Genomic DNA, 138,102 nt, shown 5'->3' with positions numbered 1-138,102 from the left:
CGCCGCAGCGCCCGTAGAAGTGGGCGCTGGGGTCCAGGTCGCAGAGCTGGCCCTCGAGGTTGGCGCATTCCCAGCAGCAGCCGCACGCGTCGCGCACCCGGCCGGCCAGGCAGCCCCGTGGCGCGGCGCACTCTTCTGGCCGGCAGGGAGCGCAGCCCTCGCCCTCCGCCAGCAGCCGCAGCCAGCCGCGCCGCAGGTAATCGGGGCCTGGGGACGGTCGCGCGCCTGTCGGGGGCGGCGTCCGCACCACCAGCAGTAGCAGTAGCGAGGGCAGCGCCAGGGCAGCTGCCGGCGGCCGTGGCATGGTTAGCTGGAAGCCCTGCGAGCGCTCTGGGCATCAGCGCGTTCGTGGCACCCTGCCAGGGAGGGAAGCCAGGTCAGGAGGTCAGAAGCAACCTCACTGTTACTTGTACCAAAGTTTGACCCACGCACTGCCCCCTTCCCTGCTGCCTTGGAGTCAAGGAGACCCTCAACACAGAAGCATAGTGACTCTCTAGGAGTCATCCAGTTATTGATCGGACCGGGTTTCTGGGGTTGGGGACAGATGAGAGGAAAGGATGGTAAAACTCAGGCGCCAGCATACACGCGCGCGCGCGCGCACACACACGCACGCACACACACACACACACACACACACACACCCAGCAGCAGCACCACAGACCATCCAACTCTGAAGCTTCCTGTCCTAGAGGTAGATGGGAATGGATGGCCCCAGAGCTAAGGAGTTGTTAACAAGGGAGGAAACGCGGAAAGAGTAGATGCCCCGGGGCCCAGAGTGCTCACCTACTGTCTAGGACTAAGCCCTTCAGAGCAGCCGTGATTCCGGTCCGAAAAAGCAGGCAGTGGAAAGAAAGCAGAGGCCAACAAACGGCTGGGCCTGCCAGCCACCTCTGCTCCGGCTTGAGGATCTCTGAGAGAGCCCAAGGGCTTGGACTCGGAGAGCAACTCCTCCGCCCCCTCTCCCCGCCTCTCGACGTCGCACACAACCCCCTCCCTTCAGTTTTGAAGCTGCCAATTTTATGCAGCCGCACAGGACCCTCCTGGGCCACTTCCCCTAGCTGGGCCAAAGTCACAGTGAGAAGTGAGGAGTCGTAACCGGACACCGAAGCTGGGAGAAGACAGGGGGCAGGATGGGGTGGGGGGTTGGGAGTAGGGGCTATGAGGGTGGCTGGGAAGCTCTAAAGAGCCGAGTGAAGGTCTAAGTCTTGTCCCATCCTACTCTACAGTCCCTGGGGTCTGCTAGAGCAGCTGCATAACGCGGAGGCGGTAGGAGCTCTGGTGCCTTGGCTCCTGGAGGGCAGAGCCAACCAATGTAGTCTCCCCGCAGCCCAGGGCTGGCTTCCCAGGGACTACTGCAGTCTCGTCCACCCAGCTTCCCCACTAAGGCGCCGGTCAGAGATTCGGTGCTTACATCTGCCTCACCACATCTGGCCTCGCCCTCCCTCCCCACATCCGGCAGGTGCTTCAGCCCGCGGATGAGCCTGGAGATTAGAGGTCCCAGCCGACCAGCAGCCGCAGGGAGAGGTGGGCGGGGCGCCTCCCCCGCGGACCTCGCTCCGGGTCGGGATTATAGGTTATAGTTAGTTCCAAGGCCGGCAGGGCCGGAGGCATTTGGTTTCGCGGCCGCCACCGGCGCCACCGTGGCACTTTGGGCTGGGGGCGGGGAGGAGAGCGTTCCTGGAGGCCCGCCCGCCTTACAGGGGGTCGGCCAGGCCCCGCCCTAGCCTGCCCCTAGCGGCTTACAGAAGCCGCGCAGCAGTTCAGCGTGTAGGGGGCGAAAACTGCGCTTTGCAGCGGGGGAGGTGACAGTATTTAGTCAGTCTCGGGCCAGAAGGACCTGGCCCCCAGCCTAGCGGCCTCCGAGGCCTCCTGACTAACCTCGAAGTTCAGGGCTGGCGGCAGCCTGCCGACCGCCCAGGGGGATCCGCTCCGCATGCGTACTGGAGGCCCGGAGAGTCCAACTCCCTGATGCGGTCCAGGACTGTTAGTCCGGACCTCAACTTGGACAAGCCCTTCCACTTAGGGGTTCCCTAGCCGCGGGCACGTCACTCCTGGCCAGAGGAGGCTCTGATGAGGTGGGCGAAAACAGATACACAGTCACCGTGGTCCCCCAAACTGGGGAGGGACGGGGAGCAAACTTCGCGCGAGCTCTCACAACTATCGCGAGAACCTGAACAGGAAGCCTAGGAATTCGGAGCAGGAAAGGCCCGCGGGTTTTAAACCGGAAAAAGAATGGGCGGGGCCGGCGGTGGCTGATATTTGTGGGTAAACCCCTGTCTTTCGCCCTGGGGTCAACTGAAATGTTGACCTGGGGCAGATGTGAACTGTAAGAAAACTGCAGGAAGTCCTGAGAAAAACAGGAGAGTGGGTAGGAAGGGACTTGAAATTGCGGAACTGACTAATGGAGCCACTCAGGGAAGTCTGACTCTGAATTACAAAATGCCTTGAGGGTGATCACTCCCAGTATACAGAGGGGAAGCAGTCGGGGATCTCAAAATGAATTGTTACCGGCTTCTAAGACTTGGAGCCAGTATTTAAACAGCAAACTCCCCGGACCTACACACTCTTTACTTAACCCACTTTACTGTAGCCGGTTGTTTACTTTCAGTATTTGCTATGCTCTAAGCGTTTGACATTAGGAATCGTGTCTGACTCTTCACTGTATCTTGCGCACCTAGCCCTGCGCCTAGAAGCACAGTAAATTCTTGGTAAATATTTGGGGATTAAATGTGAAAGACTTCCTGTGTGTGAAAGTCAAGTTTAATTTAGACTTTCGGAGTCGCTGAAGGCTGGATAGACGGGGAACGAGCGCCCTCTGGTGGGCATGCGGTTGGCGATGAGAACAAGACCGTGCATACAGTAGGCACCAAAGATGTTGACGGTACAGATCGGCTTTTATTAAGTAAAGATGTGTTCCTGGAAAAACACCACATATTGTAAAAAATATTTTTAGAAGGGATTTTTTTTTGCAAAAGACAATTTGAAAGTCTAGCTATGTTCCCAGAGCCTCATCATCTGACACTAATCCAATTCAGACTGCAAAACACATTCAATAACATCTATTCCCATTCAGTGTCTTGAAGAATACATAGTACTGCCTCTTTATCTTCCCCACCCTTGACTGTAGACGCTTGTACTGAGAGGAGGAGGCATAGAATGTAGTTTGCTTTCCACCGTGATTCATAGCCTGGAGTTCACAGGCTATCGTATCTTCACTTTCAGCCACTGACCCATGAAATAGTTGTTAGATATAATGATAGAATGAAATGGGTCTTGTACAGATGAACAGCAGAAGAAGAAACAAGGGTAAAAGATCAGTGTGTAACCGGGTAAGAAATTACTTGGGAGGGATCACACCTTCCAACCTGACACCAGCCTCTTTTGACATGGCTGGTGAAAATAGGGGGGTTGCCACTTTGACGAAGAGGCAGAAGTGAAACAAATGGTCCAAACTGGCCCATGAGAGACAGATACAGAGGAATTGTGTTTTCTGAGAACATTAGAACCAGTTAAGTCAAAGAAGGCTCAACAGATAATTAAGATGGAATACCTTGTAGATACCAATGATGACAAATAGGTGAACTTAGTCAAAATATGTGTAGGAAAACAAGGTTAAGTGAAAAGGAGAAGGATCTGGATACTAATCATTACTGTGTAAATATTTGCCATGTATATCAGTAAACACCTTAAGACAATTCAGAATGAGGCAAATCGTTGAGTATACAGCTCACTATTCCTTTATTTTGTAAAATTTATTTTCCATAATAAAAAATTAGAGGCTATTTTTTCTAGGTAGATTTAGGATGTTGAGATAAATTTAGAAAGTTGGGACAGCCAGGTGGGCAGATACACATTATAATGTGGCTACAAATAATATTACCAAATGAAAGTTGGGATACTCAGGAGACAAGCTGTCTGGAATACATAGGCATTAAGTCAAGTAAAATGAGCTTTAAGACATGCAGAGAGAGATCAGGCGAGAATTTCTTTAGTTTACTCTTCCTATATCCCAGGAGGCAATTCTCTCTGTCCCACCCTCAGTGTCCCATCCACCTTTGAGATGGAGACTGTAGCTCCATCTGACCTGATGACTTGGCCATATTTTGAATTAATAAACTTAGAAAGGATGTTTAAGTCATTTAGATTCTACATTTCTTGTTCTTGTTTTTAACTTTTTTCCCCCATTTTAAAGTATAAAAGACAAACAGAAAAAGTGCACAAAATAGAGATATAGGTCAATTAATCATTACAAAATTAATACTCATGTGATCATCATCCAGGTCAAGAAATAGAACATTGTTAAAACCGCCAGAAACCCTCATGTCCCATCACAACCATTAATCCCTCCTTTCCCCACTAGGTAACCATTTCTAACTTCATATTTTAATTTTACCTGCTTTCGATTTATATATAAATTGCAATACACCTAGGAATGGAGTAGCTGCTTCATGTGATATACACACATTCAACATTAGCAGTTATTGCCAAACCATTTTCCCAAAGTGACTCTATCAATTTACATAGTCACCAGCAATTAATGAGAGCTCCCATTGTGCCACATCCTTGCCAACACTTGGTATTGGCAGTCTTTTCAATTTTAGCCATTAAGTAAATATTGTAGAGCCTAAGATCTAAGATGGCCAGTCCACAAGGATTTCCTCCCCTGGATTAAAAAAAAAAACACACTTTATTTTGAAATAATTTAACATTTGCATAGAAGTTTCAAAAATAGCACAGGGGTGCCTGGGTGGCTTGGTCAGTTAAGCATCTGACTTTTCAGCTCAGGTCATGAACTCACGGTTTCTGAGCTTGAAACCCCCCAGTCCGGCTCTGTGCTAAGAATGCAGAGCCTGGGGCGCCTGGGTGGCTCAGTCGGTTAGGCATCCGGCTTCGGCTCAGGTCATGATCTCGCAGTCTGTGAGTTCGAGCCCCGCGTCAGGCTCTGTGCTGACAGCTCAGAGCCTGGAGCCTGTTTCAGATTCTGTGTCTCCCTCTCTCTCCAACCCTCCCCCGTTCATGCTGTCTCTCCCTGTCTCAAAAATAAATAAACGTTAAAAAAAAATTAAAAAAAAAAAAGAATGCAGAGCCTGCTTGGGATTCTCTCTCTCTCTCTCTCTCTCTCTCTCTCTCTCTCTCCCTCCCCAGCTGGCTCTCTTTCTCTCTCTCTCAAAATAAATAAATACACATAAAAAAATAGCACAGAAAGTTCCCATGTACCCTCACCCACCCGACCCCAATGAAACCGTATTATATAACCATAGTATAATTAACAGAACCCAGACATTGACATTGCTACAATACTATTAACTGCTAACCAAACTATGGACCTTATTCAGATTTCACTAATTTTTACATACATTCATGTGGTGTGTGTGTGTGTGTGTGTGTGTGTGTGTGTATGTGTTTATAATTGAAATTTTATTACATGTATAGGTTTGTGTACTATGAGGTGAATAAGTGGGTCTTCCGGGGTATGGGAGACTAAAGCGCATGTCAGGAGAACAACTTGTAGAATCTATAACACTAAACCAAATGTCATTTAGTATATAAGTTGCTTTTTAAGTTACTATCGAAAGTCATTGAAGGGAGGGGCACCTGGCTGGCTCAGTCGGTGCCACATGTGGCTTTTGATCTTGGGGTTGTGAGTTTGAGCCCCACATTGGGTTTAGAGATGACTTAAAAAATAAAATCTAAAAAAAAAAATCATTGAAGGGAAAGGAGGCTAGTTGTCAAGAAAGCTAAATATACATTTTCACACTCAACATCTACCTGTTGGGGCAGCTGGGGGCAAGGGCCGAGTCCCAGGGTCACTGGTGGAGGTCAACTGTTCATTATGGCATACTCTGAAGGAAAGACCTGGTAATGACAAGTGATGTTCTCCAAAGTGGCAGGCTCTTCAGTCTTGCCTTGCTTTTTACTTGAAGACAATTTTCTGTAAGTGAGGCCAACGAGATAACTTCCTGCTGAGACATCTACAGTGATTCTTTATTCATTCTACCATTATTTTATATGTCCAGGTGATACCCAAATTTCCACCGCTGGCCCAGACCTCTCCCCTGAATGTCACACCAGTACAACCAAACTGATGAATCCACTTCTAGCATTTTCTTTTTTTAAAAAAAATTTTTTTTAACGTTTACTTATTTTTGAGACAGAGCATGAACCGGGGAGGGGCAGAGAGAGAGGGAGACACAGAGTCCAAAGCAGGCTCCAGGCTCTGAGCCATCAGCCCAGAGCCCGACGTGGGGCTCGAACTCACGGACCGCGAGATCGTGACCTGAGTTGAAGTCGGATGCTTAACCGACTGAGCCACCCAGGCGCCCCTAGCATTTTCTTCCAAGCAGTCAGAGAAGAAGGCCAGAAACAGCTTCAGCCTGCATCATATTTATGGCTCCCAGAAAAAAAAGCATCAATATGTCAAATCACAGGGTAACATTTCATTGACTCTGCTTGAGTGATATGCTCAACGAGAATTAATCAGATGGCCAAGGCCTGGCCAGCCTGGAGCACAAGTCTCCCCCTGCTGCAGATGCAGTCCATGCCCCACGCATTTACTCTTGGCCACCCCAAAGTTTACCTGCAGACAGTTCATTCCTGTACAGTCTCGTGGGTCTGAGCCCCTAGAGTGAGCTCAGGTAGCAGGGCAGGCTAAAAATGCCAGAGTTAACCCAAGAGCAAGCCATATCAGGTGAGGGGCAGGAGTTGAAGGGTAAATACCTCTGCTTCGTTTCCTTTCAGTGGGATAATTCTGAGGTGTATTCTGTCTGGTCTTCCAGAAGGGCTCCAGTGGGACTGAGCCCCAGTTACCCTCAGTGGTAACTCACTCACTGATGCACCCTCTATTTGTTTCCGCCCCCCCTTCCCTCACTTCCCTTCTCCCTCACTGTGTTCTCTGGGGGGGTTGCCAAATAAACAACTTCTACTCAAACCTTGTCTCGGGATGTGATTTCTGAGGAACCAAAACTAAGACGACCCCTGTAAGGCCATCTGTCTGGAAGCCCCATCGAGACCATTTGACCAGGAAAAGATTTGGGACCCCAAACTACATTTGTTTGTGACCGTATCCTTCGCTCATACCCCACTTTCAACCTTTGCTTTTTTTTTTTTTAATTTTTTTAACGTTTTTATTTATTCAACCTTTGCTTTTAACGTATAACAGTTCAGTGTTGGCTTCTGTGGGGAGTTGGGCAATAGGTTAATAACATCCGAGACTTCTCCGAACTGAAACCAAGGTTTCCCTGAAACCAAGGAAGAATCTGGGAAATGTATGCTCAGAACTCCAAAGAAGAAATGGTAGGATGTTTTCTCAAGGGCTGATGGAAGACAGAAAGAACACTATTAGGAACTACTTGGCTTTTAGGCAACCGCACCACGTAGAAACCTCTTGACCCCGGGCAAGAATCAGAATAAGGTGAGTATAATCCTAGGCAAAGAGTAACCGCCATCTCTGCTCAGTGTGGACAACTCAGCACTAACAGAACAAACATGTTAGAAAGGATGGGCGGTAAAGAACAAACACGGGCTCTCCCAACCGAGGTCGGGAGTCAGACTGCGGATTTGGGCTCAGGTCATGTTCTCATGGTTCGGTTCATGGCGGGCTCCATGTTGACAGCACCGAGCCTGCTTGGGATTCTCTCTCTCCCTCTCCCTCTGCTTCTCTCCCTCTCAAAATAAATAAATGGACTTAAAAAAATAAAAAAAGAACAAACACGAGACTCAGCATGAACCTCTGAGCATGTCCAAAAGTCCATAAGCCTTACATGTCAGTATGAAGCCACATGAAACCCCGGACACACTTGTACACTTTCTCTCCTCTTCCCCAGTGGTTAAGGTGCGGGAAGAGAGGTACCAAGAGAGGGCACAGGAGAACCATGGCTAGCGAACCTCCTGCTGGCTCGGTCCCCCCATTGAGGGAGACCCAAGTGGGGAATTCGTTGAGTAGAATCACACTGCGGTCGAGTTCAAGAAATGGGTACAAAATGGTGCTTTAAGCTAAAAGCGGAGATCTCCAAGGGTCCCGAGACGTGACTTCGCGCCGGCTGTCTACAACGTTTCTAAAGAATTTGGATTTAGCCCAAGAGCGAAGGCTACCGTGCCACTGGTCCAGCCACTGGCAGCATCTGCAGCGTGCGGCAGCTGAAAAGGCCGACAGTGTGGGAAGGGCCTCACAGAAGTTCCTACTTGAACTTAGCATCCAGGCTTCCCGTCAGCTTTGCCAGCAGCTGCGACCCATCTGAACCTCAGTTTCCTCTGAGAGACGAGGGTGAATTCAGCCTTCGGACATGTTGTATTCGGCACAGGGTTTTTGGGTTTCTAACTAATTGCCAATATTTCAGCATAAAAATCCAGAATGTGGGGGGCAGCGTCGGCAGGCCAGGATGCTCAGGGAGGCCTGGGGGAGAACTCCCCGCTGCTCTTAGTGCTGAGATAGGGAGGTAAGAAAAGTCAAGCTAATATCAAGTTATCAAGCTGCTGGTGCTGCTAAAAAAAGAGGGAGTGGGGCGGGGGGAGAGAGAAAAGAAAACCTGGGGAATCTGGTCCACTTAGTAACCACTGAGCATAAGTAGTGGCTGCTGTTTTAGGTGGGTCTGGCCCTCTCTAGCTCACCCTAGTCCTGATGGTGGGACCAGTTTGCCTCATTGAAGACTCCTGCCTGCCCCGTAACCTTTGCGGATATGATCCTTGAACTAGATTGGTCTTTGGCTCCAAAAGGCAATAGCAATGACAACAACAACAGCTACCGCTGAGCAAAGGTTCCAGTGTGCCAGGCACTGTGGCCGGCAATTTACATACATTAGCTTGTTGCAGACTTACAATGCCTTGTAAGGTAGGCTTATTAAACTTACTTATTTTTTTAATGCTTATTTTTGAGAGAGAGAGAGCACAAGCAGGAGAGGGGCAGAGAGAGAGGGAGACAGAATCTGAAGCAGGCTCCAGGCTCTGAGCTGTCAGCACAGAGCCCGATGCGAGGCTCGAACTTACAAACTGTGAGATCATGACCTGAGCCGAAACTTACTTTTTAAATAAGGAAACTGAGGGGCGCCTGGGTGGCTCAGTTGTTTAAGCATCTGAGACTTTGGCTCAGGTCATGATCTCACGGTTTGTGGGTTCAAGCCCCGTGACAGGCTCTGTGCTGACAGCTCAGAGCCTGGAGCCTGCTTTGCATTCTGTGTCTCCCTCTCTCTGTGCCCCTCCTCTGCTCATGCTCTGTCTCTCTGTCTCTGTCTCAAACGAATAAACATTGGGGCTCCTGGGTGGCTCAGTCCAACGCTTGGTTTCAGCTCAGGTCATGATTTCGCGGTTCGTGAGATGGAGTTGTGCGCTTGAGAGCACAGAGCCCGCTTGAGATTCTCTGCCCCTCCTCTGCTCTGTCTCTAAAAACAAATACACTTTAAAAAAAGTTTAAATGAATGAACATTAAAAGAATAAATAAGGAAACTGGGGTTCAGACCGGTAGGTAAGTTTGCCCACTGCCACACTGACCAGTAGGCAACAGAGTCAAGACTTCAACCTGGGGCTGCGCGGGCATGATTCTACCATCACACTGTCCTGACACTATCACTCTTTATCTGCTACCTTCAGGGCAGCTAGAGCAGAACTCCAGCTGGTAGTTTATAAGTTTAAATGCCCCATATTCAAGAGCCAACCAGTAGAGATGCAGGTGAGTATATGTCCAGTCAGCAGAAAATCGGGAGGCGGGGAGGTGATGGGGCACATCCTCGGTTAAAGCATTTGGGCACCTGAGGCCAAAGTGCCCCGGGGTTAGTATTAATAGAAGATGAGAGCTATGAGCTCGGGGGAGGGGGGAGATGGGATCAGTCTCCTGAGATGCCAGGACCTTCGAGAGGCCTTGGGGAAGGCCTCTCCAGGTGCTCCTAGTGCTGAGACAGGTAGGTAGAAGGTGAGAGAGTGATGGCTGAGCTGCTGGTATTGACAGGAACTCTCCTGGCTATGGGGGGTTGGGGTGGGGGGTTCTGGCGAATGGAAAGCGGGTGGCCGTCTGAGCTGGGGGACAATGTGAGCCTCTGAGCCATGAGGCCTAGGGGTCCCACCCATGCCTTCCTCCCTTCTTGCCCCTCCCCGCTCCTGGTCTGAGGGGTCTGTGGTAACCAACCAGCTTCCTGTGCAGGACTAGCCCAGCTAGCTCACAGGGGAAAATTGGATGGGAGCCTTTCTTAGGTGCAGCATTTTACCGAAAGCCTCGCGGACACGGCGCCCCACAGTGCAAGGACGGGAGAAGGACAAGGAGGAAAGGACTTGTTCAGAGGCCCTTCACCTCGGCGGGGGGGCTCAGCCTCCACTTGCCTGGCCCGATGGGTAGCAGGGAGGATGAGGCTAGGTCTGGGGGAGCGAGGGCACCGCGCGGTTCCGTGTCCCAGTCAGGTGAATGGCCCGGAGCCTAGAACTGGGCGCCCTGCCTGGGATCCCGCAGCCAAGGCCCGGAGCGCCCCCTGCGGAGGCCGAGAACACCGCAGGCAGGTGGCAGCACCCGGCGAGGAGGCCGGAGGAGGGAGCTCCAGCCCCGCCCGGGAGCTGGGTGCGCCCCCATCCCACCTGCACGAGGGCACCCCGCCCGGGGGAGGGGGGCGGGAGTCCGAGGCGGGTCGGATTCCCAGCCAGCTCTCTCCTCACAGGAGGCGGCCCATTATCCGGCGTCGTTAAAGAGCAATTAGATGGAAATTAAGCCGAGAACAAGTATTGATTATCTCATTAAGGCCGGGGGAGCCCGCTCTGTCGGTGAGAGTTTACCGCCGCTCACCCCATTATCTGCAAGGTGAAAGCCTGCGGTCATCAAAACCCAGTGAAGTATTGATCTTACCCCTATCCCCAAACCCAGTCCCGCGCCCTCCCCCTAGAGTGTATGGGGTCTGGAGAGGTGACACGGGGTGTGTGTGTGTGGGGGGGATGATGGGGGGAGGAAAATCTCAGGCCCCCACTCTCTGTGTCTTAGCACTCCCTCTGTATTCCTTTCATTTTCTGCTTCCAAATCATTATTTTTCCCCATGCTACTTTGGTGGGGGGGAGGGGGGAAAGGAGACCAGAGATAATTCACATCCCTCCAGGGCAGTAGAGGGGGATCCCCTAGTTTTACCTCCAGAGAAGATAAACTAAAGTTGAAACTTAACTGAAATTATTTGCCCCTGTTGACACAGCATATTGGGTGTCTCTGGACCTCGAACCCCATACCCTGCAGGGAGGGGGATGGGTTTAGTTCTGGATCACCACCATCTCCAAAACAAGAGATACCTAGGATCACCTCCAAGGCCCCCCAAGGCTTAGAGACCTTAGAGTTAAGAAGGGGCTTCCCCAGGGTCCCCGATGATGAGACCTTGGGAGAAAAATCAGAGCGTGTTAGAGAGAAAAGTTGTTTTCATCCTAGTTTTGCTTCTAGCTAGCTGTGTAACCTCAGGCAAGTCACGTTGCCTCTTCAGGCCACAGAGTCTGCAAAGAATGGGGTTGGAAGCGCTCTAGAGCTCCTGCGCCCTCAGACACAACAATCTGTCAGACAAAGTGCGGAGTCCGGCTGGCAGGCCTGGGGGTGCAGCTGTGTGCCCAGCCCCTGCCTGACCCTAGGGGAGCTTATGGCCTCAAGGGGAAGAAGACATTGAATGGATAATCATGGAAATAATTAATAAGTCGCAATTATGATAGGAACTAGAAGGAAGAGTGCAGGTGCTAAGACGGTGTTGGAGAAGCGAACGGAGGGGGCTTGCGCAGGAAGCAGATGTTTCAGTAAAGACACAGGGAACGTCTGTTGCCCACTAACTCGTTCAACACACGGTTACTGAAGGTGCTCCAGAGCCCAAGGTGAGCAAAACCACGGTACTTCTCCCTGGAGCCCATAGTCCAGTGGGGGGGAGACAGACAGCAATGATCTAACCACACAAATGAAAGCAAAAGCACACATACGGTACACCTACTGAAAAATACGACGAGTAATGAGCGAGAATAAGAGGAGGGATTCACTTGGAGAAGAGAGGGTCCAGGAAGCCTCTCTGAGAGCGCGATGGTCAGTCCATCATTGAAGACCAGAAGCCCTTCAGTGGAGTCTTTGGGAAAACGGGGTGGGGGAGGGAGTCTCCTGGAGAGGGCGCACCTTCCTCCCCAACGCGCCTTGCCTTGGAGCGCGCCCAGGACGGAGACCCAGCAGAGACTAGGGTTCCGGCCTCTGACACTCCGGACCCCACCGTGGGGCTCACCTGAGAGTTTCAGGCGAGCCTAGGGGGCGGAGGGCGGGCCGGCGGCGGCAGGTGGTACGCCGGGCGCACACCAAGTTGGCCCGAGCGGAGTGCGCGGCGCCGCCGCGGTATCTGGGCTCATCTCCCTGCCCCGGAGCCGGGCAACGATTAATCTTGGTTGACGGTTTCTAATGTCCTAATTGGGAGGTGGGGAGAGCGGCCCAGTCCGCCCTAAAGGTAGAAGCGGCTAATGGGCCTCTTCATCACCGCCAGGAGCGGGTCCCCGGTGGAGCGCGAGGGGCGCTGCAGCAGGTGAGACGCGGAGCTGGCGGCGGCCCTTAATGAAGCTGCCCGGCCTGCGCGGACCGAGAGGAGAGCTCCGGGGAGGGAGGCGGTTCCAGGGGTGGAGGGCGGTTAGCTCAGCCCAGCGCGGGGGCTCACCTGGGTGCCCTTTCCCTGAGGAGGCCTCCCGGGGGCGCAGGGCTGGGTGGGTGGGGGTGCTGGGTTAGACCTGAGTAGAGAATGGATCTTTTCGGAGATGACAGGAGTGGGACGGGATATGGCCCTGCAGTAAGGAAGGGCCTGGCACTAGGTGGGCTCTCCGAGATGTTGCTGACCCACAAGGCCTGTGCCCGACGTGTGCAGGGCAGAGATGTGAGAAGCAAGTGTGGATTCTCAGGCTTTCGGGGACCCTAACGACTCCAGAGCGCCTTGTCTTTCACAGCTGCGCCCCTTGCCCTCTGCGACTCAGTTTCCCTTCTGGAGCGGGTTTGTGAGCTCCCAGCCCCTCCAGCTCTCAAGCCCACCCCCCCCCACCCCCTCCTGCATATACTAGCGGGACCTGTAGCTAACCTAGTCCTACCGATACAGTCTCCCTCACCCATCCCCATGTGGCCCAAACTGCGGGGGCTGGGGGGTGCGGGTCACGCTTGTGCCCCACTCCCACCCCCCGCCAGCCCCGGACGCGGTCCGCGCCGCTCTTGTCCTCCCCTGGGAACCTCTGCTTTCTGGAACCGCGTCTTCTCCGCGGGCTTCGCTGTCTCTCGCTCGCTCGCTGGAAGCCTCTCTCCCGCCCCCTTCCCCCTCCAGCCGCCCCAGAAATATATTGTATTCTCACCTAATCCTGTTCAATTACAGCATAATAAAACACATAATAAAAACCTAATTCATTTTTCTCCCGCGCCCCCCATCTCCCGGCATCTTCTTGCTCGGGATTAAAAATTTGTCTTCATGCTTGTGGCACCGCAGTCCCGGCGCCTCGGCATCTTTAATGTATGAGCCGGGGAGCCAGGGACCCGCCGGCTCCGCCGTCTCCGCTCCGGAAAGGCGTCCGCTAGTCACCTGAGGATGCGGGTGGGGACGGAGGGAGGAGGGCATCCCTGAGTGGGGCCCCACTGGCAGCCACCCCTCCTTTCCACGGGACGATTTGGGGCTCAAAGGTCCTCAGATTCCCAGTGGTGAGGCGATAGCTTGTCCGTCAGAGCCAACGGACCCAGTGTGGCCTCCAGGGGACGCAATGTGGGGCAGGTCTCTGGGAGGGAGTGTCCTAAGGGAGGCTTGGCTCCCCACCCCCTAATGCAGAGCAGAGCCGGGCAAGCAGCGGCCCCAGTTTCCTCAGCCTTCATTCTCTCCTCTGCTTCGGCACAACCTGGATCGCTGAAACAAGGTTAGAACTTCCCACAAAGAATTATCAAGAATTCTATACGAGAAAATTTCCTACAAAGGCACGGTGCCTGGAGATTGTAGAGGGCAGGTCTGAGACCCAGTACAACCTAGTGGTACTCCCTCATGCCTTCATTTCTTCCTTCATGCATTTAGGGCAAGGGTTCTCAAACTTTCTATGGGTTCCAATGGGACCTTTAGTTTCCCACTTTTCTTCACAGTACCCTAGGCCAAAAGAGATATCTAACAGTTCTGTGTAAGTACTTAGGTCCAAGCAATTCAGTACATATTTCTGTCCTAACTCCTTTGTACCTGTTTGAAAAACAAATCCAGATACATTGCGGGAGGGGGGGAGAATATTTTTATATAATTCGTAACCTTGATTACTTACTAACAGGATGTGTGCACCTGTTGAGATCTGCAAAACTTGTCCACACTTGGAACCAGCTTGGCTGCTGTCACCCTCATTGCCTGTGCCCCATTGATTTTTGTGTACTTCTTGCTTTTTGGCACATCAGAAACCCAGTTTTGCCCAAAGGCATTGAAAGTAATGCAGCACAATCTAATTTTGAAACCACGAACTTGGGTTAGCAGTTTGTGCAATGTCCAGCATATGTGGAGTATGCTGGGCTTCTCTTGAAAACTGAAAATATCGGGGCGCCTGGGTGGCTCGGTCGGTTAGGCGTCCGACTTCGGCTCAGGTCATGATCTCGCGGTCCGTGAGTTCGAGCCCCGCGTCGGGCTCTGCGCTGACAGCTCAGAGCCTGGAGCCTGTTTCAGATTCTGTGTCTCCCTCTCTCTGACCCTCCCCTGTTCATGCTCTGTCTCTCTCTGTCTCAAAAATAAATAAACGTTAAAAAAAATTAAAAAAAGAAAAAGAAAACTGAAAATATCTTGCCACAGTCCTAACTAATTCACTGTAGTGCTCTGGGGTGCCTAAGTACATGGTTGGGAAACCACAGATTTAGGGAGTCTGTCTGTTTCCTTTACACAGCAAGCCTCTAGTGGTCTTGGAAAGTTTGGGACAAGTGAATGGAAGTCATCTGATTCGGCCAAAGAAAAAGAACTTGAATCTTATCCACAACTCAGAGATCAGATAGCAGCAGGGTAGTCTGACAGCCTGGGGCTTTAGGTGTCAGAAGCCAGCTTGCAGAAATGGGGCGCTGGAAGAAAATCACTAGCAGTGAAAGCAAATCCAGCAGGAAGAATCTGACCCAGCAGAGGGCTTGAGTATCATAAAAAGGAATGCTTCCAGGTATATTGTAGGGTGATGCTTAATCTTACATCACTGCTACCCAGCACCTCCCCCACCCCACTGTGCCTTGGTGCCCTGGAAAAGAGAGGGGGCTGAGCCCCTCCTCTCACTGGCCATCACGTGTAGGGACACAGCTAGAGCAAGCTTCACCTTGCCTGAGGGACCTTTCAAGCCCCAAGGTTCTGATATGCCTCCCGGGGAGGATAGGCTCCCCCATCGTCCAGGCTGAAAGTCACTAAAGATGCGAACCATTGTATCTTTTGTGAATCTGTGACGTATTTTAGGTTTGCTGAGGAGTAATAAAATAGAGAGACACTGCTGGTGATCTTACCTAGGACCAACCTATGAGTGAGCTTTAGGGCTCTTTTGCATTCCACATTCATTTATTCAGCAAACATGTATCGAGTACTTACTGTGAGTCAGGCGGTACTAGGGGTGGTGTGGGCATAAAAAAGTGAATATACGAGCTGTTGTTTAATGGGTACAGAGTTTCAGATGCGCAAGATGAAAAAGTTATGAAGACCTGTCTCACAACAATGTGCATATATTTAACACTACCAATTATACACTGAAAAACGGTTAAGATGGTAAATTTTGTGTTATGTGTGTTTTATCACAATTTGTTCTAAAAAAGTGAAGATAATGGGGCCCCTGGGTGGCTCAGTCGGTTGAGCGTCCGACTTCGGCTCAGGTCATGATCTCGCGGTCCGTGAGTTCGAGCCCCGCGTCGGGCTCTGGGCTGACAGCTCAAAGGCTGGAGCCTGTTTCAGATTCTGTGTCTCCCTCTCTCTGCCCCTCCCCCGCTGTCTCTCTCTGTCTCAAAAATAGATGAACACTAAAAAAAATATATTGAAAAAAAAAGGGGGGGACGGGTTTACTTCCCTGTTGGATGTATGGGGTTGGGGAGGGAGGGGCTGTGTTTGTAGCCCAAGCTATGCAGGGTTCCTCCCCTGCTCTAAGGGTTGTTATTCAGTTTTCAGAACCTTGCTGGTTTCAGATTGGAAGGAGGAAAGAAAAAGCTGGAGGAGGCTGGGGCCCAAAACTGGGGCCTGCGGTTATCCTTCTGGCAGCCTGAGTTGGGAGGACTGCCCGTGAGGAAAAGGGTGTGTATATTTAGAAAGAAAGGAGGGAGCTGCCCAGGAAGTTCCCTTGGAGGGTATGATGCAACTGGGCCAAGATTCCTCCACAATTCCTAGCAAAAGAATGCCTCCGCAGCAGCATCAAAACCGAGATCGCTGTAACAGGCAGGGAGATTGACGTAGAGGGGAGGAGGGAGAGACATCTTAATGACTGCTGGGCACAGGCTGTGTCCCTGCAGATGGGGAAGGACTCTGTTCACCCAACAGGCCATTTCTACCCAGCACCGAGCATAGAGCCACTCTTAGCAGTTCAGTAAACGTTTCCTGAACTGTGGGATGCAAGCGCAAGTGGCAGGGCCAATAGTCGGGTAGGCCGCGGAAAAATCCGGGCTTGGGACCCAGGAGAGGCATCGCGCGATTCCTCGAAAACGTCGCGGATTTCCGGGCAGGAAGTCAAAGGGCGGGCGCTGGGGCGCTCGTGAACTTCGAAACTGGAAAGGAGGGAGGCGATCTGGCGGCTGTAACGGTCCGGGACCGAGGACACCCGGAAAGCGGACCTGATAGTAGGTTCCTAGCTCAGGTAGGGATGAACAATTGCATTTCCGGCCAGCGGCGATAAAGCCGTTGCCTGGGAAACGGAAAGGAGGTGGAGCCCAGCCTAACTTTGATTGACAAGGGCCAGAGGAGGGGCGGGACTCTGCGCTGACTGGCTTCGCCCCCCTAGGGGGCGTGGCTTACCGATGACTGACAGCCCCCCAGGGCGGGGCTGGCTTGAGACTGACAAGCTTGACTGAGAGGAAATGGGCTTGGCTGTGACTTGCAGGGGGCCGCAAGGGGGTTGGCGGGAGAGCGAGGGGGAGGGGGGACTAGCCTACTCTTATTGGCCTGCGCCCACAGAGCCGAGCTGAAGCTGGCCCTAACCAGTGTCCCTGAGATGCCAGCCTCAGTGACCCTAGAAAAGGGCAGGCTAAATCTACTCCTGAAATCATTGTTGCACTATATGCTAACTAACTTGGATGTAAATTTAAAAAATAAATTAAATTTAAAAGAAAGAAAGAAAGAAAGAAAGAAAGAAAGAAAGAAAGAAAGAAAGAAAGAGTGGGATATGCCCATTTGGCTCCCTCCCTATGACCAGCCTAACCCAGACCTGAGCCATTTTTCTCCTCAGAACGTGGGTTGGGAGAGAGGGACGGTTGTGGTCTTTCTTAATAATGGGCAAGATGGGAGTTCTGGAGCAGATGAAACCAGGCCAGGGGGAAAAGGCTGGAGAGGAAGACCTAAGACACAGATGTAGGCTCCCAAAGAAGGTTCCCAGAGTCTGGCTGCACATGAGGAGGAAGAAGGGAGGCCCAAGAATGGGGGAGATTATTTTCCAGCGAGAAAAGTGCTTCCTCTGTCCAAATGCTGACTTCCCAGGAAAATTCCAAGTACGTGGAAGCAGTTTGGAAAAGGCACCTGGCTAGGATTTGCCCCTAGAGAGCCTGTGAAGTTAGCCTACAGCCAACTTTTGCTCTGAGAAGCTGGTGTGGAATTAGGAAGGAAAGATGGCAGGAAAGCATTCCTTCCTAACTGGACTCACTGGTGCCTTGGCCAGTCCGCTCCCTGATAGGGTTAGTGTTATCTACAGAACACAGTAAGTTATAAAGTGTTCTTAATGATTTTGTTTAACAGAGGTTCCTGCACCTCCCTCCCCAAATAGGTTTGTTTTACATGGATTTTCCAGTAAGAGTGCAAGGCCTCTTTTCAAGGAGGTTACCAAAGACCAAAGCAGTACCTGCAGAAAGAGGTTTCAAGAGTTGACCCAGAGCCCCCTGGGCTTGGTAGGAGGCACCTGTCAAGACTGGCAGAACAGGATGGAATTGAAACTGGTTTTTGAAATGTTACCCCATATTTAAAAACATTTTTTAAAGTAAACTCTAGGCCCAACATGGGCTCAAACTCACAACCCCAAGACCAGGAGTCACATGCTGTACTGACTGAGCCAGCCAGGCACCCCATCGAAGTATTGCCCTGTATTTAAACAATTTTTTTTAATGTTTGTTTATTTTTGGAAGAGAGACAGAGTGTGAGTGGGGGTGGGGAAGAGAGAGAGGAAGACACAGAATCTGAAGCCGGCTCCACACTCTCAGCTGTCAGCACAGAGCCCGACCCAGAGCTTGGTCTCACGAGCCGGGAGATCATGAGCCGAAGCCGGACGCTTAACCGATTTGAGCCACCCAGGCGCCCCATGTTGCCCCATCTTTAATCAAGAAGAGAAATCTTTGCTTATGCTCCTTCAGCTGTAAAACTCTCAAGCTTGGAAACTCCTCGGGCTTTAGTAAAAGGTCTGAGTACACTTGTGGGCCTATCAGTTTTGTGGGCCTATAAACAAACTGGGCCCAGGGAGGAGAGGCCCTGGAGCGTCAGAGAGACGAGGAGAATGATCTCAAGTTTGGCTGGTGGCTGGCAGGTGAGGAAGAAGCTTAGCCCAGTGGCTTCAGAGTCACGCGACTCGACTTGAATCCTGGTTCTACCACTTCCTAGTTGTGGAACCACGGGCAACTTTTTAAATGTCTTCAAGCCTGTGTTTTTGCTAAGAATGGACATAACATGTCTGGTCCCCCAGTGGGTTGTGAAGATCAAAAGGTGGGCTTAAAGCACTTGGCCCAGCACCACACGTACGGCTCAATGAGCAGTAGCTGGTATCACCCCCACTGCCCATACAAGGAAACTTCCATTTCCCAAGAGGAGTGAGAGAGCCCAGGCCAAGGTACTAGGTTCACTTCAGGTTGTTGTGGGACCATACAGTCCCAAAGATTGTCTCCCACCACCTAGTGTGAGAGTTTGGAGCTGAAAAAGGGGAGATGAGGGGTATGTCCTGCAGGGAGTAGGCAATGGATTTTATCATAGATTCATACATGTTTATTCTTTTGAATCTTCCAAAGCCAAGACTTGGGGTAAGAGAGGCAACTAACTATAAACTGTTTAATAGTAGCTCTCACCATCTGTTCAGAGGCATGAACTTTTGGCCTCATTTCTCCCAGGGGGGGAAAAAAGGGTTACATAAGGGGGGAGTGGAGGATCCTGGGATGGGGGGGGCAGGAAGGGGTGCTAACTAGCAAATGGTCCCTGCCAGGCTTGTTCCTGTGCTGTACTGGTGGGAGCATGGAGGGGTATGGAGGGTGTGCTGGTGCTCTAACTTCTCTCTGATGGAGCTGGACAGTCCCTAGCCTTCCTCTCTCCAGAGGCTTCCCTGGGAACCAGAGGCCCACCGACCCATGCCAAATGCCTGAAGGGAACCAAGAAGCCCAGAGCCTGAGCTGGTAGGTAGGTGGGATCAGCCTTCCTAGCCAAGAACGAAATGAAGCCAGGACTCTATCTGCAAAGGGAATAGAAGGCATCTACATCCCCTTAGTTAGCACTCTGGGTGCTGATGGAGGACTGATTTTCTAATCTCAGAGTGCCCTCTGCTGGGGGCTGAGGTTCCATACAGAAGGGAGGGAAGAGCTAGAACCTAGATTTTGTGGGGGAGGGAAGGCTGAAGGCAGAAGACTGGTTCTTCCTGAGCACTCAGAACACAGAATCAAGTGAAGATCAAGAAGTAGATCGGTTTTTAGTTTATTGAGTAACAATGGCATCATAGTTTTAGTCACTGGTAGCAGATAGTTGGGGGAGCACAAAAATGCTCTTAGAGGATCCCACTGGGGCCTTCCTCCGCACCACCCACTGCTTCAGCTAGAGCTCATGGGAGTTGGAGTCAAGGTCAAGCTCTGCATCCTGTGAGCGTAACACTATACCTTCCATTCCCAAGCCTACCTGCCCTTTGGACCAGCTATGGATGCCTGGGCCCTTCTTCCTCGTGGGAGATGGGGTGGGAGTGGAGGTAGGAGCAGGGCCAAGCCTCAAAAAAGAGGAGCTAAGGTCAGGGTTCTGCTGAATGTCTAACAAGAGTCAAGAGAAGACAGAATTTCCTGTCTTAAGATTGTACACTCAGGGCCTAGTTGCCCTTGAGGGTGTGCTAGTTGTCTCCACTCAGATACCTGTGGTATCTGAGGTTAAGCACCATTCCCACGGCTGTGTCCCTCTGCAAGAGGGGGCGCTGGGAGCTCTTAAAGGGGGAATGCTTGCTCTGCCTCCATGGCTTTTTGGTTTGGGTTGGGACTATAGGTGTAGATTTGAGTCTATGATGTCAGAGCAGACCAAGAACTCCTAAGAATGTACCTAAAGATGTCCACACTGCAGTGTGGGGGCGAGGGGAGGATGGCAAGAGTTGTACAGGATACCACCCCTTTGTTCTGACAGAGGAGAGGAGAGGAAATGAGCTCTTTCAGGATGTGGGGGGTGCACAAACTCCCCGTCTCCCTTACCCTGATAGGTCTTTCTCTGCCAGCCCAGTTCCTGGGAGCCAGGAAGCAAAAGTCGGAAGGAGTCGGGCCCGTTTGGCCTGCTAGTATCCCTCAGTCTCTGTTCTGAGATCCTGGCTACTCCTGTGTCCAGAAGGGGCCCTCGAGGTGCTGTCAGAAATGACTTGGCCAGTGGAACTGTTTAGGCAGGGAAGTCCTGTAGCCTGGCTGGCTGACAGGTGGCAAGAGGCCGAGAGGAGAAGCCAGATTATCAGGACATCCTAGGACAGCACGTCCGTTCCTAGCTTCTAGGACAGCATGTACACACACACATACACACGTATCATGTGTGTACATACATAAACATAGGAGCACAGGAGAAAGGGATTATGTGGCCCTGCTCTTTGAAACCAGAGAGGAGAGAAAAAGGCTTAACGGGGGCACCTCTCAGCCTATGGATTGCTGGTCTCAATGGCTGCTTCCCCACCAAGCCCCCCCACCCCCAGTACCAGGAAGAGGGGCAAATGGCAGGGACAGCAAGGCTCCACTAAAGCAGCAGCCCAAGGAGGTGAGGGAGGGGTCCAGGGGCTGACCCTCCCTCAAAGCCCCTTGTTGTAGTAAACCACTTCGATGCTGGGGTTTTGCTCACGGACCCGAGCTCTCAGCTCTGGCTCCAGCCTGCTCACATGTAAGGAGCTGCAACAGAACAGCACAGGCAGGCTGAGGATCCCCTCAACCCAACCTGCATCAGCCTAAGGGCTCACCACCTCTCCTCCTCCCAGGCTGGACAGTCTCCTTCAACTGCCAGAAGGCCCAGCTCACCATCAAGTCCCCACCCCCAGAATAAGTCTAGTGCCTGCCAAGCCTCCTCCTGGAACACACTAAAGGACCCTAAGGTCAGTGGGTTCCAGAGATGTGGAGACCTATTCAGAGCCCCCAACCAAGCCCGGGGGCAGCACTTACCTTCTCTGGGGGAAGAGGGCACAGCACAAGGGGGTGGCAAATACCAGGCTGGGGGGAGAAGAGTGTTGGGAAGGTTTGTGAAGTTTTGACCTATGGTTGTTGCCTCCCTGCATCCCACCCCATCCCTGGAGACAGCCCCAAGGGGTAGAGATTGATTAAGGCCAACGCTGACATCAGGTTCTGGCTAAGGAAAGAGCCTCCAGGGCAATGACCCAGAGCTCCACAGCCAGTGAGTGCCTGAATCAGAAATTAAACATGCATGAAACTCCTGGATGATACCAAAAGGTATATTTCCACGCTTTCCTCTTGTACACAAAGACTAGAATGTCTTCAACTAGACTGTTGACCTTCAAGGATGGTGATCACCTGCTAACACACACAACATGCCCTACAAGTGTCTAAGAGCCCTACCAGCTGAATGGATGAATGAATGATGTACATAAACATCTTAAAATCCGCAAATACCCACCCACATCCACCAGGGAAAGGGCACTCCCACACACCCTAGCTAAGTCCCCACACACTTACCAGAAGCCCACCAGTCCCACCTGCAGGGGTGCTCCCAGCCAGGGGCGACGCTGTAGGGAGACAGAGGCAACGGGATGGCTTGTGTCCCCTCCTCCCCTAGCCCCCACCGCATTTCCCCTACCACAGCTCTATCCCACCAACCCTGCCTTTGAGTCTTTTCTTTCTCCCAAGACCATAACAGGCTTGGAATTTCCAAATCACCAGCCTCCAGTCCAGCCACGCCTACTTGCGACACCCTCCCTAGTGTCCCTTCACCCACTCTCCCCTCACAGGATTGGTTCCGCACTTCCTCCAGGAGCTGCTTTCTTCAGGAAGCCTCCTCTAACACTCCGCTCCCGTCCCAGTAGCATGCATGAATCTGTCCCTTTCCTGTTCTGCACGCCCTTCTCCATTCCCTCCAGCCACAGGGACCAGCGTTCGGTTCCTCCAGTGGGCACAGCTGGTGCTCAAGATATATTGGTGAATAAATGATTCAATAAATGAGCTTGTAGTCCTGTGCCTTCTCTGTTCTGTTCGTGCGTGTGTGAGCCTGTGTGTCTCATTGTTGTCGGTAGGTGACAGCATGAATATAGTGGCCAGTGTGATGGTGGTGGTCCATCCCCATGTGTGTCAAGAGGCCTCTGGAGTGATACCAGCTCTCTTCAGGACAGAAACCATTTCCTTCCTTTCCTTATCTTCTCCTCCTGCTCCCTCAGTGTTCCTTCACCCCAGCCCGCTTCCTTCCTGCTGAATGCATGAATGAAGGTGGAGGGGGCAGCCCAGGGGTGGGGCCAACAGGGAGCAAGTCTCAGACCCCTGGGCCAAGCTGGAAAGAGGGTTGGGGACTGGTCACTTCTGCTCCCAGCCGTCACCTCTTCCAGGCTGGGAAAGGTGGGCGTGGCCTACCTTTAGGAAGTCTTTCTTCTCCAGAGTGTCCATGATCACCGGGGGAATGGCTGCAGGGAGAGCAGGGCAGAAGAGGAGGTAAGAGTTAGTGGAATGAAAGTCAGAATCCTGAGGAGGGGTGGATCCCCTTCACAACTCTTCCCACTCCCCCGGGAGTGCTCAAAACCCCTGGAGAATGCACCCTGTTCTCTTAGAGCCTCCCGTGCCCCACCCAGGCACCCCTGCCTCACCCATGGCAGGAATGGCCATGCAGATTCTCGATATCACCACCTGGAAGATTCCCTGCTTGGCAGCGGCCACTGAGTGGCCAAGTCTCTGACCTTCCTCATCAGTCACTGGGATGCCCACCTGCAGTTCCCTGAAAAGGGAAGGGGGTGGGGGTCAGATCACAGGCCCGCATCCTACCTGCACTGCCCTCACGGGCAGCTATTCCCTGGGGTCCCGTCAGATATCACAGATTCAGATATCATTCCAGGATCCCAGAGTCAGACTGAGACTGTGCCCAGAAGCTTCTGTTTGGAGAGGGAGAGGACGGTCCCCACCTGGGCCAGTCGGCATGGCGGGATGGTGTGCCTGCCTGCACGCTGGGCCCGCATGCCAGGAGCTGGAGCCACTCACCTCTGCCTCATCAGGGGGATGTTGATGCAGTTGGCAGCTGCCACAGCTGCAAAGGGGACAAATCTGCCCACCAGGGGGGGCAGGTGCTGGGGGGAGGAAATATATCGTTTAGTGGCCCTAAGGGCCATGGAGTGGTGAAGAACTCTGGGGAGGGATGTGGGGAGCCTGTAGGTTGGTGTGGACGAGCGATGGGGAAGAGGGAGACAGATAAAGGGTAAGTGAGGGGGCAGTACAATGGGGGGGGGGGCATTTACCTTGGTGAGGGATTTGAGTCCCAGGGCTGTGGCCACGGCCCCAGTGGTGGCACTCACATAAGCTGTTCCCAGCTGCCTGTGGGTGGAAGAGGCAGGACACAAGGCTGGAGGTGAACAGTCCAGCGTGTGGTTCTTTCCTTCAGGGACACGTCAAAATCCTCAATACGTGAGGCGTGACGGGCAGAGAAATTCCTCCCCTGCTACAGCACAGACTTGCCCGGAAGCTCCAGGCCCTCGGACAGGGCCTCCCTTAGCACAGGCAAGAGGACCCCAAGCCCTCAGGCCAGGAGAGTGGGGAGAGGGGCGGACTGAGGGGAGGGAGTTGAGTCACTGGCTGCAGGAGCACTGAGGAACAGGAGCAGACAAGAGGGAGCAATGGTAGGCCTGGGGAGGCCAGGGCAGGGAGAGAGTGGCGGGGTGGGGAGTCCCGGTGAGGGGATGAGCTCTCACCCCACAGTGATGGGAGCGTCGCCGCTGCGATTGGAGTAATTAACAACAGCATTGAAGGACTGATTCACCCACTGCCAGAACACCACGGTCGGGGTCTTCCTGAGGGAACAGAGACACTTACTGCTGCTCCTGCTACAGTGTCCCTTATCCTCAAACCCTAATAAAGAAACCCTAAAGGTTATTCCCAAACCCTCAGGAGGGACCCAGCTGATGACCTTAGAACTTGCTTCGGTGACCTCTGCACGACCCTCCCCACTGACACGACCACATACACTTGTCTCTGGGGTGGGAGGAGCCCTGGGGCTGAGTTCTGAGGAATGCGAGGGATTCTAACACAAGCTCTCATTCACCCACTATTTTCTGCCCAAACTGGCCTCACCTAGTCATCAGGCTACACTCTAGCTTGGACAGAGTGCTCAGGGAGGGGACACACGGGGCAGGACCTGCCTGTAGAAGGTGAGCATGCAGCCAGTGATGGTCATGTTCATGGGCACCTGGGCTGACATACGGCCAATCAGGACCACCTTCTCCCCCGTGTCGGGATGGAAAGCAGAATCATACACATACTTGGCCCTCCACAGCTGGTCCTCAGTGAGCCCTGGCGTCACCACGCCGGCCCTGCAGAGAATGTCAGGGAACAGACAGGCAATTCTAGGGGCAGATCTGCCCCCACCAGCCCTGACCACTTAGCTCAGGGAAAGTCTGGCCAGAGGACCAGGAACTTTGGCCCTGAGTCTCAGAATAAAGGAGCTCCTTGTCTCTGGGGGAGTCAAATCTTCCAGAAGGGCAGGGGGCTCCTATTTCCATTTTCCTTCTAGCCACATAAAGAAGGGTGCCCTTCTGTTTCTGCCTAAATGCCTGGTCATGGGTAATGGTAGTTTCCAGTGGGTCAAAAATGGCTGGGGGCATCTCAAGGGTATTTCCTCTTGGGGACAAGGGGGTGCTCTCCTATCTCCTTGGGGCTCAACTTTGAGCCCCATCTGTCCTTGAAGAGGGTGGGCCTAGCAGTGGGACAGGACCCTGTGGAGGGTTGTGAAACATACAGCAGCCCCCCACCCACAAATATCAATGCCACCTCCTCAACCCAAACACCCTGAAATTCTCTGGGTTGAAGCGCTGTGCCATAGTTGCCTGTGATTCCAACATATAGAGCTAGGGAGTAAGGGGGTCAAGGAGTGGGACAAGGTCACTCTCAAACTTGAGGAGATAGATGCAAAAGGTACCATATTAATGGCAAGGAATGAGTACCCCAGGGTCTCATTCGGACGGGGCAGCGGGCTACCTGTAGTTCTGCACGATGTTCCGGGAAGCTTCCAGCTGTGCTCCAGACAGCAGCAGATTTCGGGGGTCAGTAACGGTGAAGAAGTGCCGGGCTCTGCCCAGGAAAGTGCTTTGGTCCCAGCGAGGTTCCTGGATATTGATATCTAAGGGCAACTCCCCCATTTTCTGCAGAGCAAAGATCAGGATCGGAAGGGCTCCAAGGAGGGAGTCCAGGAGCTCAACCTGCGGGAGCCTCTGGTGGCTCTGCCCCGGTCCCTGGGCCTATCACCAACCCCTTCTAGAGCTCAAGGTGACTCCAGATAGGTAAGCAAGGGTTGGGGGGAGGAGTTGTTTTCCAGGCAAGGCCCTGGCTCAGAGACCTGCAGCCATTGGAGGAGGGGGCAGGGGAAAACAGAACCAGAAAAAACAGATCTCTTTTGCACTCTGGCCCCGTGCAGCTTTTCATCAGTGAGGATTTACACGGGTATGGTTGATGCAACAGCAGCAACTAATCCTATGCAGCTACTCTTGTGCTCTGTGTGCACAAAAGTGTGTATTATATGCATTATACATGCATGCTCAGGTCAGCTTCAGGGCCCAGCTGCCTTAAGACCTAGATACAAACCCCCAAGGCTGTCTGGGAAGATGGCATAAGCCGTCCCACACCCCAGCCCCTGATTGGAGGAGAACAAGGGCTCACTGGCTACTTCGGGGCTTATCTATTCCAGATCTCAAATAGGGGACTCTGATGCCAGCCAAGCATGCGTGCTCGCAGTCATGCACAAGTCCCCCTCTCCAGGGGCATTTTTCTCAACCCACACTGAATGGCCCAAGGCCCTCCTTGTTCCCCAGCTGGGCAGGGCTGGCACAGACACCCATCCACCTCTCCCCAAGCCACCTACGTCTAGAAAGGAGGAGTCAGTAAGTGCCCTCTCCACCCAGTACCAAGAGGAAAGCCTGAAGCAGCCGGCTGGCTGTGTTAGGCAAAATCCTACAATATGACTAATCCTCTCCAACCGCACTTCCTCCCGCACTGGAGGAGACACCCTCCCCTCTCTCACAAACTCACACTCACATACCCACATACAAAGATGCGTACATGCCCTACACAGATATACAAACGGCGGACACGCACTGCATACACTAGCCCACAAAGACCGTTACTTGCACACTCACACATACGCGCACACACACACCCCCCATATGCATCAACTGCAGACACGTGAATGTGTGACCACATAAGGCCCCACCCTGACATTCCTCCCACCAGCCAACCTCCCCTCGTGCCCCAAGCACCTCCCTAGAACCGAAGATACTGAATCCGGATAGGATAGAGAGCACACCCAAGGCAGGCTTCCCTCCCTCTTAGCCCTCAACCTCCTACTCCCCTGAACCCCGCGAACCCCGCCCCGGACAGCCAGCACTCACGCTTTGCTGAGCTCCTGGGCTTCTGGCCTCTGCAGCTCCCGGACCCGCCTTTCTCTCGGCGCGTCGCCCCTGCCTCCGCCCCCCCAACCCATCACGCGTAACGTCACGCGTGACGCTAACAGGCAGGAGGGGCGGGGGCAACCCCCGCGCGTCCGCCGGGCGTGCCCAGGGATTGGCAGAGCCTGGGGGCGGTGGGTGCCATTTGGGGCGACGCCCCCAGCCCCGGCTGCGGGGAGCTGGCTCTACGCCGCCTCCCAAAGCCAATCAGGGCTCGGGGAATAGGTTCTGGCCCGTCCCCAGGCCTAGAGAGGAGGGGAGGAGCCGTGGGCGCTGCCCCCTTTGCTTGCAGTCCCCTGACTGGCCTCGGGAGGCACCCGGCTTCGGCAGCAACGCGTCTAGGTGCCCAGGGCGAAGGCTCGCTGGGCGCAGGACGAAGGCTGGCGGCGTGGAGGGGCCATCCTCTGATGGTGCGCCCGGAGGGACTCGGGTTACCGCCTGGGTTGTTTACTAGATGGCGCCTTGGCAGTGGCCTTTGCCTACTTGGCCCCCTGGGCTCCTACCCCAGTTCTCACAAGCTCTTCTCGCAGCACTTGGGCATTCGCAGTCCTCCACAATCTCGTTCTGCTCGTGCCTGTGCCCCCTTCTATGTCCCCACCCTTTTCCTCCTCCAGCCCCCTCCTTACCTAGCTCCACTAGGTCCCAGTTTCCTTACGTCCCCGATCCCTATCCCGGCACCACAGACCTAGCCCCAGTCCCTGCCCTGGGAGGTGTAGGGGAAGAAGGCTCAAGGTAGCTCTGTCTGCATCAAGCAAGTGGCTCAGAAAGATTCTTCCTCCCCCTAGTGTCCTGGAACCAGTGATCCACTCTGTCCCCTTTCCAGAACTGAGGGGCCAGAGAGACACTTTGTGACATAGAAGGAAGACGCATGAGAAGGAAGTCAACCCTCAAACACACACCCACACCCACCCACACACACATATACTTCACAACTCATCCAGTCACCTTACAGGGCACGCCTGCCGCACGCCCAGGCGCCAGCCCACGCTCCTGCCCACCTCATGCTCACGCCCCCACTGCCCAGGTGACATTCCTTCACTGAGGCCTCACAGGTGACGCGAAGGGGTGACAATTCCGAGCCCTAGCATCTAGCTTGGCCTGGAGAAGACGCTGTTCTGGGCTCCCCTGCGCTGAGCCGGTAGCGGGAGGGGGCGGCGAGGCGTGACCCAAACCCTAAATTCGTGGGGGCGTGGTGGGGCATCGGAACTCGAACTGCAGGGGTCTCAGCCCAGGTGACAAACGCCTGACCCGAGCGCCAGAAACAGGGGGTGGAGAGAGTGACTGGCGGCCCTCGCAGCCAATGGGAGCCCGGGGCTACGTAGGCCAGCCCTGTTCCAGCAGCTAGGCGGAGCGTGGGCGGGGTTCCCCGGACGCTGCAAGAGCTCGCGCCCGCGCCCACCGGCTGGCTGGCGAGGCCGGCGGCCGCCGCACCAACAAGCAGGTGAGGGGGGCCAAGGTCAAGAGGCGGGGGCCGAGGGTGGGATGCTGCGTTCTGAATCCCAGAGCTGCTCTGGGGGACTTAGCTCCGGGTTTGGGGCGCGTTGTTGTGGGTCTCTAGCCAGCAGGTCCTCCCCGCAAGCCTGGGAGACGTTGAGGCAACCCCTTTCGACGGGAGAGGGGGTGGGAGGGACAGCAGCCTGGAGCCAAGGGATCTGTGGCGGTCGGGAAATCTCCGGGGCCATTGGCTGCAGCTGTCCCAGGTCCTGACGCCCTGCCTCGAGACATGAGCCCCCTGCCCACAAACACAAGGAAAGGCGTGCAGTGACTGGTCCTGCCCCCTATTTCTCTCACACCACTTGAAGCCCTAGGGCCCGCAAGAACCCATCTCCACTCTCTCAGCCTCTACTGAGAACTGGTCACTGGGGTGGATGACTCAGCTGAGAGCAGGAATGAGGGGTGAATGAGAGGTTCCCACTGGCGTTGTATAAATGACTCCGAAAATCCACGATGGTGCCTGGACTGGGCCAGGGGTGGGAGACGGGAGGGGCCTAGGGCATGGGAGGGCAGGAAGCTCAAATCAGGGCGAGGGGTGGAAGTTCTGGGAGGCAGCAAGGGCAACATTCACACCCTTGTCCCAACCCCTGCTCTCCCTCCGCAGGCCTGGAGCGCACACTGCTGTGAGGCAACGGAGGTGGGGGGCTCCCAGTCCCTGAGACCCCAGTCCCGCACGGAAGGCTCATGGAGCCCGGGGCACGCGGGGCCCTTTGCTCCAGGGCTAGCAGATTCTTTCTGGACCTGTAGGGCGCCACCCCAGTCTAGCCACAATGGCGCACAGTTTTGCGGTGGGCTTCGACCCACTGGGCCTTGCAGACCTAAGCTCGGGCTCTCTGAGCTCCCTCTCCTCCCGAGGCCACCTGGGCAGCGACTCGGGCTCCGCAACGCGATACCTGCTGAGGAAGCAGCAGCAGCGGCTGTTGAATGGGCCCCCCCGCGGAATCCGAGCCTCATCGCCCATGGGCCGTGTCATCCTCATCAACTCTCCCATCGAAGGTGGGGGCGGGGCCCAGCTTGGGCCGGGAGCTAAGGGTGGGGGTAAGGGACAGCAGCACTAAGCAGGAGGAGGCAGAGCCAATATGGGTGGAGGAACCCAAGTGATGGGAGTCTTAAGGATGTGGGAGGTGGAGGGTCTCTGTTTACCCTTATACTCTACCTTATCAGCCCTTTCCTTATGTTTAGGCCAATCCTTTAGTGTTGCAGGGCTGTAGAGAGGTCAGAGGTGGGAGATAGGAGCCCGGAGGCACCGGAAAAGTGTGTGTGGTATGCTAGCCCCAAGTGAGCAAGATAGGGTATTGAATTGGCCCCTCCATCCTATGGGCTCTGCCTTTCTCCAATCCCTTTGTGTATGCCTTTGGTGGGGGGGCAGGATAGAGAATGATATAATCCCATCAACCAGCCCATTGTGTGACCAGCTCAGTGCGGGGCTGTGAGGAGTCAGTGCCCAACTGAGCAGACAGAATTTAAGATTTCAGGTGCAGAGGCCCCTGACCAGTTCATTCAGGAGAGCGTGCGGCTCTTGATCTCAGGTCATGAGTTCAAGCCCCATAGTGTGTGTACAGATGATTTCAAATAAGTAAATAATAGGGGCGCCTGGGTGGCTTGGTCGGTTAAGCGTCCGACTTCAGCTCAGGTCATGATCTCACGGTCCGTGAGTTCGAGCCCCGCGTCGGGCTCTGTGCTGACCACTCAGAGCCTGGAGCCTGTTTCAGATTCTGTGTCTCCCTCTCTCTCTGCCCCTCCCCTGTTCATGCTCTGTCTCTCTCTGTCTCAAAAATAAATAAACGTTAAAAAAATTTATAAAAAAAACAAATAAGTAAATAATAATAATAATAATAATAATAATAATAATAAAAGATTTCAGATGCAGAAGAAAAGAAATAGAGGTAGAGCAGCAAATGTTCCAAAAAGTGGGGAGAAGAGGAGGGTTGAGGATCAGGAAGGGAGTCCCAGGACTGAGCCCTGGTACCTAATCAGGGGGTACCTAATCTTCTGTAGTTGCCCAATGCTGTTTCATTGCACTCCTGTTCTATACCAGCCCTGCTTAGGTCCTGTAGGGGACCTAGAGAAAAATAAAGGTCAATCTTCACCTTCCAGAAATTTACAGGGTAGCAGAGCTTAGAGAGAGCAATGAGAACAGCTGCTGCTGGGGTAGAGGTATCCCAGATAAGGCTGGAAGTGGAAAACAAGAGTACAAGTTGCGGGGGGGGGGGGGGAATGCAATTAGGAGACAGCCAGGCTGCAGTGACAGATGTGAGGCGACACAGAGCTAGTGAGTAAGGCAGGACCTTGAATGCCCATGGGGAATGGGGACCCCCCGCCCCGGGGTTGGGCTCTCTGCGGGCCAGATGCCATTAATGTCTCCAGCTCCCCTTTTGTCTCTCAGCGAGCAGAACTCCCCTGGCTGGATCCCAGAGTGGGCTTTTCAGACCCTCTTCCTCCCCTCTGACCCAGCTGGGCATCTCTGTTCTCCTCCCTGGGCCACTGGGGCAGGGATAGCCATGTTGCTCAGGCAGCAGGCTTTCCTGCCTCAGTGGCCCAGCATGCCCACCCCCATCATCTAGTATGATGGGCCTCACCCCTAGGTGAGCTGTAGGGCACTGCTGAGGGTCAGCACTGTCATTCGGGTCATGGAGCAGAAGTCCTGAGAGGAGCTAGGAGACATGGTAGGGGACAGGGAAGGCACTGGGGCAGGACCCTTGTAAGTCCCATTGTATTAAAATAACTATGTTTTACCTCCCCTTCACAACCACGCACACCATGCCCAGCTACAATGTAACAGCTCTGTCCACTGTCCTGCTAAAGATCCTCTTGCAGAAGTTCCAGGATTGCTCTCTCTCTTTCTACCTCACCCTAGAGCCCCAGTGCAGCCAGGAGAGCAGGTCTCCCAGCAATGGGAGGACTGGGGCATTGCTCTGACCTGCCAGCCCCTACCCTGTCTGGGCTGGGAAGCTCTGAGCCCAGAATCTTCCCCCTCTGCCAGAGCACAAACATCTCCCAATTCACCGAAGCCTGGAACCTCTCCCCCTTGTTACTATTCAGACCATTCCAGAGGCCTAAAATAGCTGATAAGGGAGAGACAGTGGGAAGGGAGAAAGTGCTACCCCCATCACCCCCACGAGTTCCCACCAGCTCCGCAAACTCAGCTGGTCCCAAATGAAATGCACCCTCTAATCCAAACCAGCCCTTTCTCCTCACTCTCCTTGTTCATTGGTCTATTCACTCATTCATCCATTTATTCTTTTACTCATTCAAAAAAGACTTAGCAGATATCAAGTGCTGAGCAACACATTGGAGATATATTGGCAGAAAAGAATTACAAAGTCCCTACCACGATTGAGTTTACAATCTAGTGGAAGGAGACAGACAATAAAATAATATATGAATAAGCAGTGTATGAATAAATAATATATGAATAAGCAAATAATGAGAAAGGATGGTAAGAATCTTGGAGGTACTAATTTGGACGGCACGACAGAGTAGCGGTTCTCAAACTTTGGAATACATCAGAATTGCCTGGGGTGGGGGGGGCTTGTTAAAAGACAAGTTGCTGGGTCCTACACCCAGAGCTTCTGATTCATTGTGTCTGTAGCGAAGAGCAAGAACACACATTGTTGTTATATAATGTTTTAAGACTTTATTTTGAAGTGATCTCTATACCCAACCTGGGGCTCGAACTCATAACCCCAAGACCAAGAGTTGCATGTCGTACCAACAGAGCTAGCCAGGTGCCCCAGGTAGACATCTTTTTTGAATAAGTGCCTGGGTGCCGCTGCTGCTGTTGGTCTGGGGAGCATGCTTTGAGAACCGCTCTAATAGAGACCATCTGGGAAGAAGGGAAGGGACTTCTTTAGGTAGGGTAGTCCAGGAAGGCTTCTCCGAGAAAGCGGTGTCCGAGCCAGGAGGGGCTGCAGAATGGATGCTGGCTTTACAAAAGTCTGGACAAGAGTATCAAGGATTGAGGGAACACTGAAATGATTGGCCCGTGAGAGGAACAGGAAGGAGGTCAGTTTGGCCAAAGCTCAGTGAGGCTAGGGATGGTGGCCAGAGGTGAGGGTAGGGAGGTGGGCAGAGGACAGCCCATGGAGGGCCTTACTGGGCAGGGGGGGCTGTGGAGTTCCTTCTAGAAGCCGGAGCAGGCATTGAAGTTCTCAATAAGCAGTCTACTGTAAAAGCTGGCTCTGGCCACTGTAGAGAATGGTCTAAACGAGGCAAGAATGGAGGTGGGGAGACAGTGAGGAGGCTGTGAGTGCCTAGAGGGAGAGGTCGGTGGCCCAGGCTAGGGTAGTGGAGGTAGAGAAGTTTCCATCCTCAGAGTCCCCAAGCTCCTATGCTCAAAACCCCAGTGTGGCATCCCTCTGGCTCAGGGCCCTAGGAAGGCCCCAGGGAGGGCCTGAGAAGAAAGAGGGCTGGGGGGCAGGAAAGCAATAGACTCCTTGGCTGGGTTGAGACCTATACAGTCAGAATCAGCCAGGAAGCCTTAGAATATCGCACATCTCTGTCCTGCACCATCCATGCCCACAGGCTGCCCTTGGAGATTTCTTCCTGAGCTGTTCTGCTCATGTATTGTAACCTGATTTCTCTTAGATCACACACACAGAGAGAGAGAGAGAGAGAGAGAGAGAGAGTGAGAGAGAGACAGAGACAGATTTGTCCCCCACAAACACCTCTAGAGTAAGCCTTGTTCAAGAGGAAATCTCATCTTCTCACCTTCTCACCTGAGACCTAGCTTCCCTCTGCAGTCTTCTTATTTTTCTCTAACCAAAGGCCTTCTCAAGGACTCACTCCATCCCCTTCTTCAATAGTGCCCTCCCTTTCTGCTCCCCCCCTCCAACCAAATCCCACTCATCTCAGGCTTCCAAATCATTTTCCCTGACAGCTCCAGCCCCTAGGGACCCTGCTCCTCTGACTTTTCCCAACACTGATGGAGGGGACCCCTCTGGGCTCTGGGCAAACCCTGCAACATAGTGGTGTTTTGGGTTTCTCTCCTCATATAGTCAAGTAGCTCCTAGAGCCCTTACCTCCAGAATCACAGAGTTGAAGAGATAGAAGGAGCCTCGGGGATCCGTCCACAATATCCCAGACAAGGATTTATCAGGGGTCAGCTTGTATGCCTCCAAAGATGGGGAACTCATTATCTCTCCAAAACTCATTCCGTTGTCTGACAGCTGAAGGTTTTAGATAGATAGCCTCTATCTCAGGCTTGGTTCTGTCCTCTGGGTTACACAAACAAAAACATCCAATGTCTTTCACAGAATAGCTCTTCAACTGTTTGAAGATTAGCATACTCATTTCTGTGCAAGCTGAAGAGCCCAAATTTGCTCAACTCTGCCCTATCGAATGGAATCTTGAACCTCTTCTCTATCCATCTGACCCTTAGAGTGACAGGATTTGTAGGAATTTGTCCTATCTCAGGCCTGTGGGTGTGAGAAGCTGAGTAAGCATTAGAAACACACACACACACCTGCACACACGAACATGCGCACACACACATATGCACACACACTCACCTATGTAAGGGAAGGAGAGCAGTGGCTTCTACTGTGGAGTCCTGTCCTGCCTATTCCCACACTCTCCCTGGCCCATGGCCTCAAAACCACCAATAGGGAACTCAGAAATTGGCTGCCCTCAGGCCTTAGAGCTTTAGGTATCTTTGCCTAGAAACCCAGCCTTTGCAGGCCGCAACCTGTGCCCAGAAAGGACATGGGAGTCATGCCTATGTCCCTCCCACCCACACCACCACACAGCCAACAGTGATGAGAGCGACATCATCCATGCGGTCCGGGTGGAGAAGAGTCCAGCAGGGAGACTGGGTTTCAGTGTGCGGGGCGGCTCGGAGCATGGCCTGGGCATCTTCGTCAGCAAGGTGGAGGAGGGGAGCAGTGCAGGTGAGCAGGGCTCCCAGGAGCGAGGTTCTGGCTTAGGATGGTGCTCTTATCAGGGATGGGAGGAAAGGGTCCTCAGCTTTGGAGGGCCCGATCCAGTGGGGACATGGGGCCCCCTCCCAGGGTGGAGTGGGCTAATGGACAGGTCCCTAGTCTCATAAGGACTACTCAGACCTCACCTGGGGATCCCCAATTTCACGGAAGAAGTTTTACCCCAGGGAGCCTTGTGTGGTGGCGGGAGGCTTAGCTTCACCCTGGAGGACTTCTCCCAAGTGGCCCCTGCCAGCCACGCCCCTCCCCTGGTGCAGAGCGGGCCGGCCTGTGCGTGGGGGACAAGATCACGGAGGTGAATGGGCTGAGCCTGGAGAGCACCACCATGGGCAGCGCCGTGAAGGTGCTGACTGGCAGCAGCCGCCTGCACATGATGGTGAGGCGCATGGGCCGAGTGCCGGGCATCAAATTCTCCAAAGAGAAGACCACGTGGTGAGAACGCCTGGCCCCAGCCCTGGCTTTTCCCCTCCCCATCCAGTCCCCCCCCACCCCCCCGCAGGAGAGGCCGAGGTCACAGGGCTCTGCGTGGAACTTGACTAGTATGGCTTCTACTCTTCCCTCCACCCAGGGCACCGGAAACACAGGGATCCCAAGGCCTGACCTTGAAATAAGACAAGGCCGGCCGTGTCTCTCCCCAGCCCTCCTCCCAACCCTGCTATCCCAGAGGCCAGCGGCCCTGCCCCCAACACCGCCCGGCCTCTGCTGTGAGCCTGGGGGTGGTAACAGCATCTCCCCCTCAGGGCTCTTGTAGGGAGCTGGGCACGATGGAGCTGCTCCGTAAAAAAGAGGAGATCCAGGTCGTTTTCCAAATTTGGCAAAATCTACATCCCACTGAACGTCCCTGGGCTGGGGAGTCCCCCAAGGCAACCTCTCCTTTCCCGTGCGGTTGTCAAGGATGCTGGGAGGAGGGGGGTGGTGGTGGTGGATGGGGGGCCCAGGTCGAGGGCCCCTTGCTGTTGTCCCAGGGTGGATGTGGTGAACCGGCGGCTGGTGGTGGAGAAGTGCCGGTCAACGCCGTCTGACAGCGGCTCGGAGGATGGCGTGCGGCGCATCGTCCACCTGTACACCACGTCAGACGACTTCTGTCTGGGCTTCAACATCCGCGGGGGCAAGGAGTTCGGCCTGGGCATCTATGTGTCCAAGTGAGGGCTGGGCGGGGCATGCAGTGGGCGGGGATCAACAAGCGAGGCCTGGCCAATGACATGTCCAAAGGAGGGCCTGGGTCAGGGGTGGGGTCTGGAGAGGGGTGGGGGGCTCCGGGAGAAGAGCCAAGGAGTCTGGCTGGGGCATCCCTGTATCCGAGGGAGGAGAGTCTGGACTAGGGTGAGAGAGGGCAGGCTAGGCAGCCGACCAGACCGCCTCCTGTCTGACCCCAGAGTGGACCACGGTGGGCTGGCCGAGGAGAATGGCATCAAGGTGGGGGACCAGGTCCTGGCGGCCAACGGCGTCAGGTTCGACGACATCAGCCACAGCCAGGCCGTGGAGGTGCTGAAGGGCCAAACACACATCATGCTGACCATCAAGGTGGGCAGGACTGTGGGTATCAGGGAGAGGCCAGACTATAGAAGGACTTCCCTGACCGCTCTAGTACATCATTATGCCCATCGCTCTACAGTCTATGGTTTTGCCATAGCCATCGGAGAGGGAGGGCAGGCATTGCGCTCGTCCCTATTTCTCAGAAGAAGAAACTGAGGCTCAGAGAGGCAGAGTAACTCAGGAATCCCAGTCCATTACTCAGCTGGTCAGTAGCAGGGCCTGGCTCCAGTCCTGCTCTTCAGATGCCTAGGGCAGTGCCCCTTCATATGAGTGGTGGAGGACCTGGGCTGAAAGGAGAAAATGTCCCACCCAGAGGGTGGGGTGGTAGCTGTGGCTTTGGGCAGGACGTGGGCACAGGGCAAAGAGGCTGGGCTGGGGCCAGAGATTGGATTTCAGGGGAGGCACCTGCATTCATTATTCATGTGGGTCTCACACTTGCCTGAGGATCAGGTCTTTCTCACTCTGTCTCCAGAGGAGGTGACGTCTCGCTCTCCGCTAGTGCCCAGTCCCAGCCCCTGCCCTGCTCTCTTCCCTTTCCCAAGCTTTCACCCACATTGCCCTTCAGGGCCTCCTCTGCCATTCCTCTCCTTCTGCAACCTTATTTCCCATCCCACGATCCACCCCCCATCCCATTTCTCCCTTTCCTTCCTCTCACATGACCCCAAACACTCCTCCTCTCTCCCGCTCTGCCCCTCATTCATCCACTGAACATTTTCGAGTATGTTCTACATGATGGCCACTATGACAGGTACCGGGGCTGCCACGGTGAACAAGACAGGCAAGGTCTCTGCTCCTCGGGGGAGACGGACACACTAGATGCGGGCCAACTGTGACGAGTGCTACACTGTAATTAACAGAGAGGTGGGAGGGGTAACTTGGGAAGGCCCTTTTAGCCAGAGTGGTCAGGGCAGGTCTCTCTGGGGAAGTGACACCCGAAGAGGGAGGAGCTGGCCAGAAGGTGAGTTGAAGGAAGAGAATCAAGGCAGAAGGAACAGCAAGTACCAGGCTCTGAGGTACAGAGGAGTTTGGCATGTTGAGAAATAAAGCAGCTTGTTTGTCTAGAGCATGATGAACTTGGAGGAGAGAGAGAGATGGGGTTGAAAAGTTTACTCCTGTCCCGTCACTCCCCCTTCTTAACCCCATCCCTTCTCACCCACCCCCTTCTCGTCTTCCCTCACCCACCCCTCCTTCCACCCACCCCCTTTCTCATCCCTCCTACTCACTTACCCCCCTTCTCATCCCCCTTCTCACCCACCCCCTTCTTGCCCACTCCCCCATGCCTTCCTATGCCCACCGCGCTCTTCCCAGGAGACTGGCCGGTACCCTGCCTACAAAGAGATGGTTTCTGAGTACTGTTGGCTGGACCGATGTAAGTGGCTCAGGTCCATGGGTTGGAGGGAAAGGGCTGAGGCCCAAGGGTGGGTCAGAGTCTCTGAAGAATAGTTGGGCAGGAGGAGCAAACCTCCTTGGGACTTTCACACCACCCAGCGCCATTTCTGGGCTCCCTTCCGAGGAGCTGCAGGTTTGGTTCCAGGCTCCCCTTGGCTCTGGGGTCCTGCGGTGAGTGGAGGAGAACTGATTTGCCTAAGTCAGTGGCAGGACTGCTGAGCACCGGTTCCCCGGAGCCCGTGCTTCCAGCCCTGGCTGCTGCCCCACACTACCCACCCCCCGACCACCCCCAAGCCCAGGGTGGTCTGCAGCCCGGCCTTCCCCTCAGCCGCCCCCGCCTTCCCCACTGCCTGCAGTGAGCAACGGGGTGCTACAGCAGCTGTCCCCGGCCTCTGAGAGCAGCTCCAGCGTCTCCTCCTATGCCTCCAGTGCCCCCTACAGCTCGGCCGAGGGCTCGGGCTCCCTGCCCTCCGACCGCATGGATGTCTGCCTGGGGCCTGAGGAGCCCGGCGGTCGGGGGCCGGGCTGGGGGCGGGCGGACACAGCCATGCAGACGGAGCCCGATGTGGGGGGCCGCGTGGAGACCTGGTGCAGCGTGAGGCCCACCGTCATCCTCAGGGACACAGCCATCCGCTCCGATGGGCCCCGGCCTGCCCGCCGCCTCGATTCTGCACTCTCGGAGTCCCCCAAGACTGCCCTGTTGCTGGCCCTGAGCCGACCCCGGCCCCCCATCACAAGATCCCAGAGCCACCTGACCTTGTGGGGTACGTAGGGGGATGGGTGGCTGATGTTCTCTCCGAAACTCCCAGTCCCAAACCTGCCTCGCACCTTGTCCTGGGCCCCAAACCTCCCTTTGCCCCGGGCCTTGACCCAACCTCAGTTGCAGCCCCAGAATACACTTCGATGCTGCTCTGGGCCCCATTTTAAACTGGTCCTGGCCCCCAAGCCCCAGTTTGTTTTCCTGTCAGTTTTGGGCCCCAAACCAGTCCTAACCCATCCCTTCCACCCTACACACACACACACACACACACACACACACACACCAGCCCTCTTGGAGACTCCTCGAAGAACTAGAGCTGTGGGGTGGGGGAGGGTGGAAAGTTGGAGGAGGACACCCACCCCTACCTCCAGTACCACCTCCCCACAAAGCTGCAGGTCCTGTCTGCCCCCTACTCTCTCTCCTCTCTGTCCCTCCTCATACCCCTGCCCCTCGGCCTTCCCTTCTGCCCACCACTCCAGCCCCGCGGGCGCTCCCTCATGTCTGCAGAGGAGAAGAGGCAGAGGAAGAAGGAGAAGTTGGGGTCTCCTGGGGAGAAGGGAGCCCTGCAGCGCTCCAAGACACTGATGAACCTCTTCTTCAAGGGAGGGCGGCAGGGGCGGCTGGCAGGGGACGGGCACAGAGAGGCCTGGACGCTGGACAGAGGGACCCCGGCCAAGCCCCGCCCTCGCCTGGACCCGGAGAAAGGTAAGCGCCATGCCGGTCAGATGGGATGGGGTGGACGCAGGTGGGGCCCACGTTGGCATCCAGCAGCTCTGGGTTTAAATCCCACCCTGCTTATTACGAGCTGGGAGTAACCACTGGCCCCTGTAAGCCTGTTTCCTTATGAGTAAAGTGAGAGTGATGATACTATTTCTTTAGGAATAGTGAGGAATAAGTGTATGTACGGATGTAAACCACTTAAGGACCTCGTCTGGCATATGGAAGGTGCTCAGAAAATGTAGTGGTTATTGTTATACTGTCTCGTCTCCCCACTTTCCAGAAAGGAAATCTGATAGAGGCACAACATAGCAAGGAAGTTGAAGGGCTTGGGTCAGATCCCTGTGCCCTTGGTGCTGAGGTGGGTAGGGGGCTCCTCTCCTCGAATACGTGGCTACATCTCCCCTGGCCAGAGCTCCACAGGCCCTACCCAGCTCTAGAACCATCCTTGAGCAAGGTCATTTCTAAAGCAGGGCCCAAGCAGAAGGGCCTCGGCAGGCTCCACTATGTCAGGGGCTTCAAGGACCCTCAGAGAGGGCCTCTCGTCTCTCAGGTGAGGTTCAGAGACTGGACAAGTTGAGACGCTTGGGGTTGTATGGGCCAGAAACTCAACTCAAATTAGGTTTAAAAAGCACTGCTTGGCTCAGCTACTGATGTAAGTGGGTCTAAAGATTTAAACACTCTCATCAGACATCTGCCCCCTTCATCTTTGGTTCCATTTTCCCCTGGGTTGGCTTCATTATCATGTAGGTTTTGCCCACTCAGAGTTAAGATGACCACTGTTGCTTAGCAACCCAGGGACAAGAAACCTTCTTAAATAGTTCCGGCTGAAGTCCTAGGTTCTCACTGACCCAGCGGGGACCACATGCCCAACAAATGGCTGTGGGGTGGGGTGGGGGGGTGCTCTCATGGGCCAGCCTGTGTCTTGTGCCCACTCTGGAGTACATGCACCGAGAATGGGGGTCCCCAGGTGAAATCGGGGTGCTGTTTCCGGAGGGAGAGTGGGTGTTGGGTAGGAGCTGGCCCTGCCCCTCCTGGGGGGCTAAAGTGAGAGTCTCACGGGAGAGACTCTTTAAATGAGGCCAGGCCAGCTTCCACCTCTTCAACCCATCTCTTTTTCCACAGCCTCTGAGGCCCTGCTCTCTCCTGATTCTTCTCCCATCCCTCTGGCCTCTCCTCTCTCTCCTCCAAAGGCTCTTCTTTTTTTCTCTGTCCCTTGAAGGTAGGTGCCCCCCCACCTTCTCTTCGGGGTTCTTCCCCCCATATATTTGCCTCTGAATGAGTCTCCACAAGCAGAGGTCAAACTGTACCCTCTCTTGGTCCCAAACCTTCACGGACTTCTGCTGCCTATGAATGAAGTCCCTAGTTGACCATGGCCCCAAGACCTTCATGGCCTGGCCTCTGGCCTCCCCATTCCACCTCCTCCCAGCCTGAGCTTTTCATCCCAGCCAGTGATCCAGCCGTCCCTGAGCCCCCCAAGCCCCATTTGCAGGTTGGGCGCCAGGGCCTTCAGCTTAACCCTTCTTCTTCACGGCAGGGGCAGTGGGGCCCGTGCAGAAGTTTGTCACGTGGAGACTGAGACGCGGTAATTCAGCATCCCTTTAACAAGGCCTGGCGACAGAGCTGCAGATGGGGTGCATGTTGGGGGCTGCTAAGAAGCTTTGGGCTAAACTCAGTTGGGGCCAAGTATGGGGGACTGGGTGCGTATTGAGGGCAGCTAAAAGCATTGGACTAAGCTTACTCGGAAAGACAGGGCTGCAGACAGATGTTGGGGTACGTTTTTGAGGACTGGGGAGCTTGGTTGGGACCCCCAAAGACGGATTTTGGGGGCGGTGAGGAAGCCTGTGCTGGAACTCCAATGAGTACTATGACAGTGCATGTTCGGGGGCCCAGAGGGCACTGGGCTAGGACACCATTAAGGAACAGACTAGTAAAGGGGTCTGTGATGGGGGCCACGGGGTCTGGACTGGTGCTCCACTGGTGGGCAGATTGCTATGGGAGGCCATGGAGGGGAGAATCCGGGCTAGGCCAGGATGTTGTCAGGGGCACCTAGGCCTCTCACGGACCTGTTCTGGGGTCCGACCCAATTGAGAGAGGCCCCTACTTCCCCCTCGATGTCTCCTGGCTCCTTCATCATACACCTTCGTTCCTGCCCTACAGAGCGGGAGAGGGGCCGGGCCCTGCTCTCTGCCAGGTCTGGGAGCCCCTCTGGCCAGCTGCCTGATGTGGATGAGCGGGTGCAAGCCTGGGAGAGCCGACGGCCCCTTATTCAGGACCTGGCCCGACGGCTGCTGACTGACGACGAGGTGCTGGCAGTCACCCGCCACTGCTCCCGGGTGAGCTTCCAGCCTGCCCCCAACTCCAGCACACGGTCACCCAGCCCCTCGTTCATTCAGGCCACTGTCTCCGGCTATCTGGGATCGAGGCCGTGAGGTCAGTGGTCAGAAAATGCAGGAGTCACTCCTGTCACACACACACACACACACACACACACTGAGCTTACAGGCAGGAAGGGGAGTTACAATGACTAGAACCTAGACACCCGTAGTGGCAAATCATGTGAAGTACTGTGAAAGGAAAAAACATGAGAACATAACCCAAGAGATACAAATTAGGTCCAGGGGGGGCCTCCTGGAGGAGGTGATATTTCAGCTGAGACGGAGCCAGACAGGTGATGAGTGGGGGCACATCGCAGTCACTGCCTTCCTCCTCCTCTCAACCCCAGCCTTCCCTGCCACATGCCTCCCTCTGCACCTGGGTCAGCCGACAGGCCCAGCCTCATGCCGGACCCCCTCCCCTGTTACCCAGGTAAGTTATCCTTTGCCCCCCGCCACACACACACCCCGAGCCTCCTCCGACATCTACATCTGTTTCCTTCTACTTCAGACAAGAAGTAGGGCCCCAGGGCGGGGTGCAAGTTAGAGGTGAGGCAGTCCTTGCGGCCTGAATGTTGGGGAGGCTGTGGGAGGCACAGGTTATCCCTTCCAGGGGGATTGGTGGGCCCTCCCCTATCCCTCTGCCTCAAAGACCCCCAGGTTTCCTGTGCTGGGGTCCCTGTGAGGTGCCTGCATCAGTGCACGTGTGAGCCTGTGTGCAAGGACAAACTGAGGGGTTCCAGGGCATAGTTTGTGATCCCCAACCCCCCAAAGCTCTCTCACTCTGGTCAGGGTAGGGCTGTGTTGTGTGACTGTGTGATGTGTACATTTGTGTGTCCGTGGGGTCCCTGGGTTTGTGTCACCCTAACTGTATGACGGATCTGTGTGTGAGCGTGTATGTGTCTGGCTAAGGCACGTGTGGGTCACGTGGAGACTGAGGCCCAGTAATTCCTGCGGCCCTTTACCAAGGTCTGGTTTACAGCAGAGCTGCAGATGGGGTGCGTGTTGGGGGGAAACTAAGGTTCTCTGGGCTAAACTCCGTAAATATCAGCCTGCTCCACTCTGAGCGCTAAGTGGGGTGGCGCGCCCCGGCCGCCGTGAGCTTGCAATTCCGGGCTCCGGCCATTAGGTGGCGTGATGTGTCCGTTTCTTTGGTCAGGTCCTTCTCCATCATCCCTCTGTTCCTCCCACCCTGTCCAAACCAGGACCACCTCTCACTGCACCCCCACAGCACCTGCACACCACCCAAACTTGACCCGCACGACACCCTCACCAAGAGATCAGGCCCTCTGGGGTAGAGCTCTGGCCAGAATGATTAGTAAATCTCCCCCAGTGACTCAGATCACCGGGCCTCCCCTCTCTCTCCTCTGAGCTGTCTCTCCACAGCCACCAGACCAGGCTTTATAAGTCACCTCTTTGATCACTTTACACTCCCCAGACCCCCTTGCAACCTCTTACCTTTGACGGAATAGAGTTCCTTATGCTCACATTCAAGGCCTTCCCCGATTTGACTCCCCAACCACTAACCTCAGCTCTCCCATGGTCACCACATCACCACGTCATTATCTTCTGCTGGCCACTACATAGGGGTGTACAGGTGATGAACTGCACAACTCCAGAGCACTGCCTCTGGGAGTCACGACGTGCGCGGCCTACACGGAGGCCCTTCATGTACCCCGCGGCTAAGTTAAACTTCTCTCTGCCCGTTATGCCACGTCTCCCTTGGAGCGCCTTCCTCCCGACTTGCATGTTGTTCCCTGCATTCGTCCTTAAGAGTAAGTGTAAATGGAAGCCAACAAACAGACCAAAAGGGCTCAGCGTCAATGCCGCCTCCTCCAAGAAGCCAACTCCGGTCTTGCCACCCTCCTCTGAGACTCCCTCTGCCTCATTGCCAGTGGTTTGGAATTCACTGGGGCACGTGGCTCATCCTGCCCCTTGTTCCCACCACCAGACTGGCTTCTGAAGGAGCTGGAACAGGGTCATCTTCCTTGTGCCCCCACTGCCCAGTGCAGGGCCAGGCCCGTAGTAGGTGCTGAATGCAGGTTGGTGGACTTGAAGTGTGTATGTATGTGACTGGTTCTGTGCAATTGTATGTATCCCTCTCCCGACATGTGGGGTTGTATTTTTGATACGTGTTTGTCTGAGTCCCTGTAAGTCTGTGTGTGGTTTAGGGCCCCGTGGCTGACAACTTATTTCCGGGTGTTTCTGAACGTCTCACTCTGACCACCAGGGCTTGCTGTGTTGTGTCTCTGTCTATCCCTGTCCAGGACGCTGTGCGTGCGTCTCCCTGAATCAGTACGTGTCTCCCTTTCACCACCAGGGGGCGGTGTGCCATCCAAGCAGGGTGGCTCCCAGCGTTCGGTTTACCAGTTTGTCTGCGTTAGTGGGGTGTGGCTGGTGGCATCCGGGCAGTGCCAGGCAGAAGGGCCTCCCCCCAGCCCTCCCCACCCCCCCGGGTACTGACTGGGTAGGCTTTCTGTCGAGCCGCCCCTTCCCTAAGGTCCCCATTCCAGCCCTGAACAAAGCCTAATTGGTAGGTCTATGTGCAGACATATGCTGGGCCTCCCAGGCCCGCGGCCTAGTGTTTGGCTCAAATTCCTTCCTTCTGCCTGGGAGGTGGGGGTGGGGAAGAGAGCCCGCTGCCTACACATCCTTTTCCGGCACCAGAGCAGGCAAGGGCCAGACTTCTCAGGTTCCAGTCCCTCTTCACACTTCCTTACCTGTGTGGCCGTGGGCAAAGTCCTCGTCTCTGAGCCTCAGTTTCCGCACCGGTAAAACGAGGATAATTAATGTCATCTCTCAGGGTTGCTCAATGAGAGATCATATGTAAAAGGCTTAAAAAAGTGCTTGCTCCAAAGCTGTCATTGTTGTTGCTGCTATTATAGGTCTGTTATTATCGCAGGCTTCCACCTAGTCACCAACGTAAGACCGTCCTGTGAAAACCCCGGGGTTGGGGAGAAGCCTTCCTAAACGTGGGGAAACCCACATGCTCAAGCAGCGCCCCCCCCCCCCCCCCCCCGCCTCTGGATGGCCGTGCTGCTATCTGACCTCTGGGTCTCTCTCTGCAGTATGTGCACGAGGGCGGTGTGGAGGACCTGGTCAGGCCCCTGCTGGCCATTCTGGACAGGCCCGCAAAGTTGCTGCTACTGAGGGACATCAGGTGGGGCGGAGGGTGTGGGGAGGGCTGGGGGGCAGAAAGGGGACCTCTAATAACTCCCCCTACCTCCAGAACTGTGCCCCTGCCCACCCCCTATCTCTTGCCCTCCCCAGGAGTGTGGTGGCCCCCACGGACCTGGGCCGCTTTGACAGCATGGTGATGCCCGTGGAGCTGGAGGCTTTTGAGGCCCTTAAGAGCCGGGCAGGTCAGCAGCTGGGCGGTGGGGAGAGGGTGGGACCTGTAGACCCTAAGCCCCGGGTGGGGATGGGAGTGGAGTCTCCCAGGGGACAGGGGGCAGAGATGACCAGCCGTGTCCCCCGCTGGGCCCCCCGTCTCTGACCGGATCTCCTCTCCCACCAGTGTGGCCTCCTGCCTTGAGACCAGCCCAGCAAGACGCACCTCCCAAGCGTCACCTCGTCACGCCCGTGCCTGGTCAGTCAAGAGTCCCAGAGCCTGGGGAGGGGGCACACAGCTGGGGTATTAGGGAAGGGAAAAGGGGCCTTCTGCCCCTGCCCCCGTGTAGGGTATCCAGGCTTCAGAAGTTTGTCTGGTTCCCTGAAGGAAGTCCCTTGTCCACCGGAACCATTTTTATCGTCTCTACTCACCACCCACACTATTATTTCCTTAATAATTGGTTTTAGACCCACTCACTTTTGAAATCTAGTCTCACTCTCTGCAATAATCTCCGAGAAATTGCCAGTGTGGTGTGCGAGCGATATTTTTTCTACGACACATATCGCGATGGAAAGTATGAAAATACTATTCCAACAGAACCCGGGCAGTGTCCCTCACTGTGGCAAAGCTGCCGCAGGGCCCAAGCAAACCCACGCCTGGGTCCCCCAGGCCCTACCCCAGCAAAGGCAAGGACTGGGGCCTGGCACCAGCAAGGGCAAGGAGGGGCAGCCTGCCTGACCTCGGCCCTCTTCCCCAGATAGCCGTGGAGGTTTCTATCTGCTGCCTGTGAACGGCTTCTCAGAGGAGGAAGATGATGGGGAACTGAGGGAGCGGCTGGGGGGCCTCCAGCTCTCCCTGGGGGCCCCTGCTCCCTGCCACCCTCATAAAGGGATCCCCCCTCTCCAAGACGTGCCAGTAGATGCCTTCACCCCACACCGAAGCACCCGCACCCCCCCTCCGCAACCACCCCCCGTGGCTCCCAGGCCCCCAAGGCCTAACTGGCTGCTGACAGAACCCCCGACCCTGGAGGACCCGCAGCAGAGCCAGGTCCAGGGCCCTGCCCGGAGCCGCAGCCGCAGCCACAGCCGCAGCCGGGGCCGAGGCAAGTCCCCAGGACGCAGGCGCTCCCCGTCTCCAGCACCTATCTCCACCCAGAGCGTGGCCAACGGGCGCTACCACAAGCCTCGGAAGGCCAGGCCACCTCTGCCTCGACCTCTGGATGGGCAGGCAGCCAAGGCGGGAGGCCACCAAGGCCCCTCTGAGAATGGAACTGGTGGGACAGCCGAGGAGACAGCCGCGAAGGCCCCTGGCGGGGAGCTGAGGACAGTCACGTTGTCCAAGATGAAGCAGTCCTTGGGTGAGTCCAGGTGGGCCTGGGCCTGGCAGGTGGGGCTCTTGGGTTTGGTGGGGTCTGTGGGCTCGGTTTTGGGCTATAACTAGGGGGCTTGGGCTTAAGAAAAGATTGGGGTATGGGGGTAGATTGCGGAGGTGGGAGTAGACGATTTTTGGAGTTGAGGACTGAGTAATAATAGAATATGGGGATTAGGGAGAAGTCCGGGCCCGGACTTGCTGTTGGGGTCCTGGGTTTCTCCTGGGAGCTCTGGGTGGAGGGGGGTGGCTGCGCGTTCACCCACTGCTTCTCTCTCGCCAGGCATCAGCATTTCTGGGGGCATTGAGTCCAAGGTGCAGCCCATGGTGAAGATAGAAAAGATCTTCCCTGGGGGGGCTGCCTTCGTCAGTGGGGCCCTGCAGGTGGGTGAAGAGCACCCAGGCCCACTCCTGAGGCCCAGAGCTGAATTCTGGCGGGAGTGGGGCTAGAACATGCTCATCTTCCAGCCAGACAGGTTTAGACCAGGCCATGGGAGGCGGCTTGGGTGCAGGGGGGTCAGGACTGCACGATGACCAAGCCTAGGGAAAAATCTGTCCCCTCATGCCAGCCTGGGCCTGAGGGTGGCCCATCCTGTTCCACCCCTAGCCCCAAGGGACAAAGGGCCATTGTCTGTGTCTCACCCTGCCCCCGACCGCTCCAGGCACAAAAGTCCCATTGTCCATCCCCTCCACCCAGATGGGGAGGAGTGTCCTCGCTGGTGGAGGTGAGAGGTTGGGTGTTGGGCTGACCTGAGAAGGGAGGGCTGTGATTTTCCCACTCCCATCCCAGGCTGGCTTCGAGCTTGTGGCAGTGGATGGAGAGAGCCTGGAGCAGGTGACCCACCAGCGAGCAGTAGATACCATCCGCCGAGCTTATCGAAACAAGGCTCGGGAGCCCATGGAGCTTGTGGTCAGGGTCCCTGGGCCCAGCCCACAACCCTTACCCCCCGAGTCGTCAGCCCTCGCCGATCAGTGCCTTCCTGCTGACCATTCCCCTGCCCGCTGACCCCCTCCTGGTACTCATTCCTTCCCACTGCCTCCCAGAACCTCCCATAGATGCTCTTCCCACCGATTCCCAGATCCCTCCCACTGATGCCAGTCTCCTCCAGCGGACCGCGAGCCCAGTCCCTTCTCCAACCCCTCCGGACTCCCGATACTAACCCCAGACTCTCTCCACCTATGCCGGGACTCTTCCCACTGACCTCAGATCCTCCTGCTGCCTCCCAGACCTCCCCTCCTCCCCTCCTCTCGGGATTCAGGAACCTCTCACTCCTCCTCGACTTGCCTCCTCCCAGAGCTCCACACCGCTGGCGCAGACCTCCCCACTTTCTTCCCTCCCCCGCTGTCACTAAGGCTCTGCCCTTTCCAGATAAACTTGGTGTCAAGGACAAGGTGCTGCGGGGTAGGCTGTGTCACCCGCGCACTGCCCCCAACCTCCCACGACTGGGAGAGGTTGGGAGAAAGCCAAGGTCTGGAGCTTGGGACTGGCGGGCCCTTTCTCATGAGGCCCCCTTTAATGCCCCCAAGCACTGAGGAACATGGACTCTCAGGGCCCGGAGGGGTCACTGCATCCGTCCCCCAGCCCCAAGCAGTGTTCTGTGCAAGGGATAGGATGGAAAGCTTTTCTAGTTTCTCAAATCCTGGGAGACCGCTTCATGTGGTGGTCCGCTAGGATCTCACACTTTCCACTGGATTTGTCCATCCCCCATCACCCTTTCTCTCCCCAAGACCTCCACGAGGGGTCAGAAAGAGGTGGGAGTCGGGGTCAAAGAAGTTCCCATCAACTCTCTCTAGCACACTCGTCTTTTTTTACAAACAGAAAAATTTTTAATTTGTTTCTTTGGGTTTGTACAAGAAATTTACAGTGTGGAAAAATATACAAGTGAAAACGAGGCCATAAACCTGGGTGTGGGGAGGGGCCACTTGGTCACAAACACAAATAAACAAGACGTTTCTGAGTTCTTCCTTTGGTCTGACTACAGCCCCTCACCCTGGGAGACAGGCTGCAGAGCTGGAACCTGGGTGTCAGACCCCAGTCCCAGCCCTGTCGCCCGACACGGGCAGGGTGGGGGCAGGCACATCTGGAGCAGCTGGCACTGTCTGGCTCTCTCTGGCTTCGGGGTAGGGGAGTGTGGAAACGAGGGAACCCCTTCTTCTTCCCAGCACCCCCCCGCCCCCCCCCCCCACCCACCCCGGGCGTCTGGGATGAATGCGGTCGGTCGGCAGAGTGGCAATGGCGGCAGCTGGGGAGTGAAACGGGTGGAGTGAGCAGGAACCTCTGTGTGACAGCGAACACGGGGACCTTCGAGGAGTCCGATCTTGCTCATCCGAGTCCCAGGGCAGCCCCAAGTTCTTGGCAGAGGCCCAGAGGCCTGGACCCCCGGGGGGCGGGGGACGGGCGGCTCTGGGGCCCTCAGTGGACCTGAGGCTCCCGCCCCCCCCCCCCCCCACTTCGGCAAGGCTCCCCGCAGATCCGGGACGCCGAGGGCCCTAGATTTCGGTGGCGGTGATCTCCTCCAGGCAGATGCAGGGAGCCGGCTCGGCCAGGCCCAGGTCGGCGAGCTCCCGAGCCTCCAGCTCCAGGCTGAGCTGCTGCAGCTCCTGCTCCAGCTGCCGGTTGCGCCGGTACATCTGGATGTAGTTGTGCTGCAGCTGCTTCTGGTAGCGGATCACCTGCTCCTTCTCCGCCTGCCAGGCCAGCCGCTCGCCCTCGAAGCTGTCCCGCTGCTCCTCGCCCCGCCGCCGCTCCCGCTGCAGCTCTGCCCGCAGCCTCTCCACCTGGGCCCGCAGGCTGCCCCCGACCCCGGCCGCTGCCCGCTGCACCTTGGCCTCATCGCTCTCCGCCAGGAGGAAGGGGTCGGCGGTGGCAGGTGGCGCGGGGGGTTCCCGGAGTCCGGCGGCCTCGGTGTCCAACTGGCCGGCTTTCTCTCGCAGCCGCTCGGCCTCCTGGCGGTGCCGCTGCAGCTCCTGGGAACAGGCCTCCAGCTCCAGCTCCCGAGCCCGGGCCGCCTCCTGCAGGCCCCGCGCCCGGCCCTCACTGACCCGTAGTGCGGCTCGGGCTTCTCGCAGCGCCACCCGCAGCGCCACCAGCTCGCTGCCCTTCTGCACCAGCTCCGCCTGAGACTCCTTCAGTTGCTGCTTCAGCAGGGAGATCTCGCCTGACTTCTGGCACACCTGTCGTGGGGGGAGGAATGGAGAAGGATGGTGAGAAGAGTTCTCCCGGGGGGTCAGGCCCTGAGATCACGCAGGGTAGGTGGGGAGAGGCTCTCTGATCGTGACACCCGTAACACAGATGGGGACACTGAGGCAAGCTTAGTGATATGTCCAGAGTCACACAGCTGGTAAGTGGCTGAAGGGAAATAACGGATCCAGATCTTTCTCCTTCAGAGCAGGTGTCTTTAAACCATCATGAAGCACCACCGAGCCCTGGGGACAGGCTGGTGGCAGGCCGTGCAGGAGTGGGTGCGGTTGAGGGCAGTGCCCGCATTTCCACAGGCAGGCACCGCGGTGTCTTGGTTAACAGCACAGACACTAGAGCCAGATGGCCTGAGTTCAAATCTCAGCCCTGCCACGGACTAGCCGTAATTCTGGGCTCCGGCCTTTCTGGGCCTCAGTCTCCTCAAACGGGGATGTTAACAACACCCAGCTGGCAGGGCTGTTAGGAGGATTAGAAGATCCCCCCCATATGACATAGAACGGTGCCCGGGGCACAGCAGCACTACGTTCTTATTCTTAACTGGTCGGGAGGCAGCGGGTGGGAACACCACTGGCTGTGTGAGCGCTAAACCCGACTGCTGAGGAGCCCCACACGGGTGGCACAGGGAGACCCCCACCCAGAAAGGAAGGCCAGAGGGGGAGCTTCATCTCACAGAGGGAAGGGTGGGGGGGGTCCTCTAGCAGTAGCAGGCCAGAGGGGGTGGGTATGGCTGGACTCCTTTTCCCAGCAGGCCCCGCTCCCTGCCCCTCCTGGTCTGGCCCACCTCCCACTTGGTCTCCTCGAGCCTCGGCCCGAGCTCCCGCTGCTCCCGCTCGAAGGTGGCGCAGCGCCGCTCCAGCTGCTCCCGTTCCTGCAGCAGCTGTGCAAAGTCGTCCTGCAGCTGCCGCTTCTCCTGCTGCAGCTGGAATACCTGCAGCTGCAGCAGCTGTTGGGCCCGCTGTGCCCGCTGTGCCTGGGCCGCACCGTCCTCCCGCAGGGCCTCGCGCTCCCGCGGCCAGTGCCGCTGCCGGTCCTCGTAAGCCTGGGGACGACAAGGCGGCCCTGGGTCCTGGCGGCTCCCCCCACCCGCCGGACCCCGAGCCCCGCCTGCCCACAACTCCCCGGTCACCGACTGCTCTGGCGGCCCAGTGGCTGGGCTCAGGGACGGCAGGCGCCGCTGCACCGGGATAATGATCGCGACAATAATCACAACCACTTTTAGGACGCTAGAAACAATATCCATAATAGCAAGCGCTTCCGTAGGAGTTTCTAGGTGCCAGGCGTTATTCTAAGCACTTTACAGCCTTTGCCTTACTTCATCCTCATGATAAATATCTCCATTTATAGATGAGGAAACCGAGGCTCAGTACCATTAAGTATCTTGCTCAAGTCTGAAAGACAGCAGACGGTGGTGCTGGCTTCGATTCCTTACCGCTCTGCAGGTTACGCCGGACAGCTGGGCTGGGGACCACCCCCCCCCACCCAGCACAAACAGAAATGCTCCTCGGACTCCCCAGCACCTCTGGATGTCCTGCCACGCCACCCCCATTATCGCTGCTGACCACACCTGACACATGGTCACCTCACTCTCGTCCAGACTGTCCCGCAGCTGCTGCAGCTCTGCCTCACGGTCTCGGAGCTTTCCTTCCAGGACACAGTGCAGCAGGGCCTCATCCGAAGGGGGTGGCGGGGGTGGGGGCGGGGGCGGAGAGCGCTCCCCACAGGAGCCGCTGTCAGGGGAGGCCCGGGCACCGCTGCCCAAGAGCCCCCCAGCCACACGGCCTCCCAGGGAGCCTGTGCTCTTGCTGGAGGAAGACCGACCACTGTCCGAGTGGGAGGGCCCAGTAGGGGCCCCTCGGGCTGGACCCGGCAGTGCCCCCCGCCCGGGGCCGTGGGAGGGCAGGTGCCCGCCTGGGGAGCTGTTGGCTGGCTCTGCACCCCCGGTGCTGTAGGTGGGCAGGCTGGACAGTGAATTTCGGCCGGAGTCAGACAGTGTCCCCGATGGGCAGCCACTGGCCCAGCCACTCAGTGCCAGGGGTTTGTCAGCAGCCGAGGAGGAGGAGGAAGAGGAGGACGAGGCAGGGCCCCCAAACAGCTGGGTTAGGCTGCCCTGGCTCCCAGACAGTCCGGCGGCCCGAGGACCCAGGAAGCTAGGTAGGGATGGTGCCCCTCGAGGTTTGGGCAGCACTGGCTTGAAGGCTGTTGGGCGGATCAGGATTTTCTCCATGTTCTGAAATGAGGTGCCATGGGACACTGGGGATCAGCTGCCCAATCTTTCAAAGCCCTTATCATACTCCCTGCCCTCCCATCTGGGGTCCCGATCCCCACATGTTAATAATAAATGCTACCACCGGCTGAGGGCCTCCCGATGTCCTCTACATCAAGCAATTTAAAAGGTTCATCTCTTATCATTACAACAGCCATACAAGTAAAATATCATCAGTATCCCCATATTACAGATGAGGAGACGGAGGCTCAGCAAAGTCAAAGACCTCGTTCAACATCAGACATGTAGTTGTTGTGCAGTAACAGTAATTTGAGCAGCTGACATTTATTGAGTACGTTATGTGACAGGTACTAGGCTAAACCCTTACGTACGTTATTTGACTGAATGCTCACAACGATCACATGAGAGCTAACCTATTACCTCCATTTTACAGATGCAGAAACTTTGGCTCAGAAAGGTTAAGTGATTTTCCTAAGGTCATGCAGCTAGGAGGAGGCAGAGCTGGGATTAGAACCCAGGTCTGGTGAATCGGGAGCCCACATTCTCTCCTCTGAATCGACCCTCAAATTCCGGCTTCTTCAGGGGCTCCTGATTCCACCCAGGCCCCAAAGGAAGGGCTGGTCCTCACCTTCTCCAGCTTTCCAGAGACAGGGATGAGCTTGGGTGGGGGGCCGCGGAGATGGGCATTGCGTGCCCGCTGCTCTCGGGCATCCTCAAGGTCACTGCTCGGGCTGGGGGGTGACTCTGTCCGGAAGTCCTCGTTGATGTAGGTGAAGCTGGTACCAGGGACGGCCTTCCTAGGGGGCACAGCTGGACACAGTGGCTCCTGTGCCTCATAGCCACCCCGTAGCAGGCCATCCTGCTGGCGGAAGAAGGTGGGCCCAGAGGGTCCGTGGTGGCGGGGAGGAGCTGGCCCCCCAGGGCAGGGCCGGCCTGAGATGAGGCTGCTCACGCTGCCCATGGCTGGAGGTTGTGGGGCAGTGGTGGCCTCAGGAGTGGGCTCCAGTGGCACTGGCAGAGTCTGCACAATGGCCATGGCGACACGGGCTCAGGCCTGGCCAAGGGCCTCCAGGGGAACCTGTGAGCAGGGCAGGGGTGTAAGAGTCCCTTCACCTTGAGGTCCCTCCCTATCTGAGTCCCTGAGTCCCTCTCCTGACCCCGCGTCCCAAGACAAACAGCCCCCTGACTGCCCACAACTTCCCCCTCCAAGCACTAGCACCAACCTGACTTCTTCCTGGGACCCAGACCACTGCCCAGCTCTGGTCTGAACAGGGCTAAGGACTGACTCTACAAGCAAAGATGATGATGGGATGTGAGGTCTGGTGGTTACGCAGGGCCCTTAACAGCAGAGGCCCAGGCCCCAGCCTAAACCTGCACCCCTCATGGAGGCTAGGACTCAAGTTTAGGAGGGAGCTCTCTGCCAGCTCCCAGCACATGTTGCTGGTCCCCTAGGACAGGTGTCCTCATTAGAGAGCAGTTTGGGCACAGGCAACCTCAGGGACAGAGTCAGCAGCCACTCAGATGGCATTTAGGGAATAAAGAGCCAAGGCCAGGCAGTGCCCAGCCTCCCCCAGCTGGGCCTCAGTTTCTCCCAGACAGAGAGGCAGCAAGGATGGAGCTGGCCAAACAAGAAACCCAGAGCTTTTAGGGAGCCCACAGGTGCCCTCTGGGGTCTCCCGCCTTCCAGACGTGGATACAGGCTCATGCGTGTTTCCATGACAATTCCCGGCCTCACCATACCCAATCAATCAGGCCTAAAGGAGCCTACACAGGCATGCCACCAACCTCTAAGAAACCATGCGGCTTTAGACATTCCCCAGAGTAACCCGGAGGGGATGAGGGTAGAAGCCCCACCATCACCTTTGGCAGCTGCTCTAAGATCTCATTTCCCTGGAACCCAGGGAAGAGGGCTCCACCTCCCCAGGCTCTGCTCCTTCCTGGAAGCGGACAGCAAGTCTCCGCCCGGAACTCCCTCCCCAGTCCTGAGGCCGAAGACCAGGACTCAGGCATCTGCTGAAATCATCATGCAGAGCGGGGGCCAAGAAGCGGACAGAATCGAGTCGGAACAGGAGTGTGCGTTTGTACTCATCGGTGTGTGTCGGGCTGCGCACAGGCGCATGGAAATGAACTTACTTCGCGTGTATGTGAAAATGTGTGAAAACGCGAGTGCATCTGAGTGTATGTATGTTTGACTAGAGGTATGAGTACATTCGTATATTCGTATGTGTGAGTTCATATGTGCACGAGTATGTGCGTGCCTCCGGATCACTCTCAGGAAATACGTAAAAGTGGTAACTGCATATGTAGTAAGTAAATTTGTGCTGCATGAACGTGGCTGAGAGAAGAGAACATCTTTGGATAGATGTCCATTCACATGTTTATGTGGAAACTGCATACGAACAGGGAAGTGAGTGTGCACAAGCGGGTGCAGAGCAGTGTGTGCACAGAGCATGTGTGAGAGTGGGTGGGAGCCTGGGTGGCGAGCAGGGCCACCTAGGTGAGCAGGAGCCTGGTTTCTGTCACTCATTCGAGTGTGGGGAAAGGACAGACACATTATCTGACTCCTTTGCCGGGTCCGTTCCCCTTCTTTCTTGCTTGTATCGCACGAGGCTCCCCCTCCACTCCCCACTCAAGTCAGGAGACCATGAGAACCGGGAAGGTATCCAGACTGAGCCTGGAAGCGGGGGTTGGGGGGGTGGGGGTGCGCTGAGCCCATCGGCAAGTGCCAGCCCGGAGCCAGGCAGCCAGGGCACCGCCTCTCCTGCCCTCTCCCCCACCACTCCAGGGCACAGAGAAAGCTGTGGGGTTAGGGGCTTCTTAGGGGGCAGTGGAGGCTGGCACCTCTGTCTGCATTTGCCCACTTCAGTGAGCACTGAGAAAGTGAGAAGTAAGGGGAGGAGACATGCGGACTCAGAGAAAGACAGGGGCCCAAACGACCAGAGACAAAGACTCAACAGAGACCCCAGGGTCAGGCAGACAGGGAGACAGGCTGAACCAGTGAGCCCAGGGACCTGAACCCCACAGAGCCAGGGGCCCCTAAACCCAGAAGAGACATGAAAGCTGGGCCCCGAGAGTCAGACGCCCAAGGAGCCAGAGCCAGGCCTCTGGAAAGCCAGGCCCAGCCAGCCGGGCTCCAAGAGCGGGAGCCCGAGAGAGGAGGGGCAAGTGGAGGCTCCATTTTGAGAAACGCGTTGTGTCTGTGGGAAAGGGAACCCCTGGCTCTCCCAGCACTCCTTGAGTAATCACTCTGGCCCAGCGCACGCACACCCCCTTCGTGGGCCGGGGGCAGCCGGGTGCTGGCTTCGGCCAGGGCCCCGGGCAGGTCTGGCTAAGCCCAACTCCCGCAGACCTGTTCTGGGGGCTGAAGAGTTGGGGAAAGTCTCCCCCCACCAAACTCCAAGGACTAGTCAAGCGGGATCGAGTCTGGGATCACGAGTTCGCATTCCGCGATAGGAAGCCGGGAGCCCCCAACCCACCCTCCAGGGCCCCCCGACACCCCCCCCCTCCCCGCCTCTATTAAGTGCGGGCGGCTGGGGGACGCCTCCTCCCCACCCGCCCACCGCCGCGCACAAGTTGGGGGCGCCCCCGGGTCGCCTCCCAGCCCGGCCCCCCCTCCCCCTCACCTCCGCCGCGCCGCTCCATGCTCAGCCCCGGGCCGCCCCCAGCGCTCCACAGGCGCGCCGCCCGGCTCCAGCCCGCGCTCGGCCACTCGGAGCCGCCCGGCCCGGCCCGGCCCCGCCTCCGCGGCGCCCCTAGCCCGGCCGGCCCCCGTCCGGCCCGAGTGGGCGGCGCAGCGCGGGGGAGGGGTCGGAGGGGCGTCCCCGCCCCGGGCGCGGACACGCGCAGGCACCCCGCGTCACGCGAGGCCGACCAGGCGCACGCGGGGGCTGCGCCGGGGGACCCAGGATCCCCGTCCCCCCGCGCCCCCACTCCGAGAGCCGGTCGGCTCAGGACTCGGCCGCGGCCGCGGGTCACCCTCTACCCCTACCCGGGCCCCGGGGCCAGCGGCAGCTGGTCATTGTTCGAGCACAAAGGGCCGGGCGCCAAGGCGGCCGCCCTTCCCCCTCCGCTTCTTCGGTCGAAGCCTCCCCCGCAAGACACACTCTCCGGCTTCGGAGTCCAGAGCGAGACGCCGAGGGTCGGCTGCCCCTCCCCCGCCCCAACCCCTGCTACCGGGACCCTGCGCCCCAGGATGAGTCGGGGGCCGAGGCTCGCGCCGGGCCTGCCCCCCACCCCCAGCGGTTGGTGGAGGAATATTTGGACTTGCGGAGGCGGCGCCACCTGGCGGCGCATTCGGTGAATACACTCAGTCACCCCCCGCCCTCCACCTTGGGGGCCTCTACACGACTCCCCGGCCCTGTACCCTCTCCTGCGCGAGCCCAGGCCTGTCTCAGGCGCGGCTCTCTGCTCCCCAACCTTCCCTCAGAATCATTTAAGAAGGAGGTCATTGCTGGGAGAGAGGCGCAGCCCCTGGTCCCCCAACAATCACTGGGGTGAGCCGGTCCAAACCTACACCAGCCTCACAGCTGACAACATTCCTCTGCCTTCTCAGGGTCGCAGATATTCTCACCTTCTGGCAAACACCACAGTCTTCATAACACCCACACGACCTTTCCCACATGCAGTCCCACGCAGCCACAATCACACAGTCTCATCCATCACGTGGTTCCACGCTCCTTTCCATAATCTTTCAGGCCACCGCACACACAGACATACTCCCTGTCACAAACCTTGTTGTGCACAGTCTTTCACAACTCAAAGTCCTTACTACCGACTCACGATCTTAAATAGGCTTCCTCTCCTAAGCATCTTTCACACATTGGTGGTCTCATTCACAGTCAGACAACTTTCATAAACAGTGAGTTTCACAAACATTCTACCACACAGACTTTCCCCGAAGGGTCTCTGTGCCCCAGTCAGGTCAGCTGATGCCCACACCCCTGGGCAAGAACAGCTTCCCACCCCCTACTTGCAACCCCACCCCCAAGGCCAAGGCCTGCCAGAGCTCCTCTGCCCCAGGAAGGAGCATCCCCCCCTTCCAGGCCACAGCCCTGGCCAGCTCTCAGCTCTATTTTTAGCTCTATGGAAAGGGTTGTTTTTCTTTCTTTTTCCCTGGAAAGGGAGACATAACCCAACTACCCTCAGGCTCATCCCAGACCCTGAGCCTTACAAGAACAGACTGAGCCCCCCCTCCCCAATAGAGACCCCCTCCCCTGGCCTTGCCCTGATCCCAGCCTCTTGGGGCACCAGGAGCCTCCTCCCCTTTCTGGCAGCCAGCCCAGAAGCTCAGGCAGCAGCTGGGCTCAGCATGTGTGTAGGGGTGGAGGGTGGGGCGGTGAGGGAGGCAGAAGGCCGCTGCCCACTCCCTCATTCCCTGGGGGAGGGGGCTCATCCTCCCTTCTAGGGGAGGGAGATAGGCCCACTCTTGTATTTAGGGACATTTACCCTCATGCATTCTCCGGGAAAGGGCTCCCACCCTCGCAGGAGTGGGCTTTCTGCTCCTACATTGGGGGGAAGAGCTCCCAGTTGTGCAAGGAGGGGAGTGGTAGGAAGGGGACCCACTGGGGCTCAGGCAGCTGCTCCCCGGACTGGAGGTATGGGGCAGGGGCTGCTGTACACTGCCATCAAAAATAACTCCCTTCTTCGATACCTTCAGGGATGAGGGCACCACGAACATGTTCGGGTGAAGGAAGGAGAGGAGCCCAGGTCACCCCACCCAGTGCAAGTCTCCAGTCCTGCGCTACCCGGACTCCAGGGGGCGTTCTGTTCCCACTTCTGTGGGAAGGTTTAACACTTCTCTGGAAGGAGAACGGAATACTGCTCGGCTGGAGACCTTGCAGACTCGCCCAGGACTGGGGAGGGAGGTCCTCGCCCTGATGCGCGGGTGGGGGAGCACAGCCCACTTGTCTGCGAAGCGATCACGTGCTCGGCGCCTGTTTACGTCTTAGTCTTCACCTGTGGGCGGCCAGGAAGCAGGAACCTCGGGAGGTGTCCCACCCGTCCCGCCCCCGTCGGCGGTCACAGGGCAGCCCTTTATCTCCAACCCCCGTCAAGTGCGCGACAGCAGAGCGCTCTGTCCGCTGGGGGTCCGTGCGGGCCAGTGGCGCTGCTCCAGGGACTGCAGGGGTAATCTATGGGGCGCGTCCTTTCCTGAATGCACGTGTGTTCGTGTGTCCCAAGTGCGTGGGTCTGTGTGCGCGCGTGTGTGTGCCCGCTGGTGTGAGTTTGTGTCGGTTCCCTGCTCAGACTCCTCGCCTGCGCCCCGCCCCCGTCCCCCAGAGTGGGGACCCCTTTCTCACTCCAGTCCCCGGCTTCCCCAGATCGGGAAAGTTCGCTCCGGAGCCGGGATGTGTGGAAGGCTGGAGTTCCGATACCTCCGTGTCCCCACCACTCACCCAGCGCCACCTGCGCCGCCGCTCCAGCTCCCGCCCAGCTCCTGCTCCAGCGCGGGCACCTCCTCGCCGCAGATCCGCCGGCTCCCAGCCAGCTCCGGGCTCCGGACTCCGGGCGCCCGCCTGGCCGGGCCTGGTGGAGCGGGGCGGGGCGGGGCGGCTGAGGCCGCGCCCCCGGCCCAGGAGGGGAGTGGTCTGCCCAGCACCCCCTCAACAGCCGACCCGGTATCCAGCCCAGCAGTAGCTCAACGGTGGCCTGAGGCTGCTCCGCTGGCCTCCGACTTCACAGCCTTCTGGATTTGGCTTTCGACCTGGGAAAGGGGCGAGCAGCACGTGACCGAGAGCTAAACTACCTGGGTGCCCTAACCAAGTTGGCGATAGGGCTTTACTGCCACCTGCCCGGCCCTGTGGGGAGCCAAACCGAGTCCACTCTCAGCTCCTTCCCTAGGCACCGGGAAAACCCCTAGGAAGCAGACAAAGAAGGCTCAGGTTTCACCAAAACAGACCCCGCCCCACCCTCGGGTCAGAGCTGCCCTCGCCCAACTACCTTCCCCCTCCCCCGGAGTAGGTGTCTGCCCAGGTGAGTGTGCTTGCCAGTTCTGGCCCCCCACAGAGCAGGGGCCAGGCTTCCCTTAGACTCATAAAGTTCCACCCACAGGCACAAACAGGAAGTTGCCTTGTATTGCAGGGAGGCACCTAGGGCTCCCTCCCTCCATGGCACCAGAGGCGGCCTGTGGGAAGGCACAGACTTCGAGGTCTCTAGGTATCTGGGCCACACTCGCAGCCTGAATACTTGGGCAGCGGGAGTGCAGTGAATTTAGTCCCTTCTCAAACCCATCTGCAGTAACGAAGCTGCTGGAGGACTGAAGCTGCCCCCCTCACAGACAAATGTGACCCGGAATCTGAGAGCTGCGGATCCAGCTGGACCCTGCTTGGCCAGGTCCTTCCTGAATGCTCAAGGAGATTCTTAATATCCAATTGGACATAGGCAGAACCAGGGTAATTTGACTTAATCTGCTCTGGTTGGGTACAGGGACAGTGGCTCCCAGGGATTCCCCCACTGCTTTCTAGGCTCCTGGGACTCTTGAACATACTTTGGGCTAATCTTGATGTGAGGAGTTTAAGACAGGGGTGCAATGGAATGTGTTTGTGTAGGGGGAGGGCTGGGGGAGCATTAGCTTCCCCTGCCCCCCATCATTATTCTCGTTTGTGCCGGGCAGGGAGTCTGCTAGGAGGGTGGGCCAAGACAAACAGGCAAGTGTGTGTCTGTCCCTCTATCCCCAATTCACAGGGACCTCTGGGATTTCCTGAGAACTCACCAGGAGTTCCCAGTAGATCAGAATGTGGGATGTAGAACCCACATCCTTAGAGGTAGGACTGACCTGGTGGTGTGCATCTGGAAGGCATGGCTGACGTTGTTATAGACCCTGGATGAGGCCTAGACCAGCCAGCGGCTGGGAATGATTACTGCGGGATTAGGAGGCCTGGCTCCAGCCAGTCTGGGAGACCCCCAAGAAGGGAGGCCCTGGAGGAACTACCCCCTCCCTCCCCCACAGGTTCTTCCCCAGAGAACAGCTTTGTTCCAGGGTCTATTTCAGGAGTCAGCTGTAGCCATAGTTCTCACACCCAACAGACCAGAGAGCCCAGAGCCTTCCAGAGGGCCCCAGAAGCCCGCTTAGGTGGACTGGGGGAACCTGATAAGGCAGCCCTGCCTGGAGCGAGCAGGAAACCTCCGCCTACCCTTACAAAAGGCTTCTTCCCAGCTCCCTCAGGACACCTGGCATTCTGACCCCTCTTGCATGCAAATCTAAAGGGAAAATAGGGCTTAAGGGTACCAGAGGAAGTGAGATGGAAAAGTGCCATCATTTAGAACTATTTTTCACAAGTCTCTTACATGACAATCCCCTTCAGTACTTGTTAAAGATGAGAAATCCTGTAACTTTTCTCAAACCTCTAGAATCAGAAACATCTGTGTGTGTGTGTTGGGGGGGAGGGGAGTAGGCCCTAGGTTCTTCATTTTTAAAGAATCCTAGGAGTTCTGACACATACTGACATAAGACAAACACTGAGTGTACAAGGATGAGGAAAATGGATGGGGAGTCCGATAAGAAGGCAGCATGCGGAACCCGCACTCAGGTCAGTGAGTGGCTCGTATCACTGAGGGACAGCTGGTCAGGCAGGGCCTAGACATGTGGCCCAGTGACCCACACCTGTGCCAGGGATCACATGGGGATCTTCAGGGAAGATAAGGATAAAGAGACACCATTCTGTCATCCCTAAGCCAAGAAGAGGTATAAGGGGTTGTGTGGGTGAAGGCCCTTTAATGCCCGTTTCCTTGGGAGTGCACAGCTAAGACTCCCTATTGAAAGCAAGAGGAAAATCCAGTTCTAGACTGGGGAGACACCTGGTGGACAAATAAGAAAAAACACAGAAACCAAGGCAATGGAAAAACTGTTTTCAGTAAAACTAGAAAAGGCTCTACAAAAAGTCATGACTGTCCACCCCAGTGGTCTGAGGTGACAGAATATGGAATCTGTGTCCATGTGGCAGGCACTCTGGGCTCTGCTTCCTTCCATGGCTCTCTGGCCAGCTTCCACCTTTGGGGCCCTGATACTACAGGGTCAAGCACCTAGGATCCAATCCCACCTCATGGCAGGGTCCAGAATGGGCCAGAGAGGAGTCTGGTACCCACCATGTCACCCTTTGGCTCCACAAGCCTAGGTTTGTTTGGCAAGAAGTCCTCTATTCCCTTCTATGTTCAGGGGGCCTGAACCCACTGCTTTGAACTCAATTTGCTCATTCCCACCTCAGGGCCTCTGTATCTCATTTCCGCTCTGCTTGGATCCCTCTTTCTCCAGATGTTCACACGGCTCAATCCTAGTCCTTTAAGCCCCATCTCCGATGTCCTCTGCTTAGAGGTATCTGTTCCGACCCTAATCTACACTAGGCTGTACGTATTGCCCTGTTTTCTTTTCTTCATGGTGTATCTCACTGTCTAAAAATACGGTTTGTGTTTGTTCATTATTTCTCTTGTCTTGCTTATCAGACTGCAGGTTCTAGGGAGGCAGGGAGCTCATCTGTCTTGTCAGCGCTGTATTCCCAGGACCTAGAACGAAGCCTGGCACACAGGAAGTTCTCAAGTCTCTCACTATGGAACTCTGCCCTAGGTTAGGCCCTCCGTGGAGGACCCCTAGCTTAGGCCCACAGGACAGAGGTAGTCTTGGCAGAGGGCTAAAAAAGTCTATGCCCCTGCCTGTCCGGCCAGGCTCATTTCAGTGTCCGGCTCTGAACGGCCTTCACCTGGAGGGCCTGGAGGGGTCTGGCTGGCAGGGTTGGTGGGCCTGATCCAAGCAAGTCTCAGAGTTCTGGGGCACAGCCCCCTTTTTGCCAGAAGAGGGCTTTTTGGTCGCTAGCCCATTGTCATCCTTGACCTTCTTGAGCCGAGCCTTGCTCTTTGGTGGTATGGAGAAGGTAAGAGAGCTCTTGTTGAATTCAAGTGGGAAGACACCTACGTCTCCATCAAAGCGGTTCTTGGACACCTGCAGATACCGTTTCCCTGGACCAGTTACCAATTTCCTGTCCTGTAGGATCAGAACGTTGTCCGCTTCCTGGCTTGCCTGGGGGATGGGGGCAAAAGGAGGAAGGAGCAGTGAGAAGACATAGGAGAAGTAAAAAGGAAGGTTGAGGGTCCAGGGAAGAATGGCAAAGCCATGGACTACTGACCACAACCTGGGGCCACCTGAATCCTTCAGTTCCTTGACTACTCACTGCTGCCCTAGATTCTGTACACGCCATTCCCTCTGATTGTAACTTTTCCACAGCCCACCACCCCACTCAACCCCTGCTTCTTATCACTCAGGTCTCTATCAGAATGTCACACTTTAGGGCACCTGGGTGGCTCAGTCGGTTAAGCGTCCGACTTCGGCACAGGTCATGATCTCGCAGCCCGTGAGTTCGAGCCCCGCGCCGGGCTCTGTGCTGACCGCTCAGAGCCTGGAGCCTGTTTCAGACTCTGTGTCTCCCTCTCTCTGACCCTCCTCTGTTCATGCTCTGTCTCTCCCTGTCTCAAAAATAAATAAAACGTTAAAAAAAAAAAAATTAAAAAAAAAAGAACGTCACACTTTATCAGAGACCATTCTTGATCCCCATAAACAAAGAACGAACCATCATCTTCCCGCTTCTGTGTTACTCTCTTCCCTAGCTCCATGTCTGTTCCATTGTGGCACAGTTTGTGCTCCCCACCCTGTATGCCCTGTGCCCAGCCGGCCTGCCATGTAACAGGCACTCAGTGTACCCCTGGAAGCTCCAGGACTGGGCTGGTCCCGCTGCCCAGGAGGCCCTCCCATTTATTCGATTATTTAGCACTTACTGTCTGCCAAAACTCAACCTAACCTTTGTTGACACCTCCTCTCCCCAAATAGGTGAAGAAGTCTCCCCAGATGTCCCAGGCTGACTCAGATGTTTCGCGGCTCCCCCAATGCCTGTGTTGCCTACTGTAGCTCTTATACTGAGTTATAATCACGGTCTTGCTATTTTCCCCACTGGATGATGTGAGCTCTTAGAGGACAAGGAGGGCAAAGGACCAACTATCATCAGCCTTTATATTCCCAGCACACGTATTCCTCATGTCATGGCCCGAAGGCAGTGACAGCTGTCTCCTGCCTCTTCTAAGTGGACAGTCAAGATGATTTAAGGCTGAGTGAGGGCCATCCCTGGTCACACCTGCCCCCTCTACCCTCCTAAGCTTGGGCTCCTCTAAAAGCCACTCACTTTGGCTGAGCCAAAAATGGACGCTGTCTGCAGTTCCTTATCGTCATCCTCCTTCCGGGGGTGAATGACCAGTGTCACGTGGCAGCTATTGTCTGTTGCAAACTTTCGAAAGGCCCCGACGATGTAGTCTTGAGCTGCAATCCTGCCCCCACCCCAACAAAGTGAAGAGGTTATCGGACACAGACAGAAGCACAAGAGCGTACACACACTCTTGATTCATTCGCATCTCCCCAGGCCACAGACCCACACTACTTCACTCTACCCAAGAACTCACACTTAGGTTCCTCTCCATACTTCCCACTGCCACAACCCACACGTCTGTGAAGGCAGAAATACACACAGGGTGGTGTGTACCGGCACACAGGTCAGACATCAAGAACACAGCGTGTGCCTAAGGGCCAGCTGCCTACGAAGACACGCGTGTTCAAGTGCGTTCCAGTTACACAAGAGGGTGTCACCTGTCTGTGGATAGCGGCTCGTGCCCCATCATGAACTGCAGATTGTCGATGACCACATGACAAATGTCATACACGTATACTGCATGTTGCATTGTGTCTATCACAGTCCTGGGAAGAGGAAGAAGCAAGGAATTCAAGAGTCAATTACAAGCAGTCTCTAGACCATCCCAGCAGAGAAGCCAGCATTCCTGAAAATTCTGTTGGGGATCTGTTCTCCTGCAGTCCCATTCTCTGAAAACCCTCGGCCCTGGAATCTCACCTGATGCTCTGCTGCCCATGGAAAGTCATGAAATAGAGAGGCAGGTCCTCAAAGCGGTCGGCCCACTCATCGTATTTGTCCAGTTGCTCTTCTAGCCGCCCCACAGCGAACTGTGTCAGCATGACCCGGGCGAGTCTCACGTTGCTGATCTCAAAGCTACCCCATAGCGTGTTTACCCCCTGGGTACACAAATCCAGGGCATACTCACTGATGAATGTGGTCTTCCCACTGCCTGTTGGCCCTGCAGGGGGTTGAATACAGACCTGGGTAAGGGAGGAAAGTTCTACCCTTAAAATTAAGACCCGGAGCAAGGGTTTCAAAGTTGGGAGAAGCCTCCTCTTTAACATTTGCCATGGCCCAAACCCACATGCGTTTCACCACCTGATCCTCTGCCTCTTACCCCAAGAAGTGATTTCCCAAGGCTCACCTGTGAAGACTGTCAGCTCGCCCTTCCGATGTCCCTTCAAAAGACGATTGAGGTCTGGGAAGCGGTTCCAGCGGATGCCAGCTGCCTGCTCCACATTTGACAATTCTCCTAGCACCTCCTCCCGAAGCTGCCGGAAAGACACGATCGACTTGTGCCAGGCGGGCAGGGCAGTACGCAGAATACGAGAAAGACTTAAGCCTCGGTTCAGGGCCTCCAGGGGCCGGGGCTGCCGGTCTCCAGGCCGCACCAAGGAGCATCGCTTGGGATTCAGTTTTCGGGCAAACAACTTGGCAGCTTCCCAGGACCGAAGGTCATCTCCTAGCCAGAGCACAATACGTCGAAACTGTTCGAGGTAAGGGAGCAAGGCAGGGGGTAAGCAGGCTGTTCCTCGGGGTAGGGCAAGGGTGGGCAGCCCTGTGGATTGGTTCAAGGCCAGGCTGTCCAGCTCACGACTCGTCAGTACCACCTCAACATCTCGACGACTGATCAGTGGTAATCCAAACAGATTACGGTAGACCCCAGGCCGGGGAATGGTGGTTTCCTTGTAGTGCACTCCATCTCCCTGGCCTTCAGCGCCTAGTAGCTTCAAGCCTCGTAATCCCAGACCTCCAGGGGAGAGCCAAGGGAAGACAAGGCTGCGAGCCGGCCGCAAATACCGCACATTGAAACGCCTGAGCGTGTCATCTGTCACTCTGGTAAGGCCAAACATCACACGAGCCAGCTGGGCCTCCTCCGGCTCAGGCAGCTCCCAGAGAGGTACAGCTCGGTCCCAGATCCTCCGGACCTCCTCACTGTCCTCCACTTCTGGGGCCTCACTGAGCAGGACTCCCTCTCTGGCCCCATCTCCTCGTCCCTCCACACTGGCCTGGAAGTCTTCCCAGCTCCCCTCTGCTAGACTGGTCATGCAGAGAAAGCGGCCTGTGGTCTTGTCAATGAAGAGGCTGAAGGAAGCAGTAGCACCATTCTGGTCCTTGAGCGGCAAGGCCTTTACAAAGGGGCTGGGTGCCCGCAGGCAGCTGTGGCCATCTTGGAAGGGGATCCCACGTGCCCGCAAATATTGGCGGATTTCAGTTGCAGTTACAGGCAACACTGGCACCTCCAAGGCTGGGAGAGCCTCCTTCCTGTACCGTCTTCGGGGAGGGCCTGGGGCCAGGCTTCTGGGCAGGCCCCTGCGACCCATCCACTCCCCACGCAGCGGCAGCAGGATACGGAGGGGGTACCCACCTCGAAGGAGTATCCACATTCCTAGTCAAACCGAGGAAGTCACTACTTGGAATGCCTTCCGTGCCTTGTTGGGGGGGGGGGGGGGGCTTCGCTAGGTCAGACCCCAGGGATCCTCGGCGCAGCACTCTACAGAGCCTACTGGAGGTGGTTTCTTTCTTCCAACTTCTCCCTCATAAACATCTCTCTGAATCCTCTTCAGCCCCTGCGCATTGCTACTTCACATCTATGGCCATCTACAGGACCCTTTCACGTCCGTGGGCTTCTATCTGGCTCTCTGTCTCCATGGCCCTGTGCAGCCACCTCACCTCTACGACCCTCCACACTGCCCCTCACCGCTGTGCCTTGCCTAGATCATCTCTTTACCACTTCCGCCCCTCCAAGGGATCTCCTGGTCGTCCTCATCTCTACCGCCGCCTGAGCCCTTCCTGGCCTCAAGGCGCTAGCCCCCAACTCGAGGCTCTCCTCGCCGCTCCTTCCTTCAAAGAGGACTCACCACAAGTAGAGCGCCACCCGGCGGCTCCCGCCAGACCCCGCGCTCACCTCGCCCCCGCGCCCGGGTCCTCCCTCGACTCTACTGCCAAGAGCTGTGCCGCTTGCGACCGTGGCCGCGCATCACCACCTTCCTCTCGCCCCTCTCGACCGCAACGTGGGTCACTGTCCCACGCCCCGGGCCATGACCGCGGAAGCAAAACTCCCCGGCCGCGTGTGTTCCCGGAACCGGAAGTCCCGGCGTTCGTCCCGCCCCCGTCCCGCGAGGTTGGGTTGGGCTAGGCTGCCTGGGCGCTGTAGCCATGACGGCGCGCGGGACCCCGAGCCGCTTTCTGGCCAGTGTCCTCCACAACGGTTTGGGTCGCTACGTGCAGCAGCTGCAGCGTCTCAGCTTTAGCCTCAGTCGCGATGCGCCCTCGTCCCGCGGCGCCAGGTGAGCCGGGCGCAGGGCGCGGGGCGCTCTCGGGGCAGAGTCGCCCAGGGTCGGGGGTCGCCGTGCTTACTCTTCTGGGCTTCCTCAGGGAGTTCGTGGAAAGGGAGGTGGCAGACTTCGCCCGACGGAACCCGGGGGTCGTAATATACGTGAACTCGCGGCCGTGCTGTGTGCCCAGAGTAGTGGCCGAGTACCGTGAGTGGGGCCGGACGAGGGCTGGAGGGCGGCATCTGGGGGGTGCTCCGCCGGCTCGCCTTCCTCTCGTCTTACCCTGATCCATCCGCTTCCTCTCCCCCCACCCCCTCCCTTCGGCCAGTTAACGGGGCTGTGCGCGAGGAGAGCATCCACTGCAAGTCAGTGGCGGAGATTGCGACGCTGGTGCAGAAACTGGCGGACCAGTCGGGCTTGGAAGTGATCCGCATCCGTAAGCCCTTCCACACGGACAGCCCTAGCATCCAGGGCCAGTGGCATCCCTTCACCAACAAACCGACAACGTTGGGCGGGCTGCGCCCGCGAGAAGTCCAGGATGCCGCCCCAGCCCAGGTGCAAGTGCCATGAAGAGTTACCCCAACAACTCCAATCCCAGGCTTTGGACTCTTGCCCCAGTGGAGGTGGTTCTTCCTCTCTGGTTCAGGGGATTCCAAGCCCACGCCGGCAGATGGAGCCCACCAAAAGGGAAGTTGACGCCAAAGCTTTTGCTTGGGATAAAGAAGAGCTGCTTGTCTTCGTTGCATAGGAGGAGGGGCAGTGACTTTGTTAAGTCTCCTAATTATCTCCCAGTTGACATCCTTGAAATCTGATTCTTCAAGGATTTTATAGGCTTTTATTTCTCTGTAATCCAGACTGATAATAGTGATCTCAAATCCAGGTGTGGGGTTTCAAGACTGGCTTCTGAGGAATCTCTGATGTCCCAGTTCTTTCTTTCTTTCTTTCTTTTTTTTTTTTTTTTTAACATTTATTCATTTTTGAGAGAGAGACTGTGTGTGTGTGTGTGTGTGTGTGTGTGTGTGTGTGTGTGTTTGTGAGAGAGCGGGGGAGGGGCAGAGAGAGAGGGAGACACAGAATCCGAGGCAGGCTTCAGGCTCTAAGCTGTCAACACAGAGCCCAATGTGGGGCTCAAACCCACAAACTGAGATCATGACCTGAGCCAAAGTGAATGCTTAATTGGCTGAGCCACGCAGGTGCCCCTCCCATCCATGTCCTATTTCTGCAACCATTGAACTAGAGAGAGCTAGCACCTTAGATTCTGCTGTGAACCTGGCATTAGGACAGCCACTTTACATCCGTGTAAATGTTTAGATTAGAAAACTGAGGTTAATAAACTTGCCCAAAGTTACACTTGAGATCTTCAAAATATGTGTATATTTTAAGTCTAACCCCATTTTTCATTATCCTAAAACCAGAAGGGGAACATACAACCCTTCAGGATGGTTAGTGTTAGAGGCCATGTGATTATCCAGTCCTAACCCTTGGAGACTGATTCTTAGGCCAGGTCCCTGGTAACAAGCTTGCCCTGGTCCTAACTACTAACTACTCCCCAAGAAGACAGGCCCCTCTGCAGAAATGAATTCATGTTGTCCCTTGTTGGGGGGAGGGACGGGACTGAAAAGCTTCTTGGGGATGAGCAAGAGAGCTGATAAACAGAGAGCATCTTCTAGGCTTAGCCAAAACAAGGGGGAGGAATAGTGAGGAAAAGAGCTAGGAGGTAAAAACCTAGACACCCTTGTATGAATTCTTGGAGTGTTGTAATTTTGTTTGTCATGCCCATACCACCATGATCAGTGAGTAGTGAGAACGTTATAAAGGCCTTTATATCCACCCAGGGCAGTCAGATGGAACCTGAGGATCCCAGTTTCCTCTGCAAATGGTTTTATGGGGAGCAGAGCCAACCCTGCAGCACCATTTCCATAGAATCAGAAGCCTGCCCCCTGGTGACCAGGGGAAGGCCAGTCTAGACCAAGCAGACCACACGTGGCTGTGGGGAAAGAGGGTATTTATTAACCAACAGGAGGGGGAGGAGCTGAGCCCAGGCTCCCCACTCTGTCACATGCCTGTTCTGCCCACCTTGGTGGTGAGTGGGGGCATTCCTAAAGAAGTGTAGCCGTTCTCACAATAAATACATTCATTGTGGGGTGGAGGTGGGAGAAGTTGGGTGAAGGGCAGTAAAAACCCGTGGGATTCCACGTTCTCAGCTACAAAAATAACAGTCATCCTCACCCAAAGGGAATGGGGGAGCTCAGTCAGGATTTGATTGTCCCATATGGGCCTGGAGACTTCAGAGGCCCCTGGACCCTGAAAGTGCCCCGGTGAGGTAGGACAGGGATGGGAGCCAAGCATCCAAACTCCCAGCCTCTGCCCTTTGCATAGTTCCAAGAACGGGCTTCATGTGCCAGGTGAGACATCAGATCTCCTCCCCCTGCTCTGGTCTGGGGGTAGCAAATGCTTGGTCCCCAAAAGGGAGGCTGGCTCATTGCAGTGTTGGTCACCCGTCCTAGGGAAATGTCTGAGAGGACAGCTGAATGGGAGAGGGCTCTCCCTCTGAAATGTCCATGGACCAAACCCAACAGATACAGGTCCGAGGCAGCAAAGGGAGGCTCAGAAATGCAAGTGGAAATGTAAGCATGTGTGTGTGAAGGGACATGCCTGGGGCTCTGTCTGTCACTCTTGAGAGTGACCAAGGGGGTGAGGAGGTTGACCAAAGAGGGCTGCACGTTAAGAAGAGGGGAATGACACAGTCCTACCTCCCCAGACTGGCCTGTTCCCGAGCTTTTGCCAAAGAGGTCACCACATGGGGCTGGGACTAGGGGAGAAACCTAGATAGGATGGGATATGGCCATTGGAAGGGTACCCAAAGTCCAGGAGAGATGAAACACAATGTTCCAGGAGATGGGGGTGGGGGCCCTGCAGCCCAGCTGATAGACATTCATCCGTGTGCACACGTGAATGCATGCAGGGCTCAGGTGGCTCTGGTGGCTGGCAGAGGTCTTGTCTGGTTTCGGGACCATCCAGCACATAGGGCCACGCAGAGGGTGGTGACCTTGAGGTCATCTGGACCTGCAGAGCCCTGCCTGGGAGAAAGAGGAAGGATTTGAACAGACAAATGGGGCAGGAAGTTGGCATCCTCTCCTCCCAAGTGCTTGGGGTAAGGGAATAGGAACTGGGGCTGGGTCTACAGAATTCCACGTCCTGGGGGAGTACCCACCTCTGAGGAGCACCGGTGGGCCTGGGCTGCTCACAGATGGGTCTGTGGAGACTGAGGAGGGGACTTTGGCTGGGCCTGACTCTGCCAGCCCTACAGGGACATCACAAAGTTGGGAGAAGGGCCTGGAGTTGGGGGGAGGGAGGTGAAGGTAGAGTGGCTGTGTTGGGGAAGCAGCAGCCCAGCCTGGGGCAGACAGGCTGGCTTGGAAGAGCATTTGTCCTAGGAGGCTGGGCTCAGACAGAGCTCTCGTCCAGGTGCTCTACAAGCTGTGTGTGTTTCCTCTTCTCCAGGATGCGGCTGAGCTCCTCAGCAAACGAGCAGGGCCCTGCTGGCACTCCGTTGTTGCTCTGCCTCAGGAGCACGTAGCTGTTGCCGTTCATCCTGCGCAGCCGGCTGGGTAGTGCCACCAGCCCGTTGGTCAGCTCGGCCGGTGGCGGTGGGGGCGGCGGAGGCGGTGGGGCTGGGGCTCCCTCCCCAGGGATAATCTGGAGGCAGCCACCTTCCAGGCCCCCAGCCCCCTCCCCATCATCACCCTCGTCTTCCTCTCCAGGACATTGGCCTGAAACTGTCTGCAGCTGCACAGCAGAGCCCCCTGCCCGGCCAGCCCGACCCAGAGAGTATTTCCTTCGACGCCCTCGTCTGCCTCCCTGAAGACAGGCCACATAGAGGAGGGAGGAAGCCAGGATGAGGCAGAGGCCGCCAAGCGCAGCGATGGCTAGCACATACAGTAGCCTCACGTCAGGTGCCAGCTGTGCCCCGGGCATGGCAGGGGCTTGTGGAGCTGGGGCAGGAGTGGCTGGCCGGACTGTGAGGCTGTAGGAGGCCAGCAGGGTGCGGAGGCCATTCTCCTCAGCATAGCAGCCATAGTTGCCACTGTGCTCAGGCTGTATGTTTGTCACCAGCAGCCCATCCACGCCCACGCGGTAGCCATGCTGTCCGTCATTCAGGCCCATGCTCCCATTGAGCAGCCACAAGGCCCGGGCCAGGTTGGATGGCTGGTCACAGGGCAGGAGAACATCGTCACCTCGGAGGACAGAGCGGGTTCTCAGTGGTGGTGGTGGCCCTGGAGGTGGGGAGGGGGGGCGGTGAGAGGAGTGGTCAGTGTTGTCTATCTGAGGGAGGGCGTTGGAGATGGCAGGCCAGGTGGTTCACTGTTACGTCCCTGGCACCAAGCGCAAATCTGGAATCATGGTGACAACTGAATGAGGTCTCTTGCGTTTGTGTTCCCATTTAAGGTTTGCATTGTCCCGTCTCAGTGGTTTCAGTGCCTGCTATCTGCCAATGATTTGTAAGCTCAATCTCTAGCACAGAGTTCTCCCCTGATCGACAGACTTGAACATCTTCCACACACAGGGCATCTCCACGGGAGGTCTCTTGAACATGGCACAGGAACTAAGGCCAAAGCCTCCGTCCCAAACTACACCATGTCTTTTCCTTGAATTGTCACAATGAATGGCACCAGTAGCTACTCAGCTGCTTAAGTCAGAAACCGGGGAGTCCCCTTGCCTCTCTCTCTCCTTCACCTTCGTGTCTAATTCTCACCAGGATTCTGCTTCCAGAATCCATCTCAGCCCTGTTCACTTCTCTCCTTCCCCAGCTGCTGGCCCACTCTGGCCCCCATGTAATTTATTCTCCATGCAGGAGTGGGGTAACCTTTTAAAAACACCACACTGACTGTGCCACTTCCCTGCCTCAACATGGTCCCTGCCCACTTCTGCAGCCTCTTGGCAAACACCCCAAGCTCATCGGCCTGCTGTCCCCTCTGCTTGGATGTCACCCCCCTCTCCGTGCCCTCCGCTGGTTGGCCAGGGGGAAAGAGCACAGAAGTAATGAAAAGCACAAACTCCAGTCAGACTGTTCGGGGTCAGGTTTGAATTCTGACCCCACTACTTAATAGCTTATTAACTTTGGGCAGTTTACTTACTCTCCCTGTACCTCAGAGAGATTGCCCCTCATAGGGATGGGGATCGTGGCACCTCTCTCCTAGCAATGCTGTGAGCATAAGAGAAATCGTGTGTGTACGTGTTCGGTCAGCGCCTGGCACAGAGTAAGTACTCAGTACATGTTAGTATGACTATTAACTTCTGCTCCTCCTTTAGGTATCAGCTCAGTCATCTGATCTTCCTCAGGGGAGTATTCATTGTCCTTCAAATCCTTGTTATAGTTGTAAGTATTCCTTTTGTAGCAAAAACCAATGGAAAGAATTACTTGGGTGATCATTTAATTGCCCCCCCTCCCGCCCCTGCCAGCACACACTTGGCTATAAGCTCAGGTGTGACAAAAAGAACTTTTATGTCATGAGCCTTTCTCCTCATTTATAATCCTTTAGGGCAACAGATGTCTGTGGAGCACTTACTCTGTGCCACACTGTGCTGGAACATCCTCGCTGAAAGCACACAGACACAACCATTCAGATACGTACACGCACAGGCAAATGACAGTAAATCTAGAGGACAGGCTGTGCAGCCGGGCCTACACACGTCCATGCCTGTCACTTACCTGTGTCCTTGTTGCCTTCACAGCCTCGGTTTCCTCTCTCTATGTCCTGTATCAGTGCTGTCCTAAACTCACGAACAGGGGAACTGAGCTTTAGTCTCCCCAGTGGAAGTCAATGATGCTGTTGCCAACAACTGCCCCCCACTCCCCCTCCAGCTAGCAGGCCCGCCTCCTCCCCTCAGGCCCTGATCCCCTGTTCACACGGGACCCTCACACCCCTACCACCTCTTACCTGCTACCCTGGGACCTGTTGGTTATGATGCAGGCATGGGTGCTGGGGTCCCAGCCACAGTAGGGGTCCCGGGCCAGGATGCAGTCATAGCAGGAGCGGTAGCGGGAGCAGCTAGACAGCGGTAGCTGGATGACACCACTAGGGGCCCCCACGTAAAGGCTGTGCTGGGAGCCGGAGAGGAAAGCTGGTTGGCAACACCCCCAACTCCCACCTACAGACACACACGGCCACTGCCCAGCCACCCACTCCCTCCCCCTATTCTGGCAAGTAGTGGGTCAGAGGCTACCTGCATTGGAGAGATGACCAGATTTTCCACAGACTGGGGCTCCTTGAACACTTGTGTCTCTTCGATAATGTGCATCCCAGAACCCAGCACCACGGCCTTGTGGATCCAGCCATCAGCTGGTATGGAAAGGGCAGAGGGTCAGAACCCAGAAATGGAATTTGTTTTCAGCCCCCTGCAATAGCCTAATGGGAGTAGCTTGGGAGCCAGGACGTCAGGGACAAGGATTCAGCCGGTAACAGTTACTCAGGACTGGGAACAGTTCCCTGGCTGGGAACTCTGGGCTTGCCATGGCAGGAATTGTTGGGTCCAGAAACATTAGTGATCAGGGTCAAATATCACTGTGGTTGGTGACAGGAATCCGCAGGTACCAAGAGCCAGTGGTCATTGGGGGTCAGTAGTGAGTGTTCATTGAAGAATCAACATCATTGGTCACCAGGGTTTTGTGATCAAAAGTCATTCAGGGGATGAGCGGTCAACGAGGATCAAGGACCCAGGTCAGCAGTTACCAAAGGGCCCAGGCCAGGGGTCAAAAGTACCTGTGCCCAGAAAGAGCAGGTCATAGGTGGGTCCGGCAGGCGTGGTGACAGGCGTCCCTGTGAGGTGTGTATAGCGCACACTGCGCTTGAGCAGCAGGGGCCGTCCTCGTGTGGGTACCACGGGCCGAGCCATCAGTGGGTGCAACTTCACAAAGTCCAAGACGAGGGATGGCAAATCCTGGGATGAGTTGTAGCCGCGAGTGCGCAATGAATCTGTGATGCACTGGGGTGGGGGGCAGAGGCAGTGAACCTCAGGAATCTACTGCTTGCTTGCGTGCCCTCCCCCCCCCCCCCCCCCCCCAAGGCTAGGCCCTCCTGCCCCTCCCGGGAGTTCTGTCTACTCAGCACTGACCCCAGGCCTGGGCACTCACTGAGCCGGGCCGGGGCTCCGGCACCCCACCCTCATAGCGGCCCCAGCGCCGGGCACCATCCTGGTATTCCATGTAGGGACCTGCGAAGACAGCCTGCACCTCGGCCAGGTCGTAGCGGCAGATGGCTGAGGCCTCTAGGGTCTTCCTAGGAAGGGACATAGGGGAGGGGCCTGAGCCACACTGGGTGGAGCCTGCCCCCTTGCCACCTGCCCCAGCCTGGAGCTCACTGTTAACCCTGGCCAACCCCAGCTCTCGGCCTCAGGGCCTCTCCTAAGGGTCAGGAGGCCACTGTGGCCTCTGGCTCCAGGCGAGCTGGATGTGCCTAGAATTCTATCTCTGCAGCCAGCCTCCCCACAAGGGATCCTATTTCTCCTCATTGACCTCTGCTCCAGGCCTCAGGCTGTCCCCAGTTCCTTGTGTCCCCACTGTCCCTGCACTGACCACTGTGTGGTCAGCGTGAAGGCCGCATAGAAGTGTGTGCGTGCTGAGGTGTCAGTGTCCAGGCTGCAGACACCACGTAGCATCTCATACTGTGGAATGTGGCAGACTAGACGCGCCTTTAAGAAGGAGGTCCACTTCTTCTGCAAGATCTTCTTTCCTCCTAGGTCTCCCTGGGGAGGTAGGGCACAGGGTCAGCGTCAGAGGTTCCGCTTGTACACTCTTGGGCCAAACTTGGTGCTACTCACCTTGCACACACGGGCCACACGGGCCACACGGTGGCTGTTGCGGCTCTGAGTGAAGCTGCTGGGGCCCTCGTCAGTGGCCCGCTCCGTGAAGAAGTAGTAAACCTTGTCGTCATCGCCCACTGTACTGGCCTCGCTCTCCCGTACCAGGACGGAGAACACAAACTCAGCATCTGCAGGTTGGGCAGTTCAAGTGGCCCCTGAGACAGGATGGGGATCCCCTCCACTACCCCTCACTCAACCACACTCAGGAATAGACAGGCTCACCTGGGAATTTGGGGATGGGATGTCAACTGCCCAAGGGAGTAAAGATGAATAGTACCCTGCCCCCCAACATCCTGTGCCTCATCCTCCTAACCATTGAGCCAGTGCATTGGAGCCTCCTCAGTCCTCAAGGAGTGCGGGTGGCGGCTTCGGCGGATGTCAGGGATGCTCCGGAATTCATACCGTGTGGCTGTGTAGAGGCCTCCATCTGGAGCACAGGCATGCCACGCATGACAGACACGTCACATACAATAAGGCACATAACACATATCAGTGGCAAGTCCTAGCAACGAGGTCCGTGTCCCCCAAAGAGCACGCTGATGGATAAGGGGCCAGGGTGGGGAGGAGCGCATGCTCACCGATGATGAGGCCTGTGAAGCCACGGGCTGGGTCATAAGGACACTTCTCCTTCCCCTCCTCAAAGCTTGTTGGCAAGGTGAAGGCCTCAGCATCCTGGAGGATTACGAGGCCAGAAGTCAGTGGTCTCGAGGACAGGCAGGGGTCATGGCCCAAGCTCAGACTGGTCCAGGGCCAGGGAGCAGCAATAAGGGCTGGGCTGGGGCAGGCCTACTCACAATGGCTGCACAGAGAGGCTGGAAGGCGTGAGTCCCGCATGCATAGAAGTGGGTGGCATTGAGTCGCTGAAGGAATCGCACATGGTTGAAGCACTCCGTCTGGGGGGGAGGTGGGGGAGGGCTGTGAGCCCCCAGCCTGCTTAGAGGCCTTTTCCGTTAATCCAGCGTTGTAGTTCGGCTCTTGCCCCCACCCACCCGACACAGTTCTGAGTTCCCAGTGGGCCTGCTCACTGCCCGGAACACAGACTACTCCCTGGAACCCACTGTCCTTGGGCTTCCCAGCGGCACTGACCCCTCTTCAGTCTTCTATCTCACTGTCAGGATTACCTGACACATTTTGCCAGCTTCTGCATTGCCTGCAGCCCTCCGCACCCCCAGTTCGGGGGCCCCCAGGGCTCCCACCACCCTGAGATACTTCTCTCACATCTCCTTCTCAGCAGTGTCCCCTAGTCCTGGAGCTCCCACACCCCCTGTGGGGTGACACTACCAAATGTATCCCCAGGCTCTGCCCTCTCTCCACCCAATAGCTAGCTCATTCCCTCCTCCCTAACCTGCATCTTCCCTCCTAAACCTGTTCATCCAGTCTTTCCCACCTCACTTCATCCATCCATCCTATTAGTCGATTCCAGGAGTCATCCTTGCTGCTTCCCACTCCCTCACCCCCATGTTCAGTCCTTCCTCGAGATTCTTTGTCATGTCTCCTGACGTGGTCCACTTCCCCCTCCACCACCCTAGTCCATGTCGCCACTGTTGCCTCTTCCCTGGACAACTGTAGAGACTGCCTGACAGTTCTCCCAAGCCTCTGCCACTCTGTAAAAGCTACTTGTTTATTCAATGAGTGAGGAATGCATGTACACAGTGTAAAATTCAGCAGGTACAAAGGGACAGGTTGTAAACAGAGCGTCTCCTTTTATCCCTGTTGCCTTCAAAGGGGACTGCTCTTACCATTGTCTGGTTTCCTTCCAGAGATATTCTACCGATTAGCACCCTCTGGCAACCCACTTTCCAAGGCATATTTTAAACATGTAAACCAGATCGTGTCACTGCTGTATTTAAAAAACCTTCATGGCCCACTAGAGTCCTGAACATAGCCTACCACTTCCGGCCCTGCATGGTAGGGCTCTGCCCCTTCCTCCCCTCCCTCACCTGCTCCAGCCACACTGCTCTTCTCTGCCCATTAAATGCCTCAAGCTAAGCGCCCCCTCCCCGACTTGTTTGCCTTGTTCACGATTCCTCCTCCTGCTCGTTACCCAGGGTTTGAATCCATGCAGGCCTTTTTGTCTCATCCCATTGCCTCCCCGGGTCCCTTCTCTCCACTAGCCTGCTCATGCCTTCCTCCTCTGACCCCCATGATGCCCCCAACCTTCACTGCCTTTGCTGCCTCCAGACTCACTATTTTATTTTATGATTTTTTTTTGAAGGATTTTTTTTAAGTTTATTTTCATTTATTTTGAGAGAGAAATAGAGAGAGGGTAGGGGAGAGGCAGAGAGATAATCCCAAGCAGGCTCCTTGCAGGACTCAAACTCACGAACCACGAGATCACGAACTGAGTCAGATGCTTAATCAACTGAGCCACCCAGGTGTCCCATAGACTTACTCCATTTTAATCCATCTAGTGCCTGGGCCTGGATTAGTATTACTCTAGTAGTATTTCCCCAAGATGTTTACGTTAAAAAAGGTCGGGGTCCCTGGGTGGCTCAGTCGGTTAAGCGTCCAACTTCGGCTCAGGTCACGATTTCACAGTTTGTGAGTTCGAGCCCCGCATTGGGCTCTGTGCTGACAGCTCGGAGCCTGGAGCCTGCTTTGGATTCTGTGTCTCCCTCTCTCTCTGCCCCTCCCCACTCATGCTCTGTCTCTTTCTCTCTCAAAAATAAATAAACACTAAAAAAAAAAAAAAAAAAAAGTGGGGGGGGGTGGGATGGGGGTGGGTGGGAAGGAGAGCACCTGGGTGGCTCAGTAAGTTAAGTGTCTGACTCTTGATTTCGGCTCAGGGCATGAACTCATGGTTTGTGGGATCAAGCCCCATGAGGAGCCTGTGTGGGATTCTCTCCCTCACCCTCTGCTTGCCCCCACCCCCATTCATGCAAACACACTCCCTCTCAAAATAAACTTAAATAAATAAACAAACAAATAAGGGGGGATGAGGGAGGAATTCTGTGGTCAAATAAGTTGGAAACCATGGCTAAAACCTGCCTTGCCAGGGGACTTCTCAGGGCCTTAGGGATGTTGCTGTGCACTGTGGGATTAAGCATACAGCATTTCCCAAACTCATCTGACCATTAAACCCCCCCTTTTGAAAATTAATGTTTCTCAGAACATGTTTTGGGAATTGTCTTCCTGAAGCCTTGCTACCCAAAGTGTGGCTTGGGGAGCAACAGTATCAGCTTCCCCTGGAAGCTTGTTAGAATTGCAGAATCTTGGGCCCCTTCCCCAGACTGACTGAGTTAGCACCTGCATTTATAACATACCCAGGTGATTCTTGTGCACACTAAAGTCTGAGTCTCTAAAGTACCAAATGGTGAGGGTGCCCACTGTCACAGAATAAAACCCATACCTCTAGCTGGGCATTTGCAGTGCTCTGTGACTGGGTTCCACTTGCTTCACCAGCCCCACTTCCTACCCATGCTGCTCCAGCAGGGCTTTTGATGAAATCTCTTAGCGGTGCCTCGTTAAACACACCTATCCCGACACCACCCCAGACCCACCGAATCAGAACCCCTGGGCCAGGGAATATAGTTTTTTTTCTTTCTTTTTGGGGATGGCTCTATGCCCAATGTGGGGTTTGAACTCATGACCCTGGGATCAAGAGTTGCATGCTCTACTGACTGAGCCAGCCAGGCACCCCTGGGAATGCGTATTTTTAAAAAGTTCTCCGGATGGATCTGTTACATAGCCAGACATGGAACCCCTGCAGACACCCTGTTCTTTAGCTTGGAAGAACTGGCAATTCGCTAACAGCCCTCCATGGAATACTGGGTATTTGAGCTAGTCCTTGACTAAACCTCATTTGTCTCATCTGTAAAATGGAGGATAATACTATTTCATAGGGTTATTTTAGAATTAGGAGAGATAATGGCTAAGTCAGCATTTACTAGAGATTACTTATTTCTATCATGATTCTTACTCAGGAGCCCAGAAGAGATTCAGATGCCACTATAGGCCAAGCTGGTAGGTGACCAGCTGTTTGGATTAGAAGCGCTGCACCTAGGGGCCCACCACTCTGGCTACACTCACGTGTTTGCTGTGGTTGCTGCAACTGACTGGCTGATCCATACCTCTCCATCTGTGTCCCCACCAACCTTGACATCCCCAGCTGAAGAGAAGGAAAGGAGCTGGGGAAAGGACAGACCACATACCTGGTTGTTTTTCCCTTTTTGATGGCATTTGCTTTGCATCTCCGGGGAGGCCTCCCAGTGGATCTGGAGACAGGGAAAGGGAATGGGCTGATGTGTTGACCCCAGGACCCTTCCCTTTCACCATTATCTGTGGGACCAGGTATAGGACTGCAGGGAACAGGGGAAACTGGGGTACAGGTAGGTTTCAGGAGGAGCATTGGATGGTAAGGGAGACGTGGGTTAGGAAGGGCCATGCTATCTGACCAGGGGGCTACGGAAGGCTGGCGAGGCTTCCAGGAAATTGAGGTCCCAGGGAGGTGGATAAAGCCGGAGATCCTCTGGGTGTTCCAGGTTCTAAGGGCTAACCTCTTTGTGAGCCCCATCTCCTATGTCACGGGCATTGAGAGAGAAGAGGGCACCTCGGGCTCCAACCAGCAGTCTTGCTGAAGACTCCTCCAGCAGCAGCGTTGAGTAGTTCTGGGCTCGGCCCTTGAAGTGCCGGGTCCTGGAGAGCTCTTGGGGAGAGTGGGAGTAGTGAGCCCAGCCCTGGGGTGTCCTCCCCACTCCCAGACCTGGCTCCTGCTGCGTTTCAAATTTGGCGGGGGGGGGGGGGGGTGTCTAACCTTCATAGGGGATGGTCATCCGTGGTATGGCATCTAGTTCTCTGGATGGTCTCCGCAGTGAGGGTCCAGGGACTGCAGATGCTGTGAGGAAGCTCAGGAAGAGGGGCCAGAGCCTTCCCCACATTTTTCTGGGGAGGCCCAGACCAGTAAGACCCCCAAGGGGAGCCAGGGCCACAGTCACAGGGTATGATGGCAAGAATAGTCACAGGGGTCAAGGTCCAGGGAGGTCACTTGGAAGGTCAGGGGTCATGGGGCCAGGGAGGGTCCTGGAATCGAGGGGACATGGAATCACAGGGTTGTGTGGCCATGGAATCCCAGGTTAGAGGTCAGAGGGAGGGATGGATCACACACTGCTTTTCTGCATCAAATACAAACTCCATGGTGGGAAGGAGTTGTGGGGTCATAAGGGGGTTGTAGGTCACTGATGGGGTCACCCTGCCCCGACAGCAGGACTAGTTCTGGTTCTCTGAGGTCCGTTTTCTAAAGAAAAAAACAGGGTAGAAAAGCTCTTTTATCTGTGTGTGTGTGGAAGGTAGATGGCATTACCCCCAGACTTCAGGGGGCACTGGTGGGAGGGACCACAGAACTACGTCAGGATTGGCTCACTGTCGCTCTGTCCACTTCTCTGCTCTGATGCAAGTTGGGTAGAACTTGCCCTCCTTACAAGACCCTAGACTCCTCCCAACCCGAACCCAAAGTATCCACCCTCCTCTGACCAGCCCAGAGGCTAAGCTAGGCCTCCGACTTGGGTGGAGCTCCGTTTTCAGAGAGAATGCCTTCTCCTCCCAACAATGGGACCACACTTGGGGCAGCAGCTGCCCCTGCTGCCTGCGGGGGTGCCTTATGCAAGAAGGCTTGGCAGAGACATTTAATGGGCCTTTGTTGATTTTGTCCTGTTTTCCCTTTGTTTTTTCTTTTCCCTGGCCTGAGAGCTCCCTCTGGAATCTCTCTTTAATTAGACACTTCTCCTCCTCAGCATTCCTCTCTGAGGGGGTGCACATCTCTACTCTGCCCATGCGAGTCTGTACTGCACTCTCTGGCTAGGCATCCACACGTGTCCCTACCTGCAAATAGGCATCCATAGACATGGTGGGGGGCGGGTATCTGGGGCCCCCTGGCTGCACTGCACAGGTGTAATGTCTATGCAGGATGCTCTAGTGTGCAAGGCCAGTTGAGATAAAAGCAACATAGAAATGGTGAGTGATGGGAGCTCTTGGCCACCTCCCCTGGCTTACCTTGGAGACTATTCCACACCTGGACTCTCTCTCAAGTCATGTGGGGATGGGGTGGAAGTAGGTGGCAGATCTCCCCTGACCCCTGTAATAGGCCTGATCTCTGAGGTGGCTCTTGAAGGCTTCCTGGACTGGGCTGGGTGTGGAGGAAGCCTGACCCACCCAATCTCATCAGACACCCACAGACACAGCCACAAGGGCCACTGGCCTCTCCCCTCCTTTCCAGGTCAAATATTAACTATGTGGCCTTGAGGCGAGGGGAAGGACTAGGATCCGGCCAGAGGGAAAACAGGAATTTGGAGCATTTATTCAAGAGGTAAAGGTCAGCACTGTAGTGGTCAGAGCCCAGAGGGGGAGAATATAGTATGAGTGTAGAGAAGAGTGTAGACTAGAGGGCGTCAGCTCCTCATCTGGGGGCTGGGCAGCACAAGGCCCCAGGCAAACTGCCCATGCCCCACCCCTCACTGTGGAGGCACACCTGTTTACCTTTGGGGCCTATTTGCTTAGTGCAGAAGTGGGGTGGGGGGTGGAGAGGGAGCCCTACGGCTATGAGGTATCAGGCTCTAGGACTGGGCAGGAGGAACACACTCCAGGTTAGAGAAACCACTCAGAGTGTGGTTCATGGCAGAAGTCAGACATGCCCAGAAGGGGGTGATGTGCACGCAATAGGTGCACATACACACATGTTCACAGAAGGGCTGCGAACAAATGTACTCATAGGAGAGTCATGCACACATACATTCACAGGGAGGTTTGTGCACGCATATGCTCATATAAAGGGCCTGCCAGATGCGTTCATACACATTGACAAATAAGGCTCTATTCACATATTCTCATCCATTCATTCAGCAGATCGCACAGCCTCAGAAGTTAAGGAGGGTTATAAATCCACACGTGTGCATATGAAGGATTGTACACCTATTCACAGAAAGGTCATGCACATACATATGTGTAGGGACATGCACACAAACCCACCGATACAGTAGGTCAGGCATGTTCATGTTAACAGAAGGGTCAAGTACATGTATGTTCACACAGTGCTCAGACACACAAATTACATGTGTGCAGAGGCAGCATATGTTCAAACAGGGGTCCAGTTCTCACTGCAGGGTTGGAGGCTGCCAGTGTCCACTGAGGTGCAGAGCAGCACTACCTCCCTTCCTCAAAGTCCCAATTTTAAGGCCAGATTCCAAATGTGTGTGTGTGTGTGTGGTGATTGTAGGGAGGCATCTGACCTCAGATGTTCAAATGCAACGGGCTTCTCTGCAAAGGAAGGGGTACCTAACCCAGACGGAAGGAGGCCCCTCGCTTTAGCAAAAGAAAGATGGAATGGAACTTAGCACCGCTCCACTCCCCTGTATGCAGCCGTTCTAGATATGGGAGTTGGGCAGGGGCTCTCAGCCTCCATTTAACCTGTTGGGAGGGAGGGCGGGGCTAAACGGGGGGCGGAGCGGCTGCCCTCCCTCCCCCAGTGGCGACAAGGCTTCAAGGTCTCCAGTCTACACCCCACACTCCACCCCCAGTTCCACAGTTTGGGTTCCTCCCTAGGGCCAGCCCCCTGAACTCTGATCACCTTCCGAGCATTAGATCCTAGGGCTCAAGAAACTGAGGAACGGAGGCACCCCCTCCCCCCAAAACAGGATCGATGTTGGATCAGCAGGCTCTCGACCTTCATCCCAGACGTCCACCTGCTTAGTGTAGGCGGCATTCCCCTCGGCCCAGTAGGATGGCCGTCTCTTCTGGCCTGAGAGCCCTTCCCCCCGCTACCCTCTCCTTCCATCATCCTGGACAGTATGAGGGTCTTCCCTCTCCTCAGATCTAACCTCTGTCTCTACTGCTGCAGCTCGAGGACAAGCTCTCCTTCCATCCCGCCGGACGCCAGGAGACGTGACCCAGATCCCGGGGAACACTGTTCGCCACGCGGGTCCCCGCCCCGCGCCGGTCCCCGACTCCGCGGTGGCGGGTCTGCGCCCTGCACGGCAGGAGGCCTGGCCCGCGCCCCTCCAGAGCCTTTATAGCAGCACCCGGGACTTGACGGTGAGAAAGGCCTGGACCAGCTTGGAGGGTGGAATGGATGTGGGGAACGCCTGGCCTGGCCTCCGCCCCCCGGCCCAGGCCCCGCCGCCGCCCGCGCTCCCTGCCTCTCTCACCTTTGCGCTTGGATCCCCGGCCATAGAGACGGCGACGCGCTGCTCCGCGGCCCCACAGCACCAGCTGCGGGAGGAAGGGGCTGCGGCCGGAGGCGGGGCGGGGGGTGGAGGCGGAGCCGGGGGTGGGGCGGGGGCTGGAAGGCGGGGCCAGGGAGGCGGGGCCGACAGGGTGGGGTGCAGGGAAGGGCGCCGCTCTCTTCTTTCGCGCCCCCCACCCTACACAATAAAGGTTTGAGGCCAAGGCTCACACGGCCTCCGGGCATCTGGCGTCCTCCACCCTCAAGGGCAGCAGCACCAGTATCGCCCCCTGGTGGTGGCCTCACCACCCCTGCGCTCTCTCCATGGGCTTCTGGCCCACCTTCCCTCCCCTCTAACCCCAGGACCCCTCTGACTTGCCTACTGCTGGGGACTTGCAAACCTGTTCTCTGGGGGCTTAACTTTCCGAGGGCTCTCTGACCAGTCTTCTAATATGGACCTCACTTCTTGCGTTCCTGCTATGCTCTTGGGCTCTCTGCCCAGGGTGCTGAGGGCCAGGGTAGATGGAGGCCAAGCCTTGGGGGCAGCTCTGAACATAGAACTGGGTCTGGATTCCCAGCTTCACAGCCTCCGGCTGCCTGGTCCTTCAGCTTGACTGTGAGTGGGTGAAAGGAGTTGGGCTTGGAAGGATGAAGTAACAGCTTGGCAAGAAATTCACACAGAAAATGCTGTTTTTCTGAATAAGCCACAACCGTTTGTACCTGTCCATTCAACCAAACCTTTTAGTAACGGGGTTCACCTCCTCAGGGACTGGGTCACTCAGATAACTGCCTTCCTTCCCTTCCAGCTCATGTTGAACATCATTCTTACTCCAGATCTTCCAGTGAACTCTCCTCATAGGCAATTAGACATTCTGTCCCTCCTAGGCTCAACCACCTCACCCCGCAGCGATCTAGGAAGCCCTCCTCAGAATCAACTCCCCAACTCCTCAGACTCAACCATGATGGTCCTCCCATGCAACATTTGGTGCTGCGGTTTCCCTGCAACTCAGGCCATGCCTCTGCCTCAGGGCCTGTTTAAGACCCCTCTAGGGTTTGAATCAAACCAGAGCTCTAGCCATGACCTGGCCTGCTCCTCCCTCCATCATTTATGCCAGTATTGCAATGGGCCCAAGAGCAGGACTTAAATGATGAAGGCCACAGGGACATAGGTAACTGACTCTTGCAGGTACCTGGGTGTCTGAACTCTGGAGAGGCAGGGGGTCAGGGAACAGGCAGATGAACACTGGCCTGAGAGAAGGTGAACAAGAATCAAGTGGCTCTTGTCATTATTGAACTGAAGGGACTCTGGGAAAGGCATGTCACCCCTCTTTCCTGAATATCTCCCAAAGCTAGTTTGGCACTTCATCATATACAGGCTTGTAGTCTGGGCTGCTGTGTGTGACTCCAGATCGCTAGACAGCAGGGCCCACGCTACACTTCCACTTCCCCAGCACTCTAAATAGGATGTGTGTGTATGCGGAGAGGGAGGCAGCTGAGAGAAATGCATATGGTAAAGTGTACACACACACACTTACAAAGACTATCAGGCTTCATTTCAAAACACCGTACCCTCATTCTGTCCTGAGGGATTAATAGCCCCATTTTATAGATGGAAAAACGGGCTCTAAGAGGTTAAGTAACTGGCCTTGAAATTCACTGTTGTGTTTACAGAGAGGAGAATCTGTACCGGAAAAACCTGAGAAGAGAGATACAGGGTAAACCTGAAGGGGAATTATCAAAGGCAGAAACATGCACAGACGTCTATTGGGAGGAGTAGGCAGAAGGGAAGGGGTGTGAAAGAGAAAAGTGAGTTTGATGTGATGAGATGGGAGGGCTCCTAGTGGGAACTAGAAGGGAAAAGTCAGCAAATAGTTCCAGAAAGACCACAGAAGAAAATCCTGATAGATTAAGGAAGTCCACGCTGGGAAGTCCAGGAAAGCCACGGCTAAGAAAAATAAATCTGCGGTCCTGTGGGCAAGTGGGTTGGGGGTGACAGTGGAGGGAAGGCAGGAAGGCTGCTAGCCCCATCGTACCAGACAGGAGACAAATGAAACTGCAGGGGCCCAGTGGGCTAAGAGACGCAGCCCATGTTCTCACAGAACTCACAGCGCTGACTTCAGGTACCTGTGCAGCTGTAGTGATGTGGTGGCAAGTTTAGCATCCCACTTGCCTACACTGTGAGGCAAGCCTTTCTCCTCCAAGGCGTACGATGGCAGACTCAGAACCTCACACATTCCAAATGAACAAAATGTGTAAATTACAATGCGGAGTTCCAGCATGGCGCTTGCAAGACAGTGGTTGAGCAGCGTATCTCATAATATAGATTTAGATCACAATCCATTTCTCTCTGCTGTCCTTCCACTTCAATCTCTGAACCTAATGAAACGATCAGATGTCATGACAATTAATGGAACTTTCTATGAGAAGCCCCTCTGATGGACCATGCTCTTCTCTGCAATCAAGCTGATAAAATATGAATGAGGGGAATACCGACAGTGGAGGCGACTCAAAATCAAAGCAAGGAACGAACCCTAATCTAGCCATGGATCTGTGTCCTGGGACACAGGCAGGGCATTCTTTGAGCAGGTCGTTAGTCATCCTTAAAGTCACTAACCCCAGCTGCTTCACAGGGTGGCTGTGAGAGGACCCCATCTGAAAACCTTCTGTTGTACTTCACAAGCACGGAACATAAAACGTGCTTTTGGTTTTGCTAGACTATTCTCCCCAACTCCGCTGTGAGAAAGTGGCTGTTGTCCTCAGCCACCTACACACCAGTGTTTGCTCCAGGCTTCGCACAGAGCAGTTACTCACTGTAGCAGGGATCCTAGGTGAAGGGGGTAGGTATGAACTCCTGAAACTTGAGCAGAGGTTCCCTGAGGCAAAGAACTCTGGCCTAGTCAAGTTGTCCTGCTTCCTGTTCACTGTGGCAGCATTTCTGTTCCTGCTTTGCCCAGCACTCTCCCTTTAGGTGGCGTGATCTTTATTTTGGCCATATGTATAGCTGAGGTGCTTCTTCGGTAGGGACTGTCACCAGGGCACCAATGCTGTAGTCTCACTGTTCCACTGTGCCTCAGAAGCCTGTTTTGCCTGTTAAGTTTTCCTCCCAGCCAGTCGTCTTGGAGTCAGACCCAAAGCTGGGCCTTCTGGTTTGCCCTCTCTTGACTCCGGCCTGGGGAATGGTTAGCAAGGAAAAGGGAGTGTCAGGACATGTCCACAAATGCTGGAAAATCACCAACCACCACCCCTTCTCAGTATTAGCATGCTGAGTCCTAAAAAACGTCACAAACTTATATATATATATATATATATATATATATATATATATATATATATATATATATATATATATATTCTTTTTTAACCAGTAGAGACAGAGCTGGACAGAGAAGCCTCTGAAGCTGTCAGAAGGCATAGAGCACACCCACACTACAATTTTAATATCTGGTTTGCTTAGATGTCAGTGAACCGCACCCCCGCTCCCGCCAAGTGCCTTAAGTTCAATTTTAGCTGTCATTTGAGAAGAGCTTTGAATTGGAGCTAAATAACAACACTTAGCATATACGTCAGGCACCTTGCTAAGAACTTTTCATGGATTAGTTCACTTAATCCTCACAAGTTCTGAGATAGACATCATTATTATTCCTTTTAACAGATGAAGAAATGAAGGTTCAGACAAGTTAAGTAACTTGACAAAGATCAAGGGTTTGGCATGGTCAGTCTGGGATCTGAGGTCAGGACTAAGGTCAAGGTCAAGGCTCTTAACTTGCACAAGGCTGTACTGCCTGTCTCTCTGTACTTCAGGCAGCACCTATGCTTCCACCTGGCTGTCACTCCCCCCACCTCTAAAATGCTCACAAGTGGTCTCCTCCAAACCAGCCTGTCAGAAGACAGAAATACTGGTATGGTTCTGGAAACTGAGGCCTCTGGTAACCCTTCTATAAGCTCATTAACAGTTTCTCCTGTGAGTCGTCGTCAACCTGTGTCTCCCCTCAGCTGGCATACCCACAACCGTATCTGCCTGGCAGGTTGAAGGTGGTCCCGAGCCCTGCCTCTGCATTGTATGGCTTCTCCTTTCTTTGCCCTGGGCTCTAGAACAAGGGAGCCAGGCCAATGGTATTCCTTTCCGGTCCACTTTGCTGAGCACCAAAGCATTTTCACCTGGATACCAGAAGGGTAAGAGTCAGGAGAGCTCTGTGTTGTTCGCCACTGAATCCTCAAGAGTGCCTAGCATGTAGCAAGTACGCAATAGTTGTTGATGAACCTAGTGATCGGGGTAATGGAAGAATGAGATTACTGAATTGCTGACTGCCAAGTATGCAGCAGATTATTATATGGGTTATGTAAAACTGAACTGTGTGCTACTATAGCTTTATGTTTTCCAGAAATAGGAGACATCAAGCTAAAAAACAGACTGAAGAATCCAAAGCAAGAGGGGAAAAAAATTCAGTTTAAAAACTAGGGGATGGGGCAGGGGAAGAAACAGCACATTCCAGAGACTTCACCATTCCCCACTCCCAAACAAATATTACCAAACACATGTTCAAACTGAGAAAAAGCATTTTTAATAACACACACATACATTCATGGGACTTTAAACAAGATGTAGTAAAAAAATCTTAAAAAAAAAAAAAAAAAAAAAAAAAAGGAAAGAGGAAAAGAAATCTGCATTTACTTTTGAACTGCCTAAGAGCTGGTGGATTAACTCACTGACAGGACTGCCCAGGGAAAACAAATGCACAGATAATGAGGTGCACCAACACTGTTAATGAGTAAATAACAACCACGGTTCATGCTCTACACGCCCAGCCACCGGTACCCTAATCTTGCCTCCTTAGAGACAAACCAGGACAGTCCCTTCCCTAATTTTCCAACTCAGTCACTTGTTAATGGGTCACCTCTTAAATTTTTTATTTTTAAATTTAAAAATTACCCTTGGTTTAAAGACTCCACACATTATTACTGGCCAGTCCCCACCAACTATACTTGTTTTGATAGAAATAAAAATGCAAATGCTCTAACTGAGCCTGGATGACAACACATCTTTATCTCTCTTTTACATCTGGGGAGATTTTTGTGAAGTCAAAAGCAAGCTATTATTTGTACTGCAAAACAAAACCAAACGCCAACCTTCCGAAAGGTGACAAAGGCACCACTGCCATCAGGAGATAGGAAATGTACAAATGCTGTTACTTTACTGCTACATAGATGCGTTTTGTGCACAGAGAGCCTCTTCACTTAACATGATATAACGAATAGAATTATTATTTTCTGATAATGAGAAAAAACAGTTTAGAAAAGGCAAACAGTTACACACAAAAGCATAAACACTTACAAGTACCTTAATTTTTAGCTTGCAAGAAGGGTAATAAGTTTGACATACATATCCAGAAAATTAGACAAGATTATTTTTGGCACAGTAATATTGCCAAACACACCACCACTCAGTGCAAGCTTTGTTTGCCAAGTCCCAAAAGTGGCCTGACATTCTCTGTGCAATGAACATTTTCTCCCCCGCTACCATCCCATTCGCTGGGCAACAACAGCAGGAGGGAGACAAAACATGGGGACTCAAGAGGGAGAAGGATAATCCTTGATTTGGGAGAAAAGTCATGGGCTACTTGTGCTAGAAGAGAATCACAGGATTTGTATGAGAACCCAATGCAAATACTGACTGGAGTATGACCTGGAGATGGAGATATCTAACCAGAGTCATAAATACAAGGGCCCAAACCGATGTCTGGCCATTTTTAAAGGGACAGATGAAGTCTTTTTCTCTAATGAAGAAAGGCAATTAAAAATAGAGACTTTTCTTATTGGAACTGCTAAATAAAAATGTATCAAAGTGGTTTCAAATTTGATGAGCAGTTATCTGTGGAAACTGCGATACAAAAGGGTCACTTAAAAAAAAACCTGAATAACCCACTTGTCCCCCCGTCAATGTACACGATTAGAAAATATTTACACACTGTAATTACAAGCAATATAAGCAGTATTTTATACTTTGAGATTTTGTACACTTTACACAATGCAAAATGAGAAAAATATGAACACTTATAAAATTACACACAAATAATGTATCTACAAAGTATTAAATTACAAAGAGTGAAAGCCCCCATTGTTGGGCAGATAGATGCCAGAGTTTCAAGCTTCTGTCAAATAGAACTCTTTGTATCTATCTCATTAACCATAAGTGGCATTTTCTAATAATACCCTTGAGAGGTAGTATCAAGATAATAATATTCTTACCAGTAAACTCAACACAGAATAAAACTTTTGTTGGTCTGACTCTTGGAGCCTCATTCAGCTGGGGTTCTTGGGAACTGGATTTACTAAGTCTTCCCTATAAAATCTCTAACTGCTCAATGCCTGACATGGGCTCAAAAGTTATTTATACTATTGTAAATGATAAATTTAAGATAAAATGCTTTTTTCTCCTAAGCCTCAATTTAGAGGTAGAAAGCTATTTTTTCAAAATTTATTTTCTCCCCTCTCAAATCATAAACGCGCAGTCCAATTCCCTTCCTCTCCATCGTCCTTCCCCCACCACAACTGGAGACATGAGAATGCTCAGGAAAGCAGTGTCATCCAAGTCAACATTGAAAGAAAAAAGTTGGCATTTTCATTCAAGAAACAAACCGTCCTAAAAGGACAATCAACAAAAGAATTGCTCAGTTAGCTAGTAAGAGTCTATTACTACCAAAGGCTTCAAAGGGCCCTTGGGCTACGATCAGCATATGCACTTCTACTAACCCTCCACCATTTAAACCAAAGGATGGCTTTCCAGTGTTTAAGAATTTAGAGCAGCTGTGGTTTTCAAGTGCAACAACTTTAAAATACAAGCACACACACACGTGTGCAATATTCCAAAGAATAAACTCCATCCAGGTCTCTACCAAGCTTATATACTCATGAAAGTAAGGTTTTTGGAAACTTGTCCAGATCGTTAAGCTTCTATAATATAGACTTCTGTAATATGGCTAACCAAGGGCCAGAATTCTAAGATTTAGCCAAGAATCTAAGATTTAACCAGTATTTAAAAAATATATATACACTTAAAAGGAATCCAAAACAAACGGCATATGAATGTTTTGGCATAAAAACGGAGATACTATTTTATAGCTTAACTTCTTCCCCTTAAGGAGGATCTAACACTATACCAGATTTCTGTTTCTCAACTCTTTAAATGTATTTTAAAACCTAACAGATTTATAATCTTGAATAGTGAAGGAAAATGTATGGATTGAAATCTCCCTGTGGTTTATAGGAGTTACAGAAAAGATTTATCCTTTTTGTTATTAAACTCAGTTCTAAGATTTCTTTTTGAGTCCTAAAATAACCAAGAGAAAATTAAACTCAACTGGAACTTGGTCTTGATTTCCATCTCCAACTGCTCAAGTTGGTCCAAACCCTTTCCTACATATTTCCTGTGATTATCCAAGTGCCATAAATACAATCCAAAAAAAAAAAAAAAAGGATAACTGGCTTACAATTTAACAAGAGCAGTTAATAGGGGCAGATTCGACATGCAACTATTAGCTGCTTCTACCTCTCCCCTCTTGTTATAGGATTCTGCTCTTTTTAAAAGGCCAGTTGCCTTAAAATTAAGCAGATCACGTTTCATATCTGCTTCAGAAATGGCAATTTCTTCATTACCAGCTTCATACTAGACATTCAAGTGGCACATTGCAGCGCATTTTCTAAGCATTCCACTGGAGTTTGTAGTATTCTTTCTACTCCTCTAGGAAAAACTCTTATTGAATTTCTCTTGGTTCATATTTTTGCTGCTTCAACTCCTGTTAAGAATCTGGTACCCAGAAGTCATGAAGCTGCCCCTAGAAAAGGGAAGGGGGGGGGAAAAAACAGGACAAAGTGAAGTCAGATTATGAATTAATCCTTATAAAACTAACCATCAAACAGGCTTTTGATAAAAAAAAGCAGTAACATCTTTATATTGTATATTTCTCTGAAAATTTATGGTAATCAATTTTCACATTTTGTGGTCTAACTTTAAATTAAAAAAAGTATAAAATAAAAGCAAGATGTTTTCCTCACCAACACCTATGTGGAGAATCACATTTGAGAAGATTAAGTAAAATGTTAGGCTGACTAATATAAAAGTTTTGGTATTAAATTCTTTTGTTTTAATTCCACATTAGCAAAGATGGCCAGCCTAAAATCTTTCGCGATTAGAAACCGAAACAACAACACCAAAACATTCATCAGCTTAAGATTTCTCAAAGGTTTCTTCTCTAACAGAGCATGCGTATCTTATGAAGGGCAACTACAGCAAAAGAGCTAAAATACAAAATACAGAGATTACTTTTCTTAATTAATCTTCACTGTTCCTGTTGCTTTGATATAAAATATAAACAACTGCTAGGTCCTAGCTACTGAAATTATGGTCCCTGGACCAGAAGCACTGCCATCTATCTGAGAACCTGTGAGAAACGCAGCATCTCTCAGGTCCCACTCCACACCTATCAAGTCAAAATCTGCATTTCAGTAAGTTGATGCCTGTGCATATTAGAATTTGAGAAATCACATTTTTATTTATTTTTAACACATTAAAAAAATGTTTATTTTGAGAGAGGGAGAAAGCACGTGCGCACAAGTAGGTCAGGGGCAAAGAGAGATGGAGGGAGAGAGAAAATCTTAAGCAGGCTCTGTGCTATCAGCGCAGAGCTCCTAGTGGGGCTTGATTCCTCGAACCATGAGATCATGACTGGAGCTGAAATCAAGAGTTGGATGTTCAACCAGTTGAGCCACCCAGGTGCTCCGAGAAGCATCATTTTAGACAACAATGTATCAGTTAGTTTGTATGTAAAAGGCAAATTTATAGTATGGCAAATTTAATACCAGGTGCTTATGCCCCTCTTAAGCAAAGTCCCCTTAGATATGACACTATAAGCCTAAGTAACAAAAGGAAAAATAATAAAACTGGACCTCATCACAGTTAAAAAACTTTTGTTCTAACAAGTGATACCATCAAGGCAATGAAAAGACAACACACAGAACTGGTGACTATATTTGCAAATTATATACTTAACAAGGGATTTGTCTTTGGAACAAATGGAGAATTCTTTTTCTTTTTTTTTTGAATTTTTAAGTCTATTTATTTTTGAGGGAGACAGAGACAGCGTGAGCAGGGGAGGGGCAGAGAGAGAGGAAGAGTGAGAGAAAATCCCAAGCAGGCTCTGCACTGTCGGCGCAGAGCCCGATGCGGAGCTCGGACTCACAAAACTGTGAGATCATGACCTAAGCTGAAACTGAGAGTCGGAAGCTTAACCAACTGAGCCACCCAGGCACCCCCAATTTTTTTTAAGTTTATTTATTTATTTTGAGAAAGAGAGAATGAGCTGGGGAGAGGGGCAGAGAGAGAGGATCCCAAGCAGGCTCTGCACCATCAGTGCAGAGCCCGATGAACAATTCAAACTCATGAACTATGAGATCATGACCTGAGCCGAAATCAAGAGTTGGATGCTTAACCAATTGAACCACCCAGGTGCCCCAAAAACAGATGGAGAATTCTTACAATTCAATAATAAAAAGATAAAAACCCAATTAAAAAACAAGCAAAGGATTTCAACAGACATTTCTCCAAGGAAGCTACATGAATGGACAACAAGCATACGAAATGTGAATCAAAACCACAAGGAGATTCCACTGTTTAACACCTTACTATGGCTATAATAAAAAACAACAGATAATAACAAGTGCTAGCGCAAAGTGGAGAACTTAGAAACCTCATGCATTCTGGTAGCAACGTAAAAGGGTGCACTTCGGAAAACAGTCTGGCAATTCCTCAGAGCATTTAACACAGAATTACCATATGACTCAGCAATTGCACTTCCAGGTATACACCCCAAATCTTTTCATTTGAAAACATGTTCACAAAAACCTGTGTAAAGTTATTCATGGAAGTATTATTCAGAATAGCCAGGAAGTGGAAACAACTCAAATGTTCATCTAAAAAGTGGATAAATCAAATGAGATACATCCATACAATGGAATATTATTTGGCAATAGAATGGACATATGTGGTAGCTGGATTCGCCTAACATGTTGTGAAAGAAGCCAGTCATAAAAGACCACCCAGTATATCATTTCACATCCATGAGATGTGAAGAATAGGCAAATCTATACAGACAGAAAGAGCAGTGGTTGTCTTAAGGCTTGGGAAGAGTTGGTAATAGAAATTCAGGTGGTTGGGGAATGGGCAGTGACTGCTAATGGGTTCTGGGATTTCTTTCTAGAGTAACCAAAATGTTTTAAAGTATATTAAAACTTTGGTAGTGATGGTTACACCACTCAGTACATATACTAAAGACCACTTTTAAATGAGTGAAATGTATGATACGTGAATTTTATCTCAATAAAACTGTAAAGAAAAACGCTCCTGAAGACATAACCCCCTTTTGATGCAATGTAACATTTTAAAATGGGCTCAATAGTCTCTGGAAATAAATTAATATAAAGCAAACAAAAACTAAAAAACATATACACACTACTATATGGGAGTTTTCAGTTTATCTTAAGATACCAAGAAGCAAGTGCTCGGTCATATTTTTTACGAACAGTATGAAGAAATGCCATTTAGCAAAACTACTAAGAATAAAATAAAATTGTTTAATAAAATGACACCTGAGTAGGCCGACAGTTCTGGATTATTTCCTGCCATTTTCCATGTATCCTGGCAACCAGGTCTTTTACCTTAAAACATCAAAAAGGGGAAAAGGGATCAGATCAAAACATTCTTAACTAAAATCAATTTAATGTTTTATACAAATTATCTGATAGTTATGACAGGCCCACACCCAACAATTCAACTTAATTTTGTCAAGAAAGAGAAAATAAACTACTCATCTTCTGGCTTTCAAATCATAGTGATTAATAATAAGACTTTTCTTGATCACCATAATCTAAATTACTGAATGCTTAAGACTCTATTCTCCCATTAGTTACCAAAGATCATCCAGAGAAAAACATATTCCCTGCCTTCAAGACACTTATATTTTCAACATGCTGGCTTTTGAACACCCACATAGAGAAGCTGAAGTGTGGGCTTTGTTATAGGCCCAAAGACTTTGGCTGTTCCCTGCCTTTCCAACTTCTATTTGAAAGACTTGAGGCCACAAAAATAGTTGTCATTTGCTCCTTTCCACATATTGGAACATCCAAGATTCACTGTTACGTCTCTCTAGGTATCTGCAAAGTACTATGAATCTTCTTTATTATTATTATTTTTTTTTAACATTTTTTTCATGTTTATTCATTTTTGAGAGAGAAAGAGGACGAGTGGGGGAGGGGAAGAGAGAGAGAGAGGGAAACCCCGAATACGAAGCAGGTTCCAGGCTCCAAGCTGTCAGCAAGAGCCCAATGCAGGGCTTGGACCCACGTCGAGGTAACTGACTGAGCCACCCAGGCACCCCTATTATTATTTTTTAAATGTTTATTCATTTTTGAGAGACAGAGAGAGAGAGAGAGAGAGAGCACACGCGAGTGCGTTCGAGCATGCCCCAGTGGGGGAGGGGCAGTGAGGATCTGAAGCAGGTTCTGTGTTGATAGTAGACAGCCTGATGTGAGGCTCGAACTGACAAATCATGAGATCATGACCTGAGCTGAGCTGAAGTCGGATACTTAACCAACTGAGCCACCCAGGCGTCGCTATGAATCCTCTTTAAGTACCAAGTATATTCCTGCATTTGAAGGTTTAGTAAGACTGTCTGAAAGTCAAACTTTTCAACCACTCTAGAGATACTCAATAAGCTCTTAAACATAATTGCTTGAGAAAAATGTTTTCAACAAGTCAGGAATTTTATAGCTGCTTTAAGGTCTGTTTCCCCCCGCTTCCCCTTTAGAGTTCGGCAGATTCAGTTTCTCCAAAACAATCACCTTTTCTACTATGGGCTGTGAAGAGGCAACTTCTCAGCAGAACCATCCTCTGAAGCAATTTCCATACATCTCTGTGCTCTCTCCACTCTTAAGTAAGAGAAGCCCTGGCACCAGTCTATCCTGACCCTTGGCTTTAAGAAACAGAAAACTTGGGTGGTCCTCTTTTCTCTTTCAGCATATCTGTCAGCAACAGCCACTACCACCAAGTTCTACAGGCCAGTAACTCGAGTCAATGTTCAAAAGCATGTGCTTCTCTGAAACTATGGTTTCCACTCTAAGGCAAAGAGCTATCCCCTACATATTTCTGAAAATCTGCAATCTGATACGACTTCATTAGCTGCTCATCTTTGTATTTAACCTAAATCTACTAAAATAAATACACATACCGAATCCAAACAGGCATTGTTGAAATGGTTAAACTTTACAGCTAATTAATGTAAGATATAAAGTTACAAAGCTGAAACTTCACATTTAATGATTTATCTAAACACAGTGGAAAAAAAAAAAAAAACAACCACAGCTTTACATTACAAATGCTAAAAGGTGATTTGGAATAAAAAAAAATCCTTAGAAGAAAAAGCTTTAAAAAAAGTATTACTTATTTTTGTTTCGGAAAAAAACGTCAAATCATTTTATTAATACTAAAGTTGCTTTCCTAACTCCATTATCATATTCTGCTTTTCTAGTGTCTTTGAATATACTAAATTTTTAAGAAAAAAGTTTATTACCAAGCTTACTGAACCTTTTCCATCCTAGAGCTCAGACTGGGTGATGTAGAACTGAGAAATCTGAAGAATCCTTTTTAATATATCCTCTAATGGAGCATTCAAAGAATAACAGCTAACCTATTTCTTCTCTATGAACAAAAGTTTTCAACCATCACAAAACTTTATAACCACTTTTAAAACTTACATATTTATTTAAACAATGCTTTTAACCCTTGAAACTCACTTAAGCATAAAAGTCTTAATTTGTACAATAGGACAAAAGCTAATAAATTTCATTAGAACTGAAGAATTTTCTCCTTAGCTGTCAGGAGCTTTAGAATAGAGAGTATAGTAAAATGAAAAATGTATTTGTTTCCAGATTTTTTTTCCTTTTCCTTTTATTTTTTGAAGTAATCTCTACACTTGGGGCACCTGCGTAGCCCAGTCAGTTAAGCATCTGCCTCTTGATTTTGGCTCAGGTCATGATATTGCCATTCATGAGTTTGAGCCCCTTGTTGGGTTTTGCTTGGGATCCTCTTTTTCTTTCTCCCTGCCCCTCCCCTGCTTTCTCTCTCTCAAAAACAAACTTAAAAAAAAAAAAAGTAACCTTAACACTCATTGTGGGGCTCAAACTCACGACCCCGAGATTAAGAGTTGCATTGCTCTATGGACTGAGCCAGGGAGGCGCCCTTCCTTTCATTTTTAATCTAGTTAGAAGTACTTAGTAGAAGCTTCTACTGACTTCTGTTATTAAAAGAGAAAGTCATATTTCCCATCTTATGTGTACTTTTTTTTTTTTTTAATTTTTTTTTTCAACGTTTTTTATTTATTTTTGGGACAGAGAGAGACAGAGCATGAACGGGGGAGGGGCAGAGAGAGAGAGGGAGACACAGAATCAGAAACAGGCTCCAGGCTCCGAGCCATCAGCCCAGAGCCTGACGCGGGGCTCGAACTCACGGACCTCGAGATCGTGACCTGGCTGAAGTCGGACGCTTAACCGACTGCGCCACCCAGGCGCCCCTGTGTACTTTTTTTTTAAAGAGAGGCTTATATGTTTCTTTTCCTTAAATATTAACATAATCAAGGTTCAACAACAAAACCTAACAATTCTTTGAAAAACACACTTACCTTAGTTCTATAAAACAGTCTTGCATCTTCCCTAATGTCACACTTAACATGCTTTTCCAAAGCCCCACAGAGATGCACGAAGTGTTTCTGTGCAAAACAAGCATGAGGAATGAAAACAAGTCTGAAGCATTGTAAATTAACAAAGAGATTATGCCGTAAGAACAAAAACCATTTAAAAATCTGTCATTAACTAGTTAGTGACTTTTGATGTTAACCATCCAACTTAATAGCAGTCGTATCAGTGAAAATAGTAACTGCCACAACAGTAAGACTGTCAAGGTTTACTCCAAGTTGACATAAAAATATACACAAAAATGGAAGTTGTTTTGCTGTATATTAAGCTACACTAATGAAAAATTAATGCTAGAGCTCAGACTATGAAGTAATAATGCTCAGAAATTTAGAGTCCTTTTTTTCTAACACGTTCTGTAACTGAATATTCAAATAACAGCTAACTTACTTTTTCTCTATGAACAATACAAGCTTTAAAAGTACTTTTTTGAAAAATTAAGTGTCTTAAGTTTTAGAAGTGTATAGGCCAAAAGAGTCATTGTCATATATACACTAAAGTTGAATATACTAAGGTGAGAATGTAAATGGACACTTTTGGAAGGGAAATATAATAACCACTATCTTATAATAATTAAAATTTGAAAAATTTACAACCTTTGATCTAGAAATTCTAATTCTAGTAATTTATCCTATAGAAATGCTTATATAGGTTGGTAGAGATCTATAAATAAGCATGTTCACGTTAGTACTGGTATAATCACAAAGAGTATAATGTTCATCAAAAAGCTTTTGAAGTACTACCGTTATCAGACAGAAGTGCTAATATCTTAAGGCAAAAAAAAGTAAGTTGCAAATATGAACAGTGTGACTCCATTTTTTGTTAAGTATATGCACAAATTATGGAGAAATTTATAGGAGGGCACTGGATTATAGGAGTCTTTCACTTTTTACCTTACATAGTTTTAAAACAGTTGAATTTTTTAATAATAATCACTGCTTCTAATCAGAAAAAAATAATTTAAAAAAATGTGAAGACCATGTAAGAACAATATAGATACATGACAATAGATTCCAACCAGGAGAGCAAACATAATTCTATGTACAATAATGTTTATAAAAATACATGAACCAATCACTGCACAAAGAAGGAAACCATGAACAACATGAAAAGGCAATCTACTGACTCGAAGAAGATATTTGCAAAGGATATATCTGATAAGGGGTTAGTATTCAAAATATAAAAACACTGAGAAATAATCCAATTAAAAATGTGCTGAATACCTAAAAAGGCATTTTTCCAAAGACGACATACAGCAAATAGGTACATGAAAAAATGCTGAGTATCATTAATTACCAAAGAAATGCAAATCAAAACCACAATGTGATATCACTTTACACCTGTCAAGAACGGCTAGAATCAAGACAAGAAAAAACAAGTGTTGGTGAGGATGTGGGGAAAAGGAACCCTCACATTGGCAAGAATATGAAGTGGTGTGGCCACTGCGGAAAACAGTACGGAGGTTTCTCAAAAAATTAAATAGAAATACCATATGATTTAGTTATTCCATTACTGGGTGTTTACCAAAGAAAACAAAAAACTAATTTGTTGTCGGTTTTTTTTTTGTTTTTGTTTGTTTGTTTTGAGAGAGAGAGAGAGAGAGAGAGAGAGTGGGTGCACAAGCAGGAGAAGGGGAGAAGGAGGGAGGGAGAGAGAGAGAGAGAGAGCGAGACAGAGCGAGACAGAGAGAGAGAGAGAGAGAGAGAGAGAGAGAGAGAATGAATCCTAAGTAGGCTCCATGCCCAGCACGAAATCATGACCTGAGCTGAAATCAAGAGTTCGACACTTAATGACTAAGCCACTCAGGCACCCCCAAAAACACTAATGTGAGAAAAAAAATGAACCCCTATGTTTATTGCAGCATCATTTACAAGAGCCAAGAATGGAAGCAACCCAAGTGTCCAGCGACAGATGAATAAAGAAAATGTGATATATACACACAATGGAATAGTACTCAGCCACAAAAAGAATGAGATGTTGCCATCTGAGACAAATGGATGGCCCTAGAGGGTATTATGCTAAGTGAAATAAATCATACAGAGAAAGACAAATGCTGTATGACTTCACTTATACATGAAACCTGAAAAACCTAACAAATGGATAAAAAAAGCAGAAACAGACCTATAAATACAGTGAACAAACTGATGGTTGCCAGAGGTAGGAGGGGTGAGAAGATGGGCAAAATGGTTGAAGGGGAGGGGGAGATACAGGTTTCAAGTTACGGAATGAATAAGTCATGGGGATAAAAGGCGCAGCATAGGGAATATACTTAACGGTACCGTAATGGCGCTATATGGTGACAGATGGTAGCTACACTTGTGGTGAGCACAGCGTAATACATAAATCTGTCGAATCACTGCATCATACACCTGAAACTAATGCAACATTGTGTGTCTACTTAACAAAAAACAAAACAAACAAACAACAAAAACCAAGAAAACCCCACATCAACCAGTCTCGTGTCCTTTTCACAATGCCTGGAAGGGGGACCTGCATAGCTCAGTTGGTTAAATATCTGACTTTTGCAGTTTGAGTCCCACCTTGGGCTCTCTGCTGTCAGCCTGGAGCCCACTTCAGAGTCTCTCCTAATCTCTGCACTTCCCCCACTCGCATGCGCTCTCTCTCCCTCTCCCAAAAATAAAAAAATAAACATTAAAAAAAGTAAACAAATATAAGACAGGTTGGAATACCTAGAGTATTCTCTAGGAATACCTAGAGAAACATGAGGACTTAAACAAGAACTTTCTCCAGAAGTACGGATTATGGTAGTTTTGGAAGAACAGAATAATTCAAGATGAAAAGTTTAACGCAGGGGGATAATTAAGAAATGTGTATCTAAAGTAGCCTGACTTACTATCAGTTTAATTCTGAAGGCAACTATTATTTCTAAAGAAAAAGAAAGTGTAGCGGGAAAAGAGACTGGAAGAAACCAGCTTAGAGCTGGCCCATTTGGTGAGCTTGATTATCTTATTAATGTATTACATTGTTGTCAAGTTATGATGGTTAAATTACACTCCAATAAACAGAACTAGCACGTACTGAAAAAAATTCTTGTCAATGATATGGTTGCAAAGCTACTATTACTTCCCTCTTTTCAGCGTACACTGGGATTTCTAGAGCAAACTCCAAGTTAACTTTTACCAAGTTTTCTCCTATGTAAAGAACATTCATTCATTCCATCAATAGTGACACTTATTGAAAACAAAATAGCACTAAAAACTACCTACCCGTTGTCCAGAAGAGAAAGAATGAGAACAACTAACTTCACCAACTAAATGAAGAAGAATGTAGGTCAGATAATATGCCTGTTAGAGAAATAAATAAAACAAACACTCATGAATTTGCTAGCATAGATGTCATCCCAGTTTACAAGTTAGGAGAGTTGCCCAGGAAGGATTAAGAATTTGCTAAAGTTAACTGAGCTGGTATGTAGGGAAATGCCAACCATTTAGCCTAAGCTTCCTGACTCCTAAGTCAAGTGTGTTCCTTTTACCATCTCCTAACTGCCCTAGTAAAGGACTACAAAAAATACTCCCAGTATTAAATTACCAAAAACCATCCTATAACTTCAATTCTCAACTCTCAAGAATAGTGGAGTTTCATGACAGCAAGAAGTAAAAAAATATCATTTACTTTATAACTGTGTTTGCTAGAATGTATCTGAGTCTCTAAATCAGTCTGTAGTTAAAAAGTTGGCATCAGTCATGCTCATATGTATTTTTTTGAAATGACCTAGCCCTGGATACCTGCTTTTCAAGCTCCAAATGAAGGCTATCATCAATAGTGCCATTTGGTTGTTCAGCCCTTTTCTTCAGGACCATTTTCTTCAATAAATCCGACGGTTTCATTTGCACAAGGTAGCGATGTAGGACTGATATCTATTAACAGAAAGAAGAGAAACTGAACAATATGAAGCAATGCAACTGCTCTTTCCCAGTCTACTTTTTTGTCAGTGATCCTCTGTTCATCTGGACTTCTCTAATTTTGCCCCTTTAGCTTTCTTTATAGTCCAGCGATAACGATTCTCCTTTACTTAAAAGTCCTCAATTGCTTAAAAGGGATTTTAAATTAAAAGGTTCCATACTTGTAATGGAGGATAAAAGCTGGAGGAGGAGACTAAATGGCATTACAACAGAGGCAAAAGGGAATGCTTTCTCTGTGAAATTATTTGAAAGTCAGCAAAGCTGAATCTCGCTGTGAAGAGAAGTCACTGAATTCTGAAAAGAATTCTCTTTTGATGGAAGTAGGTATCACTGAAAGGATTGAGAGCTATTTGGCTGGTGGCTCAGAAATGGTCCCCATATATCTGGAATCAAATCGACCAGAACTCTACTATCCCTTTCAATCTCTGTGTCCCTCTGCATCCTGTGCATACTTCTATCATTGTTCTTACTACAATGAACCACAACGGCTGGTTTATTTTGTTTCAATGTAGATTATGTTTTCAAGGGCAGAGTCTCTATCTAATTCATTTTTTCATCCCGAAGACCTGTAGAGAATAGAGTATCTTATACTGAATTGCAGTTCACACAAGAACACATCTAGATCAGATTATACATTGACTTTTAAAATTCCAACTATGTGTAGGCCCTGTAGCCCTCTTAGTGCTATTAATGTTTGTAAAAAGCTTTCAGGGCCTCTCAGTGGAGCTTCCAGTGGACATGTTTAAACCCACTCACATATATATGATATATTCAGTACTGAACAAGTACTTGAGAACAACCATGTTTAAGCTCTACAACTTAAAGACTAGTATTAAAACAGGTACAAGATGCAATTCATGTACAGTGATTCTGCAACTTCTAATCCTGTGATAAAACTGCTAATCTTGATAAGGTGAACTAAATAGTCCTATTTATATAGCACATTATGACTTTCCCAGGAGTGTCCACACATTAATTCATCTAATTGTCCACAACCATTCTATATGGTGTTGGGTATGGTATCATCTCCATGTAATGGATCTCATTAGGAGGGACCATTCTAAAGATTACATAAAGAGTGTTATGCCTGAGACTTGAGATCTAACCCCTAGAACTTTTGACCTAAGAAACATCAATTTTTCCTACACCTAGCCCACTATCTTTCCCATTTGTAAAAAGAAAGCAGAAATATTATTTATACCTGAAGATTATTGGCATTAGGGATATCTTCATGTTTCTCATCCAAAAGCTTTGAAATAATCACTAGGCTGAGGCACTGTCTCAGTTGCCTGGAATTAGAATTTAAAAGTATTTAAAATGCATTTTAATCAACACTGCTTGAGAAGCAATGAGCCAAAAGTTGTTCTTCTAATTGGAAACATAGCTAATGTTTCAAGAGAAGGCAGTACAAGAATGTATAAACTTCAATAGAACAGTAAAATTTTCACGTAAAATATTTGTACATAAAGTTAGAACTGTGTGACACTCAGGCAAATCATTAAGAGCCTTTACCTTTGACCATGCTGATTTACTGAGAGAAAACCTATTTTATTGCCCGAATTTATTTTTACTAAAGCAAAAAAAAGAAAAAAAAGAAAAAAGCCAGTTCATTCATTTTCATATGTGCCATCTGTATCTGTATTGTTACAAGCTAAAATTTAAAAAAGTATACTATGGACTGCCTGTCTGGCTCCATTGGTAGAGCATGTGACTCTTAATCTCAGGGTGGTGAGTTCAAGCCCCACACTGGGCGTGAAGCCTACTTAAAAATTCAAGAATATCATAAAATATTTTATTTTATGATAAATAAAATACATAATACATAAAATATTTTAAGTATTAGAGTCAGGCTGTCAATGCCCTTTCCCACAGTTGAATATGAAATAAAAGACTGATCTAACATTCAAAGGAATGATGAAAGGGAATAAAGAACCCAAAAGCATTTCATTAATATAAACATACGTTTTTCTTCACGCTTAATTCTCAATTTTCAATACCTTCCACGAGATGTCCAGTTAGGGACCAGCTGTACCAACCACAGAAGGTTGTGGGGATGACTAGACAGTTCATTTATGGCCAGACAGAGTTCAGGCACCTGAAAACAAAGAATAAGCAAGATTTTTCAAACAGGTCAGTGGAACCAACTTCTAACAGACCATCCACATCCTTTACTGCCTTAATGGAAGCATTATGACAAAAAGAGCACTCGTTTTCAGAAATAGCATGGAGTCTAGAACCTGATAAAACACACACAGTACACGGATTTAGTTTTATTTTAAACTCTAGGACTGAACAGATACATTTAGCAGAATTTCACTTGGCTTTCAGGTTTTGTGCTATACCTCTACCTGTATCTAAACAGTCCTCTGGAAGAATTACAAATCTAAATCTAAACTGATCTAAATACAAATACCATCTTCTTAAAGGTGTATAATGAGAGTTGCAGAAGATCACACGTTTCTGACCTGTGTGCTTTCTTGCATTTTAGGGATCCTCAACTATTTCACAGTATTTAAAGTCTAACAAAATTGCTTCAAAATAATCTCTGAGTGGGGGAGTGAAGTATGGGATGAGGGTAACAGATGACACAAGGTTGATTATATCTTGTTATTAACATTGTTCAAACTGCGTGATAGGTACTTAGGGGTTTATCATACTCATCTCTCTACTTTTGCACGTTTGAAATTTTCCACCAAAAAAGACTGAAAAATCTAGTTTTTAAAAACCTATCAAAAATTATACATGTTTACCCTCAATGTGGCTACAGATGTGCAACTAAAATTTTTATTATATGTGTGACTTTGCTTCATCATTTCATGTAGGGCTCTCCTTGAAGGTCACTTCAGAAAGGCCTTCCCTGACTGCCCTACCTGAAATAGCAGAGCCTCCCAGCCTTGCTATTCTCTATACCCATGTCCTGCCTTATTTTAATTTGTAGCCTTTATTACAACTTGACATGATATTATAATCTACATTTACTTTATTACCTAACCCTCTCACAAGCATAAAACTGCCATGAAGGCAAGGGCTTTAGGTTTTTCACAGCTGTACCTATGTTACTGCTGAACCACAGTAAATCCCCAATAAATACTTTTTTTTGAATGTATGGCTGCAGTTTTAGAGAAGATTCAATTATCATAAATTTAAATACAGTTCCAGCAAAGAAGACCCCTTCCTCAGTTTATTTTTCATCTGCCAAAGATCTTAATTGAGTTTAGAAACTATTAATTCTGTATGCACTATGAAAGTCAAATTGTGATGCAGACAAAAAAACCAACGCTAAAACCAATAGAAAGGCTTTAAGTACAGTTACCTTTGTGTTCCAATCTCTAATGTTTTTCATCAGATTTATCAGGAGGCTCTGAAAATCCACTAGAGGAATCTGTTTCAGCTGTTTTTCCAAACTCATTTTAAACAACATTAAAATAAGCAACATTATCTCACGATCCTGGTAACCTTCTGGATGTATAGATGTACACAAGCCTAGAAACTGTGACAGAAGTGTAGAGACAAAACAACTTAAGGAGATACATTTTACTTGAAGAGTTTAAATTTGAAAACTTTCTGACAAAAAATACAAAAGAGAAGTTATAGAAAACAAAACATCCAGATGTCTAGAAAAAAGAAGGCAAAAAGAAACATGCATGTTAATAGTTAAATTAGGACATAAGTATTTTCTTCTCTAATTTTCATTATTCAGATTTTTTTTAAATGGCTCAGTATCACTGCTTTGATTCAGCCACTAAAAAGATTTAACACTGTTATTCATTTTTTGCTTTTTGTTTTCAGAGAGAGAGAGAGAGAGAGAGAAAGACAGAGAGAGAGAGAGCGCAAGTGAGCAGGAGCAAGCAGAGCCAGTGGGCATACATGCACATGTGCATGTCTGAGTGGGGAAAGGGGCAGAGGGAGGTGGAAAGGGGAGAGGAGGAGGGGAGAGGGGGAGAGAGGGGGAGAGAGGGAGAGAGGGAGAGAGGGAGAGAGGGGGGGGAGGGGGAGAGAGGGAGAGAGCGTGCAAGTGAGGGCTAGCGAGGGAGCATCCTAAGCAGGCTCCATGCTCAGTGAGGAATCTGCCTTGGGACCCAGTCCCAGGACCCTGGTATCAGGACCTGAGCCGAAATCAAAAGTCATGCACTCAACTGACTGAGCCTCCCAGGTGACCCTATTATTAATTCTTAATCACTAAGTCATATGGTAAGTAGTAACTTTTATTTTCATACATCCTAACTCTAAAAAAAATTGTTTCTAAAAAATACTGGTTTCTAAAAGCTTCTTGGTAAAGGTATTCCTAGAAATACATTAATTCTGTAACTTTGAGCTAAAGTTCCCTTTCACTCCTAATACTAAAACAAAAATAAAAACAGCAAAAACAATGTTTACTACAAAGATTACTGCTAAGAAGTTCCAGAGATTGGAAATCACCTGGTAAAACACTAGTGATTTTGTTTTAAAACAACTAACCACAAAACTAAATAGTTCCAGTTTTGTGCTAAAGACATTAAAAAGAGTTTTTCCCTACCTTAACCACATTTAAAATGTTGGTTTCAGGAAGAGTTGAAAAAATTGGCTTACAAGATGAATCTTCACTTCCTTTCCCTCCCAATGTCATCTGTGTTTCAGAACTATTGAAAAGTGAATAAAACAATGTGAAATTGGGCACAAAATAATTATTTTAAGAAATACTGAACAACAAAAACTAAGTTTTGTTTAGGCATAACTTATAAACAATAAAAGGAACATATCCATTTTAAGTTGTGATCAATGTATATAGTAGCATAACCACCAACAGAATCAAGAAGTAGAACATTTTTCCATTACCCACAAAAGTCCCTTCATGCCAGATCCAAGTAACTTTACTATCTCCCATTTCAGTAAACACCAGTCTGATTTCCATCTTTATGCATTAGTTTTTCCTTGAAAAGCTGCTTTTTTATAAGGCAGTATCCTCACTGCTCTTGGTGTCAGAGAACTATGTAGAAGGTAGCTCTGGCTACGAAGAACTCATAATATTTAAAGACCTCATGAACAGAGAGCAAATATAAAGAAACAATTTTAAGCACCCCAATTCCGGTTGAGGTAATCGGTGAAGGTTCATGGAGGAGGAGACACATGAATTTGGCTTTCTAAAGTTATTTTACTTTTTAAGAAAAAATTTTTATATGTTTACTTATTTTGGCGGGGGGGGGGGGGGAGGGGCAGAGAGAAAGTCAGACACAGAATCCGAAGCAGGCTGTAGGTAGGCTCTGAGCTGTCAGCACGGCTCACGCGGTGTTCGAATCCATGAACCATGAGATCGTGACCTGAGCTGAAGTCAGATGCTTAACCAACTGAGCTACCCAGGCGACCCCCTTGTTTACTTTTTTGAATAAATATCTTCGTATGGTTAAAAAACCTCAAAAGGTATGAAGGTATGGTACGCTGTGCAGAACCACCCTTTCAGTCTAGACCTTCTGCCACCCATTTCCCTCCCCACAATCACTACTAGTTTTAACCCTTCCTTCCACGGGCATTTTATGTATACACAAATAAATATGAATATATGGCCCCCTTTAATATAAATGGTAGCATATACTATATACTCTGTTGTGCACTTTCACCTAATATATCTTACAGATACTTCCATAACTATAAGTGAAAAGCTTTCTTATCTCTTAGTCTCTGCTTGGTAGTCCTGTGTGCTTTCTTAGCTAGTTAACCTCAGGAAAATTACTTACTTAACCTCTCTGTGCCTGACTTGCCTGTAAAATGGGAGTGAAAATACTATCTAATAGCTGTAGTGACTATGAAATGAAGTACTATATGTTATGCCCTCAGAACTGCACCTGGCACATAGTAAGCAATATATAACTATTAGTACTTGTGTTGATTATAAACGTATCATGATTTATTTAATCTGTCTCCATACTGTCTTGCTCTTTCCGACAGTGCTTCAATAAGTGAGACAGGTAATATTTTGGTGAGCAGACACTGATGATGGAGGTGAGAGACCAGCAGGAGGAAAAGCCAATGCCACAATGACTAATATGAAGGAAGAGCGAACAAATCAATTTGGTTAGAACAAAAGGGAGAGCAAAATAGAAAATAGGTCAGAATCAAACTGTAGTCTTAAATACAAGATGTAAAGGTTTGAGAATAGGGGAGATAGAAGTTTAAGGCTATACTTTCATAAAAGGAATCCTCCAACACTGAAAAGAATATCTTGGGGGTAGAAAGCCCCTGGGGAAAAGGAGATTTTTTTTTTTTTTTTATTACCAGAGTGGGCATGAAAAGAGGATCTGAATCAGACTGACCCTGGGAACAAAAAAAGAAGGAACAGCTGTGAGATGAGCAGAGGAAGAACACAGGGATGTGAGAGCTGATGGAATGTAGAAAAGAAAGAGTTATGACTCATATTTTAAGTCTGTACATCTAACAGAATAACGGTCAAGAAAAGAACTGTTCAGGGAGCCTGGATGGCTCAGTCGGTTAAGCATCTGACTCTTGATATTGGCTCAGGTCACCATCTCGCAGTTCGTGAGTTTGAGCCCTGCACTGGGGCACGGTCGGTACAGAGCCTTCTTGGGCTTCTCCCTCCCACCCCCATCAAAATAAATAAATTAATTAAAAAATAATAATGTGGCAATACATAGTATTACATAAAAAAAAACTAAAAAGAAAAAAAAGAAAGAAAAGAACTGTTCTACTATCTATCTTTTAGTATCTTAGTCTCCCTATCTGAATATTTAAGCACCTTCAAACATTTCATGCCTACCAGCAAAAATGGTTAGGCTGCACGTGAGTCTTAGTGAGAAGAGCTGCAGTCGTATCTCAACAGGATTCAGTCTTGTACTTGTGTTGCCTACACAGGCATTTCATCACATTTCGCTCATTCCTTCACCAGCTCCCTCCTGCTTTCCTGTCCTCATCAATGCCTATCACTATACAGCAACAGTGACTACAGCCACCACCTCCCTGCTGGAGTCACCAAACCTCACTGAGGTCAACTTTTCAACTGATAAGTAACCAATAAATAAACTACTTTACTAAGTATCATTTGCATGTGTTATGTCTTAATGCATTTATATCTTTATTTCACTATTTCCACTATAGTACCTGCTTGCAACAGTGAAGAAAAATTCAAATCTGTTGCATACAACATACAAAATTACCACACATGATTGAATTCATTAAATGTTAATTAATAAAATCATTGGTATTTTAACTTTTTAAATATAGGTAGTTTGACTATCTTAGTAATATCTGGGGGAAATGGTTGGGTCTTTTAGATAGGCTGGGAAAGCATTATTTTCCCTATTTAAACTGATGGAGGGGCACCTAGGTGGCTCAGTTGGTTAAGCGTCTGACTTCGGCTCAGGTCATGATCTCACGGTTTGTGGGTTCGAGTCCTGCATCGGGCTCTGTGCTAACAGCTCAGAGCCTGAAGCCTGCTTCGGATTCTGTGTCTCCCTTTCTGTCTCCCCCTCCCCTGCTCATTCACTGTCTCTGTCTGTCTCTCAAAAACAAATAAATGTAAAAAAAAAAAAAAAAAAAAATTAAAAAAAAATTAAGTGCTGGAATATAGTCTTATCTGAAAATGTGCTATCCAATATATTTTTAGATACAGATTGCATCGGAGCAATAAAGGAACATGTATGGAGTAGAAAGGGAACTGGAGAGATAAGAGTTTGGCTTTAGATATACCAAGTAACAAGAATTTACCTTTCTCTTAGAAGTTAAGATGAGTATATTATCATGCTTAAGAACCATTTTTATTCCTGTGATCAGTTTATTCCTTTGTCCATTTTTCTACGTCTATTTTCTGTTTTTCTTAATTTGAAACTAAACCTTTGTCTGTAACCAGAGTTGTTTCATTCATACATATACGAACATGGAAAATTCATCTGAATATGTATCTCTTTCCCACTCCTTTTTGAAGTTTTTCTTTTGACTTTGTGTATAGTGAACACTGTCATGGTAATCTGTTTTTAATGTGGTCAAATAAGTTAATTTTCCTTTTTTATGCCTTTTGAGTGTTAGTTCATACATAAAACCATCTTTTCTAGGGTTATAAAAATCTTGTTTCTTCTATTACTTTTATGGTTTCATTGCATACATTTAAATCTTTGCTCTATTAGTTTGAGGTATGGATGCAAAAATTTTTTCTAGATGGCTACTCATTTTTCCAAATACTGGATAATACCAGATACTCAATAAGCCTACTCTTTCCTCATTTGTGGAAATATCACCTTTAGCATTTACATAGTATCTATACGTACTTGGTTCTATTTTGGACTTATTTCATTCCACTGACAGCTTTGAACCTTGTACTTGTCCCATACTTATATCTGCTAAGGCCGATCCTGCCTCCTAACTCTTCTTTCTCAAAGATTTTCAGCATATTATTTTTTTCCATATGACTTTAGAATCACTTGTATAGTCTCAACTCTCCCCCTCCCTACAAAATATCTGACTGGCATTTCTTATTCGAATTTCATTAAGTTAATGGCTCAACTTTAGGTGCTCTCACATATTTACATTACAATGCTTTGAGTTTTCCTATCTGAAAGCATGGTATGCTCTTTCATTTATTTAGGTCTTTTATTTTGTCTCTTAGTAATGTTTTTACACACACACACACTCTCTTCTATTTAAGTTTATTCCTAGGTACTTCATATATTTTTCTTATTATTGTAAATGAAGTCTGGTTTATCTCTTTTTAAAAGATTTTATTAAAACATTTTTAAATGTAATCTCTACCCTCAATGTGGGGCTCGAACTCACGACCCTGAGATCAAAATCACATGCTCTACTGACTAAGCCAGCCAGTTTATCTTTTAAACTAGGTACAGTTCATCTATCTGAAGGTTACTAATTTCTCTTTATTAACTTTGTACCCTGGCATCCATAACAATTTCTCTCTTTTTTAAAGTAGGCTCCATGCCTAATGTGGGGCTTGAACTCACAACCCTGAGATCAAGAGTCACATGCTCCACTGACTGGGTCAGCCAGGAGCCCCATACCAATTTCTCTTTTTTTTTTTTAATTTGTTATAGCTTTTTAGCTGAGTGTTAGGCTTCTTTGCATACATTAACATACTTCTGCAAATAATGAAACCTTCAACTCATTTGCAGTTTTTGTATCTCTTATTTTTTTCTCTTACCTAGTTGCTTTACTCAGTACCTCCAACAGAATAATGTCAAATAACAATGGGCAGTGTTATTTAAAAAAAAAAAAATTAAAGATTTTAAATGTTTCTATTTCTTCCTTGTTAAACACGATGATGCCCCCCGCCTTTTTTTTTTAAGTAGGCTCCAAGCCTAGCATGCAGCCCAATGCAGGGCTTGAAATGACAACCCTGAGATCAAGACCTGACCTGAGATCAAGACTCAGATGCTTAATCGATTGAGCCACCCAAGGTACCCCCATGATGATGACTTTTAGATTAAAAATGTGTCTAACTTAAGATCCATTTCAACTTTGAGAGATTTAAAAAAGTCAAGGATGGGTACTGAACCTATCAAATGAATATTAACTGTTAGTGTATTACAAATTGTTTAAAAGAATGTTTTTGAAGTTAATTATGAAAAGAAAACTTACACTAGATTGTCTTCATTAAAGTCTGGCTGAAGATTCTCCAGAGGAAACAAAGACCTAAAATCAATTCCCATATTGAAAAACACAGCTGCTATATCAGATAATGATGGGATCCAGGGCCAAACTGGTGAATCACTGAAGGTATCTAGTTAATAGAAAAAAATATTTTATCCCAAATTCCAGGTTCACAGATGCACAGTCAGCATGTGAAACATGGATTATTACCATGATTTTACAGAAATGACATCTGGTAATGATATGTAAGCAATATAGTTATTTAGAATGATCATATAGGAATTATAGGTGTTTAAGTAAATGTGAAGGAAATGACATTTATGAAAGTATCTGAGAGTGATGATGAATAAATGGGTGTAACTCAGGAGGAAGTAACACATTTTGAAAAATCTGAAAATAACAATGGTAAAATATCAACTACTGCTAATACAGAAAGATTTTATCATCTTCAGTGCCCATATAGTCCCAATCCTCAAAACAAATGAAACACATAAATCATAACGCTTATTTCATTATAAGGGATCTCAAAGGTGAGAAAGCAATTGTCACATTTCTGTAGCGGATATTTTCAGTCTCCTCAGTGCATAATCAGCACAATACTTGTTTGCCAATAAGCCAGTTAAAGTAAATGGCTAAATAAATAAACAAACTTGCTATTTCCACTTACCCAGGACAGTAACCCATGAGTTGGTAGGTAAGTATTAGGTAAGGGTTGCCACCTCAAGATCTTATACCCTTTTTTTCAGTGCAACTAGAAAAATGCAGATACTCATTTTTGATTGGAGTTTCATTTCATTATTAAAGATTTTAGATCAAAAAAAATTTTTTATTCTATATTTCTGAATAATCTACATGTTTAGCGATATGAAAGACTGCGTACATAGCAACCAATAATTCACAATGCTAATCAGTAAATTTACATACTCACCATTTCTAATTGTTATTTCCATCAATGTGCTTAAAATCTGTACAGACACAATACAGTCTGTATGAACCGACATCATCTGCCAAAGTAGATAAAAGTATTAAGAAAGAAGAAAACGAGCATTTACTACTTGCCATGCATACATAAAAGTGTTTTATGTGCATTTCCTTTAATGTGGTATTTTATGTGCATTTCATTTGAATACTTTACAATAGTTTTATGAAGTGGTCATACATCATTACATATAAGCAGACAGGCTCAGAGAAATTAAAATACTTTACCCAAAGTAATACATGAGGAGCTGGAATTTAAATCCAGGTCTGAGTCTAAAATCAGGGCCCCTTCAATTCAAACATGCTGATTGTTTAATCATCAAGGAAAAGGCTGATTGATAGTTGATCTAATCAGATCATAAACTAGCAAAAGTATTTGAAAAGATACATGTAAATTAATATACCAATATACTTTTTAAAAGATGTTCAATATCATTAGTAATCAAAGAAATGCAAAGAGAAATGACAAGCTATCGTTAGCTTGTCAAGAGAAGCTTGACTTTGAGATTGTTAAAGATCAAGAATATTGATAATACCCAGTATTCACAGGGTACTAGGAAAAAGGTAGTATGCTTAGTGTAAGTATAATTTGGTAAAATTTAAAAAGGAATTTGGTAATATTTAAGCAAGGTTATTGTTTTTATACTTTGATCTAGTTAGCCTTTTTACATACAGAATTTATATGCAGAGGCATAAAATTTAACTTTACAAGACCATTTTTTGGGAATAAAATCTCAAGTTTCAAAAATTTTTAAAGAATCATGTGACATATTGAAAGTGATTTTATCTTTTTAATGTTTATTTATTTTAAGAGAGAGAGAGAGCGAGCGTGAGAACATGCAAGAAGGGGAGGAGCAGAGGGGGAGAGGGAGAGAGAATCCCAAGCAGGCTCCACGCTGTCAGGGCAGAGCCTGATCGGAGACTCGAGCTCCCGAACCAGAGATGATGACCTGAGCCAAAATCAAGAGTTGGATGCTTAACCAACTGAACCACCCACGTACCCCTGAAAGTAATTTTAAAGTGGTTTTGTAGGGGAAAACATTCCTCTTTCCCTTTTGTTTTGTAGCCATAGATTATGATTACAGTAAATTTAAACACATAAGGGAGAATAACTCAAACACTGGTTTCAATCAGGCATACCTGTGTTACTGTATGTTAGTATTTGTGTCATTTGTGTGTTTCTGCCATTTTCAAAATCAACCTGAGTCAAAAAGTCGGTTATCATGTTTGTGTTATGTTTTGCCACTAGTGGGCAGCACCCCTCAAAGGCATGTTTGGAAACAGGACAAGTTTTAGATAACAATCTTTTTCGGGGGGGTAATGAATTCTAAGGTGGGCAACACAATACTAGGAGATAATTCAATAAATGTGTAAAGAGGTGTATATAACAATCTAATGTCTATCAATTGAGACTGGGTTAAATAAATCAGCATAACACTACAACAGAATACTATAAAGCCCTTGAAAAGGATGACAACATACCTATACTGATGTGAAAATAATTTGTTATCTGCAATAAAAAAATCATAAGGCGGAACACATTCTGTTGATACTATCATACAGCAATCTATGTACACACAGAGAACAATCTAGAAAACACTAAAATGTAGCAGTCCCTGGAAATTGGGGAGGCTAATGCCTTTTAAATAATAACAAGCCTTTAAAAAAAAAATCTTAATTTTACTTGAACTTTTCAAAATTAAGCGTGAATCCCTTTGAAAACGCTTTTAAAAAGTAGTCAAGTGTCTTTCTAGTTTTACACACTTAGGATAAAATCAGGAAAATGCGAACATTTTAATTATCCTTTAACAATTAAATTGACAAACTGTTAGTACCATAGATTTCATTCTTTTTTATGGCTGAATAATATTCCGTTGTGTGTGTATGTGTGTGCTGCATGTACATCTTCACCCACTCATCTATTGATGGACGCTTGGGCTGCTTCCGTAATTCGGCTATTATAAATAATGCTGCAATAAACGTAAGAATGTACATATCCTTTTGAGTTAGTGTTTTCGTATTCTTTGGGCAAAAAGATTAAAAAAAAAATGCTAGAACCGTAGCATTAAAATAAATTCTGACACACTTTCTAAAAAAGAAAAAATAGTTTTAAGTTGGTATGCTCCATCCATCATGAAAAATGGACTTGGAATTGAAAAAGAGAGATGAGACAGTGTTTTACACAGAAAAAGTAATTAATGAATGATTGTTACAGTTTTCAAATAATAAATACGAAGAGTATAAAAACTGCTTACATGAAGATATGCTTTAACGTTATCATCAGGGTTTTTAGAGGCTATAATGAGGAGGGCACCGGGGTGGCTCTGTCAGTTGAACATCGGACTCTTGATTTCAGCTCAGGTTGTGATCTCATGGGTCATGAGTTCGAGCCCCACATTGGGATCTGCGCTGGTAGTGCGGAGCCTGCTTGTGATCCTCTCTCTCTGCCCCTCTCCCATTCATGCTCTCTCTCCCTCTCTCTCTCTCTCTCTCTCTCATATAAACATTTAAAAAAAGGATATGAGGACCCACATCAACAAGATAAAAATAAACACAGATAAATGCAAAATTTTACTTGTAAGTTTAAGAAAAGATGTGTTACATAATTAGAGAATAACAAAGCTCTGGCATGACTGCAAATGAAATTTTTAACTATAGTACAAAATAGTATAAAATAAAATATAAAAAAATATAAAAACATATATATTTATACATATTTACGTATATATAATATAAAATATATGTAAAGTATAAATATAGCATAAAACAAAAATATGTCGGTGGGTAGATGGGAAAGAGTCTCACTGGAGACTGCTGTTAAGAAAGACCTTATCTGGGAGCAAAGTGTCTGGCTTCAGCTCAGGTCATGATCTCACGGTTCGTGAGATCGAGCCCCACATTGGGCTCTGTACTGACAGCTCAGAGCCTGGAGCCTGCTTCAGATTCTGGGTCTTCTCTCTCTCTCTGCCCCTCCCCCACCCACACTCTGTCTATCTCTATTTCAAAAATAAACATTTAAAAAAAAAAAAAGACCTTATCTGGAGCATATGTGCATTTATGGGGACACATTTTAGGAGCTAAAGGTCATTCAGAAAGATGATCAGTAAAGAGACTAGAAATTTGGTGACTGGAGAGAGTTTAGTGTTGGGGAGAGATGAGGGTCATGATAGCTATTTTAAAATGAACGAAGGACTGTTAGATGAAACGTATTCTGGAGAGCTCTTGAAAAGATAATTAGTACCACTATATAAAAACCACGGGGAGGCAAATTTTGATTTAATTAGGACTGTTTAAAAAATTTTTTTTTTACCGGGGTCCAAGTAGGAAGCTCCTCACCGCTGGAAGTAACACTCCTGCCTCATGATCCGCACCACTTATCCTCTCTGCCTAGAATGCCCTTTTCCCACACAGTGGCGTGACTCATTCCAGCACCTTCTTCTCAGATCTTTATTCAGATGTCACCTTATCAGTAAGGCACTCATTATCAACTATCTTACACATACATTTAAAAAAGCAAACTAGGGGCGCCTGGGTGGCGCAGTCGGTTAAGCGTCCGACTTCAGCCAGGTCACGATCTCGCGGTCCGTGAGTTCGAGCCCCGCGTCAGGCTCTGGGCTGATGGCTCGGAGCCTGGAGCCTGTTTCCGATTCTGTGTCTCCCTCTCTCTCTGCCCCTCCCCCGTTCATGCTCTGTCTCTCTCTGTCCCAAAAATAAATAAAAAACGTTGAAAAAAAAATTTAAAAAAAAATAAAATAAAATAAAAAAGCAAACTTTCCCATCTTGACACTTCTCTGTATCTACTCTGGCCTACTACTTCTTCATAGCACTTACCACGTGACATAATAGATCTCTAAATATGCACACCACATACACATTTACTGTCTGTCTCCTCTATAGTACTAGAATGTGGCTCTCAGGGGATCAGAAATGTACATTTTCTCATTGCTGTTCTCTCCAGCACCTGGGACTCAAAAATGCCAGCTATATGAAAAAAATGAAAAAAAAGGCTACACTGGAATATCTAGGTTCTCATCATTCTTTGAGATGTTATCTTAAATCCCAGAATAAACTCCTTATGTTTCTCTCACTTCTCACTTCACACACAATAATCATATTTTTTTGTTACAAAGTTACCATGCAGATAACATAAAATTTTAGATAATTACTTTTTATAAAATTAAAAAAAAATTTTTAAGTTTATTTATTTATTCTGAGAGAGACAGAGACAGTGTGAGTGGGGGAGGGGCAAAGAGAGAAGGAGAGAGAGAATGCCAAGCAGGCTCCGCGCTATCAGTGCAGAGCCCTATGCAGGGCTCGAACCCATGAAACTATGAGATTATGACCTGAGCTGAAACCAAGAGTCAAACGCTTACTGACTGAGCCACCCAGGCACCCCAAAATTTAGATAATTATTATTATTTTTAATGTTTACTTACTTTTGACAGAGAGAGAGAGAGAGACAGAGCATGAGTAGGGGAGGGGCAGAGAGAGAGGGAGACACAGAATCTGAAGCAGACTCCAGGCTCCAAGCTGTCAGCACAGAGCCTGATGCAGGGCTCGAACTCCGGACTGTGAGATCATGACCTGAGCTAAAGTCAGATACTCAACCAACTGAGCCACCCAGGCGCCCCAAATTTATATAATTACTTAAGTAGACTTAAGAATTAAACATGCATGGGGAAGAGAAACATTTGGTTGGAGATATTTATATACAAATGGGGAAATGTTAGAAAACAAGTAAAATCCTAAAAATATCTATGCACTAATCTCCATAAAAATGGGACAAAAAAAGATTTTTAAAAACCCCACAAAGCTCCCACCCCCAAAACAGATAATGTAAGAATTAGAACTCTTCTAAAACTAAGTGTAATAGGGGTGGCCAGGTGGCTCAGTCGGTTAAGCGTCTGACTTTTTAGCTCACGTCACAATCTCCTGGTTCGTGGGTTTGAGCCCCATGTCAGGCTCTGTGCTCATAGCTCAGAGCCTGAAGCCTGCTTCGAATTCTATGTCTCCCTCTCTCCCTGCCCCTCCCCCACTTGTGCTGTCTTTCTCTGTCTCAAAAATAAACATTAAAAAAGAAAAAAAAAGCCTAACTATAATAATGATTTACCAGCGTGATGAAATGTCTTAGGCACAACTAACATTACGGACTATTCTGCACACTACTGGCATTAGCATTTCCTTTATAATCTACCTACACTGACTCTTTTTGCCTCATTTTAACCCACTGAAATCATGGGTTTGATATGCTAATTTTTTCTCTAGTAATGTGCAAATGTGGTATTTTGCTTGCTTTTGACTAGGAAATGCAACAGGAGACAACTATACTCCCCAAACGTTCTCTTACCCGAAACAGCCACTTTAACACAGGTATGGGACACTGGACATAGTGATAAGCAGAGGTAAGGAAGCCTTGTGTTGTCAAAAAAATTTGATCTGTTTTTCCTGATCTGAAAAAACAAAATGAAATTAATGACTGTTACTTTCATGGTAAGAAACTTCTACCACCATCACATCTGACATTATAGGGAAACGAGCAAGCACACCATCCTCAGTCCTTGGAGGTGGACTCTACCCCAATATGGATGGGTTACTCATAAAGGAAATTCAAGTGCTAGCCTAAAGCTGATCCAGTCTGTTGGCCTACCTCCAGATTTATGTGGTGGACAAATCTACACTAGCTGGCAGTGTTGAGAAAGTATCAAGCTTAGCGCATCATCTGCTTTTGCCAGCTTGGGTTTGTACTTCCAAAACCTCACCACCGGAATTAATGTGATCTCTCTGGATCTGAGATTTCATGCACTGAGAGAAATTAGACCAGTTTGGGCATTGTGGTACAGACTGGTAGCTGCCCACCCCAATACCTATTCTTGCCTTTCCTCCTGGCAACTGAACACTGATTTTGATCTAGGTACACTTGCTGCCTGAAACAAAAATAATTTCCCAGTCTTCCTTATTAATTAGGTGTGGCCATGTTGACTAAGTTCTACCTAACTAGCCATAAGTAGAAATGTGTGGGATTTCTGGGAATTTGAATGTAAAGACTGGAATACCAGTAGCACTTGAGGCAACCAGGTGCTAAGGGTGGTGGAAAAGAAAGATTATATGGTGGAACACCAGTCCTGGACTTCCTACCTCTGAACTTTTCACATAAGAAAGGAATATACTTCTTGTTTAAAGCCCCTGCTATTTTGACAGCTGCTGTTATTATATGCTAATCTTAATCCCAACTAATCTTTATTAGTTAGGCATGTAATATGCCAAGAGACCATCTTACACTGATTCCATAATTAATAAAACACAAAAAACAAGAGTAATGAGGATTAGGAAACTGGATAGGTTATCACAGAAATTAATCTTTTAGGAGATTATGCCAGTTAGAACTCCTTTAAGGAAAATTTTTATATGGGAAAAAGTAAAATGTTTTTCTATTTTTCTACTTACTTAAGAATAAGCTTTTCTACAGCGCTCTGTCCTATAAAGCCAGAGTCTCTTAAATCCAAGGTATACTGATTGAAAATTTTTCCGGAATTGAGGAAATTAAATATTTCTTCACCTGGGTGATGATCAGGAATAGCATCAATTGTAACTGAAAATTTCTTTAGAAATTCCCTGGAATAAAAAAAAATTATTGAATACCAGACAGTTACACTGTATATGGTTTTGTATTTAAAGGCTGGGTACAAAGAAAACTTTTCTTGGGAACAATGTTAATTCCAGATAAGAAGACTAGCATGAGAACATGTGTTTTGTTCCTCCCACTTTTCGCTAGTAGTTAGTCCAAAACCAGTAAATGGGTCTGTGTGAAAAGAAACCATAACCAGGAGAAAAGACAAAAATGCAACTTGGCCTTAACATCTACCCTTCAAACTCATCATGGATGGATTAGAAAACCACCACAGATTACTAAGTAAATAACCCATCAAAGGTCCATTTATTTCACACAAAATTAAAAACATGTAAGCTTTAAATAGAGTATACATTATGAAAAATGCTATACCTGTGCTCTTCTAAGAGGCCATCCTCCTCATCTGTACTGTCTTGATCTCCAATTCTGATGGGGGATTTAATACCTCGGCCCTGCCTTATGTCTTCCTGTAGTTGCTTCTGCAGTTCATCTAGCCTGAGAATTGAAAGAATGTTACAGTCAATGGTTTACCCTAAAAATAACTTTAGTTTATGCCTAAAAGCAGCACCAAAAGATAAAACACAACCTGACCATGTTAATCAGGCTTTCTAGCAGCATCACTGTCATCTTCACTAGCATCACAATAGCTAACACTGAGCACTTACTACGTGACAGGCATGTACTAAGGACTTTATGTATTAATTCTTTGCACCCTCACAACAACCCCATGTAGTAGTTTATTATTACCCATTTTATACATGAGGAAACAGACTTTAGGAAAGCTAATTTGCTCAAGCTCACAATGCAAGGAGCTGGGATTCAAAGCCAGAGAATCTAGCTCTGCAGTCCTGGCTTATACTGCTTGCCAGGAATAAGCTATTTTATTCAAGGTCCTTACTCCCAGCTCCCGTCCCACAGTAGATGAGTATAAGACAAGAGTAAATGAGCAGTAAATATAATGCTCTATCAATACAGGAAAGAATCAATCATCACATCAAACTAGCATCTTTGCCTCTGGTCTGTACAACGTTCAATTTAAATAAACCACTTCAGATCTGACATCACAAATCACATGAATTCATGAAATGTTTAAAAGAATTTTATAATAGAGATAATTTCTCTAACTAAATGTAGAAAAGGGAATACTTCTGACCTACTAATTGTAATTCCTATGGTTAGCTAACTTGTTTATCAAGTTTGGGACACATCTATACCCACTTCAAGTCAGCTGAGCTTTTAGTGAAATTCTCTGGGGTAGTTTTGAGGATATTCCTTAAATAAGGAATATATTTTTCCCCTCATTAGCAAAATCAGTTTGCAACTAGTGACGCAAATTTTATTAGGGCCATTATGATCCTCAACTTTTTGGTTTCTGTGTGTGTATGTGTGTGTGTGAGAGAGGGAGAGAGGTACAGTGACAGAGAGAGACACATAATTCTACACTTCTTCCTTAAGAGCAACTTGATGTGGAAATACCATGTCTGGCCATGCTGGTTTCAAAATTTGGACTAGGTGAACATAGGAATATTTTAAAAAGTTCTACCCATGCAAACAAAAAACCCCCAAACCACTCAATTAAAAAATGAGCAACGGATCGGAATAAACATTTCTCCAAAGAAGCTATACAAATGGCTGATAAGGACATGAAAAGATTCTCAACATCATTAGTTATTAGGAAAGTGAAAATCAAAACTATAATGAGGAACCACTTCATCCTCATTCGGATGGCTATTACCAAAAAACCAAAAAATATCAAGTCTCGGTGAGGATGTAGAAAAACTGGAACCCTTGGGCACTGCTGGTGGGAATGTAAAATGGTGCAGCCACTGGGGAAAACAGTATGGCAATTCATCAAAAAATTATGTATAGAATCACTGTATGATCCAGCAATTCTACTTTTGGGTATATACACAAAAGAATTGAGTAGGGACTTGAAGAGATATTTCTACATCATGTTCACAGCAGCAACACGTCCAACAGCCAAAAAATTGAAGCAATTCAAGTGTCCATCAAAGGATGAATGGATAAATAAAATGTGGTATATACATACAACAGAATATTATTCAACCTTAAAAAGGAAGGAAATTGATACATGCTACAACACAGATAAACCCTGAAGACTCTATGTGAAGCAAAATAAGCCAGTATGAATGGACAAATACTGTATGATCTCATTTATACGAGGTACCCAGAGTAGTTAGTTTCATACAGACAGAGAGCAGAATGGTAGTTGCCAAGGGCTGGGAGAAGAGGAAGATGGGGAGTTATTATTTAATGGGTATGGAATTTCCATTAGGGAAGATGAAAAAAAAAGTTCCGGAGGTGGATGGTGGTGATGGTCGCACAACAATGTGAATGTACTTAATGCCACTGAACTGCTCATTTAAAAATGATTAGAATGGTAACTGAAGTTATCTGTACTTTATCACAATAAAAAAAAATGCACAAAAAATTCCTCCCCATACTTTTGATCAAGAATTTCAGCTACTAGTTAGATTCTAGTTGTGGTAAGTGGAAAGGAATTTGTATTATTACTGAATGCAGTAAACCACAAAAACCTGAGCTTTTCACCCAGCCTGTGAACAAGAATACTTTATTTCTAACACAATTGACTGCAAAACTGCGGTAATAGTACTAGCGCAAAATGCGAATTTCTCATGATTTTTTAAGGTAAACTGAAAGCCAGCCACGCAAATAAGGAGAACGTTAAATTTAGCAAGGTAGTCACGATGCTAACTAACCTTTGAGTGTCTTCCATCTCTTTCACTAGACGTTCTAAAGTATTTGTATATGTTCCACTATGAACATGTTCCTAAAACAGAAGAAAATTTAAGGATACTTCATAACATATCTTAGAAGAACTGGGATGTTTTAAGTTATTCAGAGTACTAAAGAATATTTTCTCTTTTAATAACCTAGGCCAGGAGGATACCTTTCTTAGAGAATTTTCACCATCATGCTTTAAATCTATTATTTTGTACTGCAGGCAATTTGATTTTACCACTTATTAGGAAAGGCACTACTTACAAAACCCTGCCAGCCTTAGGAACTGACTGTAAACACCCAAGGGCTCCATGGCTACCCTGTCTTTATTTTTAAATTTTATTTTAGTGGAATCAAACTACCAATTTTTAGGTGTTACCATGGAACATTAACACCTTCCCCACCAAATTTTACAGACATACTAGAATTTAATGCAGCTTATCCCCAAGATAGAATGAAGCACTTTATAAATAAAATTGCACACCACAATTAACAACATTTCTACACTCTACCTTCATTTACAGCAGTGGTCTCCAAAGCAGGGGGTGTGCAAGGTGATCCATTGGGGTGCAGGAAGAAAATAATAGAACTTCTATTTATATGGAACTTCTATAGAAACTCCAGTAGAACTTAGTCTATAGTAACTTCTACATAACTTCTAAAGGAAAATACTTTTCTCTTCTTCCTTTTAAATTCTGTTTTTGTATATATTTTAGCAAGTACACAGTAGTATAGTGGTACATGTATATAATCTATACGTATACATATATATTGGAGTACATGCTTAAAAATTTTTTTTTACTAATAGAAGTGTGTATGATCTAAAAAGTTTGGAGACCACTGATTTACAGTAATAAAACTAAAGATATGGGAAACCCATTACAACCAAACAAGAACTATACCAGTTTCAGTCCAATTATGAATCACAACAAATACTAAATTTTAAAATAAGTTCTAACCATTTATCCCTCTACTAATCAATCTTTCCCTCTTCAAGTAAAGATAAATGTCACAGAACTACTTACTGGATAGTCTGATGACTGAGATCTAAGCCCCTTGGAAAGAGCAGGAGGCTTTCCTGTAGTTGTGGGAGTCTGATTGAAGTTCAAAGCCATTATTTCTTCCAGTGATTTTAGTGTTTCCTCTTCCTCATCACTGTCTAGGTTGTAACCTAAACTTTCTTCATCACTATCAAAATCACCCCTTAGTTTTCTTTTCAGTGCACTGCTACCTGCATTAGAATTTCCTGAACTCTCTTTATCTGAAGGGGCTTTATCTGAAGGTGCTGTAGGGCTTGGGATACATGGCACAACTTCCAAAGCGGCTGGGGGAGACTTTGTAGGAGTGCCATATTCTGAATGCAAAGATCCCCCAGAAATTTTCCCTGAAGATACATTAGAATCAGCTTTATCAGTCTTTGCTTTGTGTTCCTTGTGTTTGGAGGACTCTGTAGAATGCCCAGAACATTCTTTAGATGAGGAACGCTCTTTTTCTTTTTTAGGAACTGGAAGAGTGCAATTTTTAGCATTTAATGGTACCCGAGAGGAACCAGCACTTGGAACATGGGAAAGTAAAGGTAGAAGTTTTGTCTCCTTTGATGCCACAGAGCTAGCAGGTTTATTTTTCTGAAGGCTGCTAGCTTTTTTATCGGCAGACTTTTCCTGAGGTAAAGATAAGTGGGGTTTCTGCATCTTAGTCTCTTTGGTACTTGCCACACGGATTTGGTCACTATTCCTGGAAGAATGGTGGCCAGAATTTGAAGGTGTCAAGCCTCCAGAGGAGCGATCAACTTCTTCACTGGGTTCCTTGGATATATCTTCCAAGCGCAATACATCCCCAGGTGTCTTCAGTGCAATATGTTTTATAAATTTCTCTCTCTGATGTGATCCGTCAGGACGCTTCTCAAGGAAGGACTCTTTTACTTTTGGCATTATAGATTCTCTTGTGCTTTTCAGATCTGAGTCCACAGAGTTCCTTTTTCTTTTGTCAGGGAATTTATTCTGCTTAGACCCTGCTAAAATTTAATTTTTGCCAGATTAGTGAAAAGTATATTTTCCTATCTTAGTAAAGTTTATTCAGTGAGTGTTTAGAACACTCCAACAAAAAGCTTAAATTCTAAAAGTTTAGGCTGAGATCATTTAACATATGTAGGATAAGGAAAAAGAGTTCATACTACCATTTATTTCATTAATAATAAATACTGGTGTCTTAAGAAATTTAAAGCTAATGACAATGCTCATTTTCATTCCAAAGCTATTAAAAGTTTATCACCCAAACAAAATTTAAGGTGCTGCTCCCCAAACACAAAAATTGCTTATCTGTATCATGGAAAGGATTAGAAAGGCAGTTTCCCTCAAAGTTCAGATATTCTTTCTTAGACCAAGGACTCTCTGCTTCCAGAAATGAAATACTTCTACATCTAAATTTATAGTACCTTAAAACATGTATACAATCACTAGTTGAAAGCAGACAAATTTTAATTTCTCAATTAAAATAAATCCACCCAAGTTTCTCTCGCCAGTGTTTCATTTTTCCTGTGCATCCTTCTAGTCTTCAGCTGAGTTATGAGTTGTGGATGAATTCTGGAAAATGACTCCCAGAATCTCTGACTTTAACTCAAAACAGGATCTTTACAGGGGTAATCAAGTTAAAATGAGGTCATTTGGGTGGGTCCTAATGCAGTCATAACTGGTGTCCTTAGATAAAGGGGAAATTTGCAATCTTTTTTTTTTTACATTTCATGCCATGAATTCATAGGGAATGGATTGCAGCACCTCAAGCTCCTTTCCATCGGTTCTCACAAAGACGTGCTTCTCTGGGCGGAGCAGGGAGGCGTTTTAGTTGAACCCAAGCACCTTTCTCTTTGGGTTCCTTCAAAAGGCGAAATTTGGACATGGAGACACACTTGAAGAGGGAAGATGATGTGAAAACACACAGGGAAAAGATGCCATGTGATAGGAGTGCTGCATCTACAAGTCAAGGAATGCCAAGAATTGTAGGCAAACACCAGAAGCTAGAAAAGGCAAGGAAGGATTCTCTCCTAGACTGGTTAGAGCACGGCCCTGCTAATAATTTTAATTTTGGATTTCTAGCTTCTAGGACCATGAGAAAATAAATTTCTGTTGTTTTAAGCCACCTAGATTTAGGAGCTCCACCCAGAAGACCTTTAGTAAAGCATATCTATTTGAGTTAACCAAGTTTAAAAAATTTCTCATTGTATTTAAAAGTGTGATGTATAGGTTCACAGGATTGAGCCCTGTGTCGGGCCCTGCACTGACAGTGCGGAGCCTGCTCGGGATTCTAACCTTTGCTGTTGCCCCCACCCCCAAATAAATAAATAAATAAATAATCATTAATTAAAACCCATTATTCATTAAATATTACTATTTACATAATCAGTATTCCCCAAATCAAGTTTCTCTCTGCATATGGGTAGATGTCCTCAAATCAACAGTTTAAGAAAACAAAATAATTCAAGAGTTAAAAGCAATTATTTGGGTAATTTAATACATAATCTGAAAAATTCAATTTATAAACATGAAAAATCAATTAATAAACAAATGCTGCTATCTCCATTTTTCTCCAGATATTTCCTATTACCTGAAAAAACCATCCTATGCCCACTCAGTTTACTGGGTTAACTGTCATATAAAAAAGAACAGGAGTCCCTTAGAGTACAGGATTAGAAATCACATAACCAAGAAAAAGAAGATTTGGGGTGGATTTACACTGATAATATTTCAACTTTGAGGTTACAAAAAAGATACCTACAGAACCGCCAGTATGAATTCAGTTCCATTCTCCTAGAGAAATCAATTTATATACAGCTAGAAATGAGGAGAAATTCCTGCTTTGCTCAAGAATTGAAGACCTGACCAGGAGGAGAGAGAAACTGTTTTTGGGCAAAGTTTAGGAAAAAGCAGCTTATTAAGAGCTTCTGACACCTAGAATTAGAGGACGTTGAACTGGTACCGTAGGTAGGCTCCCCTTCTGCAAGTTCTCTAGGGCAGTGCGTTACCTGCATGATTCTTTTTGCACTGCTTGTACAAACTGTAGACCGTTTAAGCACATTTCAAATATCTGTTAATATATATATAAAATAGACAGGGATTGAGTTTGTAAATACAAAAAAGGTAAAAACCCAAATGTTCATTAATAGAAGATAGGTCATTAATAAATTATAGAATAAGTTGGACCTCAGGATGCAGCACAAGGACAGGACTCTGCAAGACCCCAGGGCTAAATGCCTTTAGCAACATTTCTAACATCTTTTAACTTGTGTGTGATTAATAAAGGTGTGATTATATATATCACCCTCACAACTGAGAGGTATAATAGCAGTAGCATTCTTCATGTTATCTAGAGTGAAAAAGCCCTTTATGTCCTTTATATTCTGTTGATTGTCAAATGCAGTATAAATGTGTATTTATTAAGAATGCAATACCATAAGGGGCACCAGGGTGGCTCAGTTGGTGAAGCATCCAACTTTGGCTCAGGTCATGATCTCATGGTTCATGAGTTTGAGCCCTGCACTGGATTCCACGCTGACAGTGCAGAGCCGGCTTGGGATTCTCTCTCTCCCTCCCTCTTTCAAAAATAAAGAAATACACTTAAAAAAATAACATAAATTTTTAAAAAGTATAAAACCATAATTAATGATTATGAAACATGCAAAGATATTAGAAATAAAAATATAAGTGAAGGCAACCATCTTAAATCTGCCTGTGACAATATGCAGAAAACATCTTTTTCAAGCACTGTTCAAAAACTTCAGTATGTGGGTTTGTATAAATAAAACCACTGCAGGCAACACTGATGAAATTTGTAACCCATGAACTGAAGAGAATTTTTATCTTAGTCATCATCAGAGAGAAAAAAAGCTGAAGAGCTTGGTGGCAACACCACCACCAGCAGCCCCTTATGTTGGCAGAGCAAACCTAAAAATATTTTGTTCTTCTGCTCACCTCAGTGCAAAGTGATCATTTATTACAAATGTGTAATACCGTGAGTACAGGAATAATCTCATTGCTAAGAAATTATTGTTCTTGTACTTCTTAATGTCAAAATTCAATGAAATTTGATCACTAAAACCAACAATAATGTAAAAATTAAATAAAAAATTGGGGCGCCTGGGTGGCTCAGTCGGTTGAGCGTCCGACTTCGGCTCAGGTCATGATCTCTCAGTTCGTGAGTTCGAGCCCCGCATTGGGCTCTGCGCTGACAGCTCAGAGCCTGGAGCCTGCTTCAGATTCTGTGTCCCCCCCTCTCTCCGCCCCACACCTGCTTGTGCTCTCTCTCTCTGTCTTTCAAAAATGAATAAACATAAAAAAGATTTTTAAAAATTAAATAAAAACTTTAAAAACCACATAAAACTTCAAATTTATTCCTGTATTCTAGAAGCTCCTTCTATGATGGTAAACTATGGTTTCGGATTTTAACACCTGAGATCACCTGGTCAAAATGCAATGTACCTCTAGAATATATAAAAAACAGAATTTTACATGAGGGGCACCTGGGTGGCTCCATCAGTTAAGCATCTGACTCTTGATTTCAGCTCAGGTCATTATCTCATGGTTGTGAGATCGGGCCCTGTATTGGGCTCTTCGCTGACAGCCTGGAGCCCGCTTGGGATTCTCTCTCTCCCTCTCTCTGCCGCTCCCCTGCTTGTGCTCTCTCTCAAAATAAATAAACTTAAAAAAAAAAACTAAGAGTTTTACATGAAACCTGAAGAACAAGGAGTCACAACTGTCTCTCTGTACCTGTTTTTTCATTTCTAAAAGTATCTTAAAAAGATGTGAAGATCAAACAAGTTAAAAGCACATAGAAGAGGGCATGGCACACAGTAAGTGCTCAATAAACCTTGGCTATTATCATTATGTCCACTGTATCTTACTGAGTGTAGAAATCTGTAAAATCCATTTTTCAAAGTTTGTAATCATGGCAGAAAAAAATCTGATACATTAGACTATTAATGGTTGTTATTTCTAAGGGCCTTTCATTTTCTGTTATCAATTTCTGCAAGTGTTTGAATTTTATACTGTTCTATTTTCTAGTTTAAAAAAAGATAAAGATATTTTAGGAATTACTGAATTAACACTAGCTGTTTGTTATTATGTTATTTGCTCAGCCAACAGATACTAGAAGTACAAACCAGTTATCATATAGGTGTCCTTGGAATTTGATATTAAAAAGGTATCTTAGTATTTGAAATATTAGGATAACACTGTTTTGGATCATGATAGCAGTTTCAACTTTATACAAAGCATCTATAATACCAAGACCTCAGATAGTCCATAATTCCAATAATGTAAGATTATGCTGCTTAATGTAGGCAAGATTCAGCAGAACACTGAATACCAAAATGAGAAACATGTTGCTAGGAACTCTTAAAAGAGGCAAAAAAGTCAAGACAAACCATGGGCTACACAAACTAAATTCAAGGACTATTCCTTTTCAATGTAATTTTACCAAACTCGTAACTAATCTGAGACATTCAATTCACCTCTAGGAAGCCAACTGTGCATTTAAACAAATTTGTTTTTAAAAAGTGCCACTGACGTACAATTTTATTTAAAAATTAATAAATTAATTTTGATTCTACCTGAAGCAGGTTCCCATGAATCAGAAGAGGCTCTTTTCCTTGAGAAATGTCCATTTTCCTTTTAGCAAAATGAGAAAAAATTAATTAGGAACTGGGGCCAGTAAAGAATATGAACTTTTCTTCCTAACATCTAAACACAGATTTCTAGACCAAATAAAGCAAGCACTTCATTTGGAGGTAAACTCAAACTTTTATAGTAAAATATTTTAAACTCTTAAAGTTTTACAAAAACGAAGGGCCTTTATATCATAAAAAGGTAAAAATGCCATAAAAAATAAAGCCAGTTTTCAAAATACAAATTTAGGGATTTATATTAATTCAAGATTAATATTAGAGCACTATACCATTATTTTGATAGAGAAACAGTAAGCCTAATATTTGCCAATTAAACAGATACAACTTACTCTTCAATACTTCAAGTGCTGATGCACCACCAAACACTGAAATCTCAGGATGGAGCAAATGTTACAAACCTCCACTGATTGTTAGCAAATCTCCCTGGTAAAGACCCCAAACTCTTTGCAAACAAACCCTGGAGTTTACAAATACATTTTCAAGCAATATATAAGGCAACAATCTCCATTCACTCTTAAAGTGTCATAGTTTGGTTTACTTTTGGTCTATCTGGTTTTGAAATCTCATAGCATCTTACCAACACTGCCTTTTCTTGGTATCTGATCTTCCTTTATTCCATCTGTACATAGAGAGGTTCTATGAAACAGAGGTATTTATCTTTCTAAGGGAGAGGGTCACCTTTTATGCTAATCTAAAGTTGGTCTATTTTCAAGGGAATACGATGAAGTTAAGATATATCTGGATAGCTTTCTAAGTGTTATCATCTAAGTTGTCTGAGACAACTTAGGACTTCTAAGGAATCTATATTCCTTAGGACTTCTATATAATCTAAATCAGTGATTCTCAAAACTTTAAAGTACATCAGAAGCACCCAGAAGTCTTGGTAACTGCAGACTGCTGGACTCTTAGCTCCAATTTCTGATTGAGTCTAGGGTTAAGCCTGAGAATTTGCATTTCTAAATTCCCAGGTGATGCTGGTATTAGTCCGGGGACCACATTTTGAGAACCTCTGTTCTAAACCATTTCCTACTATTTTAGATTTTCTATTCCTCAAATATTTCCTTTCAGCACAGCCTCACTTAAAAATGACTATACTTGGGGCGCCTGGGTGGCGCAGTCGGTTAAGCATCCGACTTCGGCCGGGTCACGATCTCGCGGTCCGTGAGTTCGAGCCCCGCGTCAGGCTCTGGGCTGATGGCTCGGAGCCTGGAGCCTGTTTCCGATTCTGTGTCTCCCTCTCTCTCTGCCCCTCCCCCGTTCATGCTCTGTCTCTCTCTGTCCCAAAAATAAATAAAAAACGTTGAAAAAAAAAATCACTTTAAAAAAAAATGACTATACTTGCCTAAAAAAAGAATGCTTACTTCCTTGATTAAGAAAGATTTTTTGTTCCCAGTCTGAAAAAATTAAAGGCAAGAAATACCGCTTTACTGAGTCCTACGGACAGTTGGGAGGAAACCTAATGTAATTAGCTTTTAAACAAGCCGTGTATCAGTATTTCCTGAACAAAAGCTACCAATGTAATGTTAAAAAATATTAAATATATGAAATGCTTTTAGATTTAGTGTTCTAAATATAATAAAGCAGCAACCAAGCTAATTCAGTAATTACTACACATACCAGGTTTGAAAGATTACTCTTTCCAGGTGTGACATCATTCTGTTTACTTTGTTCCTGCCTTGGTTTACATTTTCTTTCTATACTAGAGGATTTTAAGGAAAGATTGCTTGCTTTTGAGAAGGAATTTTCTGAGTTGATTCTCTGCTCCATTTGCTCCCTCCTCAACTTCTTTAGTTCTCTTTCTCTGCAGTAAGAAGCTAATGACAACTGGAACTTAGCCCCCAAAGGACTTTCTCCTGGGTGGTGCCTGGACAGGCTGCTCCTGCTGCTAAGACTTCTAGAGCTGTTCTTGAAGATGTCAGCTTCTGTCACTGTGGCCTGCTTTTTGGAATCTGCACTGGTCTTGTCTCGATCTCTATCATTCTTCTCCCTGCTATTTTCATGAATGAACAGTGACTTCCTTCTCTCTGGAGATCGATGTTTTTTCTTCAGTGTCTTCATCTCCTTTGACAAGCAATATGGAGGAACATAGACTTTTGTAACTGCCTTTGGATATTTGGTGGCTATTGACACACAAGGTCGACGTGACTCATGTATACCACGATCTTTATGGTGCTCTTTAACACCTTTCATGAAAGCCTCTAAAATAGTGCTCTTTTCTGATGGCATCCTTTTGGGTTTGGATTTTTTTGGTGAGGATAGTTTCCTTTCAAACTGTTCTGTCCCAGTGATGGAGAATCCACTTCCTCCATATTTGATGTCTGATTTTTGTGGAGAATCCAACATATGTCTGTCTAAACGGCCAATTAAAACACAAATTGCATGTTATTAAAAGTAACACAATCTATTACATTTTGTATATTTATTTAAGTTAATATTTAAAATACTAAACTATAACAAAAACTTTCAAATCAATATTTAGATGATGATACACATTTTATGGGGGGGGTGGGGATTAAGACATGGCTTATTATTTAATAACCTTACTTTCATAAAGCTCCCTTTTGCTACATCTTGTAAGCTCACTGTGGCTCTGTTTATAAAATGTTATTAGAGGACCAAAATAGTATGCATTATGAACATTGTTGACTGGAATATTTTAAATGTAAGCATAACAGCAAAAAGTTTCTTCACGATGCTTAGAACTGGCTTATCTTTGTAAAAAACACTGCATCTTCATATTTTCAATTTGAACATTAGGTTTAATCAAATAAGAGCTGTTAGAGAAATTTAAAAATTCAATCTATCTCCCTCCTCAAAAGATCCTGCAAAAAATGCATTAATAGCATACATACCTTGTTTTGAAGCTGGTTTGAAGAAATCTATAATTGACTGCTTCCTGAAAATAAAAGCATAACTAATATGGTATCACATAAGTAAATATTAAAACCTCAATAATTCAGATTAAGGGGAGAATACTAGTTGGTTTACAGGATATAGATTTGATTTCACTACCTGGTTTAATCAAGTTCTGACAATGGCAGGAATGCTTTGCTAAGCTGATTATAATAAACTGAAAATATAGTTTGCATTTCTTGTAGGAGTAAATTTATAAAAGCACAACTGAGGTTTATATAATCTATAGTACCAAAATAAGATTGGAGTATGGATCCAGTATGGAATTGGTAGTGTCCTTCCTAGGACTGACAAGCTTACTGCTACGTGGTAGAATAAATGATTTTGAGGGGATCTGATCCTATTGCTTGGTATCTCCGGTGTCTGGTACAAAATAATGCTCAATAGATGTTTTCCAAACGAATAATGGAGATTATAAAAACAGACTAAAACCTAAACAGACTCAAAACAAGAGTAAATGGTAGAATGGCAATATCGGTGATTTGGCCCATCTGGGGAGGCAGCTGAATTGAAGGGCATGCTGGCCCAAAGACAAAAAGGATTAAGTACCAAGCTTATACTATCCTCTTTATGTACTACAGTAAGATGTTAATCTAAGTAACAGCAAAAATTAGAATGAGTCTTCAGGACTAAACAGTGTTTCAAATCTTATTTTTTATCTAGGAATTCTTAAGGTATTTACAAAAATAACACACTGCCTGGAGAAAACACGAAACAGAGAAAAGGAAGAAAGTTAACAATTACAAAATCCGAATTGTTTTAAGGATTTCTGCACTTTACAGTAAAAGAGAGTGAATCGTATTACCGGAATTTGTACTCCGATTTATATTTCTAGAGTTATTTGTCAGCGGCACAAAAAGGAACTTCACATGTAGAGCAAAAAGTTAACTTCCTGCCAAAATCCTGCTAAAATGTATTCATTTTACTGAAAGAGAAGCAGTATATGACCAGTTTCCCTAAACATTAATCCACTATGAGGTGGGAATACTCAGAGAAAACTTGAACAATCCAAGTCCCTTGGACACTTTACAGGTCACATTAAAGGAGCCACATCCTATAATGGTTTACTGAGAATCCACATGTTTGTGAGATAGATGTTGGTAGAAAGGCTAACTGGTTATGAAATGAATAGGAGTGACAGACTAAGGAAGAATTTATGCATCTGTTTGCATATAATAAATTATACCAGCCAAATTAACTCCAATGGAGAATACAGTTAGAAACGCTAGAGGTTCTGCAAAGGAGGAAAGGAGAGGATGTTCTCAGTTACTGGGGGAGGAAAGAGACAGGAAAGGATTAAGCGGCAGCTAATTCAAGACTATACTAAATATGCCTTTACGTTAATTACTAAATAACGTTCTATCTCTTCCCAAAATATGAGATCCCAGGCTCCTTTTTGATTAATACACCAAAGAGAAAAATGGTTTTGGGTAAAACGTACAAGAAATCTGTAAAATAATCATGAATGTAACTTTCAAGTAGGAACAGTTGCCTAATTTCATATGCACAGAAATACCCATTAGTTATTTATAACTAGCTTTAAAAAATTATAACAGCTCACAAGCCCTTATCTGAAACTTTTGGGGTCAAATGTATTTCTGAATTTTTAATTTACTGGATTTTAGAAAGGGGGTAACTTAGATGCATTATGTAAAGTCCCCACTGGGTGTGACACTGCACCCCCAAAGCGAACGCATCAATATGTCTCCGGCATATAAATACACTTAATGAGATAATGACCATATACAGCTTTCCATTAGTTCTAGTCAGGTTTGGCGGCCAAGTAAGATGTGGTGCCAAACTTACTGACAACTTTTGATTTTCATAGCACTCCGGCTTTCATAATTGAGATAAGGGATTGTAGACCTGTAGCACAATATTAGAAGATAAAATTACTGTTAAATTTAAGTTACAAGCTTTTTAAAACTTAAAATAAAAAAGACAGTACCAAGTGCGTAGAGAATTTAAACATATTTTATTGTCAGAGGATGTCATTTGATAAAATTCCCCATCTCATTACATAGCTCCCACAAAATCTTCACAAGGTACCTAGCCTCTTGGAGAAGCATAGTTACTGAAGGAAAAAACATCATATTCCCGATCGGCACGTTCCTTTTAAGTATGAATGATCGTGTATACTGGGCTATAAAGTAATTCGTGGAAGGGTTTCCCTCGTCCATCGTACATAATTTCACCCACGATTTAGAAAAGATTTATACTGTTAAGCTACTACGATCAGAACTGACAACGTACAGAATAACCCACCTAAATATGCACTAAGCAGTTAGGGCCCCGGGTCCACCATCGTAAAGGACAAAAATCACGTTCTACCTAAGGCGGGCTCTCCGTAGCCATCCTGGCTATGGTCACTGAACGGAGACCTGCATCCCAACTACAGAAAAGGAAACTCGAAGTCCCAGAAGGCCCCGCGCGGAGGCGGGGCAGGGGTTTGCCAGGCCGCAAAACGCCGAGGCCCGAAGCTCGCGGAGGATGGCGGGAACTGAAAGAGCGGGCGTCCGCAGTCCTCCCTCATACCCTTGCCCCCGCGACCCGGCCCCTTCTCCAGCCCTCTGCACGGTACCTGTCCCCAGGACTCTTTGTTCTCTTTCCCGCTGCAGCAGGGGCGGTACTACCGGGTCTCAGATGGCAGCGCGGGGGCGACGACCCCGGGGCTGGGGATGAGGGGAAACCTGGCCTAGCGGGCATGCAGCGCCTTGTCATGTCGGCGCCGCTGGCGACGGCGGCATGAGCTGTGGCTGGAGAAGTTGGGTGCGTGGTTGCCGTCTTGCTGCTGGGACTCGGGGAGGCTGTCGGAGCAGAGTTGGGCGGCACCCCCTTCTCTCTTCATGGCGGTTCTCTCTCTTCGGAAGTGACTCCTGTGTGAGCGGGAAGGAACCTCAGGACCGACAGGGGGCGGGTCTTACTGGAAGGGTCGCATTCTGACTGGCTGGCACGGCCGTCACTCCGGTAGTGGCGCAATGGAAAGCCGCAGCCTCTCAGGAGAAGGCGGGGTTTCGAGGAGGGGGAGGGGTAAGAAAACTGCCCCCTCCCCCCCGTCACGTGCGCGGTTGGTGGGGAGGGCACCGTCGCATCCGGGCCGCGTCGGCCTTGGCAGGCACGCGGGGGCGGGTTGGCGCGGGCCGCTGCAGGCGCTGCGGCAGGCAGCTGGTCGAGGGCGAGGGACGAGGTTTGCAGAAGCAAACCTGAGCCCGGCAGCTGCCCTCAGTGAGGATGGTCAACAGTTGGCCTTCCTGTGTCTTTCAGTCGTGCCGCAGAAATCCCCAGCTGTTCGTTACATCGTCTCTTTCACGTGTTAGGTCAGAGTGCCCAAGTGCTGTCACCATTTCCTTGGTTAATCTGCACAGCCCAATTTGAAGACTTGTCCAGTCTGTGAGAGTTCTTGTTAAGGGCTATGGTGGATGCTTTTTCTCCTTTTTTTCAGAAAGAAAGAAAAACAACCCCAGCGAAATAAAGGCCGTGTTTATTCCACAGAAGCATTTTGTTTCTCAGCTGTTGAAACGAGTTATCCATGAAGTCTCTACAGCCAGATTCCTTGGAGATTTTTTGAAAGGAACATAGGGTCAGCTTTCAATTACCCATGTTAAGTGTGGACAGCGTAGATTAGTGAAAGCTGCCAGCAGTCTCCTGTCCTCCTCCGTAAGGGGCTTGTGCTTTGGAGGCTGTTAGACAGGGTTTTCCTTACAAACAGACTGGTCAGAGTATTTCTGAGCCTCAGTTTCCACATCTGTAAAAGGAGTATTCTACTCATCTATAAGATGAAAATTCTACAATTTTCTGGGAAATTGTAAACTATAAAAGAGATAAGCAGTGTGAACGTCACAGTTCAGAATCTCTCAGGTAATAGGTACTAAGCAAATTAGTGTTCCCTTTCCTTTGCTCTTCAGACATACTCTTACACTTGACTATAAAATTTTCCAGGGACAGGTCAGATACTGTTATATTTAATATATTAAGAGTTATAAAACATAGTTTATAACTTTATGCAATAAGTCTTAACCAAAATATCAATCTCCAGGATGCCCAAGCTTTAATTGGCAGGCCTGTTCAAGAATTTAGACAGGTCTTTATATAATAATGTACTAGATGCTTGAAATGTGTTGAATGAATAATGATTTATATGTTTTGTTTATTTAGGGCTTTTTACATGTATTATTTCCTATCTCTTGTATTAGTGCTTTCAGTTGGATGTTTCTACACTGGTAAATTCTTGCTTCTGTAACGGCCCATCTACAAAACACTTAATCCGATTCGTTTCACTGCATGCTCGGTCCATTAAAGAGAGCGATGCATAAAAAACAACATTCTACATGATCAATCAGTTGCTTTTCTTGGATTATAGTATTTGAATCATCTAGCCTCCAAGGTGTCACTTTAAAGTCTGTAGTCATGCTCCCAAACAATAGTTTTCACATTTTCTTAATCTGAGCAACAGATTATGGAGTTAAGTGAGGCAAGAAATCCCTTGATCAATAAATGGAGATGGAGTCATAATGAAAACACAATTTAAAAAATCTCTTCTTAACAGGGAAGTAGTGATCTAAATCCTCAATAAGCATCAAGGCTCTTCTTTCTTGAAGCTGTGTTTGAAAATGATACAGATTTGGTCACAGAGTGAAATATGCTTAACATACTAACTAGAACTGTTGGGAGCCTCTCGGGCACTTTTCCCCCCCAAACAGCGTTGGGCAGTCTATTTTGTGTTTATACCCCTTCTCCCACACTGAATGTATATACGTATACGTATACATATACATATGCCACATGCACGTATGCGCGCGCACACACGTGCGCACACACACACACACACGGTTCATGTAGGGCTTTTTAATTTGTAGTGGGCCAGAAATAGATATTCAGCAGCTGTACACTAGGTGAAAGACGTTAAAGACCTCAGGTGTTTGCATGTGAGGAGACAAGAGGAGAGTAGAACTGGGATGGGGCTAGGGGAGAGAATGATGAATAAACTAGACAAGACTGAATTCGAGACCTAAGATAAAACTTCAGCCAGGATTGTCTAAAGAATTTGGAGAAATTAAGTCCAGACAGCCATAAAAGGCTAGACCGAAGATTTCTGGGAATGAGGACGGGCATGAGGAAGTAAAGACCGCAGGAAAGGAGTGGCTACTATGCCCGAAGCTTCTGTGGGGTGCAGCTCAGCTCAGCCTGGCATCCTGAACTGTTAAAGACCATTATGAGGAGCCCAGACTCTGGCCTTGATGGGAACGGATGGGGCAGCAGGAGAAACAGTGTTACATGAACAACAGATCAAGTTTGCTGGGAGCATCAGGCCCTACGTGGGAATCCTGAGAGGAGTGATAACATAGCCGATGCCAGAGATTCTAAGCAGTCACAAAAGAGACAACAGCGTGGGCAGATTGACTCACACGGTACCTTAGCAGGCAGGGACTCAAAGAACAAAAGGTCAGTAAGTGACCAAGAATGTTACTAAAAAGAAGACAACTAAAGGAAAAGTAACTTCTCGTTCTACGGTGAGGACATACTTTTGCTCTGAGATTATTACCCTCTGGTAAACTCCGAGGCTCTTGTCGGAGGGTTCTCTAGGACAGGCAGAGAGACAAAGATAGCTCTGGGGCAGAGCTGACTGCCGTTTGGCCAAGACTGGATGTGTGGCGGGGAGGGTAGAGGGACCTGGGAAGGGGGATAAGGAGCAGACCCAGAAAAACAGGAAATAATTAACTTGAACGCCTGACAGAGAAAGAAAGAGCACGTGATGATCTGAAGAAGGAAAAGCGAGCTCCAGCTTCTCAAGATCCACACAGCTCACTTTGCAAATGGATGCCGAACTCAAAACTGCCCAAGTGGTTGGAAAAAGCACCGGCCTGGTTTTAAGGGGCTGCTAGGGAAATGCCGAAAGTAATATAACGTACTGTCATGTAATCTAAATTTCCTGGGAATAGCGAGTAACACTCTGCAAAAGCAGATCTGCTGTTGGGGGAAGTACGTTTCTTGTTATTTCATCTTGGAATGTTGCAAGGTAATATTACCTACACTTTAGAACGCAAGTAACATAGTTGTGATTTTTGACATGCCTGAATATGTCCTATACTAATATTTACTTAACGTTTTCACTAAATCGCTCTTAAACACATTTACTTCGGAAGAAAACTTAAAATCGTTCCGTAAGTTAAAAATCAGTATCACCTGGGAAGTGCTAACTTTCCAAATGGAAGCAAACTGTAAAAACTAATAAATAAATAAATAATAAGTAGGAACAAATATGTCTCCACGTTTCTCCTCAGGTCACCTTGTTTACTAGTGGTGGTAGGCATAGATATTATTCAGACACGTGAGATACAAGAGACTCTTTGGGAAATACTAGTTTTAGGGACTCTGGGCTGTAACCAGGTGTTTTTCAGACTTGGTTAGCAACCATTAGAGGGTTTTGAAATTGATACAATGGGTCACAGACCATACTGAAAAAAAGGTTGGAGAATAGAATAGAGGATACCCGTGAACTGCACATAGTTTATGGTTATGTGTTATTTTGCAAAACTTTTTTATATGGTAGTGATATAAAAGGTATTTCTGTGGCCCCTCCTATGGTCAGTGGTGGAAATGTTTGAAAGTCCTTGCTGTTATCAGTGTTCATATTTCCCACTTCTGTGTATTGGTGGCATTGAACAGCAGAGGCTGCTTGGAAGAGAAAAGATGGGCTTCCTTTGGTCACTCCTGTGGTTGGGGAGGGTAGGGAGACATAACTCAGGCTCTCCTTATATCCTTTCAAGGCCATTCCCTCCAGGAGTGGGGAGCCTTGTAGAGGGAGGCAGACTGTCTCTCCAAAGGAGCTTGCCTTTACCCTTCCTGGGCTGTAATCGATTCAAGATGGGAAGGAGTGATTGAGGTGGCCCTCTCAGGTCCTGCCTTATGCTCAGTAGTCTAGGGACCGTGGATGAGAAATGGGAGAAGGAAGAATGTTGCAAACGAGGTGGAGAGATCCCCTGTGCAACCTGCCCCTCACATAAAACGCCACCACCCGGAACTGGAGAGGGTCTGGTAGGGAGAATACATGTGATCTCACACCTTTGCAGTGCTCTTCCTGGAATTCCAAACACCATGACCCATCAGGTCTTTCTTCTATCGGTCTCTGACTTTCCCTTCAGTCATTCCCCACCAACACTATCCTGAAGCTGTAAGCTTCCACAACACCAAAATACTGAATCTTCTGTGCCAGGCTTCCTGAAGATGTGCTTCCCTTAGCTCCCAAAGAGTTTGTTAAAGATGTAGGACAGCGTTTAAAAATCAAGAGATTTCACACAAAATTCCAGATTTCTGGCTTCAACAGGTACAAAGAGGGGTCTCACACTTATGCCTACAGGGGCGAGGTAAATGCATATATGAATCAGGTCCATTCTCCTGACTTTTGTAGAGAACTGGGATCAGAAAATACTTCTTAGGACAATATGACGACAGAGGCAAACTCCTATTGGGTCTTAGCATTTCTTCCTCTTCTCTCAGCATCAAAGAGAGAAGCACCAGGCAATGGTGAGGTAAGACACGATACAGGACCACAATAAAAGCCTGCAACCTCCTCTCTGAGCTGCCGTAGATGTCTTAATATATAACCTAATATTTGTTTCTGTAGTCCTATGAGATAATGCTCTCTTAAAGCAAATGTCTCCTGGAACCAAGAGAGGAGAAAATAGAGCTTTTGGTGCTCAGAGAGGTGTTACAGGAAGTTAGCAGGATTCTCAATCAGGGGTTCTTACTTAAAGAAATTGCCACACAGTGGTGCCTGGGTGGCTCAGTCTGTTAAGCATCTGACTTTGGCTCAGGTCATGATCTCATGGCCTGTGAGTTGGAGCCCTGTGTCGGGCTCTGTGCTGACAGCTCAGAACCTGGAGCTGCTCTGGATTCTGTGTTTCCCTCTCTGCCCCTCCTCTGCTCGTGTTCTGTCTCTCTTTCAAAAATAAATAAACATTAAAAATTTTTTTAATAAAAAAAAAGTGCCACATTTTACCTATGATCAATACCTATGGGTATGTATATATGTATGTATTTTTGAGAGAGACACAGCATGTGAGCAGGGAAGGAGCAGAAACACACACACACACACACACACACACACACACACACACACACAATGCAACGCAGGCTCCGGGCTCTGAGCTGTCAGCACAGAGCTCCATGCGGGGCTCGAACTCACGAATTGTGAGATCATAACCTGAGCCGAAGTGGGACACTCAACCCACTGAGGCGCCCAGGCACCCCTTTAAAAAATTTTTTTTTACATTTATTTATTTATTTATTTATTTATTTGAGAGAGAGAGAGAGAGAGAGAGAGAGAGAGAGCGCACAAGTCGGGGAGGGGCAGAGAGAGGAGATACAGAATCTGAAGCAGGCTCCAGGCTCTAAGCTGTCAGCTCAGAGCCTGACTTGGGGCTTGAACTCACAAACTGTGAGATCGTGACCTGGGCCGAAGTCGGACGCTTAACCGACTGAGTCACCCAGGCGCCCCTAATACTTATGGGCATTTAAAAGAAGCAGTGGCCAGGGCACCTGGCTGGTTCAGTTGGTAAAGAATGTGGCTCTTGATCTTAGGGTTGTGAGTTCAAGCCCTGTGTTGAGTGTAGAGATTACTTAAAAATAAAATCTTAAAAAATAAAAAATAACAAACGAACCAATGGCCTGTAACTATCAAAAATACAAAATGCACATGTTCTTTGATTCAGCAATTCCCCTTCTAACATCTCTTTAGAAATATACTTCTACATTCACAAAGGTGGATCTATAAAGTTATTTGTTGTAGCATTATCAGTAGTGTAAGGCTGAAAGGGAACTAACCAGCCCAGATTCGGGGACAAAACAAATTACGGCACATCCATACAGTAGAATACTGTGCTGCAGGTAGAAAGTCACTTGGAAACCACAGCATCCTTCCAAGAGTATTGGTGTATACATGCAAATAACCCCTTTTGTTTATATAAGCAATAACATAGTCTATGTATACACAGTAGTATACACTGTTTTGCAACTTAATTTTTTCACTTAATATATCTTAGAGACTATTCCATACCAGTTTATATTGTTGATGAGCGTCAAGAGTTCAGCTAAACTTTGTAATATTGCCAGCTCG

General features: G+C 48.8%; 10 protein-coding genes across 22 annotated transcripts in view; 3 read left to right on the top strand and 7 right to left on the bottom strand.

The window, feature by feature from the left end:
* The window catches only part of KAZALD1 (Kazal type serine peptidase inhibitor domain 1), a 4,220-nt gene extending 2,819 nt beyond the window's left edge, over nucleotides 1-1,401 (bottom strand). Inside the window, exons 1-2 of the mRNA XM_042961031.1 lie at nucleotides 784-1,401; nucleotides 1-356 (exon numbers count right to left, since the gene is read on the bottom strand). The exon at nucleotides 1-356 is cut by the window's left edge and continues 201 nt beyond it. Of these exons, the coding sequence (XP_042816965.1) occupies nucleotides 1-304 (304 nt within the window). The 5' untranslated portion in view covers nucleotides 305-356; nucleotides 784-1,401. The remainder of the gene's footprint in view (nucleotides 357-783) is intronic.
* Nucleotides 1,402-19,739: 18,338 nt separating this feature from the next.
* On the bottom strand, nucleotides 19,740-27,022 carry SFXN3 (sideroflexin 3). Of its 2 annotated transcripts, XM_007080179.3 has the most exons (11): nucleotides 26,884-27,019; nucleotides 25,478-25,641; nucleotides 24,643-24,813; nucleotides 24,196-24,294; nucleotides 23,746-23,821; nucleotides 23,492-23,577; nucleotides 23,104-23,231; nucleotides 22,874-22,923; nucleotides 21,989-22,038; nucleotides 21,461-21,508; nucleotides 19,740-21,193 (listed from the first exon to the last, which is right to left on the bottom strand). In XM_007080179.3, exons 2-11 carry the CDS (start codon nucleotides 25,636-25,638, stop codon nucleotides 21,097-21,099), a joined length of 966 nt encoding a protein of 321 aa, XP_007080241.2. In that variant the 5' UTR covers nucleotides 25,639-25,641; nucleotides 26,884-27,019; the 3' UTR covers nucleotides 19,740-21,096. The 2 variants fall into 2 exon arrangements, with proteins under 2 accessions (XP_007080241.2, XP_042816775.1); XM_042960841.1 differs by lacking the exon at nucleotides 24,643-24,813 and having other exon boundaries at nucleotides 26,884-27,022.
* Nucleotides 27,023-28,339: 1,317 nt separating this feature from the next.
* On the top strand, nucleotides 28,340-47,807 carry PDZD7 (PDZ domain containing 7). Of its 6 annotated transcripts, XM_042960821.1 has the most exons (17): nucleotides 28,340-28,381; nucleotides 29,039-29,430; nucleotides 34,182-34,322; nucleotides 34,628-34,802; nucleotides 35,336-35,512; nucleotides 35,747-35,894; nucleotides 37,215-37,275; nucleotides 37,652-38,059; nucleotides 38,563-38,760; nucleotides 40,310-40,357; nucleotides 40,933-41,108; nucleotides 44,216-44,307; nucleotides 44,418-44,509; nucleotides 44,665-44,736; nucleotides 45,236-45,835; nucleotides 46,130-46,230; nucleotides 46,637-47,807. In XM_042960821.1, the coding sequence occupies exons 2-17, from the start codon at nucleotides 29,205-29,207 to the stop codon at nucleotides 46,850-46,852; spliced, it is 2,931 nt and encodes a 976-aa protein (XP_042816755.1). In that variant the 5' UTR covers nucleotides 28,340-28,381; nucleotides 29,039-29,204; the 3' UTR covers nucleotides 46,853-47,807. The 6 variants fall into 6 exon arrangements, 5 of the variants coding, with proteins under 5 accessions (XP_042816755.1, XP_042816756.1, XP_042816757.1 ...); XM_042960822.1 differs by lacking the exons at nucleotides 46,130-46,230; nucleotides 46,637-47,807 and having other exon boundaries at nucleotides 45,240-45,359; XM_042960823.1 differs by lacking the exons at nucleotides 44,665-44,736; nucleotides 45,236-45,835; nucleotides 46,130-46,230; nucleotides 46,637-47,807 and adding an exon at nucleotides 43,378-43,442 and having other exon boundaries at nucleotides 44,418-44,506.
* A 223-nt stretch (nucleotides 47,808-48,030) lies between these two features.
* On the bottom strand, nucleotides 48,031-57,743 carry LZTS2 (leucine zipper tumor suppressor 2). 6 transcript variants are annotated; one of them, XM_042960834.1, is made up of 6 exons: nucleotides 54,893-54,996; nucleotides 51,898-52,347; nucleotides 50,610-51,272; nucleotides 49,827-50,084; nucleotides 48,889-49,020; nucleotides 48,031-48,813 (listed from the first exon to the last, which is right to left on the bottom strand). In XM_042960834.1, the coding sequence occupies exons 2-6, from the start codon at nucleotides 52,303-52,305 to the stop codon at nucleotides 48,337-48,339; spliced, it is 1,938 nt and encodes a 645-aa protein (XP_042816768.1). In that variant the 5' UTR covers nucleotides 52,306-52,347; nucleotides 54,893-54,996; the 3' UTR covers nucleotides 48,031-48,336. The 6 variants fall into 6 exon arrangements, with proteins under 6 accessions (XP_042816768.1, XP_042816763.1, XP_042816765.1 ...); XM_042960829.1 differs by lacking the exon at nucleotides 54,893-54,996 and adding an exon at nucleotides 57,665-57,743 and having other exon boundaries at nucleotides 48,031-49,020; XM_042960831.1 differs by lacking the exon at nucleotides 54,893-54,996 and adding an exon at nucleotides 55,840-56,197 and having other exon boundaries at nucleotides 48,031-49,020.
* LOC122231755 (collagen alpha-1(I) chain-like) lies at nucleotides 53,914-60,149 on the top strand. The gene is made up of 3 exons (XM_042960065.1): nucleotides 53,914-53,928; nucleotides 55,026-55,565; nucleotides 57,590-60,149. The coding sequence occupies exons 1-3, from the start codon at nucleotides 53,914-53,916 to the stop codon at nucleotides 58,007-58,009; spliced, it is 975 nt and encodes a 324-aa protein (XP_042815999.1). The 3' UTR covers nucleotides 58,010-60,149.
* On the bottom strand, nucleotides 60,103-65,674 carry TWNK (twinkle mtDNA helicase). The gene is made up of 6 exons (XM_042960827.1): nucleotides 65,340-65,674; nucleotides 63,576-64,820; nucleotides 63,149-63,389; nucleotides 62,890-62,997; nucleotides 62,432-62,573; nucleotides 60,103-61,278 (listed from the first exon to the last, which is right to left on the bottom strand). Exons 2-6 carry the CDS (start codon nucleotides 64,816-64,818, stop codon nucleotides 60,958-60,960), a joined length of 2,055 nt encoding a protein of 684 aa, XP_042816761.1. The 5' UTR covers nucleotides 64,819-64,820; nucleotides 65,340-65,674; the 3' UTR covers nucleotides 60,103-60,957.
* Nucleotides 65,548-66,620, top strand: MRPL43 (mitochondrial ribosomal protein L43). The gene is made up of 3 exons (XM_042960835.1): nucleotides 65,548-65,721; nucleotides 65,810-65,916; nucleotides 66,038-66,620. Exons 1-3 carry the CDS (start codon nucleotides 65,591-65,593, stop codon nucleotides 66,277-66,279), a joined length of 480 nt encoding a protein of 159 aa, XP_042816769.1. The 5' UTR covers nucleotides 65,548-65,590; the 3' UTR covers nucleotides 66,280-66,620.
* A 1,077-nt stretch (nucleotides 66,621-67,697) lies between these two features.
* LOC102952916 lies at nucleotides 67,698-69,137 on the bottom strand. Its single transcript, XM_015536701.2, is given in 4 exon segments — nucleotides 67,698-68,531; nucleotides 68,534-68,601; nucleotides 68,604-68,789; nucleotides 68,924-69,137. Coding segments are annotated over 4 exon segments (1,038 nt in total). The 3' UTR covers nucleotides 67,698-67,961.
* Nucleotides 69,138-69,156: 19 nt separating this feature from the next.
* On the bottom strand, nucleotides 69,157-78,449 carry SEMA4G (semaphorin 4G). Its single transcript, XM_042960826.1, has 14 exons — nucleotides 78,326-78,449; nucleotides 78,069-78,217; nucleotides 77,724-77,786; nucleotides 74,367-74,465; nucleotides 74,151-74,244; nucleotides 73,886-73,999; nucleotides 73,531-73,700; nucleotides 73,286-73,455; nucleotides 72,845-72,989; nucleotides 72,474-72,696; nucleotides 71,938-72,053; nucleotides 71,652-71,815; nucleotides 71,423-71,484; nucleotides 69,157-69,986 (listed from the first exon to the last, which is right to left on the bottom strand). The coding sequence occupies exons 1-14, from the start codon at nucleotides 78,447-78,449 to the stop codon at nucleotides 69,157-69,159; spliced, it is 2,523 nt and encodes an 840-aa protein (XP_042816760.1).
* Nucleotides 78,450-86,263: 7,814 nt separating this feature from the next.
* On the bottom strand, nucleotides 86,264-131,875 carry SLF2 (SMC5-SMC6 complex localization factor 2). 2 transcript variants are annotated; one of them, XM_007080177.3, is made up of 20 exons: nucleotides 131,569-131,875; nucleotides 128,927-128,970; nucleotides 127,692-128,425; nucleotides 126,000-126,057; nucleotides 120,424-121,412; nucleotides 119,377-119,447; nucleotides 117,008-117,130; nucleotides 116,452-116,619; nucleotides 115,355-115,457; nucleotides 109,958-110,033; nucleotides 109,018-109,159; nucleotides 103,961-104,063; nucleotides 102,758-102,934; nucleotides 101,442-101,539; nucleotides 100,646-100,733; nucleotides 99,268-99,399; nucleotides 98,749-98,826; nucleotides 95,452-95,538; nucleotides 92,366-92,434; nucleotides 86,264-89,556 (listed from the first exon to the last, which is right to left on the bottom strand). In XM_007080177.3, the coding sequence occupies exons 1-20, from the start codon at nucleotides 131,706-131,708 to the stop codon at nucleotides 89,521-89,523; spliced, it is 3,516 nt and encodes a 1,171-aa protein (XP_007080239.1). In that variant the 5' UTR covers nucleotides 131,709-131,875; the 3' UTR covers nucleotides 86,264-89,520. The 2 variants fall into 2 exon arrangements, with proteins under 2 accessions (XP_007080239.1, XP_015392184.1); XM_015536698.2 differs by having other exon boundaries at nucleotides 89,098-89,556; nucleotides 120,424-121,409; nucleotides 131,569-131,874.
* Nucleotides 131,876-138,102: the final 6,227 nt, after the last annotated feature.

Source organism: Panthera tigris, chromosome D2 (assembly GCF_018350195.1).
Source record: "Panthera tigris isolate Pti1 chromosome D2, P.tigris_Pti1_mat1.1, whole genome shotgun sequence".
Lineage (NCBI taxonomy): Eukaryota > Metazoa > Chordata > Mammalia > Carnivora > Felidae > Panthera > Panthera tigris.
This window is presented reverse-complemented; position numbering and strand designations above follow the sequence as displayed.

Coding starts and splice junctions, on each gene's coding strand:
- SFXN3 (XM_007080179.3), bottom strand. CDS start 25,638: ATGGGGGAGTTGCCCTTAGATATCAATATCCAGGAACCTCGCTGGGAC. Junction 23,822..24,195: donor GACGCTCCCATCACTGTGGG/GTGAGAGCTCAT, acceptor TTCCACCCACAG/GCAGCTGGGAACAGCTTATG. Junction 23,232..23,491: donor ATCCCCCTGATGAGGCAGAG/GTGAGTGGCTCC, acceptor TTCCCTTTTCAG/GGAACTGCAGGTGGGCATCC.
- PDZD7 (XM_042960821.1), top strand. CDS start 29,205: ATGGCGCACAGTTTTGCGGTGGGCTTCGACCCACTGGGCCTTGCAGAC. Junction 34,323..34,627: donor GGAGGAGGGGAGCAGTGCAG/GTGAGCAGGGCT, acceptor CCCCTGGTGCAG/AGCGGGCCGGCCTGTGCGTG. Junction 35,895..37,214: donor ACATCATGCTGACCATCAAG/GTGGGCAGGACT, acceptor CGCTCTTCCCAG/GAGACTGGCCGGTACCCTGC.
- LZTS2 (XM_042960829.1), bottom strand. CDS start 52,305: ATGGCCATTGTGCAGACTCTGCCAGTGCCACTGGAGCCCACTCCTGAG. Junction 51,273..51,897: donor TCTCTGGAAAGCTGGAGAAG/GTGAGGACCAGC, acceptor ACCTCATTTCAG/AACATGGAGAAAATCCTGAT. Junction 49,021..49,826: donor TCGAGGAGACCAAGTGGGAG/GTGGGCCAGACC, acceptor CCCCCACGACAG/GTGTGCCAGAAGTCAGGCGA.
- LOC122231755 (XM_042960065.1), top strand. Junction 55,566..57,589: donor GCCACCTGGCGGCGCATTCG/GTGAATACACTC, acceptor CGGCTTCCCCAG/ATCGGGAAAGTTCGCTCCGG.
- TWNK (XM_042960827.1), bottom strand. CDS start 64,818: ATGTGGATACTCCTTCGAGGTGGGTACCCCCTCCGTATCCTGCTGCCG. Junction 63,390..63,575: donor CGAGCTGACAGTCTTCACAG/GTGAGCCTTGGG, acceptor AACCCCCTGCAG/GGCCAACAGGCAGTGGGAAG. Junction 62,574..62,889: donor GAGCCGCTATCCACAGACAG/GTGACACCCTCT, acceptor GGGTGGGGGCAG/GATTGCAGCTCAAGACTACA.
- MRPL43 (XM_042960835.1), top strand. CDS start 65,591: ATGACGGCGCGCGGGACCCCGAGCCGCTTTCTGGCCAGTGTCCTCCAC. Junction 65,722..65,809: donor CCCTCGTCCCGCGGCGCCAG/GTGAGCCGGGCG, acceptor GGGCTTCCTCAG/GGAGTTCGTGGAAAGGGAGG. Junction 65,917..66,037: donor CAGAGTAGTGGCCGAGTACC/GTGAGTGGGGCC, acceptor CCCTTCGGCCAG/TTAACGGGGCTGTGCGCGAG.
- SEMA4G (XM_042960826.1), bottom strand. CDS start 78,449: ATGTGGGGAAGGCTCTGGCCCCTCTTCCTGAGCTTCCTCACAGCATCT. Junction 77,787..78,068: donor GAGATGGGGCTCACAAAGAG/GTTAGCCCTTAG, acceptor CCCTGTCTCCAG/ATCCACTGGGAGGCCTCCCC. Junction 72,697..72,844: donor CGGAGCCCCGGCCCGGCTCA/GTGAGTGCCCAG, acceptor CCCCCACCCCAG/TGCATCACAGATTCATTGCG.
- SLF2 (XM_007080177.3), bottom strand. CDS start 131,708: ATGACAAGGCGCTGCATGCCCGCTAGGCCAGGTTTCCCCTCATCCCCA. Junction 121,413..125,999: donor TTCATGGGAACCTGCTTCAG/GTAGAATCAAAA, acceptor ATTAAATTTTAG/CAGGGTCTAAGCAGAATAAA. Junction 100,734..101,441: donor AACTGGACATCTCGTGGAAG/GTATTGAAAATT, acceptor TTCTAATTCCAG/GCAACTGAGACAGTGCCTCA.